Source organism: Corvus hawaiiensis, chromosome 17 (assembly GCF_020740725.1).
Source record: "Corvus hawaiiensis isolate bCorHaw1 chromosome 17, bCorHaw1.pri.cur, whole genome shotgun sequence".
NCBI classification, from domain to species: Eukaryota; Metazoa; Chordata; class Aves; order Passeriformes; family Corvidae; genus Corvus; species Corvus hawaiiensis.
In genome coordinates this window covers 10,093,089-10,214,984 of record NC_063229.1, presented here as the reverse complement: position 1 = coordinate 10,214,984, position 121,896 = coordinate 10,093,089, and the positions used below count along the sequence as shown (strand labels likewise).

Here is a 121,896-nt window from a genome sequence, read left to right as displayed (position 1 = left end):
CATCACAGCACTAGTGGGATTTTAAGCACGTGCTTGGCCGGATGGTGGCAGCTCCTTCTCCAAAGCCTTCAGAGATATCAAACCTAAATTCCCCTTAAATCCCCCAGCTTAGGAGGTGGGAAGAGCCAGGTGGGAAGTGCACAGTCCCTGCCTGGAGCTCCAGGTCAGCAGGGACATTCTGACCACCCCCAAGTCATGGTGCAGGACGAGGACAAAGCCCAGTGGGGACACATTGGCAGCAGCTCGAAGAAAGACCATAGGAACTAAAGTCACAAACAGAACTGGGTTTTATTATGAAATAACCCTGCCAGTACATAAGGAAGTTCTGTCTGCAAAATACATTTCCTGAGGAAAGTAGATCACAGTATTCGTTTTCACAGAATAACATGTAGCCTGCTATAACTTTCAATGTGACTCTTTATTATTTAAATATTAACAGTATTCCTTCACATAAACAAGTACTCAGTCATCACATAACCAACACACAAACGACAAAATAAATATACAACAAGAGCACAGTTCATTTTTTTTTCCCGACTTAAATATTAAATAAATAATAAATACAGAATTTTCATTTCCTGTTATCAGTGCCTGAAACAATATGAATGAAAAAGAAAAGAAAAACTGAAAAAGTCTCTCTTCCCCCCAGTGCCCCTGCCCCCGCAAAAAAACAAACCAAAAAATTATCAAAATGTCTCAGTTATAAAATATCTTTAAAAAAATTCCCATCATTAAAAGAATAAATAACAAAATATATAAAAAATAACTTGGTTGCATCAAAATTACAAGTAGGAGTTGTAGATAGGGTTTTTTTTCTTTTTTTTCTTTTTTTTTTGGAATATCATTTTTTATGGTCAAAGGTTTTAATTTTTAACTTTTTTTTTGCTTCTTTTTTCTTCATTTCTATGGTGCAGTGTCCAGTTTAAAATAAGTATAAAATTAATAAATAAAAAAGTTAAATAAATAGCAAAAAGTTAACATAAGGTGTTGTAAATATAAATTACATACATCTTGCCAAAATTAAATAATTTACAGGATAATTAAACTAACTACTTTTTTTTTCTTCTCTTTCTTCCAGTAAGTGCAATTTCTCTACTTTTAAATACTAACTGAATTGCAGTCACAATCAATTTGGACTCTATTTACATGTTAAGAATGTTGTGTTTTTAACACCTCAAATTTTATACCTTTTTTTTTTACCTTTTCTTTTCTATTTTTGCACTTGGAATGGGTTCTAAAGTAAGTGAACTCGTGGAGCCTGATCCTGCAAACACTTAATTATGGGAGCAAACCCACGCAGGCCAACTGCCCTATGGAACTCAACACGGGGGATGACTCCAATCAAGCCACTCATGGGCTTCCAGGCCGGATCCAGTGGCCATGGTAGTCACTAGGACTTTCCACTGACTTCTCCAAATTGTGAATTACACCCTAAATATCTACAGGATTTGGCTCGAAATGACACCACAGTCTTGCCTTTAGCTGGGGTCAACAAGATCCTCCCCAGTTCTGCCCACCCCATGGCCGGGAGGGATGCAGGATATGGGATGTGGGATGCCCCCACGCTGGGACCCCTCAGGGGGTTTTGCCTCACTGAAGTGTTTGGAGAAGGAAGCGAGCTCCGGATGGGAGCAAAGGTGAGGAGCAGCCCCGTGGGGTGACAGCTGGCCCTGGCCATGGAGCGGCTGCTGCAGAGCAGCGTTGCAAAGACATTCATAGAGTTGTTCTCTAAATGCACCGAGGGCTGCATGTACCCAGCTGCTTACAACTGCTTCTTTGGAAGAATTCCCAATACCTGAATCCTCTTTTTCTTTTCCATTTTTCCCTTTTTTTTTTGTTGCAGAATGGCGCTCGCACTGTGATTTCACGCAAATCCTAGAACACCAAACCAAACCGTCCTCATTGCCCTGTGGATACGTGTAAGAAATCAACTCCTGGTTCACGGTACATAAGCACTTTTCTGGCTATCAATTAACATCTCTCTTTTTGTTGGTTTTTGCTTCTTTTTGATTTGTTTTGTTTTGTTCATTGCAATCTCAACCGTTCTCTGGCATTGATGTATGATCTCTGGACTGGCAGTACTGCGCCACTGTAGGGATGATCACAATAATGAAAAGAACCAGAACTGTCATCAAACAGATTTCCAAAAAATCATATACACCGGACCATGACACATTAAAGAAATTCTTCTGTTTGAAATATCTGGAATTGGCCTATTCATAATAGCTACTCTCATATTTAAGACAGACAAAGGAATACTGTAGTTGCAAACTCCAAAAGCTTCCCTGAGAACCTTTTTTCCATTGCGCTTTCCACTGGAGATCCAGAACTGCTCTTCAGATTTCTTTCAGAAAATAAAAATAAGCTACTTTATAATACTTCAGAGTTCCCATGCCCAGTGGATATCTGAACACTTCACGGTTGGGAGGCCCAGCACAGGTTCAGATTTACAGGTAGCTTGCAGCTCCAGCACTTGTAGCAACATAGAACATAACTCATGTGTGAGTAGGTGATCTGGACATACGACCATAGACAACATGAGGGTTTAAGCCAGTCATACACTAGTCTTGGATCGGACAAGACCCTGTTCTTGTAACATTTTAACCCTTGGATCAACTCTGCAAGAGCACAGCAACTCATGAAAGATGCCTGCTCTTCACCTGCTACCAAGCCCCACAGCCTACTGGAGAATTTAACCTTCCATCCTGATCTACCTTGTGGTCCAGGTAGAAAAAAATCCCACTTTTCTCAAGAAGGTCCAAAGTTAAGTAAACGAGAACATTGAGTTCGATCAGTTCCATGTCTCAGAAATGGCCTCTTGGTTACATTTTGGTCCTTTTTTTTTTTTCTTTTTTTTCATTCATTAAACAAGTTTTGTAACTTGTAAACCTGAATACTTGGAGGGAAAGTTCCATCTTACAGTCTGTTTGCTTGCTGCTCTCCATCCCACGGCACTACACCTGGATGCCTTTGACGGCTTGCTTGATGCTCTCCAGCAGGTCCTTGTTCTCCGGGTTCTGGTAGCACTCCTGGTTAGTGTACATGTCTGTCAGCGTGTTCACATAGGCATCAAAGTTCTGCTCACTAATTGGTTCCTGCAGCCAAAAAAAAAAAGCCAAATAAAAGTGTTAGTAGAAGAGCAGGAAGCGAATGAGAGTCTTTGCAATAAACCTTCTGTGTATTTTAGTGCCCAGAGAAGTTGTGGCCTCTTGAAAGTGCTCAACGCCAGGCTTGGAGAAACCTGGTCTGGTGGAAGCTATCCCTACCCATGGCAGGGGGCTGGAACAAGGTGAGGTTTAAGGTCCCTTCTGACCCAAGCCATTCCATGATTCTCTGTATGTACAGACAGATAAAGGTCTCCCCATCGGAGCTTTTTTGTGTGCAGTGCTGCACCTACGGCAATCTCATCATCTCCCTGATCCCACCGGATCTTAACCAGGTCCTTAATTTTATGCACTGGCCTTGTGGAACTATTAACAGCATCAGGTTAAGTGTGTACAGGCAGCCTGACAGGCTGGAGGCTGAATTAAGGCATGGAAATGAAGGGCTGGAGGACGACAGGACTGCTGAAACATCACGGAGAGAACCAAAGTCAAAGTCAGGTCACCTTGGGCTCACAGCTGCCCAGCCCAGCTCTCTGCTGCAGTACAGCTTCTGCTTTTGAGGGGCATTGCAAATATCTAACTTGGGCTTAGCGGGGGAAAAGAGAGAGCAGGAAGAAAAAGAACGGGAATAAAATGAGCATACAAGTCTCATGGGCATCATTTAATTGGAGTTGCCTGAAACCTTGAAAAAATATTTGCTGAACAGTTTATTTGACCTTTATGTGTCAAATATTTTACAAAAAAGCTCTCAGCGAGTGGTTTTCTGCCAGTTAGGCAGCTGGGTGAATACTATCCAAAACTGCTCTGCTGGAGGATGGCTTCTCTCCAGCCAGCCTGAATTTAAATACAAACCCCAATGAAAAGGATTCCCAAAAAAAAAAGAAAAAGAAAAAAAAAAAAAAAGGATGGAAGAAAAAATAAATCAAAAGCTCGTTCCTCTGATCATTGCAATGGTCTTTATGAGTTGTAAGAGGACAGCTTTCTCAACAACACGAGCCCCACCTCCACACACCTGGTTTTGACAACAGTAATTACATTCCTGGGAATAGAGAGAAGGTAATTAATAGCCTTTTGTGGTTTTACTATTTTAATGCAGTCTTTTCATTTCTCAGTAACTCTATGGTAACATGCTGTGGGCTGTTAGACCTTGTTAAATTAAACAAAATACACTCTCTTTAAGAATGCTATTCTTTAGCTGCCAGCTATTCAAAACTGAATTGAAACTACCTGCATTATAATAGGAGCTCTAAGATCTTTCTGACGTTGAAATCCAATCCCTCCTGATCTCTGCTTGTGCTGTCTTAGCCTAAAAGGCACTGGGTGCCCTTGATAAAGTTTCCTATTTTGTGATAGTGCTTCCAGATGTAATGAGACAGAACAATAGATACAAAGGGAGATCAGCAGAAAATGACAACAAAAGGGAGATAAAATGCAAGCTTCAGAGATAAGGGAAAAGTACTGATCTTATAAAGGACACATAGGTGTACGGAAAGAAATTCTCCCACTCTTTAATTGTGAATAAGCCTTATCATGAATTGGGTTTGGCACAGCTCCCTCGGTGACGCCGGCTCGGGCCGAGCACTGTCGAAGTTTCTTACCATGTGCGGAAGGCGGATATTGGCAAGACTTTGGATGAGAGCCTGGCTCAACCCTGAGAGCTCCAGGAACAGGGCTTCATTTTGCTCCTCTATGATTTTGTTTTCCTCCTCAATGTTCTTCAGGTTCTTCTCCATGGTGGAGATCTGTGGAGCAAGGAGCATGGCAGGGTTACCAACCCTCACCAGTGGCACCCACCAACACCCTGCACCCCTGGGCTTGAATGCATGGACAAACCTGGGACTGGAGTTTCACCATGGCCGCTTCCATCTCTGAGTTGGACTCGTTCAGCTCACTGATCTCCTTGTTCAGCTGCTTGATCTCCTCATCGTTCTCCAGAACTGCGGGAGGGAAGGTCACGGGCAGTCAGCTAATGCTCTTGGGTAAAACAAAAGTGTTGGGCTTTCTGCTGAGCCCATCCTGCTGCACCATCCTCTCTAAACAGGACATACCTCTCACCTGCCTTTTTTCTTCTATTTTTTTTTTATAATTAATGTTTTTATCATCACAGTTCAATGATACTTGAACAGGTCAATATGCAAATGCAAAAGCAAAGGACAGCAGAGCAGTTGGAGTCCAACATATCCCCATACCCAGCAAGGTTGATTGTCCTTAACAACCAGGTCACTTTCTCCAATCCTGAGTTTGGAATGATGCCACTTAAAAAACTAATGCATGTCTTGATGAGAAATTACAAGGTCCATAAAATAAAGCAATAATTCTAGAGGAGGGCAGGTATTTATAGGTTCCAAACTATCTAAGTATTCAAGTTCAATGCCTGAAACTTGTCAAATACCACAGAAAGCTCAGTAATAGCACTGGAAATGCAAAGTGCCATTGCTAACAAAATTCCAGATCCAGAAATATCTCAGTATTAAAAGCCCTGAATAGGTGAAAATTGCTGAATGACTGCAAGGGATTTGTAAAAATGCCAGTGAATATATGAAGGGGAAAAAAATCTGAATTTCAGCATTACTTCTTTTGCCTTCTTTATTGTTGCTCCCTTAAAATATGTGACTCAAGGAGTGAGACTGGTACCATGCCACCACAAGCACCCAGAAAACCCAAGGAATGGGTGTCCTTGAAATCTGTGTCTAGATTTCAGCTGAAATCTCCCTAGTCTATTAAGAAAAAGATCCACAGGCTCAATACCCTGACACGCCTGCAAGGCAAAGGAGTGAAAAACCTTACCATCGCTGGTCTTGAACTTTGTGTTGAGAATTTCATCCCCTGAGAGTTTTCCTTTCTTCCCAGCAAAAGTAGCTCTTGGACACCCTGACAAACTGAAAAACAAGTAAAAATGGGTTTCATAAACTCTCAGTATTTATAGGTGCTTATGTTCCAGCATAAGAGCATGTGCCATTTGGTGGAATTCAAGCTGCGAGACAGTTCTTCTAAAAGCTTTTTATGGAACAGAGGAAATTGCTTTATGAATAATGCCACAAAACTCCCCATTTATAAAGTGAGAGCAATTTTCTTTAAGCAAAGATTAAAAACACATTGCTTCCTAAGAGAGTTGTGCCAGGTGAGGAGGGGGAGATGAGTCTGGTTCTCTTGGGCACCAGACTCCTATTTGTGGTGCTCAAGTTCTGTTCCAGCATGCAAATAGAGATTTAGATTAGAGGTTAGGAAGAAATTCTTCCCTGTGAGAGTGGTGAGGCCAGAGTTCCCCAGAGAAGCTGTGGCTGCCCCATCCCTGGAAGTGTCCAATGCCAGGCTGGACAGGGCTTAGAACAACCTGGGACAGAGCAAGGTGTCCCTGCCTGTGGCAGGAGGTTGGAGTGAGGTGATCTTTAAGGTCCCTTCCAACCCAAACCGTTCTGTGATTCTGTGAATATCAAAATAACCACACATTTTCTCTGTTCAGTAAACTTCAACCTGACTGAACTCAGCATCAAAAGCACCAGTTCTTGAGCCTTGCCTGAGGAGCTGAACACTGCTCAAGCAGCATCTTGGGGCAGGTAATCAGTCCACAGCAACATCATCACACACTGATTTGAACCCTGGGATTTACCTTCTGTGAGTGAGGAAGCTCCCGTTGGCATGGCCAGAACCATCACAGCCTGGGGTGGGGCAGGTTGGGCCTTCGTTCTTCAAGGACTTCCAGGAAAATGAGGAGCCGTTGAGGGATCCTTCCTTCTGCCTGCGGGCTGCCAGAGGGCACCCGGAGGCGCTCCGGTGAGACGCGTATTTGCCGCTGATGTGTCCCAGCCCAACACAGCCCGGAACCGGACACCTGGGCACAGGGAATCACCCCAAGTTACAGCACAGTAATCAAGAGGAAGGAACAAAAGGAAGGAATAAAAGCGTAAGGAAATTATTGAGGAGCAGGAATGAGGAAGCCTGGGAAGAGAGCATTTGCATTTGGGTCTCATCTGGAGTTTACAGGGGAGGTACTTGGTTGATGGAAATAGCAGATGGGAAATTAAGAGCTACGAACTGCTCCTTCAAAAGGGCCAAAGAGAATCAAGGAGAATTCTGCGGGAGGGAAGTCTGTGGAGGTCACATCACGTGAAGCAAAAGTAGGTCCCAATGGTGTCAGAAACCAGGTATTTGGTGCCTCACTGGGGACAAAAATGGCAGGTTGGGCTGCCTGACATGGGATCCTGATGTACCCCGAGGCTGACACTCACACTGAACCATCACACACGTACTGCTGGCTCTGCCCGGTGTCGCTGCTGATGAACCCAGACTCATCGCTTATCACCTTCCACTAGCACAGTCAACACAATGTAGGAGCACTGTCTGTGCCCTAGGGGACACAGCCCTCCCCAGGAGCCAGTTCCTGAGCCAGGAGCTGTTCAGGCTGTGCACAAAGAGCTGCAGCCCTGTTCCTGCCAGGAGGGCGTCCGAGGAGTTTCTGAGCCTGCACCCTGTCAGACAGGACAAGTCACTGGGCCATCACTCAGCCTGCAGCCACGGCATGGCCTCGCTTGCCTCCTCCTCCTCCTCCTGGCTCACATCCTGCCTCTGGGGAGATCAACCCACGCTCACAAGGGGATAAAGTGGGAATTATCATCGAGGCAGCACACGAGCCCTGCCACTGCCAGACTTCTGCCTCCTTATTGCCAGTTGAAACACACAGGAACTGTGAGGAGCCTCGTGGAAGCACCAACACAACTTGTGCTGCTGCCAAGCACACGAGTGGCTCTCTAAAAGGCACCTCTTTCCTCCCTCCTCACCTAATGGCATTCTCCCTAAATCCAGCCATCCCACAAGCCCCATGTATCTATCAGGGTTTCTGCTGGGGTTCGCATTTGTTTTAAAAATGCTTGTCAATTATAAATACAGTTAAAAGTTTATTACTCAAGGGAGGTTACTCAAAAATAGGGGAGGTGGAAGGAGGTAAGAAATGACAAAAACAATCTCCATATCCTCAGTTTGGGAGCAATTAGGGACTTTGAGGCTCCCCAGCAAAAACATTCGCGGAGCTGCTCCTGAAAATCGCAAGCTGTGTTTCACCGCAGAAATTATTGCCCTGATTGTTTACATTCCACACAAAAGGGAGATGACAGCAAAGGGGGGGGGCCTACACCCAGCCTTTTCCCAAGATAATTTGAAAAATGCTGATCTCGATTTTAATCAGCTGCAAATGCAGCACAATTCACTTATAATATCCCTGCCAGCAGGATCCTCAGTAAATTCATAACATCATTGCTTTTATATGATCACGAGCAAATTACTGAATCCTCAGGAGGAAAAGGAGAAGGGGGAGAGGGGGGAAGAGCAAGAGAGAAAGAGACAAACCCCAGCATTTCATATGCAGCCATTACGGCCCAGCCATTACATATTTTACACCGTTAATTTAACTTTTATTACACTTTCATTGTTAAAAAATAAACCAGAGCCTTATTCTGCAAAACATCTGTCTTGGACATCTTTTAAATTATTTTTTTTTACAATATTATTATTTAGTGGGAGCACCAGTAGCATTTGATCAATTGGACACCTGTGGGTGCTTCCGCTCTGTGGGCTCGCTGAAGGTTGAGGCGATCTGTTCAATCACGTCTGCAGCAAATTACTTGAAGGATGAACAGCAGAAACAACAGGCACTAAATGACTTTCTCCTCGGTGACGATGTGCAAAACTCGGCCGGGTTCCAAGCGGAGCTCGGTGCAGACGGAGGAAGGATTTAGAGCCAAAGCTCCTTAACGTAAACCCACACCGGGCGCACCTTGCCGTGGGTGGTGGAACAAACACTTCCACAGGCTGGGGGAAGGCACCAGCCAGGGATTGTTGTGCCACGTTGTCTTGCACATCTCAGAGGAGCTTCTGTTCCTCCTGGGTGTACTGGAAGAGGAGGGGTTGGTGCCTGGGCCATGGGATGTTAGGGAATGCCTTCACCTCCTGTTGCCACAGAGACCCTCACAGCCCATCCCACACTTCCTGCACCCATGTCCATGGTCCCACGAGGCCTCTCTGGGGGTGGATGACATTAGGTTTCTAGGAGTTAGAAAATCCTCCAACGCCATTTGGAGCCTGGAATCTAGAGAATCTATGGATGCCCCCCCGCCCGAAGTGTTTAAGGCCAGACTGGATGGGCCTTTGAGAAATCTGCTCTAGTGGAAGGTGTCCCACCCCATGGCAGGGGGTTGGAATGAGGTGAGATTTAAGATCCCTTCCAACCCAAACAATTATATGATTTCTTGCCATTTTATCTTCCCAGTGTTTGCATCTTTAGGGTGGGCTAGGAGAAACCCAACCCCTGGTGAGGATGCTGGTGGGGACCCTCACTCTGCTGTGGCTGTCCTGCCAGCCCATCCCATGCTCCTACACAAGGCCCAGCTGAACCATAACAAAACAGCCACACAAAAACCCCTTTTCTTCTTGCACTGGGAAGTGATTTCTGTGCAGAGAAACCACACTGGGGAAACTGCTTGGCACATTCCTGCCCTGTCCTGCCCTGAATGGGGAAGGCACAAATGAGCAAAACCACAGCTTCCCCAGCTCCACAGGGCACGTGTCCCTGGGGAAACCATGCAGAGGGGTGACCTCCCAGCTGGGGGCTCCAACCATGGTGAGAGCAAAGGTACAACAGCCAGCACTTGCACAACACCAGTCTGCTCCTTGTCCTTTCCTTCCCTGTGTCACTGGTTAATGGCACAGCATTGCAACACCACCAGCAATTCAGTGTATCTGAGCCAAAAGAGGCTTTTTTCCCACAAATTCACAAGTAGGTTGCTTAATTTTTAATAAAGTCTCCTAAATCCTGCTAATTATCACACGGCTCATTTAACTGGGAGGCTTTCCTTCCTGTAGACTGAGGAGGAAGAACAGAGCAGATGGCTCAAATATCATCTTTTTCTGAAAGGTTCTTCCCCCCCAGTGGGCACATCCCGGCTTCCCACAGACCCCACAGGGTTCTTCCATACCCACTGGGTCCTGCTTTGGCTCAGCCTCTGCTCCAGGCCAAAACCTGAGCACATGGAGATATCCACCTCTGATCCTCTGTGAGGGCAAGACCTGCCCTGGGGCTAAAATAAGTAAAAAAAGATCCATTTGGAGACAGTGTGCTGAGCCAACGGGGTTTGAACAGATATGCCAGCGCTCAGGGGCAACCAGAAACTCTTGGAGGGGGTTGATAATTTTTTCCATGTTTCTTTTTACCCCCTTCCACCTGCACTTGCTGGGTGAGTGGACAGGCTCCAGAAAGGCTGGAAATGCTCTGAGGTAACAATAAAAAATAGGGTCCTGGAGTCAGTGTTGCCTTTGATGCCCTATAGGTGTGTAAGGAGATATAGATCCAGACCCCACGTGCTGAGCCTGTGATGCTCAGACTTGCTAAAAGTCAGGACAAATGGATTTCACAGCTCATGAAAACTCCTGAGGTGGACTAAGCGATTTCAAATCTCTATTCCCCGCAGGAATAAACCCCCTGGGATGTTTTGAAAACTTCAGCCTGAGGCAGCAGAGAAAGGTTTTTTCAGTTCACTTCAAATATTCTGCCCTGGCAAAGACTCTACAAAACACAGTTTATTCAGGGTTACCAGGTCCTGACCCAGCTCAGAGCTGGGTAGTTTCTACTTCTGTGTTCCTGGCACTGGAGCCAGTCCATCAGCCCTTGCCTGCCCATTGCTTCCCCAAAACCTGCAATGTTTGGCTTGACGTGGGGTTTTACCTTCATTTACAACACTGGTGTGATTTTTCTGGAATTATATAAAGTACAGCTAGCAGAGAGGGCCCTACCAGCCTACCTTTCACATCTGCAGGAACAAATAAGAAAAAATAGAGCATTACCCCACCACCACCCAATTTTTCCATCAAATCTCAGAACTGCAACACCAAAACACAGCAAAGAGCTTCAGTAGAGGATGCTCAAAGCAGCGTGACTGAGGAGGGATGTGAGGTGGGTGCTGATCTCCCACGTAAATCTGTGTGAGGCAAAGGGCATGGAGTGACAAGCTTTGTTCAGGAGTTATTTTCCAGACTTACTTCATCAGCTCTGGGTCTTCTTTATCATCCTTTGTCGGGGTAATCTTGATCCCACTTTTCTTGGCACGAGGGCAGCCTGACAGACTGTGGTTAAAAAGAGAAGAAAGGCCTGTCTCACTGGCAGAATCCCTGCATTTGCTATTCCCTCGCTTCAGTCATCTTTCCCTTGAATTTGGCACAGTGTTTTTGATCTCTCTCGTTTTGCAGCTTCACATCACGAGGAGAAGTCAGAAGGAAAAAAAAATAGTAAAAAATTGAGGGAGATGGACAGTAATTAATGGTGTCTAGATAAGAAGATATCTGCTAACAGCCTGCAATGTTTAATGGAATTGTTGGAACAGAAGGCTCAGATCTCTGCTATTAATGTTCTAAAGCGATAATAGAAGTCGTAAATAGGTAGCAATATTAACAGGAACATTGCATCAGCTAAAATCTGACCCTTTGTCTTTTATTCTGTTGAAAGGAGCTTCTAATCAGATGCTGGAAACATCAGAAAAAAAAAGAGAAGTCAGATTAAAGAGATGAAAATAGGCTTCAGTTGTCAGTAACATTAATGTTTTATTCAGAACTTTACAACTCTGCCCACTGCAGGGGAAAAAAAAAAAAAAAAAAAGGAAAGAAAGCAACACAGAAAGAGGGAGAGAGAAAATAATTTAAGGGAGATCTTACCTTCTATGCGATGCATAATTTCCTGTTATGTGACCAGAGCCATCACAACCAGGAGTAGGGCACCTGCGGAGGCAAGGGAGGCTCGGATTAGCCTGGGGATGTGAGCAGGGGATTGACACTCTGTGACAGCTCTTTTCAAAGAGAAATCTGGGCACTGTCAACACAGGAGCAGGCTTTTCCTTCCTGCGCCTTCTGCCTCTGTAAGGACAAGATTTGGTCTGTAATACCCGTGGTACGGAAGTCAGTGCATCACTGCATGATGTGGTGTTGGAGAGGAACATCTGTGGAATGTTGGGAGCACAGTGAGTGGCTGCTCTCCCATGAGGGACTCAGGTCCCAGCCTCTGTCCCCAGTCTTGTGAAGGGGACAGCTCAGGAGCAGATAATGAGCTAAAAAATCCCTCCAGGACAATGTTTGTCATCTTGAGGAAGCCATAAGGAGACAGCAGGGGCCATCCAGGGCCAGCAGGATGGACCCAAGCAGAGACAAGAAACCAGAAAAACACCCTACAGATCTGGACAGCAGGGCCCCATGGCCACCACCAAGAAGAAGCCCAGCAGAAGGTCTTGGCTCAGTTCCAGGTGACTTTGGGGGCATAATCTCAGTGAGGGCAAATGGGCAGCCCATGGCAGAAGGGTCCTCAGAGTGCAAAACTGGCTGGTGCTTTTGAGGGAAAATGATGAAGGAAGAGGTGGGAAAAGGTTAGGTTATCCCTGGGTCCTGTCCTTCCACAACACCATGGGCAGGCGACAGAGGGTCAGCAGGGGGACAGCCCGTGAGGGGCTTCGGGCTGGGGATCACTGGGTCACCACACAGGTGTACCAGCAGCTTTTGGTGCAGAATCTGCCCCTCAGTCCTCAGCCACTGCGTTACAAAGTGACCTTTGAAGGTGTGGCCGTGGCCGTGGGGTTCCAGGTGAGCATCCAGCAAAGGCTCGAGAACGCTTCTGTGATCACCCAAACCTGCACAAAGGCTGGTGGGGGCTGCGAGCCCACCCAGCGGCACGAAGATAATGGCCCGAGTTAAGCACCACATCATTAAGGGCTCAGAGAGGGAACGGCGAGGGGATGTGAAGTACCACGAGCACAAAGATCTGTTCCCAATGCTGTAGGTGACGCGGCGGACATAAAAGTTGTCATGGGGACAAGGAAGAGAGGCGAGGAGTGTTTGCAGAGGATGTGCACGCCAGCCTGCCAATTAGCCAGGGCTTTTTGAGTCAAGTGATTAGGGCCGGGGGAGGGGGTGTGGGGAGGAAATCCACGATGCTCAGCTGCTCCTTCCGAGCAGAGCGAGCAAGGCTCAGGGCACATCCACGAGCTTGCAGAGCACCCGGTCTCCTCTTCCTCCATCCCTATTTTTAAAGCTACCGGTGCCTGGTGGGGATGACTGGTTGGTACCTGCAGCAGGGCAGGGGTCGGTGTCTCTCGGACATGCCAGTGAAATGATGGGCAACGTGGTGGTGCACGGGCAGCCCCTGGTGTCAGTGCCCTTGGGAAGGCAAGATGCTTTCCCAAAGGTTGGACAGGGCTCTGAGCAGCCTGAGGTAGCTGAAGGTGTCCCTGCTCACTTGCAGGGGATCGGACTCGATGGCCTTTAAGGTCCCTTCCAACCCAAACTATTCTGTGATTCTATGCTGGTGCTCTGGCCCCGAGAGTCAGTGGAGCAATGGTTTCCACAGGTGACTTTAGTTTGCCAGCTTGGAAAACAGCTTTTTTAAAGTCTTCTTTTTTTGTTCAGAAAATATCAAAACTCTCCTCTTTGCAGCATCTCTGAGGGAGACTTTGGCATTTGCAGGTCTCCGAATAATCTCCACTGGTAAAAAAAATTGGTACCTCACCTTGGGTAGGAGAGCAAGAACATATCCTGGACTCACAGGGGTAACAGGGAGGCTCAGAGCCAGGAAAACATAAGTGCACATAGGTCTGATGCAGTAAGAGCAGGGACACATCCAGCAGGACCTCAATGAGGGTGCAAATTCTTCAACTCATTCAGAAATTACAGGTTTGGGAGATGACTGTGGTATTTCCCAGCTCTACACTGTTACAGTAGAAAGCAAAACTATTTCTCTGTTGTTCTATCTTCAGGGTGGGAGGAAATTATGAAAACATTAACACCGAACACTTTCTTCCTTTCAGGACTTTTAAAGAGGAGAGAGAAGTAATTTGATTTTTATTTTTAATTATCTGGAGACAAATCATACCAACAGTGACCTTTTATTGCATGTTCCAGCCTGGAGCTATTTTTTTTATATCAGCGATATTAACCCCTGAAATAGAATTTATAATAGAAACACTGACATGGTCTTATCTGGAGTTGTGAAAAGCTATGACTGTGCAATCAATAGTATCTCAAAATCCCTTCCTTCTTCCTCTGCTCCCATCCTCACCAGGACATAGAAAAAAGTAGTATTTGAGGAAATAATATTAACAAGCCTTTTTTGGGCCAGAAGTCTCCCATTTTCCACAGTATTTTGATAAAAACCACTGACATTGTATGCCAGAGGGGAACAGGGGATGCTGCACAGCAAGGCTGGACACGATGCTTGGTCTCAGGGATGAGCCTGTTTGCTTCTTGTCTGGCCCTTGCTGGAAGTGGCCACTACTCCTGAGAGCTTTTGATATCTTTAACACTAATTGTTTGATCACTTGGCTATTCTTTCAAGCTGTTGGAGAAACACCAGTTCAGCAAAGCTCTCTTAAGAGGTCCTTTCAAAACGTGTATCGTCTATGGTGTGTGATTAAGTGTACTTAGCACTAATCACAGCAGCCCTTGCCATCCACCAGCATATTCTATTAATATCAACTAATCCTGCCACCTCTTCCACCTCTGTGATAAGGAGCAGGTTAACAAACACTTTTCCTGGCACCAGCTCCACGTTGGTGGTGGGGCACAGAGGAGTCCAGGCGCCACCATAGAGGGATTTGGGACTTTTCCAATGACCTTAGTGACCAGTCGGGATCCCACTGACTCACCTACGGCTCCAGAAATCCCTGGTTGCACACAGGACACAGCACATTTGGATTTTTTAAGCCTATGCAATGTGAAGCCCTTCATGAGGTTTAACTCTCAGTGGAGGCTCCTCAGCTGTAGTTATGGTATCTAATTCGTAACTAATGTGTCTAAATGATCCAAAACCTGGATTCAGCAAAGTGGGGAACTCAGAGGAGACTCAGCCTGCAAGGATAGTCTGGGCCCATGAAAGTGATGATGAAAAAAATTCACAATCAGCTTTACCCCGGAGATGCAGATTGGGTAGAGAGGGTTGGGGTCTCCCCAGTGTCCCAAGTAAATACAATTTCACCTTTCTTTAGGGAAGGCACCCTAAGAGAGCATTTGGAAGAGCCACCTGTGAAGAATAAGCTCCTACTGAAAAGGAGGAGTTTGGAGGAGACAGCAGCAAAGCTGAATACAGGATTTAGAGGAAGATTCCTGAATGAAAATGTCAAAACCAGGTTCCTCCCCTCAGGAGCAGCAATGGAAATGGGGAAGTTTGAATTTCCATGAGCCCTTGCCCACTGGCTCAGGATCTGGCCTCACCATGCTTTTGCTTTTCATTCCCCCACAAACCATGGAAATGAAGAGGAACCTCTCTCACTGCATCCCGAACAGCCCTTAAAATGTAGCATTAAAAATAGCACCCCAGGTTCTCCAAAAGAGTTGGCTTGGCTGTGTGCTGGTGGTGACTTCCCAGCTGTGTCTCTAGCCAAAAATAAATCCAGGCTTTGGATTATTTGAGATGGACAAAAATGTTAAATGAAAAGGGTTATGGCCCAAACTAGGCAACAAGAGCTTGGGAAAAGATGCCAAGTGGCAAAGAAAATAACATGTCTACAGTGCCCAGAGGAAAGCTGCCAGGTGTCCAGGTTATTTCCAATCATTGCCATCAGCCCCCTCCCCAAAATTATCCTTTCTCTATGCCATTGCCTCTTCAATGCAGCATCTGGAAGCTGGACTCCACCAGAGCTCCTCGGAGGCAGGTTTTGATCAGCTCTTTGAAAGGAGAAGGGAGGGGATGGAAAAGCAAAAGCAGAGCAAGAAGTGGGGGGGCAGGAAGGGAGAAGAGAGAAAAAAAGGGTGGAAATAAAGAAAAAAAAGGAGTTCCAAGTTGAGCGCAAACATACTTGAGGTCAGCAGAGTGGGCAGCCATGAGGTTTCTGAGGCTCTTGTCAGCAAGAGGACAACCAGAAAGGCTGAAAGAGAAGAGATGGAATATCTGGATAAGCAAAAAAAAAAAAAAAAAGAAAAAGGAAAAAGAAAAAGGGCTGGGGCATGGGGAGGGAGAGGGGCAACAGAAGGGGGGAGGAAACGGAACCAAACTATCCACATGGTCACAAACTATACCAAAAGAAAAAAAAAGTTGTCTTTAGAGTTCAAACCATGAAAAGAATGTCGACCCACCTGCGGTGAGAGGCATAGTTCCCCGTTATGTGTCCGCTGCCATCACAGCCTGGGGTTGGGCAACTGGGCAACAACAAAAACAAAGAGCATAAGTGTGGGAAAGGAATTGATTCCCCAAGACCCACGGGTGGGCAAAACCAGCAGAGCCCCCTCAGGGTCTGTCTGGGGGGGTCTTAGTCCAGCCCTGCTGCCTGACTCCTTACACCAGTCCCATCCATCAGACCTTGTGTGTTTCTGTTTGCATGAATATAAACCATCTGTTTCCCTTTCAGCTCCCCTTCCTCCCCTTTTACTTCTAAAAGACCATAAGGATCCTAAAAACACATTTTGAAAAAAAAAATTGAGAAAAATTGTGTCAAAGGCAAAGAAAGTGTTTAAAAGCCGTAGTTGCTGGGAGGGCTGGGTGGCAGTGGGGGACTGGCAGCAGCCTGCTGGGTGGCATGGCCTGACAGACGTGGCCACCCCTGGTGGCTGCTGCCAGGTTGGATGATTCCTGCAATACTGAAGCTCTGGCCGCAGGAATCATCTTGTTCAGATTTCACATCTGAATGAGGTCCTTCAGATTTCAGCTTCCTGAAATGATTTTTTTTTTTTTTGTTCCTCCCAACCCTTACAGCTGCAAAGAAAAGCTTGCAAACACTGTTTGCTGCAGAAAGGGAATGACAGTAACCTCTGGCTGTGCCTGGGGGTGATGGGAAGATACAGGTGAGGAGCACCTGCCTGGAAGTGGCCCAAGAACTGCACCCAGACACAGAGCATCAGACACAGCAGGCGAGTCTGCTCCTGAGTTAACTACAGGTAATTCATTACAGCCCTTGGGCCAGAGAGGAACAAGGATATTAAACGGGGAGGGAAGGCTCAGGGCTGCCCACTACACCATTTATTTATTCCAGGGCTGTTTCTATTTAGGAAATTTCTCTACCATCACAATAAAATTAAAGCACAGGAGGACTTCAGGGCTCTACCTCAGAAATTGCTGTTCACATCACTGGTGGGTTTTAAAAAACCCTTTACAGCTTTGTGTAGGGCAGCTGGTCTGAGCCTTGCTCATTTAGGGAAGATGCTGCTGCTGCTCTGCCCCCACAGATCTCCTCCCTGCCTGGCTGCTCCCTCAGCCTCCTGCCTGCAGATGAGGGGTGATTTGGATTAGATCGGCAAAACGGTGCCCACCGGCTCTCCCTGCGTAATGTGTGGGAGGGTCAGATGCACAGGAAAGGAGCCAGGAACAGCTGGGATGCCTGGAAACCTCCCCATCACTACCTCCAGGCTGATCCCAACATGCTGTTAGACCAGAGCCAGGCCCAAGCTGCCGTGTTTGGCTCAAACTCTTAAACATGAACCATTCCTGTGGGAATCAGTGTGGATGCAGAGCCACACTCCATCTGATAGGGCAGATGTGGGTCTGTACTTCCAGCCACACAACGGACAGACAGATGTGAGCTGGGTCAAGGTCTCTCTCCAGTGCAAAATGCAACACAACAGCAAACTTGCTGCAGCTTCAGGTCCCACTTTGTGACCCTGCAGTATCACAATGCTGGGACCCATTGCTCTAAGCCAACAAATCCTGTCTTCTTGTGTTCAACACCCCATTCAAGAAGGTGCTGAGGTCCCTTGGGTGATCTTGGCTGCGCAGCACCAGCCAGTGTCCCAAACAATCAGGACATTGGGTAGGCACCATCACTGTGCCAGAAACACTCTTGCTGGAAAACATCAGGAAAAACTGGCCCTGAAAGGAGTTTCCCACAACCCTGTCCATGAATCCCAAGAGCACCAAGCTCTCAGGTTGCCTTCATCACTGCAAACTAAGGCCACATAGGAACATACTTTGCCTCATTGATCAGCAGTTGTAGGAGGATGAGTAAGATCAATCACAGTAAGAAGGGGAATTACAGTTCTTATTTTTAAAATGCGTTTACTAATTTTGTTTCCTAGCATCCTGGCTAAGTACCTATTAATAGATTTTGGAGGAAGAAACTAGAAGGCAGGACTCACGTGAGCAGCTCTTTCTTGATGTCCTTTGAGAGGAATTTCAGCTTGAAGTTGGTTAAAGTAACTTCACCTGGGTATTTTCTCTCTTCAAAGTTCTCCTCTGACACTTCTTGCTCATCAGCTTCCGAGGAGGCAAAAGAGTGAGCAGCAGGCTCTGACTGCAAGGAAAGGGGCAGAGTTGTGGTGGGGTCACTGCTGCTGAGCTGTGGTGGGAAAGGATCCCAAGTTCATCCCAGCTGAGGGTTAGTGCACCATTGCCAACATTCCTGAGCCCCCTGCAAGCACCTCACAATCACCCAGAGATCCAACAGCCTGTAATTTCCTGGGGTTTTAGTAGAAATGGGTAAAACATGTCTGTACAGGGATTTACACGTGGCTTTCCCAAGGTCTTGAAGGGATGAAGCTCTGTGCAATCCCCTCACACTATTCCTCAACAGCCTCCCCATGGGCAGAGGCAGGTGATGCTCCCAGAGCCGGGCACCTCAGCCCAGCTGGGGGGTCATGGCTGGGTTCCCCACCTGCGGGATTAATGTCAGTGCCATGCAGGGCTGTAGCTGCTAATGGCAGATATAAATCATCCCAGGAAACATCACCAGGAGCAGCACTGCTGCAAGAGAGCTGACAGGATTTACAACAAAGAAAGCCTTGCAGACACAGGGCAAGGGAAGTGGTGGGTTCTTCCTTCGCAAGGGCATCCCAACAGATCCAAGAGCAATTGCTTCCTGCCTGGTTTGCCCTGGCTGATACCTGATAGGACTGACAAAGCTAGGAATATTTCTTTCCTTGGCTCAAAGGACAAACTGGGGGTTCTGTGGGAAATTGGACAACTCTGCAGGCAAACATGGCATTCAACATCCCATGAGTTGTTATTCAAGCATCAAGAGCCACTGCTCACCTCCTCTGGCTCCTCTTCCCGCTGACGGTTTGGTTTAGTGTAGTCAATGGGCCCATCCCATTCATCCTGGCGGGAGGTCTGGCTGGACTGGGGGGAGGTCATGGTGCTGCTCGTGGCACTGGTGCTGTTTTGGCGCTGGGACACATCTGGGGACTTCATGCTGGGACTACTGCTGCAGCTGCTGCTGCTGGGGAAGGTGCTCTCCCGTTTGCGGTGTTTGTTCATACTCAAGTCCAGAGTCCCGTTTTCATCCACCTCAATGTCCATGGACTGAAAAGTTGGAAACAAACCCAATGTTAGCAGCTGCCAGAAATTCCCCATGGAAGTCTTGCCTCTGTTTGTCTTCTGCAGTGCATCAGGCAGGTTTTCATGTTGCATCCTCTCCACAGTCAGGTAGGAGGAACTGAATAACAAGGGTTGCTCTTCCTAAATATTTCAGGAACATGTCATGCAAAGGCACGCCTCTACTACCAGCAGTGTGGCATTTTGACTCAGTTGATTGAACACAGGCATCTAGTGCCACTTAGGATGCCTCATGGCATCCAAAACATCTGCCCAAGGTTGGGAGTGCTCCATGGGACTTCTGGAGAACCTGTGTTCCTCTGAAAAATAGGTGGAGGTCAGACTGGACAAAACTGGGGAATCTTAAATGGCATCAGATACAGATCAGGGAACAACTGAAACCAGCTCTGAGAATCATAGAATTACAGAATTGTTTGGGTTGGAAAAGCCCTCTGAGATCATGAAGTCTAAACATTCACCCACAGCATTGCCAAGCCTGTCACTAAACCATGTCCCCAGGTGCCACATACACATGTCCTTCAAATCCTTCCAGGGATGGTGACTCCACCACTGCCCTGGACAGCCAGTTCCAGGGCTTGACCATCATCATAAATCATAAACTTTTCCTAATATCCAATCTCAGCCTGAGACTTGGCTTGGGATTGATGCTCATCTCACGTGGCTAATTTGAACCACGAGGCACCTCCACATCACCCTAAGAGCTGAGATTCTCTCCTCCAAACCCAAAGCGGGAAGCCAAAGGGGGATTTTGTACGAGTGCCTGCATTCCTTCTATATTTAAAAAAACAAAATGAAAGGAAGGGTAAACCAAGATATTTCTCCCATCCCAAACTTCAAGCCTGGCCCCTGGGCAGTAGTGCCTGGGCACATTCACCCACCTTGCTGGGGGCCTCTTGCTGCTTGGTGCTGAGATTCTCGGGCATCTCCCAGCAGCGGGTGGAGAGGTTGAGGATGGCGGTGGCCGCCATGTGCGCAGCCTCAGCGTCATGGGAGTAGTCAAAGCCTGTGGAGGAAGATGAAGTGCTCTTCACGTAACTGCTGGAGGGGCTGTGGCTGGGGGAAGAGGCCTTTGGAAAAGGTTTGGCTGGAATAAAAAGAGAAGGAACAACACAAGGCTAATGTATAAGCGGCATGAGCAGCAGGGAAAGGTTAAGTCAGTGTGACGCGGTTAATGTATGCACAGTTCCTGGGGTTATTCCCGATCCAAGGGCTGGTTTGTTGCCTGGGACGTGCAACAGGAGCAGTGCTGGCTGCAGCTTGTGCTTGGTGTGAAAGGTTAATTCATTAACTGACTCTGCCATCAATACCCAAAACACAAGTGCTTCTCTTCATTAGACCTGCTCCTTCAGTGGAAGCAGTTAAAGGAGAAAGCTTAGAGAAGCTTGCTGGCTCTTTTTTTATTCTTCTCTTTCTTTCCATAATTTATCTGCAGGGCTGCCTTACAGGGAGATTTCTAGTTGCATGTTTGGAAACTTAAAATTTATAAAATTACATTAATAGAAAAAACGTGGTCATAAAATATGAGCTTCCAAGGATGACACTGGTGAAATATGGATTTTCTGACAGCTGACATATCATTTAAATATGTCAGAGTAACAGGATTTATTACATAGCTGCGCACTGCTCCCGTATGTCACAGCAGCAGCAGTGCCAGCCTGGAAATGCAATTTTTCTTCATACCCTGTGAAATGAAAGGTTTTCTCAGGGTGGATGCACAATAAAACTTTCCCTAATAATAACTAATAATTCCCTGTTAATAAAACTTGAAGCTGGTCCCATTTAGAGGCCCTCAGTATTTTCAGTGGGTGCAAACGGACATCATTTGATTTAGAACAGCCCCAGGATTGTATTCTGAATGAATTATCGAAACCTTCGAATTCTTAATTCATTCCACCGTGCTCTTTCTGGGGGAAACCATCTCCCCTTTAGTGGGAGGCTCACCCAGGGAAACTCATAAGCTTCAGCCTGATCATGGCAAAGCAAAGCCAACCTCAGCTGATGCAGCCGCAAAGTGATTTCATTATTCCCATTACAAACTTGTAATATAAGACACTATAAAATACTAATCTTCCCCAGCACTGCTTTCTTCCTCGTTGCGTGTGTGTATAATGCATATTGACATTAATGGGAGTTATGCACACACATGCGGGGGAATATAAATCCCTCTGGATGAAGATCTCTTTAAAATAAGTTCTCAGCAAAAGGAGCAGATTTCCCTGCTATGATTGGTGATCATATTCATCTTGTCGCTTTGATTAACTCATTGGAGGTTTGGCCACATGGTTATTCTTGTGTCTGGCTGCTTGTTTTCCTGTCCAGTTTAATCCATGTCTTCGAGGCGGGGTGCAAGTATCCGCCAACCCAACCTGACAATATCCAGGATCGGGAGATGCCAATTTCAATTTCACACCGTAGGCTCAGCGATGCTTTTCCATCTCATAAGTATTTCTATCACTAATAGACTCGCAATCAGCAAATTAGTGAAATAAGTGATGAGAAAAAATAGAAAGGATTATCCTAGTGGGTCTGCTGGAATTATTTTTGTCAGTACAATTACCCTGAAAATTCTTTGCTAATATTGCAAATAACACAATCTATTCAGTGAGAGAATCACTTGTACTGGGAAACAAATTACTTTTCCATCAGCCCTAACCCAGGATGACAGTGGCAGTTGTGCTCTCTGGCCTCCATCCAATTTCATTGTCTGATCCTGTACAGATTTAGTACTGTAATAAAGGGCGCTCCCATTGTAGTGCAACAACCAGGATGCTTTCAAGTACGAGCACTTTTTTAGAGAGCAGCTGCATCAGGATTAAACAGGATTGTGGAAGTGGGATTAGCCAGACAGAAAGCCCTCTTGAGGCTGCTGACTTCTACAGACTGGGCTCCTAAATAATTTTTTTACCCCCTCAGAAAAATGTCTTGAGGTGCACAGTTGGCATCAAATAACACGTTTGCATGGGCTGTGTCCCCATGCAGTGTCCCTCTTGCCCCTGGTAGCCTGGCCCCTCAGAGTTTATTCATTTTCACCCAGAGTTATAACCAGTGCAAGGTCCTCAGAACAGAGCAGAGATGGGTGGCTACGACAGGAAAGAGCTGGAAGATAGAGGTGGGTGATCGATAGGTAGAGCTGGAGAGCAGAGCACAGCAGGGAAGACAAATGGGGGGAGTGGGTCATATATAAGATGGAAGAGAAGAAAACTGTAATCCATTTAGCCAGATGAGGAAAGCCAGATCAATAGATATGAGCTGCAAAGCAACAGGGACCAACTGAGGACAGCTGTGTAACTTATCCCACCTCGAGACATCACTCAGATTAGTGTTCCCACCACAGTTCTTCCCAAAGCTGAAGTCAAAGAGACTCTCCTCCAAACAAAGCTTTCCCAGCAGCCACTGACTCCCCTCACCATCAAAGGTGCCCACCTTGGGACCCATCTCCCCCTCCCCATCCCAGGAGGGTCCAGCAGCTCAGACCCAAGACTCTCCCATCACCCCAAAGCCACGATCCCAAGAGCCTCACAACACCGAGAAAGGCAGAAAATGCAAAAACCGAGTCCATCTCTGCTCCCAACTTACATTTAAAGGCTTTAGGTGAGGTTTCGCTAGTCTGAATCTTTGGGGCAAGCATGCGTTTGCCAAAAACCTGAGCATCAAAACTTGCATAATCGAAGGTGACCTTGGAGTACTTCTCCAGCTCCTTGGCCAGGTTGGCCCGGGGGGTTGCTGGGACCATGTTGGGCCGGTAGCTTCCATACTGAGGGATCTCCAGTTGCTTCACAAAGCACATAGGCCTGAGGATGAAACAATGAACAGCAATTATTTCTCTTTTCCTTGACAAGGTGACTGTTGAGAGGGGACCAGACACGATGGGGGTGCAGCTGCACCTTGTTCCTGAGGGCTTACTGGGGACAAGGAGGCAGTGACAGCCCTTTTGCTCTCCCTCAGTGAGTCTGCATCAGGTTTGGATCTCTCAGACTCCAGTTTTATTTTTTCTATCATTTTTTACCTTCTTTTCTTTTTTCCTCTTTTTAAGCAAAACACGGAGGTGTCAGCCTCATCCAACACAATGTTCTTGCAGGCTGTCGTGGTGTGGCAGCATTTTCCAGAAGAGAACAAGCTTGGGCATCACTCCCTCACGGGACCCATGACACAGGGTGGCACACAAAGGCCTGAGGACCCCAGTTCAGCTCGGCCCCTGCTGCAGGTTCATTGCAGGGGCGCCAGGGCCTCTCCCCTGCCTGCAGCCCCTCCTAGAGACTGGCTGCTGCAGGGCTGCCTATCATGAATCAATTTGTCTTGCATATAAATTATATATAAATGGCCTATTGTTATTCTCCTTCCCGTGACCTCTTTCCACCAGAGAGTCCTTGGAGCGGGAGCTCCTTGGAGCATGGACCGTCCTCGTGATGCGCTCAGAGCGCTCTGTGCCGGGCGCGAGCTCCGCTGCAAATAAATAAGTAATCGCCCTAAATGGCCTTTCCAAAGTAGCAAGAGCTGGAGCACCAGGGTGCTCAGCAGTCCTGGTGAGCAAATAAATAAATGAATCAGAGCTCGATGCCTTTGTGGGAGGGCTGCTCGGGGCTCGTACTGTGGTTTTTATCTTGCTCCCATTGCAAAATAACCAACCATATTCCAATCCATCTGTAGCCTCATGAATCACATCAGCTACGGAAGCCAGCATCTATCAGGGACATCCTTAATGGGAGACAGCCCTTTCTCCCAGGAAGAGAGAGACAGGCAAAGTATCAAAATTAATGTGACTGGTTTGGAAACAAGAGGCAGGTTCCTCTCCTCTGAAACATGCAGGCTAAGGAAGAAAAGCAGGTGGACTTCAATGCACAACTGCCATGGAGTGATCTGTGGGTAGCCTAAATCTCCTCCTCCTCCTCATCTCCCTCCCTGAGCCCACCCTATTTATAATGCTGGTATAATAACCAGCCCTTGCTGGCAGTTTGTGCTGTGGAGCAATCGGCACAAGTGCCTTCTGCTGCACTGCTAAAACCCTTTGGCCTGTAGCCTCAGCATTAATTGATGCTACAGAAGCAATTCATTGTCTTCAATGCTCTCCCTGGGATCATCAATTAAATACCTCCCCACCTTGGCAAGACCTATGATCATAACAACAGGGCTCAGCAGTACCAAGATACAGCTGGAGGGAGCCGTGGCAGCTGTTCCTGTGAGTGTGGCAGGGTGGGAAGGGCTGGGGCAGTGTGGGGACATAGAGTTGAGCCTTCCTGTCCCCCTTACCTGAGTATCCGGTCAGAATTGGAGCTGGTCTTCGCAGGATCACCAGATTGGGTCTGTTGCTTTTCATGTGATTTGGCTAATTTTTCAGCAGCAGCAATGGGGCACCCAGATAAACTGTGGGAGTTGGTTGGGGGTTTTTTTGAAGGAGAAAAAAAGAGAGAGGGAAACCAAGCATGAGGAATGAGCACAGAAGCCTTCATTTCAGGGACCCAAACTGCACTGAGCCCGTGAGAAAAGTGTTTGCTTCCTCCACACTGAACGAGTAATAAGACAAACTCACCTTGCACCTCATCAAGATAGAATCACAGAGCCATGGATTATGGAATGGTTTGGGTTGGAAAGGACCTTAAAGCTCATCTCATTCCAACCCCCCTGCCATGAACAGGGACACCTTCCCCTATCCCAGGTTGCTCCAAGCCCCATCCAACCTGGCCTTGAACTCTTCCAGGGATGGGGCAGCCACAGCTTCTCTGGGAACCCTGTGCCAGAGCCTCCCCACCCTCAGAGGGAAGAATTTCTTCCAATCTAGCCCTGTCCTCTGCCAATTTGAAGCCATTCCCCCTGTCCTCTCCCTGTGCTTGTGTAAGAAGAAGCCAAAGGTGGTACCTCCTGTGCGTGTTGCGGTTGCTGTTGACGTGACCCTGTCCTGTGCACCCGGGCGTGGGGCATTTCAAAACGTTCTCGTGCATTGCCAAGACTTCGGAGCAAGAAGGGGAAGAGGAGAAGGGAAGGGAAAGAAAAACAACTTAATAAAAATCAAAGAGAAAGAAAAAAGAGAAAATCATCAAGCCTTGTACGCTGGTTTCCTAGAAATCAGGAAACGTGAAATGCTGTAATTAGAATTTGCAGAGAAAAAATAAAAGATTTACAATGCAGCAGTGCCCAGGTCAGCACTAGATTAGCATCTCTGCACACAGCCTGGGCTTTCTCCTCATTTTCTGATTGCAATCCAGTTTCCCTCATCCAGCCCCTCCTCCCCACCCCTGTTTTGGAACAGGTCTCCCAGTTTCAGGTAGTTTTAAGTGATTGAAGTTGTAGCTCTGCTTTTATCCTTAGGACTGATCTTTGTTTGATTTTTTTTTAAATTTTTAATCTTCAGGATTATTGCTTCCTGCAGCGCTGACCTTAAAAGTAAAGCAAATAATTTGATCTGCAAGCTTTTGTTAAGCCCGCAGCTTGTGTTATTTATTTATTAATATTTTTGCTTGCATTCCAGCCTGTGAAGATAGCTGTATTTTCTCCTTGTTTCTTCCAGTTCTGTGTTTATGTCAGGTCTGCAACCTTTGAAATTACTGATAAGGAAGGGCTCCTCTTTATTTTTCGTCTATTATGCCATTATCATAAACATACAACATTGATATTTATGTATCTGTACAGGGAAAGCTATTTAGGGTGCTGGTAGAGAGGTAGAAATAAAATCTCTCTCTGTGCATATGTATATACAAAAATCTGTTATGAGGATGATAGATATTTTCTGTAGAATAGGTGAATCTTGGCATAGCACCTTGGGAATTTTGCAGTGATGAGAGCACAGGAGACTCAGCAATCCTGCACAATCCTAAATGACTCCTCTCCTTTCCTGCATGGCAACACATCTGGACAGCAAGGAAGAACAATATTCCCTTTTCCTCTACGTAATATCCCAAGTAGGGAAAAATATGCAACTTCTAGTGTAAAGATGGGCACTTCTTAACACACCTCTGGAGGTGGGCAGGCATGATTTTTAAAGCCCCTCTTTGATTTTCAGAGAAGGGATCTAATTCTCCACAGGATGGTGCTAAAAATCCTTTAAGAAGGACAGGACTTCCAAGTAAATCCCCATCACATTTCCTGTGAGTAGCAATAACACTTTGGTGGATAGCAGTACCCAGGATCAACTTGGAAAAGGACCATCCCATGCCAAAAACAACGTTATACTCCAAGGAATAACATCAGACTTTTTCTAGGCACTCAGTCATCAAATTCATATAATTTGAGAAATTCCCCCAAGAAAATTAGGCTCCAGCCTAATTGAAGCAGCCCTTGGTATCCACCATGTACTCACTCTCGGGGGGGATCCTGTCTTTGTGCGGACAACCGGAGAGGCTGCGATGGTGAGGGTAAAGTCCCGTGACGTGGCCGGTCCCATCGCAACCAGGAGTTGGACATTTGATTTCTCGCTTCTCGGGTCTTGAAGGATCTAAGGATTGTGGGGAAAGGCAGAGGGAAGCAGGTTAGTGGATTTGGAGGTGAAGAAGTAGAAAGAAGACAAGTGCTGAGGATGCTTCTCACCACTTTTCCAGTCAAGCAGCGAGAAATCTTTGGGTTTGGAGGTTTGGTTTTTTTTTTCTGGAGGTGGAAGTGTAATACTGAAAGTTTCAAAAATTGAAATCAGCAAAGTGATTTGAGGAACATGGCTCGGAGCATGGAGCCACTCACAGCAACTGAGCAGGCAGCCCAGCTCAGAGCCAGGGGATGCTGGAGCCCCTGCCCTCATGTTTCTGTGGCCAGACTCCTACCACTATTTTAAAAACCACTTGGATTTCAGACCACCCCTTTTGCTCAGGCTGAGATTTTCAAGGTTAACTGACAATTTAGCCAAGCAAATCCTCTTCTCAGAGGGAGAAACCCTTGTGACAGTGTAGAGGACACCATCATTTTGTGCATTCACTGTTGACCTCTAGGATGTCCCCATCCCTCTGGGCATTGAGGATTTGTGGTTAAATTCCACCTGTGGTCTGCGAGCTCCCCCCCATCATCCATTGCTGAGCAGACAAGTTCAGCTCTTCCACCAGGGATGTGAAGGAGGAAGATACACAAATGTTTGTCCCATACCTTTGCCGTAGTAGCTCTTCCGGATGCTGTCCAGTGGTTTGTTCTGTTTGTCCTCCACCTGGAAGTGCTTCACGTGCTCTCCCGGCAGCCGGCTCGGCTCCCGCACGATTTTCACCTGCTCAGCTTTCAGGGCAATGGCTTGTTCCAGCAGCCCCAGGTTCCCCCTGGTCATCATGTCGTACATCTCCGACTCATCGGTCACAGCTGATTTCTGGGAGCGGGCATCGTCGTCCTTGTCATCGTCCGACCGGACCTCCACAATGACCGAGTACTCAGGCTTGGGGCTGAACTGCCCTTCACAGTGGCTTTTCTGGGTGTCCTGAGAAGTGTGAGGAGCTTCCTCGCAGATCACTTCAGGAGCCATCTCCTCCTCCTCTTCATCCTCCTCTTCTTCCTCTTCCTCCTCCTCCTCCTCATCCTCTTCCTCTTCTTCCTCCTCATCATCATCCTCTTCCTCCTCCTCCTCCTCATCCTCTTCTTCCGCTTCAGCCTTTTCCAGTTTGCAGGACTCCTCTCCGTTCGCGTCATCTCGGGGCTCTGGACACAACTCGCTGCTGCGCTCGCTGGTGACCTCGATGACCTCCTCCGCGTCCTCCGTCTGGATGATGATCTCCTTGTCGCACTCCTCCTCCATGATGATCTCCTTGTCGCACTCCTCCTCCACCAACTCCTCTCCCGCATCCTCATGGACCAAATGCACAACGCTGGATGCCGGCTTGGAGCTCTGCAGCTCCGCTTCAGGCAGCTGCCCTTCGATGGCAAGGGTTTCCTCTGCTATTTGGCCTAAGTTTAGGAGAGAGTTGGCGATTATTTCTTGGTAGCTGCTGTAGTTGGCCTTGCTGGGCCCAGATGTAGTTGTTGCTGTGTTTTGTCCATAGTGGGTTGATTTCGCTGGGCTTCTCTCTGAAGCAGGGAAAGAATGAATAGAAAGAAAAAGGGAAAAAGAAAGAAAATGTGGAAAAGAACAAAAGAAAAGTGAGGAAATGAGAAAAGGAGGAAAAGAAGAAAGGAGTAAAAGAGAAAAAGAGAGGGAAGAGAAAAGGAAGGGGAAGGGAAAAGGAGGGCGAAGAGAAAAGGAGGGGGAAGAGAAAAGGAGGCAAAGAAAGTAATTACATAAACTCATAAAATACAACTTTGTTGCACTTAAATTTAATTGAAACTGGAGCCTGGCAGTTCCACCCCTGGAGCTGCCTAATTTATTGAATTTGGGGATGGCAGGTAGAAAGAGGATTTCCACACGGGACTGATCAGATGTACCGTCTTCCCACTGCCTGCCCCATCAGCAGATATCTTACACCCCTGCTCCCAGTGCTCCCCCGGCCAGGGCTCCAAACCAGTGAGCAAGGCAGTGTCAGGACCCCAGATGAACATCCACGTCCTTTGCCATGTCCTTTTCCTATCACTCCTCTGCTCTTGGATAGTGGCCAGATCTGTCCAGGGAGAAGGCTCCTGCTGAGCCCGTCACGGCACCGGTGAGGGACCCTGGCCTCCTTCCCTGCCACACAGCAGGCTCCTCTGTGCTTTCCATGGGTCTTTCCCTAGGGAGCATCCCTGATGGAAAAGCTGTCATTTTTGAGACACTGGAGGCACTGTGCCCTCTCAGCTTAACCAGAGCATTGCCATTGTGCTTCTACCCCACGTAATAATTGAGGGACCCATCCTGTACATAATTCAGAGGAGCTATAACTCCTGGCTGTCAACACTTCCTGCTCTTTCTTCATCTGCAGAACACAACTCTGCAGTCAATAATGATAAAGCACCTTCTGCTGCCTCGGGGCTGCGGGTCTCCTCCTGCTCCATGGCCTCCGCCTCGTCCTCCTCCAGCATCCCCTCTGACTCATCAGAGCCGGACTCCTCCTTGGCCTCGGCCTCCTCGCTGCCATCGCTGTCGACGTTGTAGCCTTCATCCAAGGCCAGTTTGAGCGGATGGGATTTCCTCTTTGACACCAGGTGTTCAGCCTCCGCATCCTGAAGTTTCCTCTTCTTGGCTAGAGGGCAGCTTTGTAAACTGCAGATGGGATCAAGGAGCAGAGAGGAGGCATTGCCCAGTGAGAAAGGCCTGGCTACCTCATCCCAACTGGTTAGGTAAAGGCAAGTGGGACAAATACACAAATACCACCAAAAAAATCATCCAGCACCCCAGATTTTTAGCTAGTTTAACCCCTTGTGACCAGATGTGCTCTTAGACCTTGACTTTGTGCAACTACATCAACTATTTCCTGGAAATCAGCACATGGATGTTGGGATGTGGCATCCCAGGACTAATGTTGGTGACAGGCACCAAGAAACCAGGCATGGGATGCAGAACCAGCCCCTGGGACACGTCCACCAACTGCTCCAATTTCACCATCATGGCGTGATGAAAACCCTCAGTTAAGGCTGGCATGGCCTCCAAGGCAGCCAATGTGTTCTCATTTGCCTTCCCCATCCATAGAGACACCAGGCAGACCAAAATCTCCACCCATCAGCAGCTCCCACCAACCCCAGACAGCCGAGTCAGGTACTTCTGGCCAAGTTTGGGGTCTGTAGGAAGGCTACTATGAGCCTGGAAAAGCAGATCCCCTCAGGATCCCTTAGGGATGGATGGAGAGCCAGAAACAGGAAGATTTGGGGCAGACAAGTTGGGTTGCTGCTCTGAACCAGACTTTCTCCAGTGAATGCCTGTCTTTGGGTCTGTTGCTCACATTTTTCCATCCCCACTACCTCCAACCCCGCCTCACCTTCTGTGTCTCGCATACTTCCCACGGATATGTCCTGAGCCGTTACAGCCTGGGGTTGGACAGCTTGGGAGGGAAACAAACAACCATCAGGAACTGCAAGAGGACTCAGAGAATTCATTTTTAATTAGAATTGTATTAACTACGGTCAGTTGGACAGGTCCTGTGCCCAAGGAACAAGCCAACTGCAGACAGGAAGGTAATTTCCTTCAAACGGTTCAGTTTGTCTCTTTGAATTCCAAGGGAGGAGGGCAGGAGAACAGCCTTGCAGTTTGATAAAAATTAATGAAATTACTCACCCCATTTAATTAGATGAACGGTTCACTATAGTTTTATGAGTATGTTTAATTAAAGATTTGCATGTGTAAGAGCAAGCTTTTAAAGGCAGACTGCTACTGCACTCTGCCTCCCCGCTGCTACTCTCCAGTTTTCTTTTTCTCAGGAGGAAAACATGGGTTTTTCCCTTATCTGGTGGCTTGTCAGGGACCTGGGGCTCCTCACAGTAAGAAATGTGTGGGTTTTTGGGAAGAGCAGACTGGGACTCTATCAAGGAGGTTTTAGCCAGACACATTAGATGGAGATCACCAGGACTAAAATCCTCAAAACCTCACTTTTGGGGGAATGGATGGGATTTAATTGACTAGATCTCCCAAATCCCTGCAATTTTTTCCTGCTGCTCTGCAGAAGAGGATGAGTTAAAGGCTTGCAGGGAGCTCTGAGCCCGCTCACAGCCACTGCCGCCTTCGCTTGAGCATCCCTCGCACGGGACCGTGCACCTCCCCTGCAGGGGTAATTAGTCCCAGCTTCAGGAGCTGTAAGGGCTCCAGATAAGAAGCATTAAAGCAAACATTTTCTGGCAAAACCAGATTATGGCATTGATTATAGGATGCCCAAGTGACTTGCCTGATGTCTGAGGAATTCTGGAGTCGTGTAGGATTAATAACCTCATTTAGCACTGTATCACCCTCAGCCTGGGAAGTTGGAAGTGCTAATGAAATCTCTTGATGACAGTGCAAAGGGAGAAGGCACCGCCAGCCCAGAGGGGATCTGGCCAGCCTGTTATTCTTGGAGTAAAAGACATGGGACAACATTAAACAGTACCAAGTGCCAAGTAAGGCTTTAGGGACTCAGAATTTCTGCTCTCAGCAGAGCTCAGCCCTTGCAGAAAGCTGAGGACACGGAGAGTCTGGCTTCACTAATGGGTGCCGGAGCTTGGGAGCACCAGCGGGTTATTAATGGTTCACCTCCCCAGAATACAAGTCAGATCTTTGTGTTCAAAGAATATAATTCAATCCAGAACCGGGGTAGGACAGGGCTGCTGAGCTGTCAGGAGAGCTGGAATCCTTCCTTCAGGGAGACCAGCTTGCTTTAGGTTAGCAAAGCAAATGCTGAGAGGGCAAATGGTGGCAGCGCATCCCCTAAGGGGACACAGTGCTCTGGGGAGGTGGAAGCTGCACCTCATGGCTCCTCCAGATAAGTCCCCCCTTCCTGCTGTCCCCTTTGCTCCTGACCTGGCTTGAACCCGTGATGCTGAACACCTTCCAACGCCATCTCTTGTGGGATGGCTCCCAGCTCTTCTGGCATTCACACACAGCCCCAGACCCACCACGCCTGGGGTCTGGCCTGGCAGCGCGATGTCCCTTTTCCAGCAGGACGCTCCAGATCACAGAGAACAAGATCTCATCCCACTAATGTGTAATGGGAAGAAGGAGCTTCCTTCTTCGCTGCTTATGATCTAAAAGTCTTTAATTTTAATTGCCCTCAGTCCTGACTGAGGCTGCTCTGTCCCGAGCAGCCCCAGCCACGCTTTCAGTGACTGCACACCAAAAGACAGAGTGGTGTTCATGTCACCAGTGACTTGCCTGAAAAAGGCCTTATTCAATGGCAAACAAGAGCAGCTCTGATGAAGACGTTACAGGCTTTTATAAGTTTTCCTGTATCGATTAAAGCTGATTACCCATCACCCCATTTTTGATGTGGTTAAATGAAGCCTGCAGTAAAAAGTATGTAGGAAAGAGCCAAGCGGTTCAGCATCGAGGTTTGCCGAAGCAGGTGTCGATTTGGAATGTTTCTGGCTTCAGTGTGTTGATTTAATGCCTTTAAAAAGCACCAGCACAAAGGTGATGCCCTACATGCTCTGGGCCAGGCTTTCCCTCCCCACTCTCCGTTGGGGAGGTTTCGTGTATTTTGGCAGGAGTCCCAAAATGGGGAACGGGCTTCGAGGTCTATTAAAGCTGCTCTCCATCCCTCAAGAGCCACCACACCGACCAGCTCTCCCCCTCTCCGCAGCCTTCATCTGCTTGACAAAAGGGCTTCTTATTGTTATGCAGACGATGCCCTGCTTCCAATTAGTCGATTAATCGTCCAGTTATTCAGGCAATTAGGTGACAGCTGCAGAGATGGCTTTGTGGAGCACTCTGTCCTGCCCCTTAGATATGTCACCTGCTCCAATTACCACCTCCACTCAAGTGTTCAGCAATAAAAGTTGGAGAAGGGGCATGCCCAGCGCTGGCTCCTCCCGGCTCTCCAGAGTAATAGGAGAGTGGAGGAGAAAAATGCTCTGAAATTGGGTTGGTTTAGGTCCAATTACTCTTTGACACACGTGGCTTTTTAAGGGAGGCTGCAAGGAGAAGCGGCCAGTGCTCTTACTGCCTGTCCAGGTTAAAGGCTCCTGCCTCTGGCATAAGCCCCTGTGCAAGGTTTAGTGGGAGCTTAGAGGTGGGGGAGGCTGTTACATCTAATGAGAAGCTCTGGAGGGCTGCAAAGGCTCAGCTCCTGCTCTTTTGGCTGCTGCTGTTGGCATCCCAGCACTGCTAAATGAGTGACAACAGGACCCCGGTGAGTGAACAGGGAACAGGGGGCCCAAGGAGCATCTGGCACCAGAAGTGATGTGACAAATATGTGGAAAAAACCTCTGTTTAGTAGGATGTTGACCCTAATGATCCTGAAACACAAACTGTGGGCATTAGGTTTGACTGGGGTTTAGATCTGGGGTGGGACAGTGGATGCCTGGAGGGTCTCCAGTCTTATGTGATTCATCCAGAGCTCCTGTTTTAATTTCTTTAACTCTTGTGATTCCTCTGATGTGTTGTCAAGTGGTACCCTGAGGGCTTGGACACAACCACCAATACAAGCCCCCCAGCAAGACCCCATTAGTCCCACGGGCTTGCTCCCCTCACCCAGGTTTCCAAGCTGAGGGGCTTTTCTCAAGCCATGTGTCCCACCCATCCCTCCCATAGCCAAGGAGGAGCAGGGTCCTTACCTCACCTCCTGGCCGATGAGCTCCGTGGGCACTGGGAGAAGGGCAGGATGCAGCAATGGAAACAAACACAAGATCAGAAACACACCGAGGGTGCCTGCCCCCCCCCCCCAAGACTGAAACTCTCCCGCCTTCGGCTGGGTTTCTATTGCTTCCCTGGGCATCCCATTTGGAAAAGAAAGGGCCAATCTACCCTGCTGCCATTTGCTGCATGCCAGCCTGTAGTAAATTATAATCCTGCCTTGTAAATCCTCACGCCTGTGCTTATTTTCAAGCAGGTGAGTGCATGTTGGCAGCATCAGGGACTACCTCTCTTCTTTGAATCTGTGATGACTTTGAAGTCAATGGAGCTGTTCTGACATGCATGCATGTAACTCAAACACTTCTAAATAAAGACCGAGTTTTCTCATGCCCTCGTCTCTCTTTTTGCCCTTTAAAGCTGCTCATCAATTTCTTCTTTCACAGTTCACGACTGTTTTCCTGCAATGGCCGCATTCACCTCTATAACACCAGCATTTTTCTCCTTTCCTTGTCACATCAGACTGATGCAGGAGCCACTGCCAATGCTCAGACATATGGTGGGGATTTGTTACTTGGGGTTTAGGGTAAACAGGAGTTTGTAGGATTTTCAGGGAGTATTCCCCACTTGTGAATAAGAGGGTTTCTCACTGCTCACAATAAGAACATACAACAACTTCACATCACAGCTGAAACCTTACATCCAGCCAGAAATCCAAATAATCAACAGGAAAAAAAAAAAAAATCCCTCAGCACAAGTCTAAATTTGCCCAGGCTAAAAACCATAACACGTTTGCTCAATTTGTTTGAGCTAATTGGGTTTCCTGGGATCCAGCTCCCGGTGGGATGACTCACAAGCTTCAACAAACTGGAGGCAGTGACGAGTCCCAGGGTGCAGGCAGTAAATTACCTTTTCACATCAAGAACCCGGATTCAAGCATGGGGAAGGCAGGGTGCGAGAAAATAAATAGAATCAGGGCGCTCTCATTTGCAACCTGAACGAGCACCTCTGTGTGTGTGCAACAAAGCAACGAAATCCAAATATTCAAGCTCAGTTCAACACAGCTGGCAACATCTGGGTTTGGTTTTTTTTTTAAAAGGTGCAGATGCTGTGAAGAGCAAGAAGGAAGGAAGGTGAGGACGAAAGGAAGGTGGTCCAGCCCAGATGTAGGACGAAGCTGCAGTCCCTGCAGCCATCACACCTTTCCAACCTTGTTGGTGTCTCACTTCCAGCCTTCTTTGTCACTCGTCACATCTACAGCCACAAAAATGAACCAAAAAATAGAGGGGCAGGTCTGTAACCATCACACATGGCTATGGGACCACCTGAGGTGACACCCTGGGCTCTATCAGAGCCTCTCACCTTCTCCAAGAGGGAAAGCATGAAAAGAATTTCAGTTCTCCTTTTTTTTTTTTAATCAGGAAATAAATTGCAATCAATCTTTGCATTAACCAGTTGTTTGTCCTCCCATCCCTGCCAGGGGATGGCCCATTTGCTTCTCCAGCGTGAGCTACTTCTGCCAGGCGCTCTCAGATGTGCGACTTCAAAGCCGCTGGCAGAGTGAGCGTGATGAAAGCCCCGGGAGCTGATCTGAAGCTCCAGTGATTGCCATCCCCTACAGCAAAGCAGGCACAGGGGCTTTTTTTCCTTACTTGCTTGTTATTTTCCTTCAGCTGGGTGTAGAGGATGAGGGTTAAGTATCATAAGGACCTGTAAAGTTTTGTCATTGGGACTTTTGGAGGTTTGTTTAGAGAAATTTCGCTGGGGTTGGGGCAGGGGAAATGAGCATAACTTGACGAGTCAAGCCTGGACTTGAAAAATCAAAGCCTATTTGGGACAAGGAAAGGGCAGGGAGCTGAGGTCTGTACAGCCCAGTGCTCCCGCTCACCTCGGATAGACTTGGATCGCGTGCGTGCTCTCTTATCGTCATTTTCTAAACTCATCTGCAACAGAAGGAAAGAAATCATTACTGAAAGATAACCAGAAAATGATCATTAAGGGACAAGCTCGTATGTGGTTGTGGCTTTGTGTAAATACTTGGGCGGCTGGGAAAGCTTTCCCGTGTTTTTGAGATGGAGGCTTCTTGCCTCGATGCTGTTGTTCAACCCACAGTGCACAGATTTAGCAATTTTAAATTAATTTTCACATCCTGGGACACAGGAAGGACTTTTTCTGTCAAGTAGCACAGAGGGACAAACACCCAGATGTGTTGGCTGTGCCTGAGATAGGGCAGAACTGATTTCTCTGGATTTACAGCACAGAACTGCTGTGAGCACCTGGGTGGAATGCCAACACAGAATCAGAAACCTCTGAATATGTGCCTGAGCTGATCTCCTGCCTGAAAAGGGCAATTTTGCACAAGTGCCCTAAAGAACAACCTCTCCTCTCTGCTTAAATTTGCCACAAAGAGGTCTGCATCTAAATAACCCACAACGTGGACATCAAACATGAGGTCTGCAGGGAACACGGGCATGAATAAGTAACATCGGGGACTTCAAAGTTCTGGATATTAATTAAACATCACCACATGCCACAAGGTAGCAGAAGGATGAAGTGCAGCCGCCTCTGGAGTGCAGCACCTTTGAAACCAGGCAGTGCCTGGAGGTGGGAGCAGGAAAGCACGGACCTCCATGGCACAGCACAGAAGTGTGGCTGGAATAATATAAATGGGATTTCATTAAAGTTGTCAAAGGAGCTGCTGAAGTGGTCAAAGAGCTGTTTTACGTCTCCCCCTCAACACAGATGCTCTCTCTGCAGGCAGGAGTGTTTGGCAGTAAATGCCAAGGGGGAATGGCAAGATCAGGGTGTGAGCAGGGAGGGGGACCAGAGCCTGGTAGGTTGGGAAGACAGTTTAGGTTTTACTGCAGTGTTACCGTGTGGGACAGTTCCTCCAGAGATTACAAGGAGAGAGAAAAGGAGACGAAAGAACCATTTACAAGTGGGATTTGACATAATAAAAACAAACTCTCTCTGGAATATCCTCTACAGGCCCAGTTAGAGAAGGAACAAACCAGCTCCTGTATCATTCCTAAAGGAGGAGATTCCATGGCTCCAGCACTCCTGGCAGAGCAGGGACACCATCAGCTGCTCTCCCCAGTCCAGAGGCAGGAAGGGACATGCAGCAGAGCACGTGCTGCTCCACTGGCAGTCGGGATGGTGCAGGTAGGGTATGTGCTACTGCATCCCCACATGCACCCTACAAACCTTTCTCAATGAATGCAAGTCCCAGTTCCCAGCAGAAGGGCCAGGGCTCCCCATCCTCAAAGGAGGCCCTGCTTGGCTCTTTCCCTGAGGTTTGCGAGCAGCAAGGAGGGAGGGAGGGAGGCTGCTGGGGCAGGCAGGGAGAGGGGACCAAGGTCCCCAGCCCTCGGGGCACCACAGCTAAAATCCCCTCGGAGAGGAGGGATGAAGTTTCCCCAAGCACCTCTCTCCTTCACTCTGCCACCTTCCAGAAATTCAGTGTTAACATGCCGTGATTTGTTAGACAGGAAAGCTGGAGAGGAAAGAAGAAGAAAAAAAAATAGTGGGGCTGGGGGGAATCAAAACCTGGAGCAATTTATGCACCCTGTCAGCATTCTGCTCATGGCACGGCGGTGTTGTGCTCCACGTTTATTACAATCTTCCCAATAACACAGCGGACAATTACTATAATTTGTATTTTTAAAGCCGCGGCTCCCTGCGGACCAATGGCTCCCGTTTAAAGTGTGGAGAGGAGCAGGTGTCACAGGGACTTCATTACGTTTATGAGCCTTTCAGCGCCGGCGTGCGCTGAGCTCGCTCCCTAATGCCGCCGCACGCCGCCAGTACAACGGCACCTCGGATTGCTGGGAGCCTCCAACCTACAGGAATTTCAGAGAGGGCTTTTTCTTTCTTTTTTCTCTCTCTTTTTTTTTCTTTTTTGACAATTCTCTCAGGGAATTGGCATGTGCTGGGGTGGTGAGCCGGCAATGTGGCTTTTCTGCAGATCAAAGTGGCAGAGGAGGTCAGGCTGTGGGAAGGGCAATGGGCATTGCCTGCAAGGGGCCAGCTCTGGCCAAAAAAGAGGGACTGGGACCCACATGGACAGCATGGAAAAGCAAAGCACAATTTCATTTTTCTTAGCCAGGGAGGTGGGATGGGCTCAAGCTGCTTGTCTATAAATGGGGGAGATCCCATTTCAGGTCACATTTGCCTTCAGGAGTTAAAGATCACATCTGAGCTGGCATCCAGGCCCCTCACTACTCCACAGCACCTCAGAGCAATTCCTCCCATTGCCTCCCCTTCCTCTTTCAAGCCAGGATCAAATGCCCTGGGAAGACAGGAACCGATTCAGTCACCACATGAGGAAAGGGGATAGGAGCTACCTAAGGCAGGGACAGACCCACAGAATCACAGAATTCTCAGGGTTGGAAGGGACATCTGGTGACCCAACCTTGCTGAGGACCAAAGAATGGAAAAGCCAAATAGGCTGCCTTGCCTGGCCTATTATACAAGAAAAAAAACCAACCCAACTCCAAACTTCTAAATTATTGGGAGTTTTCCCCACAGGCAAGACCCCGTTACTTGTTTAGAGAACTTGGCACAGCCTCACTGCAGTGTACTTAAAATGTTTCACTTACATCACCATGGGGATGGGGTGGGTTCTGCGCTCCCAGATTCTGTTTTCTACAATCAAGCTCCTTTTTTCAGCTTAAACCAACAGCAGGATCATCCTCAAAAATCCTCGTTTCCCTCCAAAGTGCAGAAACATCAGGAATAAGATCCATTTCATAGCTCAGCCCCTGCTCCTCCCAGGCAACTTAAATAACCGGCAGAGCCATGACTGCATTTCTGGAGCCTCCATGATATCAGGCTCAGATGCAGGAAGGTTACATGAAACCATTGTCCTTTATTGTTGCCATCTCAGCCAGAAGCCCTCTAGACAGATCGTTTTAATGTGAAATTTCAGGTCACACAGTGCATGTTTGCAGTCCTGGAGACCAACAGGGTATTTTCATTAGGTCTCTCTCTTGTTCACATAACAGCCAGGCTGAGGAGCTGTCTGGATTTCACTCTTATTGCTTTAACTCTGAATGAAAACAAAGCAATCCAAAAGGAAACCTGCAAATAAATTATTGCTGCCAGATGCCAGCCACAAGCACATTAGCCTGGCTAGAAAAGACAGAGGTTCATTCCGCACCTCCTCACCTTATCGATGGGTTATCTCTCAGATTAAATCAAAATAAGCATCCAGCAAATTTCCTAACCCAACACTACAGGAAAGGACCCTGTGCTGCTTCTCAGAGTACTCCGCCAGGATTCAGCCCAGTGCTCTGCCTGTGGTAGTCAGGGCAACCTTGGGAACATCACTTTTTCTCTACATGCCCCTTTTCCCTCTCTTCTCCAAAAGTAAGAAATTTTGCCTCATGTGTTTACCCTGCACTAAGAAGCTCCCCGACATGAGCAGAATACAAGTTAGAATGATAATTTGTCAATACTGCAGACCTAAATCAATGATGTTCAGACAGATGAACTTGAAAAATAGTTTAACCCGAGCACAATGTGAATTTTAACAGCCAGATTCTACAGTAAAGGTCTTGTTCTGCTGCCAAGGCAGCAATACAGCACGGATCTGAAGTTCCATTTTATGGAGTACCTACAGGCTTGACATTTTCTTCTTCCTTCTTGTCTTAATACAAATTTCCTTTCCAATGGAAGCCTGAGGAACATAACAGAACACAAAACCCACTGGGAGCCCAGCACATGCTGATGCCCAGGTGTGCCTGGGCTTCGACAGCTCTATGCAAATCTGCCATTAAAGGCCCTGCCGAAATTCCCCCTGGTCAGCAGTAATACTTTATATGTATTCAAGAGCACCACAGAGCTCAGAGAAAATAAACACCCTGAAAAAGCCTTCAGCTGGACAAAGGGAGGTAAGGATTCAGCAGGAATATTTATTTTACACTGAAAGCAACAGAACTTCCATCAGTGCTTATTTGTGGATGTAGCAAAATGCCAATTGCAAGTGCCTGAGCTTTAGAGGGACAGACAGACACACACTGCCTCTATTTTTAGTTTTTTAAACCCCCAAACTTATATTTGCCTAGCAGCAGAAGGAAAATGCCAGAAGAAATTATATTCTTTCCTACAGAACTGTTGAAAAGGGGTTTTCTGTTTGGTCCTCCCCCTCTTGCAGATCCAAAGAGTCCCTTCTTTAGTTCCTCAAGGGAAAAGGCAGCAAAACTGCCTCTCAGTGAGGATGGGTTGGAATGGCCTGTCCTGATTTCTCTTCCCTTGTTTTGTTTTCCTGTGAGGAATTCCTTCTTGGCTGTTTGAAGGCTGAACACATTTGGAAAGACCTGGATCTGGGTCTCCAAATTTCTCCCCTTTCCTTTTTGTAAAGTGTCACGGTTCCTTTCGTCACTGCAGAAAATGAGGAGGACTTTGTCCTGCTGGACCTTCTCTAACTGGGAATTTTTTAAATAAATAAATAAGGGGTGATGGAGGAAAAAATACCCTTGATCAACAGTGTGCCTCTACTCTTAAAAAAAGGCTCAAGAGTAGCCCCCAGCTGCTGTTTTATAACCACGCTCTGAGATTAGGAGGATTTTTTTCCCTCTGCTTCCTTTAGGATCTTCCTAGCTGCTTGATTTAAATCCTCCTGACGTTCCACCTATTGTGAGTCCTGTTCTCGGCTGAATAAGCTCCCGTCTGCCTTTTGCTCCGACTGCTTCCAGGAAAGGACACCCTGCACGGTGTTCCCGGGCTCGGAGTCGGCAGGGGGAGGATTTTGCCTTGACATGTTGAGATGCAAACCCACAGCTTGTACCCACCTCGAATCCGACACTCCAGCTGTGTCACAAACATCCTCCTGAAGCCGTGCTGTCACTTTGCATTTGCAGAAAGGTCCAGCCCCCCCCCTCAAAAGCACCCAGTGCTGCGAGTGAAGTGCTTCCTGAGCGCTGCTGCTCCGCAGCGATGGCAGCAGCATCCGCCACACTCGAGGGAAGCGGAGCAGAAGAGCTGCTCCTGAGCATCACGTCTGACACAGGCGCAGCTGCACCGTTGCCTCCGCAGCGCTGACAGCCCAGCATTAGGCTGGGTGACTTCAGAGGCCATGGTTGAAGTTGACACACACTTTCCTCTCGACTCTTGGGAAGTGCTACAGCGCTCATTCCCAATGCCAGTGAGACCTAAGTGGCTCTGTACGTGCCGACGGCTCCCACGCCAGAAGAGGAGGGGTAGGGAAGGGGGGGGGGAGAAAATTGTAGTTCTTCAATCTCATTGTTTTCCAGCTCGGTGATAAGACAGCTGCCGTTTCCATGAGATTATCTTTGAGTGGTACAGTGTGAGGGGATTGCCAAGGTGCATCTCTGCGAAGGGGACAGCAGGGATGGGCTCTGCTGGCCCCACCACCATCCGCCCTACCTGTCCTGACAGCAATCAGCCCTCACCAACAACCTGCCTGCTATTCAGCTGCCTCCCAGGAAAATAGAGAAGATTTGAGAGACAAAGGTTCATTTTGCCACCAGACACCGTGGTCCAGGATGAGCCCTGGCAGCAGTACCCAGGCTCAGCTGGCTCTTGTGCAGAGATCAGCTCTCCCCAGCACTGCAGAGATCTCATTTCAAACCTGTCATGGGAAATTTTATCCCATGCCTGGACTTCTTTAGAGACAAAAATAAATAAGTAAACGTGCCCCACATCCCATTGTCCTTCACCGCTGCACATCCTGTGGATTACGAGCTGTGACTGGCATGAAAAACCACATTTAAATACAATATATATTTATGAGCACACAGAGAAGTGCAAGCATGTGCACACAATGCAGGCCCAAAGGTTAGAGAGTGATCGAGACCTCTCCCCCCGTGAGGTAAGAGGGCTGCACACTCTCATAATATCCACACTCCCTTCAGACTCCCCCTCCCCATCCCCTCCTCTCACCCCGAGCCAGGCACTCAGATAAAACACAGATAAGCAGAGCTGAGAATTGCTGGAAATGGTTAATGTTCCTGATGTGCTTGTTAGAGGCAGAGCACCAGATGAGCACCAGGTACTGGGAATGTTACCTTTTGTAATCATTACTTTATTAACATACGACAATCTTATTAAATCTAACCTAAGTGCTTATTTGGCAGGTTCAATAGAAAAGCCTTAATTGAGCTCATTTTAAATATAGCAACAACTGCTTACTCTGCTTTCTAAGAAGGTGTGAGCTTTCCTGGCGACACCTGCGTGCAGCTGACAGCTTGTTAGTGAAGAAGGATGTTTTTAAGAGTGGATTTTTGCTGGTTTGGGGTTTTCCCAGGGTTTGGTTTATCTGGGGATACAGGAAGAGTTGATAACATCAGTCACCTAAGGAAGCTTCCTCATCACCCAGGTGGGTCCATCCAGTCATTGGAGACAGTGCCTCACTACTGAGAGGCCAAAATAGGACAGGAAGTGCCATTTGTGTAGTGAACAGCCCGGTTCTCTGCTTAATTAAAGCTTCCTAATCTGCTGGGAGTGAATCTGCCAGGAGGTTTGACAGCCTTGGCTGTACCTCTTTCATCAGCCACAGCTGCAGCAGTAAATGAGTGGCTCTGTTGAGCCCCAGGAGCTGTCCAGGGTCCCGGTGGGGATGAATGACTTGCTTGTCCCCTCCAAAGGCACCACAGCTTCACCTGGTGTTCAAGGGGCTCCTTCCGACCAGCCGGAGCCTTGGAGAAAGGGCCTATTTAAACAAGCCTGGGAGTGACCTAAATACCCAGATCTGAGCCACCCTTGAAGGATGGCACCGGAGAGGAAGGCAAGGATTTAAATATCTGGACTCCAAGCCAAATTTTGACAGCTGGAAGCCCTCCCTGCCCGGATTCGCTATACAGGAGGTTTGGCTGTAGCAAGGGGACAGAGATTTCCAAGTCCTGCCCATCACTTTGTGGGTACCAGAAAGGCCCCATTCCCCCAGGAGCAGCTGGTCCATAAGGAGCTGGAGCACATGTGGCCCTCATCCCATGGCCAACACATGGGGTGGGGGGGGTCACTGTCCTAAAAAGTCCCTGCTTGTGTGCTCACCTTGATGTGTGCGCCGTGCAGGCCGGCGGCTCCTTCGCAGCTGCTGATCTTCTCTCCACAGGTCCACCTCTGATTCAGCAGCTCACCCCGAAACTCATTTTCTGAGGAGGGAAAGAGGAGCATGGGGTCAGGACCCAGAGTCAGCCCAGCATCCCATCAGCAGCATCAACCAGAGGTGGCAATGCAGTATTTATTCCCTGCCTGCTTTCTTTAATGGCCGTACAAATCCTGAGGGCCTCCATGTCCCAAGCAGGACCCCAGGGTTCTGTGCCAAGGCCAAGAGCCCCAACCATAAAGAATTTCCACCCTTAGCCTACCCCAAGCGCTGCAACTCTGCTCAGCTTGGTCCTCAGCTGGAAAACATGCTGTTAACAGCTGAAAATTAACATTGGAAGACTGGGATAATTCAATTTTAGGGTGATGTACATCCAAGGTGGTTCCTAAGTTAGGTGACTGTCAAAGTCACCTTTATGTATTTGTCCTTAAACAGCTGTTCTCAAGCCAGGAGGGCAGCCAGGGGGACTTTTCAAAGTGTCACAGGAGAATCATTTGGGTTAGAGACTCCAAATCCTGTTTGAAGCACTGTGTTCCAGCCTGGACCTTCAGAAAAGGCTCAGGGTTTCGAGACAAAATCCAAGACTTGCTGAAACATTATTCTGCTTTGGAGAAACTCCGAGGAAAGGGAGTGGGGAGGCACAGATGGCCAAGCAGATGATGAAAACCAAGCAAAATGAGGGAAAGAAGCTAGAAATGGACAGAAGAAAGGAGAACAGAGGGAGAAAATATCAAAAAATAAGAAATAAAGATGTTTCAATAGCACATTCATAGGCCAGCACTGCCTGCCTGCTTATCTAAAGCATTTCCCTCAGCATCCTTCTCCCAACAGCATGTTCTAAAGCAGGAGCATCCTCTACGGGATGCGGTGGGGGCAGGAGCAGAGAGAGGGTTAAACTGTGGAAACAATGGATCCTGGATAGCCCCAAAGATAGCTCAGAAGATTTTTCAAAGGTTGAGAGGTCACAAGATTCAACCACGAGGAGGAAAAACTAGCAACACACACGCAGACTCGTCCTCTCTGGGCCTGTTTTCTCATGTGTGCCCAAGTCACAGGCAAAGGGTGAATCCTGGAAGCTGCTGTGCATAAATCTGGCTCAAGGTGCCAGCTTGTCCTTGCCAGAGGCCCTATCCCAAAGTCCCGTGCCTTCATCCCTTTAAGCAAGAGGAGAGGAAGGGACTGACTGTTGGGGCACGGAGCCTTGCCCAGGCTGAAGGTGTGTTGGCCACACCAGCTCAGAGCCTTCTAGCCTGCTCCAGTCACTCTGCCCAGCCCAGCTGAATGGCCAAGGCAGCTCTGTCAACACTGGAATCAGGTTTCCTCTATTCCATGCTGCTTAAATGCATCTGGTCTCCAGGGAGGATCAGCTTGCACTGCTGGCTCTGCCCTTTCCACCTCCCTCCAGATCCTGGCTTCAGCAGAAATGAAGCTCACTGGTTATGTGAAGGACACATCTGTTAACCCCTGCCTGGGCCACCCACGAGGAGGTGGGGGATATTGCCTTAAATACATTTTCTAGCCCATGGGAAGCAGATCCCAGAGGGAATGGCATATTCTGGGGTCCCCCTCCTGGCCCTGAGGTGGGACAGTGATAGCTCAGAGCCTGGAGCACTTGCATCCACACCCCTTGGAAAATTACCTAGATGCTCAGCTGGTCTGATGGATCACTGCCTGGCATTCACATCCCAAGGGAAACCACCAGCTTTCCCCCAACAACTCCCTCCTCAGTACCATCCACCCACTCAGGACTGGAGCACACACTGGAGTCTCAGACAGGCTGCTTTTCCCCATCAACATTTATGACAAGCCACCGCCATCCTCTGCCAAACTGTGTTCTTTCCCAGACCTTGAATCTATCTGTCCCCTTCTGGGATATCTACAGCTGTGAGCCAAAGCACTGCAAGTTGTGTGGAATCCTGGTACTAAAGAACCAGTTCCTTGAAATGTTTGGGTCGCCCTCATCCACCCCAAACAAGATGATGTGGAAACTTGGGAGGGAGACCATAGCAATTTGGAGCGTTAATCAGACTAACATGTGTTTTACTTTACATTTCCAATGAGAGAAGAAAGCATTAATTTGCCAGAAAAAAAAAAATTAACCCTCCAAAGAATCACAAAAAAGTCCCCCAAAAATAAACCTCATAGGAAGCTTTGGGGTGAGGATGACTAGAAAACGAGGAGGGGGCTTCCTGGTGACAATCAGCTCTCACACATGTCCTCACAGTGCCAGGGGAGCCCCCACTGCAGCCCCGCCCTGTCCCCAAATCTCTGCAGAGGTTACACCTGCTATAGCAAAGTGATGGGGTGAGGGGAAGGTTCTGTAGAGAAAACATGGGGGGGTGCAGGCTTCCTTTCCTCATAAGATGCATCACTGCATATTTAAACTGAAAGACTAGGAGGAAAACATATCAATCTTCATTTGTTCCTCCAAGTGTAAGAAAAGGAAAAGGAAGGGAGGAAAATTTTTCTTCATTTTTCTTCAGGCGCATTTTTCATGGGAAAGGTGAATCCTGAGTTAACGAGGCAGCAGCGTGCTGCGAACAGTCTGGGTCCTTCAGAATCCCACCAGACAATGTGGGCTCACTTCTCAGAGCAGACACTGCAGCCATGCAAGGGATCAGAGGGAGAATTTTGTGGCCCCAACTTTTATGTGAATTAAAAAAAAAAAAAATCTCAAAACCAAATTTTACACCTTCTCTAATCTGGAGAAGCCACTCCTGGGCTGCTGCACCCCTCTGCACTGCTGGCTGCCTGACACCCCTGCATTTTATAGAAAACAGGGAGAACAACTTTTTACATGGGCAAACAGTGATGGGATAAGGAGGAACAGCTTAAAACTAAACCAAGATTTAGATTTGCTGTTAGGAAGAAGTTCTTTATTCAGAGGGTGGGGAGGCCCTGGCACAGGCTGCCCAGAGAAGCTGTGGCTGCCCCATCCCTGGAAGTGTCTATGGCCAGGTTGGACAGGGCTTGGAGCAACCTGCAATCATGGAAGGTGTCCCTGACTGGAAAGAACTGGAACAAGATGATCTTTAAGGTCACTTCCAACCCAAACCATTCTGTGATTCGGTGATTTTGCAGTTCATTGCCCACACATGCAGCTCTGTGGCCACTGCCTGGAGAATACCAAGAAGTGAATTTACTTCCCTGCATGGCCCCAAGCCCTTGGTGCAATGAGAGCATTCCTGCTCGCAGGTAACATGAGCCTTTTCTTTGATTTAAGGCCTCAGTCTCAGCTCCAAACTGCAGCACTGAATGCCCTCACACAGCTCCCAGGACTCAGCACAATTCATTGCCCCGCGCTCCTGCCCAACCTTTGCCAAGAAAAGACCCCTGTGAGCCAGCACTCCACGCAGCTCAACGTTCCCGCTTGCAGGAACACAGTAGCTCTGCATCAGGGTGCTTTTTTCCAAAGGAAAGGAATTAAAACCTCTGTAGGAATCAAAATATACTGAAAAAGTAGAACCCAGCTTCTTCAGCAATTCTCCTGCATTCATCCCCGATTCCAGGAGTGTTGGTTTAGCCCCCTCTCAGGGCACAGGAATGCTGCTGGTTCCAGGCAATTATCTCTGTTTACTGCAGCAGGGCTGTGTTCAGTGCTGCAAATTTAGCTTCCCAAACACACATTTAATTTAAGATCTAATACCGGATGTTAATTGTATATTGCACAGTAAACGACTGATCATTAAAACATATTAATTGAGGTTTAACAGCTGTGTAATAGATATTACATCTCATACTTATCAGCAAATATGATTTAATAATTAGTTAAGATGGGATATATGGATGGGAGGTGTAGCATGGCTGGCTGGATTATGGTTCTACTTTGTTCATTTGCTGGCCTAAAGATACTTTTCCTTATCACATTTAGAGAGGAGCTGGGCAATCACCAGGGAGATCATTGAATGGTTTGGGTTGGAAAAGACAAAGATAATCTCATTCCAACCCCTTGCCATGGGCAGAGACACCTTCCACTAGACCAGGTTGCTCCAAGCCCCATTCAACCTGGCCTTGAACACTTCCAGGGATGGGGATGTTGAGCTTTGTTGTTCACCCCTGAGACAAGTCCCAAAGAGTTTGTAATCTCTATAAAAAGAAAAATTGAGGGGTCATGAGCAGTTTCCTCCTCAGCTGGGGCTGAGCTGTGGGGACCTGACCCCATGGCTGTGTTTGCACAGCTCACAACGTTTGCTCATGAGCTCTCTGCTCCTTATCCCCACGTCATTCCCAGCCGTGGCTCCTCTCACGGCAGCACAGAGCCAGAGGGTGCCTTGCAGCACTACATGGCTGTCCAGAGACCCAACAACTCATTGCACCAGTGAACTGCATTTGTGATTCCACTGCCCCAACAAACACAGTGCTGGCTTAACCCACCCTGCTCCCAAACCACACGCTGTGATGTCGGGAAATCTGTGATGCGCACTCTGACCTTTTATTTTCCCCTTACCCAAAGGAAAGGAAGGGTTTGATTTCAGCAGGAACAAGTCTTTCTAGTGCTTTCCCTGCCAAACGGCCCCCTGTAGTACAGCATGCCTTGCTGAGCCACTGGCTCAGCACCAGCACAGCTCTGAGGTGTTTGGTGCTGACAGCAAAGTACAGCCTGCTCAGCTCTGCGGGTCCTGGGGCACAGGGCACCGGAGGGGAGCACCACACAATGCCAAAGGAAAGAGGTCAGGGCACTGCCAGCACCGTGCTGCTGCTTCCCCATTTCCAGCCACAAGAACCTGCCCCTCTCCTTCCAGCCATTCCTGCAGCCCAGGGAGCATCCCCTGCCCCTCAGCTCCTTCCTCCAGCACTGCCTGAAGCACAGTGACTCACACTCCTCTTCCCAGCCCCTGCCACCTCATCTCTTGGCTCATCCTGCTTCTGGTGCTGTCGGCTGCCCAGGCAGCTGTGTCAGCCCCTGTGGTCACCTCAGCTGTGCCAGCTCATGCTTTGTCCTGTCATACCTGGCACTTTCGAATGCTCTTGAACTCTTTGTCAGGCCCTTGATGGGTACAGGGAATCATCCTTTCCCCACAGCCCTAGGACAGGACAGTGAGCAACTGGCTGAATCACAAAAAGATTCAAATTTCCCAAGCACAAAAACACGCTGCAATGGGAAGAAGCATGGAAAACTGGTCCTTGGAGAGGGAGCAAAACCCTCAGTGGTGGGGTTCATTAACAAGCTCAAAATCCACCAGGAGCAGGGTACAGACACCACCCTGCTGTGGGACCTGGCATCCCCAGACCCTGGTGATGGCTGTGCTGCCATCTGGGGTCCTCTTTGCACCCCTGCCCAGCACCTCTGCACACCAAATTGTGCTCTAGGGAAGGACCAACATTCCATCCTGACCCTCTGTATCACCCAGGGCTGCAGGAGCCAAAGCCCTGTGCGCCTACAATGCCAGGGAAGCAAATGAGGCTGCGGCGTCTCCTCATTAAGAGCAATATTCATGCTCCAGTGTTCATGGCCAGTTAATAAGAGTTTTTATTAGAGCCTTTTTTCTTTTCCTACCGAGTGGCAGCAGCACAGTGCACAGCAGCAGGACACAGCAGAAGGTATAAAACGAGGTGGTTTTCACCCTCCACCCTTGTACCACTTGTGTACTCTTCGAGAGAGGAACAAAAGCTGCATGCCCACAGCACCGCCGCTGTCTGCACGGTGTTCTTAAGTATTGATCAAAAAGATTAAAGAGTGAACATTGTTCAACATCCCATTTTCCCCCAGCTCCGTGGGGGAGCTGTCAAAGCACAAAGCTGCTCTGAGTGTGGTGAGCGAGGCCACCAACAAGAGGGGAAACAAAGACTGGGGTTCTCCACCAGAGAATCCTTTTGGTGTTTCCAAGGCCCAGGGCAGCAGCAGGGCCTGGAAAATCTCTTGGCCAATGTAGACCCCTCCAAGATAAGAGCAAGACCTGAGCTGTGGATTTCTCTGCCTCCTGCCTTGGCCCTGCCAGCCACTAAGTGTGAATGTTCCTACTGCAATTGGAGGAACCTCACTGAGATGGCTGATAATTCCTCTCCAAACATACCTGAGCCTGAATTAAAAGAAAAAATAACAATATTAAAAAATAAAAAAGTAAAAAATCAAGCAAGCCCCAGCATATCACTTCCAAATGATGAGCACCGTCATCCTCCTTTCTGCCAGGCTTATTCACAGCAGGGACCACTCCTGCCACTGGCACCCTCTCCAGCATCCATCCTTTTGTACATGCAAAGGGAGCCATTCCCAGCCACGCTCATCCACGCGTGCCCAGCGCCTGTACAAGCAGGCGTGGGAGGTGTCAGGCATGCAGGAGAGCATCTCCCAGAAACAGGATGTTGCTTCTTTCTTCTTGCACATTTCCCTCATTATTTTGTTCTAATTTGCCTTTCCTGGTACCTTCTCTATTCAACAAAAGCCAAATGCAAACGGCATCCCTTAATCTCCAGAACAGCAGCTCACTGCTGAGAAAATAATATAGATGTAACTTCCAGCATCACACACTTTCTTTTCCATTTATATGCAAATGCCGACCTTTCACCCAAGCTGTCTCAAAGAAGTATTTCCTTAAAAATGCAAATAGCATGTTGCAGGCGGTTACTCTGGCTGAGTCTTTCTTGTATTATTATTATTATTTCTTTTAACCTTACCAGCACTGTAAAACACAACAGCTAAACTGCACCCTGGCAATAATTACTTTTCATACCAAATTGAAAGCCTCTGTGGAGCTGACGTGTCGAAACACCAGCAGGAGAATTCAGTGCACATAAATTCTTGGAGATGCTTTTGGAGAAGCATGTCTTGGACCAGTGGGAAGGAAGCAGCCCAGAGACGCATTGCTGCTGAAGGAAACCACCTGATGGCTCAGGGTAAGGCTGCAAGAGTCTTGTAAAACCCTCCCCATGGTGCTGCTGATGCACAGGAGCCCTCGAGAGTGGGAAAACAACCTGTGTAAGCCAGGGTGAGAACAGGAACAAGGAGTGTGTCCACTGGCAGTGCCAGTGTTGGGCACGGATGTCCTTCCCCACCTGAGAAGGTCTGGGAAGACCTTTAGGGCTGTGTGTGCTCTTTGCTGTACCAAGGGGCTCCAGGGCAATATTAGGACTCCTGGGCCTGAAGAGGAACAAGGAGAAGGGTGGCTGAAGAAGGGGCTGGTGAGAAAGGAGCCACGATGATTCAGAGGAACAAACGAGAGTTGAGGATTTCAGCTCCAAGACTCCCCCGATTCACCTCTCTTTCTCCCAGCTGTTGGGACAACCTCTGGGGAGAGCAGCACAGTGCTGCTTCCACCTCCACCATGGCAGCAGCAGTCACAGCACCAGCTCTCTGTGCATCTCCTCAAACATGGGCATGGGGACAAGGCTGTCCCCCCAAACTGGTGACACAAGCCCACCCCAACAAGTTGAGGGGTGAAAGGAGGCGTCAGCAAGTGCTGAAACCAAAGTCCCCTTCCCCACAGCTGCTGTAAGCCTGCACAGGGCAGTACTCCCAGTATGGATGGATGTAAACAGACTGAGTTGGAGGCATTGATCCAGCTTGAGTATCTGACACACTGCATCCAAACCTCTCTATCATCAGCTTGGAAACTAAGGGATAAGGGAAGAGAGAGCCTGAGCACGGTGCTTGCACAGGGGGGTACAAGGCTGAGCACTGAGGGGAAGCCAAATGTAAAAAGGCCACTACAGACAACCTTCCTGGGATGGAGCAGCACAGTGTTCAGTATCTGCTTCTGAGAAGCAAATACAGATTTCCTCAGCGTGCAGGGAAAGAGTAGAAGAAATGGGAAATATGAACTGGTCTTTCCTCTACCACTTTAGCTATCCATAGATTTAGCTGTCAATGATTCTTGAGTTCCTTCTGAGCTCCAAACCTCCTGAGATGCCCCAGTGCTGACTGTCACAGCCCAAGTTACTTTGAATCTGCTGTGGCACCTCACCCTCAGCCCTGTAGGTTCTGGGTAAAAACAACTGCAAAACCCCAAAAGCTAAAACAAAACTCCACATTGTTTCTGCCCAAATTTGGCCCAAGCTGGGCATGCACATGTGTTTGTGGAACACAAACCTCCTTGCCCCCAGCACAGGACTGGGGTCCATCAACAGTATCTGCTCAAGGAGGTGTTTTCCTGACAGGGATTTCTACCACATGTGACACCAGGTCGGGCAGAGGAGGGAGAAGCTGCCTGGAAGAGCCAGGGAAGGGGCTGGCAGTGCCTCTGACGCAAAGTTAGATGACTAAATGGACTACTTCCCAGCTGCCAGCTTGTCTTTATGATATTAAGCCTTTTCTCTCTGCTGCCATATAAGAAGTGAAAAGTTGACACGTAAGCGTGTGTCATATGGAGTCAGGGAGACAGAAGCAATAAGGCATAAAAGGAGGTGAGATCATCGTGCAGCAACAACTCCCCAGGGGTATGAGGCAGCTCTGCTCAGTGCCCGCTGGCTCTCAGCCCCCACCAGCATCCCCCTCCCAGGCTTGGCACACTCAAACCAAGCCAGAACCCCCAGACCAGGGCCAGGCACAGGGTGCCACGCTGCCCACCACGAAATGAGGCAATTAATGCCTTCTGAAGGGTCAGCTCATTAAACAGGAGTCACCACTGCAGCACGAGTGTCACAGCCCCCCAGGATTATTGCTGTTGAATGGGCCGGCTGCTGTGCACCATTTGCCTGAAAAAAAGGAGAATCATCAAATATGTTGAGTTTATAGCCCTGCTGGCACCGCTCTGAGCACTCCTGCGGGCTCTGTGTAATTGAAATTAAATAGAGGCGAGTGATACCTTTCTGTCCTTCCTGCAGCCTTCACTTGCTTGGGAATGCAGTGCAGGGACAACAAGGAGGAGGGTGAGGCAGCAGCTGGATGCCCATGGGCACTGCTCTTGGAGCAGCTTTCATCCCCACTTCCAGCTCCTTTCATGGGCTGAGCCCTCTGTGCTGCATCGGTTTTGTCCCAAAACTGAGCCAGGAGCAGGGAAAGCCCACACAGTCCCACAGGTACCCTCAGACCCCACAGCCAAGGATCAGCTTCTACCCATCAAGCTGGAAGTTTCTCTCTCCTCCAAATCATTTTCTCCCAATCCTCCCGTTTCTGGCAGGGTGTCCTTGCTTGGTGGGTGAGTGCAGAGGGAGCAGCCAACCTGCCAGAGCCACCTGCCTCCCTGGGAGCCAGGAAAGCTGCTCCATGATGAGAGGGAGTTGGAAGTTTCTAGGGAATGTGGGACAGGAGCTGACAACTCTGTGCTCTGCTGAGACACCGAAGGCAGAGTTAACCGTTTCGAATGTCATTTTTTTTAAAGCAACAACATTGCTCACAGGCACGCTTTTTTTTTTTTCCCCTCCACTTTCTTTTTTTTTTCTTTTTTATTAAATAAAAAATGGAGCAGCTCTCTCCAGAAGGCTATTAATCCTCTCCTGTCACTTGTGTTCTTGGAGAGCGCGTTTCTCTGGGCAAAAGCAGCGAGTTGCTCACTGACTAATTACATCAAAATATTGAGGGCAACAAACAAACCTTTAACTCCACTTGCCAGAAGCTCACTAGATGCAAAGCTTCAGAATTATGGAAGAGAAACGGATGCACAAGCAGGAGAAGCTGGGACTCCAGACGTGCTCATGGCCACATCAGCATTTAGAGGGATGAACTCTTTCCTCTCTGCAAAGCCACTCAAGTTTGGCTAACTTTGCCCAACATAACTTTACCCAGAATCTCATCCACCCAAGGACTCTGATTTCCTACAAATAAAGATTTTTTTTTCCTTTGCCATGGAAGTGAATTCATTTATTTTCCTCTCATTCCCACACAGGCACTGGGGCTTTGTGTGCAGAGCAAGGACTGGACACATGTTCCCCAGAAAGGCTGAGTTTAGGCTTTAGGCCCCACTAGAAGGCAGTTTTAGGCTGAAATCAGACAACTTTTCTCAAAGCCCACCTGACATCTTCACTTATCCTAGCAGCTCACCAGAGCAGCCTTTCTTTGGGACACAGTATTGCAGATTTGACTCTTCCCTGCCCCAAAACTTTTGCCAGACATTCAGCCAGCAAGGTTTTGGCATTGACAATTCCCATCCCATCACCCTGTATCGCCCACACAGCCACAGTGGGAAGAGCCAGTGCTAAAAGGAAAGCCTAATTCTGCATTTAGGTGCTAAACCTGATGTGCTTCCAAGACAGTTTGGATAGCCAAGAGCTGAAACAGGTGACTTGAATGCAAGCTTTGGCCCCAGACCCACAGCTGCCACAGAGCCACTGCCTGCCACCCCCCAGAGCTGCATCACCCAGGCTGGAGAGCATGAGGAGCAGGGAAATGCTCCAGCTCTGAAATGTGGGTTAACCAAAGGCAGCTGCTGGGGAGGTTTCTCTGCATTCTGGAGGTGTTTCTGTGCTCAGAGAATGGGGTGCTCACCACACATCTTAACCAGCCACACTCAGTGACAAGCACGAGTTGTTCAACGTCTAATTGTTGGTTTCAAGGGATTGTTTGAAAAAAGAGAAAAGATTTTCAAAAGTGCTCAGACTGTCACCTATAGATTTTGCCAGCAATAACTTGGTTTTTAAATACTGCGTGCAAGAAAGCTCCCCCAGAGCCATCTCTTGTACTTTATAATAATATTCACCAGGGGATCCTCCTAATGCTGGGTTTGAATCCTTTGCTGCTGAATGCACCCGACCCTGGACTTGCAGAGAGGGCTCAGATAAACGTGCCTGGGAGCTGTTGCTCAGAGAGACGATTACAGCCCTCAGCATCGATCAGAAAGGTTCTGATTGCACCCACAAGGAGCGAGAGGCTTCCCCAAAACTGGCACCAACCTCGCTTGCAGATGCTGTCCTAGGGAGAGCCACATGCTTGCCAAACAATTTCAAGCAGAGGAACGAAGAAAGCTGAGTCTCTACTGCAGTTTATATTTAATTAGAGGGAAGGCAGCTTACGCAGCAGTTTCGGAAACATATTGTCTTACAGCATATTGGATATTTGTATCTTAACAGCTCGACATCGATTTCTTTTATGTAAAGGAAGAGGGGGGAAGAGCACGGCGTGCCCTAAGTTGTGTAAGCTCCAAAGAGACGCCCGCACTGCTTGGACTAATGTTTGGAGTAATCAAAGGCGTGAACTCATGTATTATGGATGGGAACGAGAGTTTTCAGGCTTCTGCAAAAAGGAATCTCCAGCGTTTGGTATTTTGTTAGCAGCCTGGCACCATATGGCTCTCCCCTGCTGATATTCTTTCACACCAGAACTTTATGTTCAGATGCTTTAGTTAATATTTTACCCAGCAAGCATAAACAAGATGCAAAGATTGCAGTCGACAGCAACCTTCTCTTAAACCATATATGCACGTTAATAGGGAAGGCTTCTTTCAGCAAGTACTTTACCCAGCACATGCCTGGCTTTATTTTTTCCTTAGGGGTCCAAGCTGGGCCATTTACTTTAACAGCCTTCCCATCAAGCAAAAAGCAAGCAGCAGATCCATGAAGGACATTTTCACTCCCTCCCTACTCTGTTTCCTGGCTGGTCCAAAGCAGCGCTGGATGAGGGCAGGCGACACACACATGGGAGTTGTGCTGTATCTCTGCTTCTGCACCATTTCAGCCTACATTTTATCTTGGAAAGGCAGAGTTTCCCCTTCTCCACTCCCTAAGCAGGGATGGAACCCTAGGCAAAGCTCCCAGCCCAAAGGGAAGCCTCACACAAGCACCACCAGCCTAAACTGACCACGAACAACAACATGGAGCATCCAACTTGAGGTCCAAGATTTATGTTTCCCCCTTCCACACACGAAGTTAGACCCAAAATCACTTTGGAAAACTGCAGCTCTGAGACACACACCCCACACACCCCCGCCCTCCAATATTCTTATTAGTCTTTAATATTCTTAAAACAAATAGGACCTAACAGATGTCTTTTCAGCCTGCGCTCTTATTAATGAGAATATTGTAAGAATGGAAATCAGGTCACAAATGTTTAATACTTTGTTTAAAAAGTCTTCAGCTTCTTTAAAGAGTTCCACTAATCCCAACATGACAGATGTACAAGGCAGTTTTGCTTGGGGCAGATTAAAATTCTCGCTCTGATTTGCTCTTTCATTTGGTCTGATTAAAATAACATTGCGATTTTTTTTTTTTTTAACATGCTGACTTCAAAATAAAAAAGGAAAGAATAAAAAGTGACCAGTAAAGGCCAGCATGATCACAATAAAAGCAAAGTTATTGTTGTTAAGGTAAAAAAAAAAGCGAGGGAAAAGGAATGGGGGAACAGCCGACTCATACCCAGGTTAGCATTAAAGCTCTGTGTTAAAGATGAAAGGGGAACCTTTCCAAACTATGTTTTTCAATTTGAAAGTGTTTATTAATCTATTCTCTCTGAAGCAAAGAGTTCAATGAAAGACAAAGATCAAAAGTATTTTAATTTAGGTGAAATTTTTTTTCCCTTTTTTTTCCTTTTCCCTAAACCGAACCAAACTGAAAATCAGAGCATTGCAGAGCGTGGCACTTCAGCATTCGGCTCTAAGACTGACATTGCTGGGAACAGCCCAGCTGGCAGAACAAGGTGATCCCAGCCACTTTTTCCTCAACTAAACTACGCCTGGGAATTCCCTATTTCCCTTTCCTGACATCCTTTCACACCAGACCACCCCACCCTGGGCAAGATTTCCCAGCTAATTCATTTCCTTGCCGCTGCAAAACACTCCTGGCATCTGAGTCAGACCTGAACGTGTGTGTGGCAGTGGCTACTCCAGGATGCTCTGATGGGAGCAGCAGAGGAGCAGGGCAGCGGGATGGAGCCCCAGCTCACCTCCTGTCCCTCCACTCATCCATAAACAAGCCACAGCCACATCTGCCTTTTCCCTCTTGGGTCTGCCCAAAACCAGCCACAATTCCCAGTGCTGAATCCATCCAGGGCACTGCTGGATCAGTTTCCTACAGGCATTGCCTCACCAAAGGCTCCTGTAGCATGGGGGGTCCATGGATTTAGAAAGGAGCTGGAGCTGTTCACTGTACAGCTGCTCAAAGGGCAAACTCCTGCTTCAAGAGAACATTTCACAGAAAGTGGTCAGTGTGTTTGTCTGGACTTCTCCCACCCAGAAAGCTTCTCTGCCTCCCCACCCACTCCTGCAAACCCTCAGCAAGGCCTCACAGGAGCAGTGTGGGGATGAGTAACCTCAACAGTAGAAAACCACTCGTTTTGGGGGTGTATATTTGCCATTTTTCCTAAAAACTCTGGCTTGTGCCTTCTATGAAAGAGTCCATAGAAAATCCACAGTGTTTCAAGTTTTTGAGGATCTGCTCCACTCTGGTGATTTTTAATATTTACAGTCTTTAAGCATAATTGTTCAATACATGTTCCTGCCCCTGAGATGTCCTCACCTCAATGCCCAACTTGAGCCATTTCCAGGGCAGAAACAACCTCCCTGCCAGGCAAGGTGCTGTGGGAAAGCAGCTCAGGGGAGCCAAGGGATACCCTCCCATGCTGCTGCTCCCAGGGAAGCTGCATGGGGAGGAGATGCTTGGAAAGCTCTCTTTACCTTCTGTGTGTCAGCCCTGTCCCAAAGGGCAAAGCCACCACGCAGCTGCTCCCAGCAAAGCAGCTCCTGAGCTCGGCAAGGGCAAATGCTGCACTTTCAGAAATCCCCTTTGACAGATTAACCTGACAAGAGGGGAAACTCCAAATATAAACCCATAAAGCCCTTCTCTCCTTGGTGAAAATATTTGTGGGGAGTGGGAGGGGACAGATTCCCCCCCTCCCATCTCTGAAGAGAGCTGAAGGGATGTCCTAACCCTGCTCTTTGCCATTGCTCATTACCTGGATCCCAGATCCCAGAGAAGAAACTCTCACATAAACTCATTTCATTCTAGGAACAAGGTATTTTGGGGCCTTTCTTCACTCCAGAAACTTTTCACAGCCTGTGCTTATCACCCCACTTCTCTATTCACACCGTGATTCTCCTTTCTAAGGCCTGTGCTATGGATCAAACTTCTACTTTGCAAAGGTAAACAGCCTCAGAACTGATACAAAATATTTGAAGATGGGAAGTATCTCACAATCCAGCTTTAAGGGTGTCAGAGACACCAGTGGGCTCTGCACCACACACCCAGGAAGACCAGCATGGGTACATGGGTAGAGTTATTCTTTGTAGAAACCAGTAAAACACAGGAGAACGAAGGAAAAGGAAGAGAAGGGGAAGAGAAGGGGAAGAGAAGGGGAAGAGAAGGGGAAGAGAAGGGGAAGAGAAGGGGAAGAGAAGGGGAAGAGAAGGGGAAGAGAAGGGGAAGAGAAGGGGAAGAGAAGGGGAAGAGAAGGGGAAGAGAAGGGGAAGAGAAGGGGAAGAGAAGGGGAAGAGAAGGGGAAGAGAAGGGGAAGAGAAGGGGAAGAGAAGGGGAAGAGAAGGGGAAGAGAAGGGGAAGAGAAGGGGAAGAGAAGGGGAAGAGAAGGGGAAGAGAAGGGGAAGAGAAGGGGAAGAGAAGGGGAAGAGAAGGGGAAGAGAAGGGGAAGAGAAGGGGAAGAGAAGGGGAAGAGAAAAGGAAGAGAAAAGGAAGAGAAAAGGAAGAGAAAAGGAAGAGAAAAGGAAGAGAAAAGGAAGAGAAAAGGAAGAGAAAGGGAAGAGAAAAGGAAGAGAAAAGGAAGAGAAAAGGAAGAGAAAAGGAAGAGAAAAGGAAGAGAAAAGGAAGAGAAAAGGAAGAGAAAAGGAAGAGAAAAGGAAGAGAAAAGGATGGAAAGGCCTTGTTGACAGCAACTTCTGCTCTGTCAAAGCTCCAGAAATACTTGGGAACTGAGAGGCTGTGTGGCACTTAAGCCCAGGCTGACAATCTTTTCACACAGCTCCCAAAACGCCAAATAAACCTGCAGTGTGGGGCCACCTCAGTCTCCCTCCTTGTCTGCACAGCCAGGGAGCAAACAGTATCTGCACAACAAATAACCCAAAGGGGGATTTGTTGGGGAAAGAAGAGTAACACACAGTGGTGTATTCCCAGCTCTGGAAGTTTGCAGCAAGGATCCTCCATGCTCAGCTCCCGTGCATGAGAAAGAGGAACAGCTATAAAGTGACGGCTGGAGATGCCCTTTGCCATTAAGGGAAGAGCTCTAAAAATGCAGCCATGGAGTTTACAGCTGGAAAAATAAGCCTTTCCATCTACAAACTCACACAAAGCAAAGGAAAGAGTGGGTCCTGTACCCCACTCGGCCATTAAAGTTCCTCATCTGACTTCCCCGTGGTAAAGCGATGCTTCCCCGCCTCTCCCTCCCCTTCACATGCCTCATTTCAAGTCTTCTGGGAAGCCCAGCCCAGCCCTGGCTCCAGCCTTTACTGTAAATCCTCCGCTTCCCCTTCCTCTCTCTCTGCTCTCAGGGGGCAGAGGGTCCCGGTCCCCCCAACCTTAGAGCTGGGCACAGCAGCATCCCTTGCTAAATAAATCGCCCCCAAGGCTGCAAAAGGAGGGCTCTGCCCCTCGCCGGATAGGGAGAGAGAGACCATTCAGCATTACACAGACTGATTTTGGGGGTTCAGGAGCATAACCTCACCTGCCCTCCTCAAGTCCTGATGCAAAACTACGGTGGGATTTCAGGGAGGGAAAAGAGTTTCTATTCCTGAGCTCTAAAGCTGTGTCATTCAGCCGCTTCCGAGAGAATTGCTGACTTAGGGTGCACTGCTCCCCCCAAAGCCCGAGAAGAGCAGCGTGTCCCATGCAGAACGCAAGTTTGGAGGCAGCACCCCAAAGCCGAGCCTTCCGGGGGGTGGAGGGGGTTTAGTACTGTCTGCTAAAATGGCAGCTGCTCTGACGCCGAGCTACGTCTTGCGAAGTCAGCCCTGCCCTCATCATCATCATCATCATCATCATCTGACTGCCGGGAACTGCTCCGGCTCCCGGGGCTCTGCGGGACGGGGCGGGGGTGGCGCAGAGCCGGAGCTTCGCCTGCCCCTGCCCACCCCCAGCCCCCAGTTTGTGACTCCGGGCTGTTGGGAACAGTCCCGGCCCCGCTGGGCAGCCACCGGCCGGGAGGCACCTGTGCCGCCCTTGTCTCCCAGCCCAGCCCGGGCCATTCACGGGTGTAGCCCGGATCTCCAAAACAAGAACCGGGAAGTGTAGGGGTAGCAGCCGTCCCGACCCCTGGTCTGCTGCCCTCCTGCTTCGTGTTCCCCCTGCCTTGGGGACAAGGATGATTCTGGGGGCAAAGGGACCGAATAGCTCAGACCGACGGGGAGTGGAGGTGGTGGAGGTGGGGCGAGAATGGGGGAGATTTGGGGTCTTCAGGGGAGGGGGTCCTCGCCCACTTCCAGCCCAGGATCTGCCAAACGGGGAGGGGTCACCCCCGTCCCAAAGTCACCAACGCCACCCTTGGCAGTGACCTTAAGCACCGTCCGGCAGCGGGACCGCCCTCCAGCCGGGCCAAGCGCCGGGACTCCCAGGAGGAGGAGAGGGGGCCGAATCCCTGTCCTTCCTACAGCACGAGGTGCCCCCGCTGCCCCCTCGCCCCACGAGAGCTGCCGCGGGACGGCGGCAACCCCGCAGGGGAAAGGCATGCGGATTCACCACCCCTCACTCGGGACTGAGCAGGGGACAAGCGGCGCTGCCCGCCCAGGCCCCTCCTCGACGAGACCCCCGGGAAATCGCCAACCCCGACCGCGGCCGCCCAGCCCGGGGGGACCGGGACTGCTCGGTAACAGCACCCGGGACAGAGCCGGAGCCGCCGCTCCGGACCCCAACTCCAGCGGGACACAGGGGACAGCTCCCGTCTGCTTTCCGGGAAGGGAAAAACCCAACTTCCCAGACTTTTCCTACTCCTTGTGCGGCGGGGATCCCACAGACCCACAGTATCACTTGGAGGGGAAAAAAAAAATTTTAAAAAGAAAAGAAAGCAAGAGGAAGGAAAAAAAAAAAACAAAAAGGAAAACCAAGTTCTCCTTGTTCTTCCCGAGGCAGGTGAAGGAGGAGAGAGAAGGGGGGAGGGCACGCAGGTTTGAAAGAGCCGAAGGGGACAAGTTGTGCCCGGGTTTCCCGGTGGTAGCAGCCGGCGCTGGTTTGTGCTTTGCAACACGCGCCTGCTCCAATCTGCGCCGCTCGGGAACAATAAACAGGATCATACAAAGAAGTGGAAAGGCGGCATCTTTGCTTCTGGTTTCTATGACAGCATCAGAGAGAGACAAACCAACTATAAACTCTAATTCCTAGATTCCTCCTCCCCCCCCCCCCCCCCAAACTCCCTTTTGTCTGCCATTAATTAAAGTGGCCATATGGAAAAGGCTGATAATAACAGCAGATGAGCCAACGAGAAAGAGGGAAAGGGAAAAAAAGAAAAAAAAATAACTAAAAGTAGCGGCAGGGCGATGACGAAGGTTTAGCCGGGGCTTTTCGCACTTGTTTTCAGCGGCTGCTCGAAGCGAGGGGGCTCAACAATAGCGGGAGGAGAGCGGCTGCCCCCGCACTGCTGCCCGGCTGGGTCGAGGGGGGCAGTGGGCAACCTGCCCCCTTCCCCTGCCCGGCTCCGGGGAGCCGGGCATGCCCCAAGCCTCCTGCTCCGAGAGCGCTGATCCCCACGAGCTGCCCCTTTGTGTGGGAGAGCCTCCGAGGGTGCCGACCCCCCTTCGGGGCCGCCTCCCCGGGGAGGGTCGGTCCTACCCGCCGGCAAACTGCACCCCAAACTCAGCCCAACTCGGCGGGGCCGATGGCAGCGCCAGCACATCCCCAGGCACCAGCCCCCTGCCCCTCGCTCCTTCTCCGAATAACCCACGGAACAACAACAACAACAACAAACTTTGCTAAAATTGATAAAGAGATTAGCCAAGCAAAGCCTCTTCCGAGCAAGCTAAAAATAAGAACACGCCGATTTCTGTCGTGGTCAACGTAAAGAGAGAAATCCACAAACATGGCACACTTCCCTTGTGCCTCGCTGCTATAAATAGAGAACTCTAAAGTAGGCAATAATCGGAAAGCAGAGTGGGGGGAAAGGGAAAAAAAGGACAAAAAAGAAAAGTCTGGCAGTGGCAGGAGGGAGCAGCCGCCAGCCCTCCGCACCCACGTCCCCGGGCGAGGGGGCCGCGGAGCTCCCCAACGCCCCAGGAGTGCGGAGCTGCGGACTTGGGCTGGAGTTTTGGCAGGAAGGGGCCTGGGGGTGAGGGGAGAGCGGCGAGGGACGCGTGGAGCCCCGGTCCCGCCCGGCCGTCAGCACCTCCGAGAGCTCCGCGGCCGCGGGGCCGCCGGCGCAAACTCCTCCCGGCGCCCGGGAGCGTCTTCTGCTAACACCTCCCTCCGGATAAACATCCACCGATCTCGCGGTTCACAAACCCGGCAAGCATCCTCTTCCAGAAATATTCAGAAAGTTTCCCGGCTGAATGCGACGTTGTGCTTTTTTTTTTTTTTTTTTTTAATAAATCTCCTCCTTTCTCATCTTATTCAACCTCTTTTCAGTCAGAAGCATAACATGTCCACTAGCGTCTCGCAGCCGGCGAGAGAGCGAGCGAGCAAAGATGGACCTAGGAGCATGATGATCATCATAAAAATCCCCTCGGTTCTCCAGTGCAATTTTCAAAACAACAACCCAGCCTTCGTGCTGTAAAGGCGAAACGCCTGCGTCTGTTTACATCAACTGTGTGCTCCGAAAGCCTTTCCCCTCTGTCTCAATCCAAGGGAGGGGAGGGGAAAAAAAAAAAAAAAAAAAAAAAGAAGAGCGAAAAAAAAAGAAAAAAAAAAAAAGAAAGGAAAAAAAGCCAGCATTATCTGCCTTTGTCAGCGAAAGAACATAATATTGACTTACCTTTCCCCACAGCTATTGTCTGCCCCTTTACAAAATGACATCACGGAAACCAATCATGAAATTTGCATGGGGGAGGTTGTGGGGGGAGAGTTCTTGGAGGGCAGCCCACTTCCCTACACCAGTAACACGCGTGTAAGACGGGTTGTTGGTTTCAATTAAATATCTGATACTCCTTAGTGTGTGAACTCTTAAGCCTGCTAAAGGCAATGTCTCATTTACTTAATGACCGCTCTCATTAATGGAAATGGCACAGAGGGGGCTTGCTGCGCCTTCCCTTTGTAAATACACTACCCATGAACCCTTGGGGTTGCAATATATCTGTTTACTCTCTGAGGTGAAATAAATTTACAGTATAGCATCAAAGAGAGCGAGCGAGAGAGATGGAGCGGCTGCCTTGAGTGCACCGAGAGTTGGGGCTCTCCCAGCCCCGCCGGCCCCTCTCTCCTCGCTCTCCCCCCTCCCCAAGACCCGGCAGAAGGTGAATGATTTTGCCCGAGCTGATTCATAATTAATATGCACGAGGCTCGGGGCTCCTCTGACAGCAGCAACACAAAAGGACGGCGAGCGCGACGAGCGCCGTTCCGTGTCCCCCCCGCGCATCCCGGCGCGTGGTACGGCCCAATAATTCCTAATAGCAGCAAGCAGCGAGTGACAGATGCCCTGGGTTAGCACAGCTCCAGCGAAAGTACTTTACAATATTTATTGGTGGTTAGGAAGATGACCTATCACCATAAAGAACAGACTGGGAAATTTATCGCCTCTATGAACCTGGAAGTATTGCATATTAGCTGATATACATATTCAAAAGCCGGTGGTTAAAAGGTGTATAAATATTTTAATTTTTTTTTCCTCCCCTTAAAAGCAAAAAAAAAAAAAAAAAAAAAAAAAAAAAAAAAAAAAAAATTAAAAATGACGCAATGTATTCCCAGCAGACAAAACCTCACCCCGGAGAAGGTGCTTTACATTATGGGTGTTGGGATGGGAAGAACAACATAAGGAAAAGTCCTAAAAGAAAACGGTGGCTAAAACAGTTTAGGGATTGTTTCTAAGTGAGAAAAGTGAACGTTCTTGCATTTTGCATCTTTTCCCCCAAAAAAGAGTCACACTTTCCAGGAGTTAGCATCGCCTTTCCATGAAAATGCTCATTTCGTGGAGGTCCGGCCACCCCGGGAGGAGAAAGTACTCGCCGAGCTGGAGGGAGGGAGGCTCCGGGGAGAGAGCCCGGCACGGTGAGGCAGGAAGGGCATTAGCACATCGCATCCCTGCCCCCTGCCAGACGGGAGCATTAGCACTTGGACTGCAACTTTTCTGAAATAGCGGGGGAAAACACAGGCAGGCTGCAGCCCCACGGGTTGGGGAGAGGAGGGGAGGGAACGACACTTTTCTACCCAGTGCTTTTCCCCGCACCCTCGTGCCATCCCCAGCATCACCGAGACAATTAAGACTTCCCTGTCGTCTTAATGAAGATTTCCAAAAAGGTGCGGGAGCTCACAAATGGACAGAAACCCCAGGAGCCCTGAGAGAGCTGAGGCAGAGCCTGGCAGGGAAAGCTGAATCCTGCTGAGGATGCACTCTCCTGTGGGAAACTCCAGCTCCAGAGCTGCAGGGCCTCAGACTCCTCTCCAGCTCACCCCCACCCTGGGCACGTTAGGTGCAGGCAGCAGTGGGAAAAGCCTCTCGAACTGCCCAAAACCTGGCAGATTGGGCTGGAGTAGGTGCTGCCAGCAACTCCATCTCACCCACAGACCATTGCAGGGCACATGGCAGGAAGGAGTGATTCAATTTCCCATCTCAGGGCTTTTATTGAGGAGAGGGTGGCAGAGATACTAATTTTAAACTGTTGAGGCCGCTTTGGGGGTTGTTAGGATGCCCATTTCCATGGCTTACCAGCCTGGTGTGCTCCTAAACCATTAACATAAAGGAGATATTCAGCAGAGAGTACTCCTGAAAAGCTGTTTTCTATCTCCTTTGGACACACCACGAAGACAGGGATATTTTACATCCTAAACCTTTGGCATTCAGAAATTCTATTAAACTCTTATCTGCAGGCAGCAGGCCTGGTGCTACACTGCATCTCCATTGTTCTGCACCCGCGATAGAATCAAAGGGAGGGCTGGGTGGACTCGGCTCCCCTCCGCTCACAATGCTGCCTGCTCCTCTCCACCGCTGTTTCATTTAGAGCCGTAATGCTAAAACTTGAGAAACAAAAGCACAATAGATTCGGCAGGGAGGCAGCACGGAAGTGTGTTTACTTGTGTGTGCTCCCCCATAAATTGGAGCACACGCAGCCTGCATGGATATGAGCACACACATGTGCCTCTCCGTGCGTTAAGAGAGGAATTTTATTACTGCTGCTGTTGCATTTATTAACACGCGACGCACCTACGAGCCCTAAGGCAGCTGACAGCTCTGATACCATCCGGCTGAGCTCTGGGCTGCGAGAGGGTGTTCGGCTTTTCTTTGTTCCCAAACTCGCCAGACTTCCCTCTGCTCTCCTCCCAAAACGCTGCAAAGAAGCGGCGCCTTCCCCGGAGTTTCTCACCGCCACCAACTTCAGCAGCGGCAGGAATTCCCATCTCGCAGCCCCCAAATCCCTTCTCACCCCCAGAAAATCTCCGTCTCAGGCAACAGCCCCACACCCCACGCTGGAGGAGCCGGCGGCGCAACGCGAGGCCACGCGTGGGCTCCAGGCGGCGGCGGGTCAGCACCACGGACAGCTCCGCCCGCTCCCTCCTGCGCACACTTCCGACCTTTTAAACTATTTTTTCAGCCATTTTTTAATCGTGTTTCTCCCCCACATACTCTCCCTAAACCTCTCCAGAGCCACTCCACAGCTGTTTTCAGGGAGGAGATAATTATCGTGCGTTTCCAGGTCTCAAAGAGCCGTCGCTTCCCTAAAGGGAGCCGTGCAATTGAGAGGTCTAAAATAAATGTTCACGTATTTTCATCTTCAGTGGTTTTAAGACGGGGGCTCCGAGAGTCCCTGCCTGCAGGGCGCCTTCAGAGCTGAACCCAGAGAGGATTTTTAAAAGCAGATTCCCTTCACGCCCCTCCCCTGCTCTCCATGCCATTTCCCCTCCTTCGTGTTTTCAGATCAGGCTCTTCAAGTTTGAAATTATTTAAAATAAAACTCCATTTGCTTGTGTAAACACAGCCATAAACCCACCACACTGTGTTCCATTGGCTTCTTTGAGTCTGTTTCAAAGAAAATTAGATCTCAAACTTTATGCATTTGTAATTGGCACCAACTTCTCCGGTTACCAGCTGGGGGTGAAAGATTTTTTTTTTTCCTTGTTTCTTTCTGAAAGCTTCTATGCAGATGGGCTGGCTGCCTTAATGCCTCAGACTACAATTAGTGCTGTTGTATGCCGAATAGAAATGGCCAGCATTAATATTGTATATGGAACAGCTGAAGGGTTGCGAAGAAACCTGCCCACTACAGGCCCCTGGCAGATGGAACAACATGCACAGGCACAAAAAACTTTTAATAACCCTTCGCTCGCTCTCCAGCGCGCCCCTTCGCTCCCGTTTGGGCGGGTTCTTCCCGAAGAGGCAATGCCTTTGTCTAAGCCAAATCTAGAGCCCTTTTCTCCCTGAAGAACAACAGTTGGAGCAATCACCATCTTTTGCAAAAGGCACCTCGCATTATCCCAAAACTTCCTCCTTTGTGCCTCGGGTAATGCGGGCGCTGAAACACACACCCAGATGAACAGGCACGAACTAACTTTTTATTTAATAACATCCCCCTCACCCCTTTATTATCCAGCAATGTGCAAGAGGGGGAAACAAAAACCCCACAAAACCAAACCAACCACCACCACCCCCTTCCCCAGCAGAACTGTGACCAGAAGCTGCAGAAAACAGGATTTTCTCCTCGCCCCCCTCCCCTTCGCTCCTCGTCCTTTGTAATTAGGTGAAACCCGCGGCAGCGGGGACAAAGCCCCGCCGGTGCCTCGGAGCAGCAGCACCGGGGGTCGCGCACCCCCGCACCTGTAGCCCCTTCGCAGCTGAGCCCGGAGCGCAGCGAGGAGAGGCGGGGGTGACACCGGCACCTCGCTCGCAAAACGCGAACACGGAAGACCTGCGCTCCGAAATATACTCGGGAACCTCTTTCTACCGCCTAACTGGGGGCAAAATACTATAAAACAAGGAGGAATAGTTTGCGGGCTCGCATTCCCCCGCCCTCGGCGACCGAGCCCCTTTGCCAAGGCGTGACTCAGGCAGAATTGAGCAACTCAAGTGTTTTAGAGGAGAAACGGGGGAGACACACTAAGGAATACCCTCCCTACACTCCCACCGCACCCCCCGCATCCGCCGGCGAACGGCTACGAACCGAGGAAAGTCCCGCAGAGCTTCATCCTTGCCGGGTGGCGGTGGCTGCCTGGCCCGGGGTGGCGGGGGGAGCGGGCGCGGAGCCGCCCGGGGTTACTCCATCTTCCCTGGGAAAAGTTCCCGTCCGGAGCAAAAACTTATGGGCGGCGGCGGCCAATGGGGCCGCGCCGCAAAATCCTCGCAGCGCACTCGGCGGCCAATCCGGTCCCCCCCGCCCCCGCCCCGGGGATGCGCACCCCCCTCCCGGCCCCCCCTCCGGGCTGGCAGCGAGGGGAGCAGGGGAAGGGGACCCCTCCTCCCGAGCGGGCGGGGGATCCGCGCATCCCTCCCGCCGGTAATGAGGGGAGAGAAGAAGCGACAACGGGCACATCCCAGTGCAGGGGGGAAGGGAACACACACCCCAGTTACTCCCCCAGGCGAAGCATCCCCAGGGAGCCCAGTCATGGAATGGTTTGGGTTGGAAGGGACCTTTAAGCTCATCTCATTCCAATCCCCTGTCACGGGCAGGGACACCTTCCACTATTCCAGGTTCCAACCTGGCCTTGGGCACTTCCCAGGATGGGGCAGCCACAACTTCTCTGGGCACCCTGTGCACACCTGAGCCCCCAGCTGACCCTGTGGATGGGGACAGAGTCCACTGCCCTGAGGGCAATCCACAGGCTGGCTGTGGACAGCCAACAGTCCACTCACTGGACTCTCACATGCCCAAGTCAATTTAGAAATGCACGAGTCTAATGATGGTCACATGCAGTTTGTTGGATGCTTTGGTCGAGTCCAGGGTGCACTGGGGAAGGGAAAGGGGGAATTGGTTCTGGGCGAGGCCCAAAATGGAAGAGGATGTCCCCCTGCCTCAAAGGACAGATGGCAACATTGGACTGAACTGATCCCAGCTGGAGAAAACTGGATGCAGGCCAGAAAGCAATATTCTCACTGGCCTCCCAGATGGAAAAGCAGGGAAATAGTTACCAGGAAATAATAATAATAATAATAACAATAATAATAATAATACAACTAACCAGGGATAGCACTGAACTTTGATACCCCATTGGCTTAGAGGACAAAGTGCTGTCTCCAGGTTGTAGACTCCTTGTTCCCAGTTTATCACCTGAGGTTAAAACAAGCCCAGTTCTTTTCATGGATCAGCCCTGGTCTGAAGAGAAGGAAAAGTGTCATTTCTGAAAGTGGGATAGGGAAGGGATTACCTTGCAAAAATTGATTGTCAGCGTAAAAACTCAGCACCCTCACCTGGGTGGGCAAAAAGGCACATTTGCAAAAAGAGAGCAAACCTGGCCCAGTCTCAGCTCCAGTAATTTGGGAAAGGGAGAGGGGAAAAACCTGTGCTTGGAGAGACAGTTGGCACCAGTAATAAGGAGGATGGGACAAGCTGATATTAGCGGAAGGAGAATTGAAAGCATTTTATCTCAGCAGGACATGTCTGCATATTTAGGTATTTGTTATTTCATAAACATAGTCGGGGATGCAGTTGGAATAAATGTTGGCAAAGTCTGCAGAAAAAGAGGACAATTCACTCATTGGGGCAAGACCCTGGGCCAAACTCTTGTTGAATACACCTAACTCCGTAACCCAGATTTCTTTGCAGGCAGAGGGCTGGAAGAGAGGGCAGGGAGGGACACCTTTGCTGGGTTGGGGCAGAGGGGTGTGAATATCTAAGTGCACCTTTTCTTCCACACCTCTATCTGCTGGTCTCAGGGAGATCTGAGAAAATAATGATCTCAATAATCATTATCATTGCCATTGGATTGAAAGTCAGGAGTTTGAGTCAAATTAAAAATCCAACTGTTGAATAGGGGGGCTTCTTTTGAGATCCTTAGTCTTAGAAGGGCCTGGACAAGCCAGCTGGATCCTGCATCCAGGCTGGATACGGTTCAGGAAAGGAGCTGGAGCTGGGCCCTTGTACAGCTACATCTGACTGCACAGCTCTCCAGCAGAAAGGGGTGCGACACAGACCGTTTGGGGACTGGCACCTCTTCCCTCTTTGAATTAGCAGCTCTGCCTTTGCAGAATATTCTGTGCTTTATTGTCCCTTCAATCCCCACCTTGGAAGATGAGAGGTGACATTGCAGAGAGCTCTGCGCTTGGAAAATGACTTTCAGAATTACGTTCTGGCAATTTGAAACTTCCGCTCTCTCATCTTCAGCCTCTTGGGGCTTTAATGGGAGACAGCAAAGTGCCTCTTCCTCCTCCCCTCCTTTCTTTTCCTCCCCTGTTCTCTGGCAGCTGCAGCGGCCAGGATTCAACAAGGTCACTCAACTCCATTGCTGCCTGCATGCAGGAGTTCTCAAATTAGGGGGTGTTGGGAGCAGCCTGTTGAGATGAAACAGCCTTCACTCAGCTCCAGCAAGCAAGGAAACAAAACCCCTTCACAGTGGTTCCAGACTGGCTCACCTTCCCTGAGCATTAGCTGGGGGAAAAGGTAAAGGCATGGAGGAGCAAAAAGCAGGATAAAAGAAGAGTCCCTCCTTGAGCTGCAAAGCTGCTGTCTTTTGTCTAGCAGAGCAAGCCCCAACATTTTATTAGAGACCTTGTGGCTGCAGCCGCCTTGTCCACTCCTTGATGTTTTCATCAGCATCTCACCCCAGTTCTTCTTTTCCCAAAATTCCTGCTGCTGTCTCCCTTTCCCCCCCACCCTGTTCAGCAGCAAGGCAGAGTTGGCCTCGTCCATCCTCCGGTCTTGGGGCGCAGTGCAGAGATGGGAGCTCATCCCTGTGCAGGCATTAAGGGGAGCAGAAGAGAACACAAATGGGAATGGAGAAGAATCACAGAAACTCCACTAATATCTGGGTGGTTCCCTGCTGAGGGGCCTGGGAAGCCATGTGGCTCACATGAAAAAGACCAAAGGAAATACCATGCCTTTGTAGTCTGATTTCTGTTGATGCACTGCCAGACTGGGGGGGGGGGGGGGGGGGGGAGGGGAGGGGAGGGGGTATTGTTCCATGTGTGCAGTTTTGCATCTGAAATAAATAAAATCACCAAGATATTTCTCTGTGTGCCCCAACACCATCTCACCAACAACCTAAACATCTCTCCTGGCCCATGGCAGCCCTGGCTTTTCCACAAAGGAGGGGATAGCTCCAATTATCTGTTGACTGTTTTATTCTGTCTTAAATCCCTCTCATGGCTGCGTGAGGGAAAGCTGGAGAAGCCGTATGCAGATATTGTCAAGCTCAACTTGATAGGTACTGTCAAAACTGCCAGAGTGTGGTGACAATAAACATTTTAGCTGGCTAACAATTTGCTGCAAAAAGGGTTGACCCTGAAATCAAGTTCTGCTGTAATGAACACTTTGTCTCTAAATATTTGCATTTTTGCTGACAAGGTTCACTCTCCAGGAGATTTCCTCCGCCCGTGAACAATCTGCCTTCACATGAGATGCAGGATGGATGCGGTTTCCTGAGCCAGTTCCTTATCTGGCGTGAAGGAAGGATGAGCACATGCCCAAAATCAGCAGAGGCACCATGGATGGGGGACATCCAACCAGGGGAGTTGCTCAGCTCCAGGGTGCTGATCCCACTCACTGAGAAAGCCCTTTTCTTTCAGGTCCTGTGTGGCAGTGCAACACTGACAGCCCAACGCTGGAATCAAGGCTTATCCTCATTTGACAGATCGGGAAATTGAGGCACATGGTGATTCTGGATCATATTTGGACTGTGTTTGCTGAGCTGGAGATAGAGCAACCAAAAAAGAGGCAGCCAGTGCAGACTGCCTGTTATCCACAGCTGCCCCAAACCAGCTGTGAAGGAGGAGGAAGAGGAGGAGGATGAAGCCGTACTGGAACTCTCAGCAGCTCCAGTTTGGTGATGCACCTGCTCCACTCCTTCAAGCACATGGAAAGCTGGGACTGTCCACCCTCAGGAGCTGCCGCACTGTCCATCCTCTTCCAGGTGATTTGGGCAAAGTTACAGAGAGAATCTCAGGCAGAGCTAAGAGCCAAGAATCATCTTCCTTAGCCCCAAAGCCAAAAGCCAGGCTGGCTCCTCTGTGTAAGCAATGAGGCTCAGAGTGCCCTCGCTGCAAAGGTTCGTGTGTTTGAGAATTAAACCTCCCAGGATAATTCTGTCCTGGCCACCAAGGGCTGACCACCACCTTGGTGGCCATGTTTTTGTCTGCTCCCATTAATGATGGGCAAACAACTCTGCCTAATTCCCCAGGGACAAGGTGTCCAGCCAGGATGGGGTGGGGATTTACCTGCTCAGGGCATCTCTGTGGGATAAATGTCCTCCAAGCCTCGCCTGGCCAAGTCAAGGACCTCCTGTGCTCTCGACCATTACAGGGAAAAGCTGCAGAGTTTGATCCCACAACCTCCAAGATGCTGTGTGTGGGGATGTCTGCTGGCTGCAAACAAGTGGGTCAGTGCATGGCCTCAAGTCTCCCATGTGACATCTGTCCCCAAGTTGGCCATGGGACAGAGAAACAGTCAGGGCAGGTTGCTGCTTTCTAGCTTAGGACTTCAGCATCCCAGCTCCATTGCTACAATTAATCCTTAACACCAGGGAAAAGTCCCCCACTGGGCAGGTTTTCACACAGAGGGAGAAGATGTGAATTTCATTTCTACTCCTGGCACTGATTGTTTGGGGGTGGCTGTGGGAAAGGGTCTTCATCCATTTTCCCTCAGACATCTGTCTTCTCTTTCGAATAAAAGGTGCTCAGAGCACACCCTGCCTTTTACTACAACTATTAGCTGTACTCACCAGGCTGAGGCTGTGATTTGCTTGAGACCCCTAAATTCCTAGAAAAGTGCGCAATAAATTGTAATAAAACCTCTCACTGCTGCAGGAAACTGTGGTGGGGGGAAAAGACAGAAAGAATCCTTGCAGGTTTGCAAAAAAGACATAAAGGGAAGGAAAGCACAGCTTATTTCATTTTTATCTCCCTTTCCCCTCCCTGCTGCAAGGAAAGGCAATTTTCACTAGCACAGTGTTGTCATTTTGCCGAAGAAAAATTCACACTTTTGGCCAGGGAGGAGTATTTTCTTTTATTTTTTCTCACTCTATTGATGTCAGAGAGCTGTTGCATTTCTGGCAGTGGCAGTAGCACTGTGCCTTGGAAGGCATCCGGACTCCCACCTCGATGCTCTCTGGCTCTGCCATCCCACATGGTGCCTCCTCGCTGGGGTCAGCATGGCCCTCACCTCCCAGGGCAGGTTCCTTCAGCCCGGCCAGCATTGGAATGATGAACATTTCAGAGCATCAGCCCTGGCTGGGTAATTTTGGCACTGAAATACGGTAAAGTATCACAGAATTACTGTGCTGGTGTGAGGGGGCGGAGTTAAACGCAGAGTTTTTAACTTAAAATGTTCAGTGAAATGCAAGGTCCTAAATGAGTAAACCAGGCATGAGCATGGTAATTATTACCAGTGAGAGAACCAATGCTTGCTCTACCCACATGAGCCCCGTGAGGAAACAAGTGATCCCCTGAAAAACAAAACTTGCTGCAGTTGCCCCATATGAACACCCACAGAGGAAGAGATGTAGCCACATCCCACAAATCTTCTCCCTATGACCCCTCTTTACATCTTTATTCTGATTTCTTCCTCATGCATGTTGTTACAAGGGAGTAGTTCAGCACTGGCAGACATCATCATCATCATCCTCACAGCCCTCCTGGCTTCTCCTTCTCCTGGTGGACAGCCTAAAGTAACTCCTAGTTTTCCTCTCCATTATAAACTCTGGGAGCCACTGGGAAGAAAGCATCCTGGTTAAAGGCTACAGGCTGAGTTCTTCCATTCTCCATTGACTCCAAAGACAAAATTTTCTCCCTTTCCTCTTCTTCATCATCTCATTTCCTGCTCTCAGGGCCAGGAAAATTACCACAGCTCTGAGACACACTCCATGAGCCCCTTGCCAGCTGAGCTGTTTCACCCTGTCCTCGTCACAAGCCGTGCTGGGAAGCCCAGAAAGCACAAGGGAGGGATAATTACCAGTCCCAGCACTGCGATGATAATTAATACCCTGCTAAAAGGAGCGCTTGTCAGGTCAGGGAGCAGGAGGGGTGGGAAAACAAATAGGCAAAAATCAAACCTGAGCAAAGGTTTGCTGTGAGGAAGGAGGTGGGACAAGGGGCAGGAGGAGTTGTGGGGTGCAGAGGTTCAGGGTGATGGGGATGGTGCCTGTGGCTGTTGGACAGGAAAGTGTTTCACCCCATCAGTGGCTGTCACAGAGCCTTCCTGTGCCACAGGACCCCCTCCCATCCTCCCTTCAGCACTAATGGGCTGAGAGCCAGGGAAACCCTGCAGCCAGCAGTACTCTAAGCCATCCTGGAGCAGAGAATATTCACCCCTCTGGGGCGGTGAGGAGGCTTGGGGGAAGATTCCCCCAGATTTTGCTGGTTCAGTCACACAGGGAGGCTGAGCCTCCAGTCTTGGGGCTCCCTGCCACCTCATGGTGCAGTTCTCTAAATTTAAGATGGACTTCACCATTTGGGGACATCAGAGGCCACCTTTTAATTGAGGCTGTCGAAGGAAATATCAAAGAAATATAAATAATTCCGTGGGAGCAATGGGAAATCTTGGAACCTAAACTTCATAAATCTAAACTCAATAAATCTGAGCAAAGGGAAGCATAAGAGAAAGGAAGGTGACGGCCAGGGAAATGTGGGCTTGGGAATCTCCTGCAGGAGAGGCTTCTGGACAGCTTTGGGCAAACAGGTCTGCTCTTTTTCCCCTTGGTGCCACCACCTGAATGATCAGCAAAGTTCCTCTGCACATGCTCTGTTTTGGCTCTCTTGCAACAACTGAGTTAAACCAAAAGAAATCCCAGAACCATGGCAAGGGGTGAGAGAAACAGAGAAATGCTGGCAAGGGAGAACAATATGTTTCCAGACAAGATTTAAAAAGAAATGTTTTGTTAATACCAGTTTGGCGTCACACTGTCATAACACCATCAAAATGACATGCTGCCACCACTAATACGGCTGTTTAGGGAATATGCAACACGAACAAAAAGGCAATTCACTCAGAAACAAACTGGGATGAGTCTATACTGTAAGAAAACAGAGAAATGCTGCAATCCAAGGCAGGACCAGGCAAATGCTCCGGGATTTCTGGTAACTGTGGCACAGGCAGGGACCAGAATCTCTCAACAGAACTTGCTCCTTGTTTTCCATGGCCTCTCAGCCTTTGCTGGGACAATCTGCTCATAAGAGAGAAACAGTTTAAGGACAGCTGTTCTGGCATTAATTAAAGTGCCCTACAGTTCTTTCCTAATAAAATCACTTTTCTTCTAAGGTCTTCTTCCCCAATTTGTTTTAATACCTGTCCCTAATTAAGTCCAGTGAGAGGAATTCACCACTTCAAATGAGCTAAAAACGGATGTTCTCAAGGCACCTGCATCTGAAGAAACTTATTTTTGAAGTCCATGAATTAAATTAAGAGGGGACATTTTCAAGCTGATCACTCCCTTTTGATTAGCACAAACGAGCTGCTCCACCAGCGCTGTGTTAAAAATTGTCACACTTGCTTTTCCGGCTAATTTGGAAAGAGTTCAGCTGTTAGGGTGCTAAATAGTCACATTGAACACTACAGACCTGCAGTGCATTGAGGCTGAGTCCTTTAAAAAGGAGATAGAGCATCCCATCACCTGAGGATGCCCCTCTCCACAGATAGCTATGGAAACACGCTGCCCAACGGCGCTGACAGTGACTTGTTGACCAACAAAATTCTGGCACAAGCCCCGTGTATCAGCCATGGCAACCGAGCTGGGAGCGTGGCAATGGCAGCTGCTACGCACAGAACAGCGCTCTTAAAAATATCACGGCTGAAACCCATTAAAGAAAACAAAAATAGAAAATATGCAAGAAACCGAGGCTGTGTGTGAAATAGATACCGGGAAGGATGCTTGGTACATTTATAGCTATAGCCTGCCCTAAATTCTCCTGGACTTTTAACCCAATGCTTCTTCACTACAAGCAACCCAAATGGGGTTTTTTTTAACCAGAAAATGTCAAACTTTCTGCCTTTTTTTTTTTTTTTTAACTCTTGCTAATGTGATCAAAATGGAGAGCTGACCTGTATCAGACTAAAAGCAGAACAGTGGGATCTGCTGATCTCCCAGGCTTCTCCAGACCTGGTTCACAACACAGTTTTCCCTCTGTGCCATCCCTTTAACCCCAGCCAGCTCCATGGGCTGCAGAATTAGAGGACAGGGGGTGAAGGGAGAAGCTTGTTGCCACACTCCTCCCAACACAGGGTAAATCTGATGGAAAATGGCTCAGAGCCTTTCTGAGGGGAATCTTTAATTATAATTTCCTGCCTCTTGTCAGAGTCTGCTGTAAAAGTGATCAATCAGTGAGGGGTGATATGCTGGGACAGAGCCTAAGCTCTTTGAAAGCCACCCCACCTCCAGCTGAGCCTCGGGAGAGCCAGATCCATTCCTGGTGTCAGCCTGGCCAAGCTCACAATTCTGCAGAGCAGGTTTGGGCTCTGCTGTCTCCTTACGTCAGGGCCCGCTCCAGGAGCTGGAGAGATTGCAACCAAGGATTTACTCACAGAAGAATGAAAAACTGCCCTGTTCCAGCTCTTCCTTCCCACCTGCTGGGCTTTATCTCTTAAAAGCTGAAAAATAAGGCAGAAAGATTGGCTCTGAGAGCTTTGACCCATGAGTTGGTTTTCTCATATTGCTAAAAGCTGAGCATTCAAAAAAAAAACCAAAAAAAAAAATCCAGCCCAGCCTTTGCAATCCGGGATGAATTCCCCATGTTCCAGCAGATCTGCACGGTGGTAGGCAGGTTCCTGCTGGAGCTGGGTGTTTGCCATGCTTTCCTAGAAAAGCTCTCTGCCATGCTCCCTGCAACATTAATTCTGAACAGCAGAGATGGAATGAAATGTAGGTTTGAAAGCAAGCCACGAGGCAGGAAGCACTATTTAGCTTTCCTCTCCCAGAGGTCTCACCTGTGTTGGCACTGGTTTAAAGACATTAGAGTGGGATTAAGGGGCTAAATCAGAGATTTTATTAGTTACAGGAGCCCGTTCTCCTTGTTAAATAATTGAATGCATGTGCTTAAGGCAAAGGCCTAGGCTGGCTGGCGACTCCAGGCCGAGCTCTCACAGAGGATCAGCTGGAGTTGGCAGCACCAGTCTCTCTGTGAAGATATCTGGATTTCCTTTTATCTGGAGTAGACACTGCATGTTACTGTGAACATCAGTTCCTGGAACATTTCTGAGAAGGACTTACATGAGAAGATATAAAGGTTCAAAATTCCTTTAAAGGAAATAATGTTTTTTCTAAATAAGAGCTAAACAGGAGCTGAAATTGTGTCTTCAAAAGGGCTTTTTGTTTGCCAGATCTCTGTCCAGGATGAGAACTCAAAGGCTTGATTAGGTTCAGGTCTTCATGAGACATTGGCCAGTCCAGGAAAATAAAAAGATGAGAAATTTGCAACAAAACCATTTTTAATTATTTTTCAACGATTCTGCAGATTTAATAAATTAAAATACCTCTGCAAATACTCTGAAGCTTTTTAATCTCTGATAACATTTGGTACCTTATCACTTCTAACTGCGCTACAGAGAAAAACACATTATTATGGATTTTGTGATAGATCCTACAATTTATCAACGTAAAAAGATTTCCAAGCAGTAGAGGCTTTCTATGTAAGTTAATATGTCACAGGCCATCTATCACCTGGACTTTGCTGCGTCTGCATTCCTAATCAGTGACTTGACACCTTGAGTTAGTGAACACATAAAGGTTATATCCGTGCTAAGTGATGTGACCACAGCATTTCAGCCTCCAGCAGGGGACACTGGGCACCTGCATCATTCTGGGTGTCCTGCACAAGTGTCCACCACAATTTCCTCACCCTAGCAAGCACCACTCTCCACACAAGGAGACACTGAAACACCCCAGGACTCAGTTGATGGGGAAAGCCTCCACTTTCCAGGATACATAATTCCATTCTGCCTCCTTCCCCTCTCCCTGGGGCCGGGGAGGAGATGCCTGTCCTTGCAGGCATCCATCACGTCCCGCCCTGGCGGGGCTATGCTGCCCTCCTGGCCATCTGCCACGCTCTGTCCCAGCGGCGCTGCTGCGGCTCTGGGTGAATGATGACGGCAGATACGGGGTGTTACGGGCTCTGGGAGGCTTCACATCACTAAATAAATGTAATGAATATATATGATTTCATTTCCCCTCCTCCGCCACGTGCATTTCTACGCTTTGCTCTCATTGATATACGGCGCCTTCACTCTGTGTAGTCCACACGAGCTCCACGTGCCACAGATTGGAGCTGGGAGATCTGTGAAGTCAGACCTTCAGGTGAGAGAGACCCTGGCACCACATGGGCATGGATGTGAGCTGGAAATGTCATATATCCCACTGCATGCCTGTCCTGAAAGCTCCAGGGAATGCAGCTTCCATCCCCTTCCATCCCATTCGCCATCTGAGCACCTCAGAGCACGTGAGCTCGTGCTGTGTGGTGTTTGTGTCCTGCAGACCTGGAAACATGAGAGCAGGGCAAGTGTTTCCAGACCCATGGCAGACTCCCAGACTCTGGGCACGGCCTCCACCTCAGCAGAGGAGATGCATCTTTCAGCCCATGACAGATTTACTCCTGTGACCCAGCGAGCAGAGGTCAGAAAACCCTGACAGGAAACAAATGAGAAATGGCATCTTTCAGAAATTCCTGCAGTAGTTTCTTTCCCCTCTGGCTGCTGCATTTCTCCCACCATGCAGATCCGTGGTGAATGGGCCAGGCAGAGAGACCCTTTCGAGCCTGGGTGCCAACTGGGATGTCTCCCTGGGGCTTCCCAGTGCCTCCTCTTGGCCATCTCGTCCCTGATACAGCCTGAAATGCTCCACAAACTTTACACACTGTTGGGATAATGATTTGTAGAACCACCTGCCAGCATCCCCCATTGCTCCTGTTTTGGCTCCTTACAGCTCCTGCAGCCTCCATGCATGTGTCTGAAATAAACCAGATCCATTAAAAAAAAATTTGTCCAGAAGCAGAGACATGGTGCAATTTTGCACGCTCTTTTTCATCTCTGTCAAAGCCCCCATCCCCTTGAGGCCACTCATCTCAGTGAGTTGTTACAGGTCCCTGTCCCAAAGTTTGGCTTGGGAGCCCTTAGCGTGAGGCAGCACATGTATGGGTTCAAATCCTTGCCACAGGAAAAGGACTGAATCCTTTTCCCCCTAACTCCTCCCATTTGCTTTCTAAAATGTCACCAGTTACGAGGGGTGAATACGTTTTAGTAATTTATTTTATCCACTTATGACAAAGACGGTGAACCATGAGTCAGAAAACACAGAAAGAGATGAATTAACTGAGTGAGTTTTCTTCACTGCTTAATTGTTCCAGAGAGGCAGAGTTCTGGGGAGTATAATGAATCATTGTTTAGGAAATATTTCTTGCAAGAAGATGATTTGAAAAAATACATTTATAATTTATTGCAACCTCTTGCTTTGTCAGGGAACAGCAGCCAAAGGCAGAAAGTTCCTCCCTCCCCCGTTCCCCTTCCCTCAGTTCATTATCGCTATAATCTTATCTCCCGTACCCTCTCCTCACCCTTTGAATATTACATCTCCTCCCGCTTGTGTGAGGAGGTGTAGCCGCGTGCGGGAGGGGGGGAAGCCGTCAGGGAGGGAGGGGGAGACTGGGAAAAATCGTCACATATTTCAGGCTGGCTCTATTTAAATGAGTTTGGGATTGTGCTTCTCTGGAGCAGATGGCCCTGGAGATAATGATGCCTGAGCAGCGGAGGCTGGAGCCCCTCTCTCCTGTTGCCATGGTAGGCCACGGGGCTGAAATGGATTCTGCTTATTAAATTTGCAAGCTCTTGTGTACTCAGGATGAATGGCGTTCAGTCATAAAGAGGCCCAACCTCCTAATGTGGCTGGATAGTTTTATCTTGGAAAGCCAGGCACTCTAACTCCACCAGACGAGGGGCTCATTAACCTATTAACAGCAGCCGTGGAGGAGTTCAGCCCACAGGGGCTTGGAGAGGGGTTTCCCAGGAACGTGCCCATCGCCGGCGTCCTCGTGGTGTCAAACCCGGCTGAGGGCAGTCAACCATCCACTCAAAAATGGGAGAGTTCCGCTCAGCACATTTCCCAGAGGGGTTTGTGTGGAATCTAACACCACAGAGCCCATCAGAGCTCCAATGCTGCTGTTAGCTCCTGTAGGAATAGCAACAACAGTTTGGGATTGTCCAGGCCAGCGAGGCTTGCACGGGGCTGCTGCTTGGCCTCTGATTTACAACACAACTTCTGCTTTTCAAATCAAGATTACACAGAAATATGTACAATGCACCTTGAAGCCACAGCAAGAACTTGGTAGGACAGAGATCACACTTTGTGATAGAAATTGAAGGAGAAAATGGAAACATATGAGATTTAGAGGACAAGTTTCTTCTTCAAAAAAAAAAGAGAAACAAAAAATCAAAGAAAGGATTGGTGCTTTCTTCTCTGACTTTCCTGTAGGACCAGCCTTGGCTAACGCTCAAAGTGATAACGCTCCTCTGAGAGAGTCAAAAGATTGCAGATTAAATAGAGGAAGCTGAAAGGCTTTACCTGAAAAAATTCTTTCTTTCTACAGAAAATTGTGGGTTTGTTTCAAGTAAATATTTATATGTCTGTTCCAGCCATGACAGACAAACCTGGCTATTTCCAGAGCATTGGAAACAGGTGTTTCCCTCCAGTAGCCCTTCCACACAATCCTTTCACCCAGGTTCACTTCAGATCACATGCTGAGACTTAAAATAAAGAATTAAAACTTCTTTTTTAATCAGTGTAAAAGCAAGTTTACTGATGATTTGAAGTGCAGTATGGTTGGGATTTCATTTTCCACTGCGCTCTTTATGTAGGGCCATGCCAATGGTTTGCAAGAATGGAAATTTGATATGCAGTGAGACAACGTCTGTTACATAATAATGCTGTTATCTTTGATTAAGCAGAGGTTGATAAAGTAGCACTGCTCTATATTTAGTTCCACAGCACTTTTTTTGCATGTTAGTATGCAAATTTTCACATGGACTTTATTCCAAATGCAACCCAACTCTGTTTTCTTCCCCTGCAATCCTGCATGGCCAACAAAACCCACCAGCCTGAGCTGCACTGGGTGGTTTCCCTGCTCTGGCAGCATCCACCAACCTTCTGATATGAAATAATCACATCAAAGGTTGTCAGCACTGGACTTTTTTCCCCAGGACTAACACAGAGGTGGGGACTGTCTGCTTTTGGGCAAGTCTTCCCACTCCAAGAGAAGTCAGAGACCAAACACCTGCAAATACTTCCCTGACCTAGTGATGGGCTTGGTGTGGTCTGGAGCTGTGAAGCTGCTGGGAGATTTTCTGAGGGGAATGTTTTCCCTCCCAGCATTGGATAATGTAGGTTTGTTGAAAAGGGAAGAATTCAAGGAATGGAAATTGGGATTCTAGATCTTCCTTCTTCCACAGAAGGTGAGCAGGGAGCTTGCCCTCTTTGAATCTAAGGGCATCTTGGCAGGTAACTCCAGAGTCACACAGAAGGGGCTGGAAATAGTTCAAAAATCCTCCTCAACTTCCAAATCCCTCATCACAGCTGTGAAAAAGTGTCATTGCACATGGCTGGGGCAAATAATCACCCACAGTGTGGGAAGGTCATTCTGGCCTCTGTAAATGAAGCACAAAAGTCAAGTCCAGTCAAATTTCTTGGCATTCAATCCTCCTATTTTCAGGACAGATCTGGAGCTTAATTCCTTTAACAAAATAGCAGCAAAAGGGATGTTCACGAGAATTGTGTTCGCTTGGCAAAGCCAGCTGAACATTTAGCTTTAACACTCCGTTTCAGGGAGAGCTGAGGATCTGCATCCTGCAGCTGACTTTGAACATCGTGTCTCATCCAGGGACTCTGGACATTTCCCCCATCAGCTGCTGGCTGGAGCAGCTTCTGCAGCATGTGCATCTTTAAGCTGAGACAATATGAAATGCAACCCTCGCTCGATATCAGCCCTTTAGAAGGCTCTGCAGATCAGAGGAGCAGAAACCTGCCCAGATTTCCACGGAGCTCTCAAAACACAACCCCAGCAGCACCGAGCAGATGCAATTCAAGTTGTAACAGACAGGTTGGAAGTGCTGGTAAGGTGTTTATGTATTTATTCCTGTCCAGCAGTGTCCCCCAGCAGGTCTCCTGGCCTGGGCTGGCCACCAGAGCCGGGGCTGGGCTGGGGGCCAGGCTCATGGATGGATTGGGTGTCCGCATGCGTAAGCCTGCCCTGGCGCCCGGTAGGTGCAGCCTGCAGGACTTATCCAGGGTCACCTTGAGTGGCCGTGTGTGAGCAGAGACTGCAGCCAGCTCTCCTGCACGCCAGGTCTGTGCTCCCAGCCCTGACCCACGGCTCTCTTTGTTCTGAAATCCCCTCCAACAGTGAGGGTGGAGGAGAGGACAGGCAAAACGCTTCTGGGGCAGCTGCCTACGAGGGCAGACCATAGAAAAGGGATTAGCTCCGTCTTCAAAATGCAAATCCCCTCGACACACGCCAAGCTCACGGCACTCCTGGAGCCGGTTGTCCAGTCCTGACTTACAGCTTTTACACACACATGGCGCTTGCCAACTTAATGTCAGAGGTACGAACACCGGTGAATTAAAACGGAACCTACAAATGAAAAGCTGATTAGCAGATATTAGAAGGATATTGAGATGGAGAGGCCACAGCGGTGGAGAAAGGCTCCTGGCCCTCACTTTGTAGCACAACCTCCTTCCTGACTTCTGCAGCTCTTTTGCCATGTCTTAATCCCCTTGCACAGGGATTAAATGACACCAGAGGGAAGAGAGGCTTCTGCAGACTCTCCATGTCAAAATCCAGCCCCCAGATTATGCAGAACAAGAAGAAATGAGCCACAGCAGGCTCCTTGCTCCCCAGTCACCACCTTAAGCAAGGTGACAAGAACCAGGTGATCTTTCAGGTCCCTTGCAACCCAAACCATTCTATGATTCTATAACGAGGCGACTCTGTGCAGCAAAAAGTTTCTTTATTGGCATCAGGGAAAATTTCCAGGCATTTATGGAGAACTGTGACTGAGAGGATTTCTCGTGTGCTGGACATGCAGGAGTTGTCAAGCAGAGCACCTGGAAAGTTTGCTCAAGCAGTCAGAAAAGCTCCGTTTTAGCCCTGCCCTTCATATTCCTATCCTGCAATCTGCATTTACACACATTTCCCTAAACTGGTCACCCATTAAAATGGGACACTTGGATTGCCAAACCATTGTTTCTCAGGACCTCACTACCCCAAACAGATGAAGCTGCTGCAAAGACGTGGTCTTGACCCAAGGTGGCAGGAGGTGGGGTGGTCACTAAGGAGCCCCCCAAAATCCGTGGCAGTCCCAGCAGTTGACACAACGACAAACAAAAGAAGAAAATCCCTTTTTCTGCTCCAACAGGACTTCAAATGGACCAAAAAGAAAATTGTGGGTTTTGGGAAGGGAAAGACTTGGTGATTTCTCACCAACATTGTTTATTCCAGTTCTCTCTCCATCATCTATTGAGGAAACAGTGCTCAGGAGAGGCTGCCATAAGCTGGGCACAGGAATCCTCATCCTCATGGGCTGGTGTCAGCACAGGGAACAGCAGGAACAAGCAGGAGATGCCGAAAGGGGTGATCAAAGATCCCTGTGAATTTCCTTACACTCAGTTTTACGCCTTAGGATTTTTGCAGTAAACAGGGAAAAGCCACTTTAGAAACACTGGCAAAGTCAAGTTTAAAACACAGGATGAAGATTGGTTTTTTCCCTTCATTACCAAAGAACCAATTTGGAACCTGAGATTTTCTTGCTTGTGAACGTTTCTTGTGTCTTCCCAAAGTGGGACATACCCACGAGCAGTTTTATAAACTGAAGACAAACACTTCAGTCACAAAGCCAGCTTAACTTTACAGGCAAAACAAGAACAGCATTAACCCAGCATTCTTGAAGTAACATTTTAGTTTTTCTGTTAAAAAATAAATTACTGACTGCGGGAGGAAGAAAGGAATCATTTTGCTGTGATAATTGCAAAGCACACAAAAAAGGTAATTTTTTGCCTGACTTACATTTAGAAATGTCTCAGCTTTTACCAAACAGCCTTGGTTACCAACAGAAAGAAAGCACAGAAATATGCAAATATTTAAAAACTAGCAAACAAATCCCTGGAGAAGAAGGAACAAAAAAGAAGTGGGGGAAGGGGTGCCAGCGAATACAGAGATGTCACAGGCTGGGAGCTGCTTTTCTGAAGCCTCTTGGAAGTTCTCACCAGGGTCAGCCCAGGAAAGCAATGGCATGAGGACATCCTCGAGGTCCAGCTCTCAAACACACTTGAAGCTCAAAAGCAAATCGTGGCTATGCAGGCTGTGATGTTGGCAGCAGCCTCAGCCTGCCCTCACACACACTCAGAGCAGGATATTTAAATGTTCTTTAGGCTCTCTCAGTGACACTACAAAGCAGAGACAGCTCTTTCCCAGCCTGGATGAAGACCAGATATTCCAGCTCTTTTCTACACCTGGCAGATATTGAAGATTATGTTGCAAATCATGAGGACCTTCTTAATCAAATCAAGACCTATATTCCAGACCTTTCACCCCCATAACTTTGCTTGCCCTTGGTGGCAGGGTCTGTGTCAAGTGCCTGGTCACCCTCTGCCCAAGGAAGGACCATCTGTAACGTGGCCTTGCTCAGGGCAAGCAGTTGGTTGGGGTTTTTTCCCACTTTCCTTGCAATTGCCAACAGTCTCAACAAACACGTGCTGCCAGTTACACCAAAGTGTTCCCCTTTCCAACATACTTTATAGGCACTTAAGGTTTTATTCTGTTGGGTAGTGACTTGCACTGGAAATGGGCATAAAATTGGACTTGCTTGGGCTTGAAAAGTAGCAAACCTGGGCAGGTTGCAAATTCAAAAGAGGCAGAAGGAAAGATCTCTTTGTGAATTATTTGTAGGGCCAGGACAGAAGCCCCTTGCTTGTGAATTCCTGAAAGAACTACAGAAATTCACGGAAACTCAGAAAATACCCCTCCGAACCAACTTTGAGCCTAATGCAGGATTTTCTGGAGACCCAAATCACTCTGTTTCGGTGAAGGATTTCCCACTGCTGTTCTGACCTGTGCAGCCGGTCCCTACAGGGAGCACTTCCTATGGATCTGCAAGTCCCGGGCGCATCTCTCCCTCCCTGCCCATCCCGCAGACGTGCTGGGGTGTCCCCTTCGTGCCGGTGACACCGGGGAGCCCCGGCCGCGGTAGGTGGGTGGCAGAGGCGGGCGCGTGTGAACCGCAGTCGCTGGGTACATTTTCTTCCCTGCGCGCTGACACGGCTCCCTTTTGTTTCCTGAGTAAATAGAAAAGCCACGGTGGCAGGAAGGAGAAAGGCAAGGCAGGGCTCGGCAAGCAGCGCCTGTTTACAATGACAAAGGGCTCTGCCACACTTCGGGGAGGAAATTTTCCTTCCAGACTTCAGGGCTCATTAAGTGAGTGGGCACAGCTAATAGGCTTTGTGTGCGAACGGCCCCAGCCTTGCAAGGTCCAGCTGTCACTGGGGCGAATGTCAAAAATAACAGCGGGCTCAGCCATTCTCCACCCCGCTCGGGCTTTAAAATTTATCTTTAAAAGGGGGAGGAGCAGGCAATGAAAAGTAGCAAGCAATTAATGGGAGACAAAAGCAAATGGACCCGCCGGGGCTGATTGCGGGAGGGGGGAATGTCCCCCGGAGCTGGGCTGGAGGGTTGGTGGGGAAGAAATAGAAAAGCTGAAGAACCCTCCTGTCAAGCAGAAACTCGTTGCGGTGATAAACGCGAGGGGCAGGGCCGGGAGGATGCTCAGGAATTGAGGGTCCCGGCGGTTCCTCTCCCGGCGGGGCAGATGCAGCCGTCTCCCTGCCACGCGTCTCCGCTCCCCGAAATCTCCCTCACAGATGGTGACTCCGAAACAGCGAGCACATGTCTTCCCTCGGATAATCCCGGGGTCAGGCTCCTCCGAAGTTTAGTCTCTCACTGCCAGCAGAAAGCTGACAAAATTATGCAGAAATAAATATGCTTCCATGTTTAACTTTTCTCTTTCACCCCATCCAATCTCAGCCTGCCCTGGAATAATATTTGCATGCGTTTGGTTTATCCCCCTGTCAGCTCCGTCTGGAGGGAGATACACAAATGGCTCGTTTGAGGGTATTTGTGATTCATGGGATGCATCAATGGGAAAAAAAGGATTCAAAATCTCCAGAACTTTTAATAGCTTACAGAGTCTTGGCACCCACAGTCCCACGGAACGTGCCTACTGTATTTTTAGCTAACCTCAAGCTGACTTTGATTTCAGGCAGCAACATCCCACACTCCAGAGCTTTTCTTTGTTTTGAAGAATGCACCCTTACTGCAAACCGAGGTACCCACGTTTTTAAAACACAAGGGTACACCCCTTCGCTTTTCCTGCTGAAAACTGTTTTTCCGTGAATCTTGCGGCTGTTGGGTCCCTGCACCAAGGTGAGATTGTGCTTGATGAGCCTGAACTCATGACATTTACACAGCGCTTTGCTACTTCTGGGTAGAAGACACAAGCAGCGAGCAGTGGGCTCTGTATATCAGATAATTTAGGGGTGAAACTAACTAGGGGTTTTCAGACCAAGAAGTTCTGTCTTTGTGAAACTCCTCCAGATCCCATGTCAAAAAACAGGGTTCCTGAAACAAAGGCACTTGAAAGAGTTGGCCTTACTAGAAGGGTTTAACCAAATGGTTTAACATCATTTCTCTTTTTGGCAATGAAAAGTTCAACCCACAGAGGCAGTTTGGCCTCCCAGCACTGCAGAAGTACAGGTTGCGCCTTTCCAAGTCCAGGCAGAGCTCCAGGCTGCCAGGAAGGGCTGGGATGCACAGTGCTGTGAGGTCAAGGCAAAGGATGCCTGTGAGGATACATTCCCAGAGGAATTCAGGGCACCTACTCCAGAGCCAGCCAGCCTTGGAGAAGGTGCTGACAAATCTGATTAAATTCTGACCTCAAAAACCAGATGCACACCTTTCCCATTCCCCATTGCATTCTGTTTTCTCATGTGCAGATACACTGTGATAAAAGACAAAGAAAACTCTCCGGAGGAAGTTTTGGGTTAGTTCCAGCCTCAAAATACGGCCACATAAGAGGTGAATCATGCCTGGAAATCCTTGAGGGTGCCTGAGAACAGCACAGAAATTTTGCCTGAATGAGTCACGCTGGGGAGAGCTCGAGCTCTCAAAAGACGCAACAATACACCTTGATGGGAAGGAAGCGAAGAGAGGGAGCCTACTCCAAACACATCTGCTCAGATCCAGGCTTCAGCTTGTTGCACTTGTATGGGGAAATCTGTGCAAACAAACAGTTATTGAATGGGTCAACTGAGCAGAGTGGCTGAAGGAGCCGAACAATGGGGCGGTTTATTCACTTAATGTATGCCAAGGCCATTCACCAGGCAAGCACCTCTCAAGGAGCCAAGTGACAAACAGACTCAATTTGCTGTTTGCCGAGGTCATGCATTTGGGGTGCCATGGACGATATTTGTTAATGGGAGTGACAAGGACAGCGAGGGAGCGGCCTCATTTCCAGCACCTCCACGGTGTTGGGGTTTTGTTCTCTTTAATTGCATGTGGGGAGGAGAGCGGTTTTCTGAGCTCCTCAGCGAGATGTGATGCTTGTATCTCTGTGTTTTACCTCTCCGAGCCCTTTGGAAAGCTTGGGAAGCCAATGTGTTGCACAATGCCATGTGTCCCTCTGTCACCAGTCCCTCCATCACCAGTGTCACGTCAGGTGAGATTTGGAGTCTAGCAGCAAAGGCAATACAGAGCCATTGGCATCTGGGCAAGAGAACACAAAGAGCAGGGGATGAATTCAGGGTTTCATTTATAGTCAGCCTGGGCCTTCTGAATGCTGCAAAACACTCAGAGATTCAGCTGTACAAACAGTGGGTTTGACAAATTCATCCTCCCCTTCTGCCCAAGGACCCTCCATGGCCACTCGCAGCTTCCCTGCATTTATTTGCTATTCAAACAGATTTGATGGATAACTTTTATTTAAAGTGAGCTGACGGACCATGGCAGTCTCCAGTTGGAGTCTCTCTGCTGAGTGGAGGTGAAGGGATCACAGGCTGCAGTTGATCCCCACTTGTTGACGGAGGGTTCGTCCAGCCCCCCTTAACCTGCAAAATCCACTGCTGGTGGTGAATGCCCACCTTTGACACAGGGACTCGAGGAGCGAGGGCGATGGGGTGGGGTTTGACACCATATGCACATTCAGGTGGGGATTTGCTCTGCGTGAGACAGCACAGGTCACCCAGTCTGGTGAGCAGGATCTAAACACCTCTTTGAGGTATTACCCCAGATTTTCAGCAAAAGACAACAGCAGGGGCAAACAGAAGAATAGGCTGATGAAGGGGGGAAGAGGAGGAACAAGAGAAGCGTCAGGAAAGAGAGAAAGGATAGACAGACCGGGCAGGATGGTGCTGCACTGGGGGGAGAACCCCGCACCCCCAGGCTTGCTGGGACAGCCTGGCTGGTGCCCCCCCCAGTCTGCCCAAAGAAGATGGAAATTTGGGGACACACATTGTGTAGCCTCGCCTCTCTTCCCGCACCCATGGTCCCCTTCCCCCTCACTCCGGGCCTGACAGGATTTCCTACGCATCTGTATGCAAATCACAGGCTGACGCACCAGGAGAGGCACTTTGTTCCGAGCATCCCCGGCACAGCTGCTCCGCTTCCCGGGGCCAGCCGGGCCGGCCCGAGCCCCTCCGGCCAGACACACCGCGGGGCTGTGGACACGGCCACACCAACTACAGCATGGCACACATTTAGGCAGAGACCCCGCCTGCTGCCCGTTCCACAGCCAGGGTCTGCCGTGAAGTGTTGAAGGGTCTTGGATAGGGGCAGGGAAAAATCAAGCTGCCTTTATAAAGTATCAGGGTAGGTCTTTGGGAAAGCAGCAGGTAAAGAAGGACAATGCCCTAGAAGACCAACCCAGAGTGTTTTTTGTATTGGTGTGGCTCCTCGTGTCCAGCCCAGTGCCCGGCTGGGAAACAATCTGCTCCCAGGCTGGAAAACAGTTTCTTGCAGCTGAGACTTGATGGCAAAGATTCAGTTCCCTCCAGGCCCAGAGACACAAAGCACAGCCCCCACTGCCCCCAAATATGATACCTTTGGATTTCTTCAGTGTCTCAGCCAAACCACTCCTCCTTCTGCCTTCTCTTTGGATTTTTTTTTTTTTTTCAGATAGAAACCCATCATATTCTGGGAAAAAAACCAAAAAGCAACAAACCTACAGTATCTATTGTCTCAAAAACCTGTTTATTTTCAGCAAGAAGTGTTTACAGGGCCTCAGTGAGTTCCCAGCCATCTCTGCAAACAGAGAAACCAGAAACACTCTGGGAGGTGATTTTTCAACCGACCAAGACAGGAGCACTAGAAATCTCTGCCAATGATTAAATGAGCCATTGCTCCCCAAAACAGAGGCCAAGGTTTGAGATGCTGGCCCTGAGGAGCTGTGTGGGGTGACTGATGGGATGGGCAAACCTGGACAGCCACCACCTCCCTTCCTCACTACTGGAAATTACAGCAAATATTGGGGGAGCAATGGGAAACACCCCGTTAAGGTGCATGGTGCTTACAGGATATGCAAAAAATCCTCAAAAGGTGGCTTTTTACCAGCATCAGGTTTATGGTCTGGCTCCACGTGTGGCCAGAGTGACCAATCTGTGTGCAAACTCCTCGTGCCTCTCTGGTGCATCTTCCACCCCAGTTGTCATTTGCAACTCAAACAGCCGGTGCCTCAGGGGATCTGTTTATTTTCTTCTTTCTGCCGGACGAGATTCTCTGGCTCAACATTTTATAAAAGCAGATTTTATTTTTCCCTTCATCCCATGCGACACAGATGCAAATGGGGAACAGTAGGATGCCAGCTTATCTTTTATTTGTGCTTTTAGGTTATAATTGCAGTCTGAATCACTGACTTTTAAGTTACGCTACATTCTGCCTCAGCAGAGAAAGGGAGAGGAACGGAAACAGGGAATGATCCCTTGAAGTTCAGTAACACCAAGCAGCTTTGCTTTCAGACAAAAAGGCGTTTGCGAGTGTTCCTCCCGTTCGTTAAAGGCACAAACTATTGCCATGATGAAATAATAAAGAGAGTTAATTGAGACTGGGGGGGAGGGTATCGAATAAGAAAGGCTGCTTTGGCTCCTGTGTGACCATTTTGCTCACGACCGTGGTATCCATTTCCTAGCTGTGATTTTGGGGAGCTCAGAGTGTTTTACCTCACCCCAAAAATCAGCATTTCGGTGGGCTGCAAAGCCGAGCTCCCCAGCCACATGATCCCCATCTCCTGGCGCAGCCCTGCGCGGAGCTGGTGAGGGAATGTCCCTGCTGCCTGTCTGCTGTCACCGCATCCGTCCCACTCCCGCGGGGGCTGGCGAGCCCAGCCAAGCCCTGACCTGCATTAACACTTCCCGCAGGAGCCAGGGCTGCCGGCCCCGCACGGCCGCAGACGGGGGAGGCAATAAAGCAATCCCAGCCCTGCCGGCTGCTCCGGCAGCGTGCGAGACACCTGGAGAGCCCGGCCATCCGCTCCCTCCTCCTCGCCCGCCGCGGGGATGGGGAGTGTGAGGTTATAAATCCCCAAACAACACGGGCTTAGCCACGGCAAGGGTATTTGCACTCAATGCTGAGTCCTAATTTTCTTTTGAAGGCTCTACATGTTTGATTAGCCAACTTCAGCAGCCCCATAGCATCAGGTCAGGGTAATTAGAGACCTTGTGTTAATGAGTAAACAATGACTCAAAAGCCTAATTGACACTTCCAAGCCCATGCACGTTGCTAATTGCCAAAGCCAGACCCACGGCCCCCGTGCTCACCCATGTTAAACCCTCCCTATGAATAAGAGTTATCCCCTCTGTTGGCAACACCCGGAGATCTCCAGCGGCGGGACAGGGGAGGGAATGCGAGGGGCTGGGATGGGCACTGCGAAGGGAAAGTGTTGGAATGGGCGCTCTGTGCCTTTCTCCCTGCTAAAGGTCCGTCCCGAGGCTCCCGAGCAGACAATGGCACCGCGCCCTGCCCTGCGTGCCCCCGGCAATGACCCCGCAGGACCACCCTCCTCGGAGGGGAAGGGCAGGCGGCCGCCCCGCTCCAGCAGCCCTCTCAATCTTCCCCAGACAAAGCCTGTCTCGGGGGAGCGGGTCCTGGGGAGGGGGCCAGGGCAGGGCTGTCTGGTGGGAAGTGTCAAGACTGGGTCGCACGGCAGAGAGTCCTGGAGGAGCAGGGAGAGAGCAGGGGTGAAAGGGCAGCCCTCCCTTCCCACCGCCTCGGCTCGCTCCTCCTGCCTTTTGCTCCTCTGTCTTGCTGCTCCCCCAGCCTGGCCTCGGAACGAGGGAAATCCCAGCACAATTCACAGAGTATTTCACTCCCAGATAATTTACGGACACAGCATCTGCTGGACATGGGCTGGACACTGGACTTAAACTCAGCTTTCACACTCTCTAGGCTTGTTCACTGTAAATTTGGGGGTTACTCAGGCAGTTGGACTAGGTGATCATTGCAGGTCCAATTCAACTGAAATATTCCATTCTATTCTATTATTTTTTTGCCTACAAATAACCCCCAAAAGGAACTAAAAGTGCCTCTTTGTCTGATCCCAGTTGTAGACCTAGTGCAGTTAATCCAGGCAAACCTCACGGAGAAACTCAGCCCAAGGATCACGCCTCATCCCATGGGAGCTCAGCCTTGGCTAGGGTGTGATGGAAACACCAAATCAACCTTCATTTCTTTCCTCTGCACACAGCAGGGGCCGAAACCTGTCTCATCAAGTAAAGCCTTCCTTAAATTAGGTTGATATTATGGACTTAAGAAGATCCTGGTGACAGGATCGACACAGACAGGCTAAAACAAACACCTGAGCTGAAAGCAGAGGTGCAGGCGAAACACAGCAAGTCATAAGAGCTTTGAAATGCCCCCCAGCTCACAGCTTGGGTGTCCTGGTGAGAGACATCCCCATGGCTCTGCCTTTGCACAAAGGAGAATCAGAGACTGGAAGTGGGAAATGGGTGTCTCCTTCATGTCAAAAAGAAACAATACCCCCCCCCCCCCCGCCCCCACCAGAAACCACCACTCCCCACAATAAATCTGCCAGCCAAAATCTGCTCCACCCCAGCTGATTTCCCATCCACACGTCCATCTCTAGTCATGAAAATTAATTGTGAAAATTAATTTTGAGGCGTGTTGGTATGGACATCTCCTGATGCTTGGGTGAGGGCAGCACCACTTTGGGTTGCACGCCTGGGTTGCAGCCCTTGTCCCTGCAAGCAGAGCTGTCCCCAGCCCCACATGTCCCCATCCCAGGCTCCAGAGTCCCCAGGCAGTGTCCGGGTGTGAGGGAGCATCAGGCACAGACCAGATGCATACTTCTATATGAGACTCACTAATGGCCTTTCAGGTACAACATTATTATTTTCCTCTAATGGCTGCTTTTCTATTTCTTCCTCGCTGGCTCATAAAAGACACATCATAACTACAGAGGGAGGGGGAAAAAAAGGCGAAAGCTTTGCAAATTACAGTAATCAGAGAGCCTGGACCATTAGCAGCATCTGGGACTGCATTTTACATAACAGTGGACACTTTCTTTGAAACAATTACAGCTAATAATGAATTAGGATTGACTGGGCTGTAAACGTTTCAAATTGCAATTCAGAGACTGTCACTCCTCATCATCCCCTTCTCGATGGAAAAAGCCCTCTTAATACTCGTCACTCCGTGAGGATCCTGGGAGGAGATGAGGTTCTCCATGGCCAGGAGTACAAGGTCCTGTGCCATGGTCTCATCCTGAGCTCTGATGGATTTGGGATCTTGCCTCCAAATGCAGATGCTTCAGGGAAGAGTTTACAGTGTAAATTGATGTATCAGGGTGGATTGTCCTGGTCTTTTTTAACTAATCCCAATTTAAGGATGGATCAGCAGGCTGTCCTTTTCTGCGAAGGAATTGCTTTCCAAATGGATGAAGGGATAGCTCCTCCCTAAGCCACACTGAGGAGTTGCTGTGGCCCATGGGGTGTCCTGTTTGCAGCTTCCCCAGCCCCTGTGAGCCCAGTGCTTCCCTGACTCTGCAGCTCAGTCTAGTCCCATTTTTCTGTCCCATACTGTGGGGTCTGGGGCTCAATTCTCATATCTACCACAGCTGAGACTGTACCCTGGTGGTGGCTCAACATCCATCATAGGCTGGGGCTTCTTCTGCCTCATCTGGGGCAATGACCCCCTCCAGCTGTTGGGCATTTTAAAAGTGTGTGGGTTTAATATAAACCAAAAGAGTTGTTTGAGAATATGAGCTCTTCTCACCTTGTTTCTGGGGGTTGCACTGGCTCTGCAATGCTTGAGAACACAACAGAGCACAAGGAGAGGAGCCATTCCTGGGCCAAGAAGTCCCTGTGTCCCCCATGAATCTCCAGACACCCCAGACAGAGCAAAGACACAGCTGGGGGGTCACTGGGGCTCAATCCCCCACCATGGCCAGCACAAGTCCCTTCAGCTGGGCTGTGGATCCACATGCCCGACCTCCACAGCTGCCTCAACAACACAGGTACCTGAAGAGAAAGTTAAGAAAAAGGCATCAATCCCTTCTCTTTTGCTGGAATAAAACCCCTCCTTTAAAAGGCAGCAAATATAGAGGGGGAGATTGAGAGGAGGGAACACTCAGGGCCCTCTGTGGGAGCACAGATGTGCTGTAAATGGGGTGCTCTCTATGTGCTCAAAGCCCCCTTCTCTCCCGAGCTGGCAGGTCCTAAAAGGCCACTTGTTCTGCAAGTTGGCTGCTGTCTCACCCATCGTGCCACCTCAGGTCTCGAAGATCTTTCACACAGGCTGATGCTCATCCCCGTTCCCAGGAAGATCACCAGTCACACACTGAAGCAGGGGGGACACAAAGAGACAACGAGGACCCCAAATCTTCCCCAACCCCAGCCCTTCCCAGAGGAAAAGCAGCATATTCAAAAATGAAAGGAGGCAAAATCAACCTTAAGCAAAAGAAACCCCACACGCCTGTGTCTGATACACCCTGAGGAACAGTTTTGTGCCTATTCCTTGATGACACTTGAGTTTTGAAACTCTCAGCAAGGTGCTCCACTGTCAGCAAGCCACAGCCCGTGGCTGCCCCCTCTTGCACCCCAGCACACCTCTCCTTCCACCTAAACCTGCAAGGTTTTCATTAAACAGGATCTCTTTCCCATCTTTGGAGAACCTGAAGCCTGGCACTAAGCATGCCTGGCAAATGGCTGCCTGTTTTACAGAGATGCCTCACACCAGCCTTAAAACTCTAATTATAGAAGAATAACAAGGCTCTAAAGCTCAGAAGCACTTAGATATTATTTCAAGCCAGCCAACGAGGAAGTTACAGCTGCTGTAATTAAACATGACACAGAGAAGTCAAGCATTAAACGCAGGTTCATTAAGAAAGCGCAGGGACTCGGTGATCCATAAAGGCAGGACCTTGTAGTTGTGGGCCAGCTGGGGAGAAATTCAGAGAGGGGAAGTCTCACCCATTTACTTCGAAAAGGCAGCAGCAAAGCTGCTAATTGTGTTTGCATGATGATAACGAGCCACTGGCAGGACTTTCTGGAGGACAGCTCAGTTGCTGGCTGTGGTTGGGTTCCCAGGCCACCACCCCGTGCTGGGACACCAGCCAGGCACTGTGTAGGGTCAGCCCCCAGCGCCACAGCACCCAGAGCTTCCCTTGCACCTCTGTGAACAAGCTCTTACACCAACATGTGAAAAGAGAGTGGAGAAGGTGGGATCCTGCCTTCTCCTTCCTGGTTCCCTCCCAGCTTCCATCCCCTCAGGGTGCCATGCTCCAGCCCAGAGCCCTCAGCCTCTCTCAGGAGCCACAAACCAACACTCACTAATTAAGCAGCTCTCTGGGCTGGTTCCTCAAGTCCTGCAGAAACTGGACTGAAGCATCCCAGGCAGGGACCATCTCGGGGAGCTTCAGAGGAGCAGAGATGGGAAATTCTATGATTCCAACTGCAGGATGCCACATTTGGTAGTTTTCAACTTGCAGATCCAGCAGCCATCTGTGTTTATTAGAAGAAAAACTCCCAAACTCGAGAAAATGCTCTTGTTATTTAGGTGCTGCTCCACCAGCGGATACCTCATGCTCCTCAAGCTGCTCTCGCTGGGTGCAGGGCAGGATGGGGCTGAGCCAGGTGGTCTGTAGGTGCTGACATGGGGCAGGGCTGTTTAGTTAAACCCAGGGCTTTTTCCACACGGGAATGGCAGTGGGAAAGGGAGGCAGACAGGCATGCTGGGACCCCACAACTTCCCATGCAGCATCTTGAGGACAGGAGCCATGACCACGGAAGCAGGACCATAACCTACCACTCCACTGAGACCCCCGAGGGGAGAAAAACCCACTGGAGGAGGTGGAAACATGCCACAAAAATAGACACTAATCCCCAACCACCCCCAGAGTCGAAAAAAAAAATAAACCCCATCAAGATGCAGAAGAGGGGACGAAGAATAGAAGAAAGGAGGATGAACAGCACGACCCCCCCTGACCCGGAGCGTGCAGCCCCGGCTTTGTGCGAGCCCCTTCCCCCCTGCGCCTGCCCTACAATCAGGGCAGCTGCCTGGAACGGGGCCGGCTGCCGTGGAGGAGAGGGCAAGGGGGCAGAGAGTAATTTATTTACTCCTCACAATGTGCTGTTTGAACAGACTCCCAAAGAAAACGGAGGAGGAAGCAACACTCTGCCAGGCGGGAGGAGGAGGGGGATGCGGGGCTGGGGGAGATGGTCCTAAATGGATTAAAAATTTACCCTGCAACTGTGGGGCTTTAATTGATACACGGGGAGGGGGGAAGCGGTAAAATTTCCCTCTAATTGTATTAAAGATACACTAATTAGGTTGATTAAAAACAGAGAGGCTGTTTCTTTCTTTCCCCAGAAGGCCTAAGGGATGGTGATGGGGAGGGGGGAGAAGTGCAAACAGATTGGAGTTTAAAAAAAAGAATACAAGAGAGAGAAAAGTGCTCAGGCCCTGTGAGAGGTGCAGACCCATCAGCTGCCTGGGGCACCATGAGAGCAGGAGAAGTCTCCCAGGAATGGTAGGATGGCCAAAGCTCCACCTTCTCCCCAGAAATGAGGTGCCAAGGTGGCAGAGTCACTCTCAGCAGCTTCAGTACCCCAAAACCCAAGGCTTTGTTCAGCTGCAATGCCCTAAAATTTGGGTTTGCATTAATTTTGGCCCCGTTTTGTGAACTTTGGATCTTCCTTATCTACATCTTTATCCACACAAATATCTATAAATCCTTGTGGGTAAACAGATGTGCACATATATAAACTTTAAAATACAGGCTGTACTTTTGCCCCCAAAAAAACAAACCTAACACAGTGGTTTAACTGCTTAATCCCTGCCCAGGTGATCCCAACCATTAGAGAACAAACACACTGAAAGGGAGAGGATGGGCAGGTTCATCTTCATCACCAAAACCTCCTATTGCAGTGCTTTCCTCCTCTTTTCACTTTCTGATCTCATTTCTCCCTCACTGATACCAACCCTCGGCCCAGAGCCCACTGAGAGGGGTCTCTCTGAAACCCTCAGTGAACTTCTTACCTGGGAATTCCTGCTTTGAGGAGCCACCTGGCCTTTCCTCCTTCTTAAGAAGGACAGAAAAGTACTTTTCAGCCTGGGGGAAAGTTTCCCTTCGAGAGGTTTTATTGCTCGTGTATGAGACAGTTGCTAATTGATCTGTCAAATGGCCAAGCTGTAAAATGGGAATGGCAAATAAAGAGCTGTGACTTTAAGGGAGATAAACAATACTGTGTTGGTTTTTTTTTTTTTCCTTCCTTCCTCTTCCAAATGACCATTTTATCCTTAGTCTGAAACCACGGGATGAAGGGCAAACTCAAATTGAGGAAGGAAGCTTGATGATTTCTGATGCTTCCATTACTGCATAATCAAGGACTAAAACTGCAATCAACAGAACCGCCTTTGCAACCCAGCAGCTTTCAAAAAACTCAAGTGAAAGGGAGATAATTTTCTTTGTGGGACTTTATGTTCCTGAACCACCACCTCCCTTCCGCCTTATTTTCTTAATGTTTGTTTAGGAAAGAAAAGTGGAGGGCTCCAAGGAGACAGGCAGGCTTGGATGAGCACAGTAAAGTGTGGTTTAGGTGGGAAGGGACCTTTGAAGGTCATTTATGCAGAGGTCGAGTGCAGAGTGATGCAGGACAAAGGCACTGCAGTCCTGAGCTAGTCACCAAAGAAAATCCTGGAATGGTTTGGCTTGGAAGGGACCTTAAAGATGCTCTCAATCCAAGCCCCCACCAGGAGCAGGGACACTTCCCACTAGACAAGGCTGCTTTGTGTTTTAGCAGCGAGAGTGCCGTATTTCAGCAGCCTCATTTGAGGCTGAGCCTTGATGCGAGCCTCTCCTGTGGCAGGAGCTGGTGCTGGGACTCTGGTTTGGCTGCCAGCAGGTCACTGCCATGTGCTGTGACAAGAGGACGAGGGGTGAATCAACTCGATTTCCCTCATCCAGTGGCACCAGCCAAGCCAGCAGGGCTACCCTGAGCCTGTATTGGCTGTGCCCATCCACACTCCAGCTCCTGGGGATAGGGCTTTGAAACCGAATAGAAAACCTCTGCACTTTCTTCCATTTTTCCCTTTAATTTAGGCAGTGTTGAGGCTTTGGCAGGGAAAGGGTGTGCAATTGCTGGGGCTGCAGCAACAAGCAATGCAGCAGAGCCGGGATCCTTTCATCTGCGAGTGACGGGGTGCGAACGGCACGCTCTCCTCTTGAAAGCATCTCTTGGCTTCAGAGGCTTCCCCGGCCCCTTTGACAAACACCTCAAGCCTTTGTAGGTGACTATCACACTCTGCCACAAGTGACACGTCCCGCCAGCTCTTCCCTCCCCTGCACAAAAAGCATCACTTGAAAGGCAGCTTTTGATGGCGTTTGACTCGGCCCATTTTGAACAGCCTCGGAGCAGCAGCAGTTGGCTCTGGCTGGAGGGGGCCCCATGCATGCCCAGGGTGTGCCAGGGGGTTGGAAGGATGGTGGTGGCTCCTGGGAGGTGGGAAACACTCAGAACTATGTGAGCAACCCATCCTGTTGCACTGCAGGGCTGTCTGCCCCCCTCCACCTCCACACGCTCCCCTGGATGAAGCACCAAGACAACTCCCCGCAGTCATTTCCGTGTTCCAAGGTTCACTGCTTGAACCAGTGGTGCCACAGGGCAGTAGGAGGAAGGGAAAGGGGCATCAGCACCATCACCCAGCTCCCCACCTGCTCCAGCTTCACTCCCCACCACCAGGTCTCCTTTTACATGTCAGGTACTCTTACCACTGTGAATCTAAAGGAATGAAAAGTGAATAAAGCTCTCACTACAGAATCCCACAATTACACAATCCTTTTGCACCATGGAAATGACAGCTGAGGTTGTAAGGCAGTGGAAACCTCAGCTCAGCTGCCCAGGTTGCCCATTGCTCACAGCTTTCGGTATACACAAAGCAGCAATTTATTTTTTCAGTACTACTGTGTTTGCTGGGAAATTAAGTTTTAGAAGGACTAAAAATATTAACAAATTTAGGTTGAGAAAATGGGAGGAGGAGGAGGAGAGCAGATTTTAAAAATGTCAAAACACTCAGATGCAGCATTTTTAATGAAATGTTTCACTTCAGAAATGCCAAAACATTTTGTTTTGACATTTTCAAAGTGAAACTTAATGATTTTTTTTTCTTAGAAACAGCATGGATCGCTTTGTAATAACCTGTTAAAGAAAAAGGAACGAGGAGAAAACTTTTTGCCATCCTTCCAGCAACACATCGACATAGAAAGAGCATTTTCTTCCCTCCTCCTGCCATTTTGCCAACAAATTTAGGCATTTTCTGTTTCACTTGACATTGCACTAATGAGTTTCCCTCCTTTTCTGCACTGAAAACAGTCTCTCACCTTAGCCTGGCTTCCAAGATCCTCCCTTCTGGAGGATCTCCTGCCCACTGCTGCTCTCCTGGCCCAAAGAGGTTTCAACACAAGCAGCTTCCTTGGAAGAAGAGCTTCCTCCTCTGCGGTTTGGGTGCTGAGCACCCTGGAGAATGAAACCTCTCTCTGTGCTATAACCCAAGCCCAAAATCACACTTTTCCTTTGGCACGTGATCCAAATGAGTCCATGACTTTACCTGGAGTGCTGCGTCCGGCTCTGGAACCCTCAGCATAAGAAGGATGTGGAGCTGCTTGAGAGAGTCCAGGGGAGGGCATGAAGGTGCTACGAGAGCTGGAGCAGCTCTGCTCTGGAGCCAGGCTGGGAGAACTGGGGGTGTTCAGCCTGGAAAAGAGAAGAATCTGGGGAGACCTTAGAGCCCCTTCCAGTGCCTAAGGGGGCTCCAAGAGAGCTGGAGAGGGGCTTTGGACAAGGGCATGGCCAGGACAAGGAGGAATGGCTCCACACTGACAGAGAGCAGGGCTAGATTGGATATTAGGGAGAAATTCTTCCCTCTGAGGGTGGGGAGGCCCTGGCACAGGGTGCCCAGAGAAGCTGTGGCTGCCCCATCCCTGGAAGTGTTCAAGGCCAGGTTGCATGGGTCTTGGGGTAACCTGGGATAGTGGAAAGTATCCCTGCCCATGGCAGGGGGTGGAATGAGATGGGTTTTAAGGTCCCTTCCAACCCAAACCATTCTGGGATTCATGATTTGGTATCCCACCCAAACCTCTTGCAGGACAGAGGCAGAGGGTTGGTCCACGGCCAGCAGCATCCTGAATCCTGAGCCCTCCTCCTCTGCATACACAGTGATAAAATGGACCATGAAAGTTTATCAGCCGTGAACCAAATGGCTGTTTACATGTGTTTATTATGCTCTTATTTGTGGTCTGCAACCCTTCCCCTAATGCCTTGCTCATAACAACAGCTGTCCTGTGCCGAGAGCCTGCAGGCTAACACTGACCAGGGCAGGCCTATGGGCTGGGAAGGTGTTTCTGGAACCAGCCTGCATGGAAAGGACACAAAAAAGAAGCTAAGTAACACTAGACCCCAGGCTGGGACCAAGGGGGTACCAGGCATTCTCCACTTGCTTTCAGGCATTGGGTGGGGACTCTTCAGCTTGGAAAGGGGAGCCCATCACCTGGCACAAATCCAGGCCAAAGGGCCCCTCTGGATAAAAATAACCCTTGCAAAGGGAGAAACACAAACAGAAGGAGTTGCAAGCTGTGAAAAGAGTAAACAGAAGCTCAAATCCCCAAAATGAAGTGAATTGGGTGCCTTTTGCAGCCCCCTCGGGTCACCTCCCAGCCCATGGATGAACAGCTGAGGAGCTGCAGAGCTGGGGCAGCTTTTGGCTCCTAGGAAAGGAGGGTGGATGTTTCCTCCACCTCAGGTAAAGAGCTGATTCCTTGAAGGGAATGCCAAGAGCTGATGCAGTTGTGGGCAAATATGTAAATCCAAAACACGTCAAAAAAGAGTGAAGCTACGTGAGGAAACAAATGCAGACTTTTGTCACTTGTTCCTGGAAAATGCACACCCAAAGAGGCAGCAGGGGCAGCTGGTGGCATCACTCCATGGGAAGCCAAACCCAGCAAACCCTGGCAAATTTTCCCTGGGGGAAGGAGGTAGAGACCCAGATAAGCCTGGCCTGCCCCTGACCTGTGCTGGGCCAGGCTCGAGCAGGGTCAAAGCTCAGGAGAAGGTGATCAAAGCCCTGAGCAGCCTTTTCCTTCCCAGGCTCAGACACACATTCCACTGTGGGACATTTCTCTTTGCTCAGTGCAGAAGAGATCAAAAATAATGAACTGCTTGCACACCCCCTGCACACGCAGACCTGTATTTACATACAGAAATTAAATCCTTGGGTAGGCAAAGCCAAGCAAATCCAATGGATTTACATCAGGCTCCTCACCGAGGCTTGCTTGAAGTGTCTCCATAGTGCCAAGACTCATGGGCTAAGCCACAGTGTGTCCCTGAGTGGCTGATGGCAGGGGGCAGAGAAGTGTTTGATGACGCTCTTGACCACAGTGGCACTGTGGTTATCCCTGCAGCAAGGCCAGCTCTGTGCTCCTCAGAGTGGGGATTGGACCCAAAACCCCTCCATTTGCTAACGAGAGTTCTGCGTCCTATTTGAAGGACAGTGCTGCCTGTTAAGCAATTTACTCATTTCTAATTAGGATTACTCAGTATAACAGGTTTTGTGCTTGCAGCTGGGTGCTCCCAACTGGCCACCGGCTCAGCAGGAGGAAAAGAGCTTCAAACACCCATCTCCTGTAAGGAGAGGCGTTTTGTGGCAGTAAAAAACTACAGGGAGAAAGCAACAGCCCCCAAAATATGAACTGTCCCTTTAATTTCTGTCGAGGCTAAAGCCCACAGACTACAAAAACAACATTTTAATTTAAATTCCGATTCCACATTCATTCATGGGAGCTGGCTCCAAGCGGGGATTTCATTAAAGGCTTTAATAGATTTTATAGGACTTGTCAGATCCGGAAAGGTTATGGAGCAAATGCATTTTCTCTGCTTCCAGAATTTCAACAACGGCTCAGTAAACAAATTTACCATGAAAATGCAAAGAGTCCAACCTTGTACAGACAAGGAGAAATGAACTTCATCTGAGTGACTTAAAGGCATCAAGATTCACTCTCCGTCCCTTCCCAACTCGCTTCCCTCCTCTCTTTTCCCTTGGCATGCTGTGCAGCTTAGAACATGTTTCTTTCTATTTTGGTGGAAAACCAGAAAAGGAGAAACATCTTTTTCCACGGATCACACTTGGATTCAGAGCTATTAATAAATAAATAATGGCAGCTTTAGCAGCAGTGCGGGGATGGGGGGCTTAGAAGAGCTGCTAAGAGAGCTCTCATCCAAGATCAGCTCAGACCTTGAACAACTGATTGACTCAGGACAGGGTTTTGCAATGAGATATTGTTTTTCCAGAAATCCCTGGGTGTTTGAGGATAGATGTGCTTCAGCTGGTGAAGGTGGTGTGGCTGGGAGACTGAGCAGACAGGAGAGTTTACCACAGCCACGCCTTTGCTGACCCATCAAGGGCTTCATGAGCCTTGTCTTAGGGTCTTCTTGACCAGCCCTTCCATTCAGCCAGAGAACGAAGGTGATTTTGGCTGAACAGCCATAAATGCACAGGTTCTGACCAAATATTTTGCTGGAGTCTTTTCCACCACATTTTAGCCCTTGACAAATCAGGTTTGAAGGCAGGTGCCGATGTCAGGCCCAGGAAGGGGCCCACCATGGCTGGCTGGTGCAGGCAGATGTCCCACCTAGGGGACACGGTGCCATCGGCTGCAGGATCCGTGCTGGGGTGGCTGCACTCACCAGTGATCGGGAGGTGTTGGGCATCACTGGTGAGAGCCAAACTGCAGGAATCAAAGGCTGATGCCTTGGCAACCGAGTCGTGGCGATGCTGAACAAAGTGAAGAAAAGGCCTCTTGTTTTTGGATGAGCTCTGCAAACAGAGATGAATGTCAGAGGAGATTTTGCCTGAGCATCGTTTAGAGGCTGTATAGTGGCATCACAGGGAGAAATCAGCTTGGAGAAAATTATAGCTAATGCAAACCTCCAACCAAAACCTTTTTTCTGTTAGAGGGTAAGACAAGTTGATGACTTTATTATTATTATTATTACGATGATTATTTTCCCTCCTTATGACTTTGCAATTTGAGATTGACAGGTCCTAACACAGCTGCTCTGGATGCTTTCCCAGCTCCACAAAGAGAGAGGCAGAGTGAAAAGCAGCCGGGCGGTTCAAGAGCCGCTGGCAGGGCGGGAGTGGGACTCGTCAGCTCCACCACAGAGACCCCATAGATGTGGGACCCTGTGCCGAGAGGTGTCGAACATCTGGGAGCCCCTTTCACTGGGAACAGGCACTGCAGGTGGCTGGGATGTGGCTGGTAGCTATGCTGTAATTATAGGAAGCTGGGGAGAGAAGCAGATTTAAATCAAGTGACTACTGAGTTAAAGCATGAGAATTCCTATGTAATTTATGGTGCATTAAATAGCCTAAATATTCTCTCCTCATGAGTTACTCTAATAGCTAATAGCTCTCATTTCAAGGCAGCATTTTCTGTGATGCACCTTAATCTAGATTTTTTTTTCCTTGCTGGCAAGTACCACGGTAAAATTTCCTCCTCTGCTGAGTGGTATTTTCTTCAAATGCTCCAAGTTCCTTAGGACATCAGCTTGCTAAACTCCTGTTACATCGACCAAGAGTGAAACTTCAAACAAATTCACCAAATAGAGTCTCAAAAGCAGCTCAGGAAGGTTTATGGCTGTACCTGGGAGACATGGACGGACAGACGGACGGACGGATGGACGGATGGATGGATGGATGGATGGATGGATGTGGCCTCAGGGTCCTACAGACAGACCTAGGACACACTGACTGTTATTTGTGAGGTGTTATGCAGCCTGGATGGAGTTTCTGAAGACTCATCTATCCCGGCTCAAGAAGGGGTCACAGACTATGCAATCTCTTACAAGGCAGAGAAAACCATGTTACATTAGCCCAGCTGAGTGTGATCAGCAGAGCAGAGCAGAAAGTCAGAGAGGAGACTGACAAGCACAGAAAAGCTCTAGATATCCCTGATCCAACCTCCTGCTCTGACCATGGCTAAGTTTGAATTTAACTGAGGATGTCAGAGCCTTGTCTGGTCAGGCTTTGAAAACCTCCAGGGATGGAGCTGGCACAATCTCTCTGTCCACACAACTCTTATTTAAACGCCATCTCCTTTATCAGGAGCCACTTTTCCCCCTTGGCTGTGAGGCACCAGTTTGTGCCACAGCTTTTGGACTGCTGTGATGTGTGGTTTGCTGGCAGCATCCCCCCTCCACGTCCCCATGGACACTTCCAGGTGTTTCCCGTGCATATTGCTGGAAGCAGGAGCATGCACAGAAAATTCTCTCAACCCTTTCATCCAAGCCTGGACAGTGACCTAAGTCCAGCCAGGGCTGTGAGCTGACCCAAAAACCCAGAGCCAGCAGGCTCCAAGAGCCAACAGCAGGAAAATACTATCCAGAGCAGAAGTCACAAAGAAATAGGAAAATCTTTTTTCCTGCTGCCATCTACAGTTTGGAGTGTGGCAGGAGGCTGGGCTGAGAGCCAGGGGAAGGCAGGGAAGGGAAAGGCTGAACTCCAGTATCTATCACAGCTCTTCCCAGCCACGGCTCCTCCGCCAGCTCCCGGGAAGCTGCTGCCATCTGCTGATGTGAGGGTGGCCGGCACAGGGATCAACAGGCAGGATGGAAATAACTTCACTGAGCATGAGCTACACACAGCCCAGAGTCTGGAACGGGAGGTCGAGTCCCCACTCTAACAATGTGCTCCCTCAGAAGAGACCCAAAGCCAGCCTCAAGCCTGATGTCCTGCTCAGCAGTTTCTCCCCAGCTGAAGTGAGAGGATGGTGGTTGGAACACCCTCAGGCACCTCCTTGGTGCTTCTCTGAGCTGGGTGTTCCAGCTCATTAATTTGTCACTGCAAAAAATCCTTCCCTGCTGTGAGGACGACCCTGAACCCCGGTGACCCCGGCGCCATCACCACACCCTGGCACTCTAACGCGTTCTTTAGTGCCCCAGGGGTTTTCCCCAAAGTCCTGGTGGAACAGAGCTCTGCCATGCCAAAACACCAGCAACAAGACCCCCACAAATGGCCAGGGCTGGGTATCCAGGAAGACACATGCCTTTCCCCTTTCCTCCCTGAAATTCACCCAGAACTGGAAGCCTTTACACGGTGTTTTTGAGGCAGCTTGGTCTCCCCCTCCCCTGCCCTGCTCTCCTGGTCAGATGTGATGACATGAGGGGACAGTGTCCTCTCAGTGCCATCCCCCCCAACTCTGAAAACTGCTCTGCAAACTCCAGATGGGATTTTAGTCCTGTTCCTCCTCCAGAAGCACTGACATTTTTAGTCTCCTGCATATCTTTTTCCAGAAGTAGCTGATGGCAAATGGAAGAATCCCTACATCTGCGCCTCCCCGGGCACCATGCAGAGCTTTCGCAGCAAGAAAGGAGACAGGAGGAGAATGGCTGAGTAACTTCATGGCTTAGAGTCAAAAAATCCTGTTCTGTACATCTTTGGCTTCCTCTGCATGATTAAGTTGCACATTCATCCTCACCAGGCGGCTTTTGGATCAGCTGTTCCTCCTTCCCTGTGCAACTTGAGTGGTGGGTTGGACGGAGAGCATGCCCTCTGGGTTCAAGAGAGGGGATAGAGGACATCAAACCACACCAAAAGGCCAGGGCAGAGCTGTTCCAGCCAAGCAGCGATGACAAAGGGACACACACACCTCAGGTGATCAGGGATTTGCAGCAGGAGGCAGAGAAAGGAGCTGCCACCCAGGTGAGAACTGTCATAAAACTGGCAACAGGGTTCATGCTGCAGAGCTCAAAGGGATCCAATCTCATGCAAGGGGGGGTTGGGAAAAAAAGTACTAAATGACTCTGAAGTTAATTTTGAGATGGTTCATTTTGGGGATGCACAAGGAAAGAGAGCAGGACAGGCCCCACCCAGGAAAGATATGTGGGGATCTTGTTCAAACAAACGAGAGAGTGACACAGCTTTTGGATTGATAGGGCAGAGGGAATACACAGTGGTCTGTGCTCCGGGGGAAATGAGGTCAGGCTCTGTCAATGCATCCCTCAGCAAGCAAAGACAACTCCAAAGCGCTTCAGACTCACTCAGAAAGGTTTCCAAGGACTGAAAGGAGCCTCTCAGTCCATCCCCCTCCTTCAATGCAGGCTTTGTAGTGCTCCCACTTCCAGGACAGGCAATATTCCTTCCTGCTCCGTCTTCCTCCAGCCTCAGGGCTGCAACAGAGCCAGGTTTGTTGGATGGCACAAAGGGACCACAGAGCATCTCCCCCAGATGCGCAGCTGAGCTCGTCCCTCCTGCAGCTGCCCCCCTGCCACAGCCCCATTCTGCCTCTCCACACTCAGCATAAAACACCAATTTCCCAGTCACAGCCTAAATACCAGCTCAGTTTGGCCTGGCAGCCAGCATCACCCAGATCTGTGCTCTGCCCACACCCCTCTGAGCCCACCCTGGAGTGTCCTTTGTGCTTCCCGGGGACTCTGCCACCCCGATGTCACACTGCTGCTCCCACCACGGGACAGGGCAGGGAATGAGGGAGCAGAGGGGTGTGAACACTGCCATTTCCAGCAGTGCCAGAAGGATTTTGCAGAGTGAAATCACTTCCCTCCATGAAACAGCTCAGAAGGCACCAGGACAGCATGGCTTCTCCAAGGAGTAAAAATAAAAAAGGCCATATTTTGAGAGGAAACATAGTGGTGCAGAGCCTCAGCGAGGCTTTCCCAGCATCCTCCCAGCAGCACACTAAATTATCATGTCTGACATTTCCCCTGCCCCCCCACAAAGGCCAAAATAATTCCCTGGCTCTGGATACAGATCAGTTGGCAAACGGGATTTCAGACACAATTATTTTGCCCTGAGAGGATTCTGAAACTGCTCCTCTTTTTCTTGAGATCAATAATAATCCTGCAGATTATCCTACAGTTTGGTGCTGTTAGCTCAAGCTCCCTTGTTTGCTTTATTTCCTTTAAGAATTACAACTCTTTCTGGCTGGGGGAGGGAAGTGTTTTTATATTCTTTATTGCCACAAATGAGACCTGACATCATAAATTGTCTATAGTTGCTTGGAAATGAATTTTGTTGGCTTTTTAGTTAAATTGAAACCCTTCCTGAGCACATACCGATTTCAGGTGGTGAGTCATTCCTTCCCAAAAGAGCAGAGCAAACAATAGCAACCACTTAAACAAAAACAGAGCAGATTTTCTTCCAAATCTAGCACCTCTATTCTTTTAAAGCAAATCAAGTCTGGGGGAGTTTATTCTCCTGCGAAGTCCCACAGGTGGAAGGCAGAAGAGATCAGAAACCTCTTCTGTGCTTTGGACAGTTATTTTTATTTGTTTTTAACCCATCACACTGTTCTGAGCATCCAGAATAGCAACTCTTGACTATTTGTGGCTAAAAAGTTTCTCAGATGGTAAATTTGAAGAGATGGGGAGAATATCTCTGCTACTCCTGGGACAGACAGGATGTTCCTAAAATAAAGTTTTACCTCAGAATAACTGCCTCAGAGTATTTGTTTTCTGTCCAATAGATCTGATTCATAAAACTGCATCAAAAGCATCCTACCTGTGGGATGAAGGAATCTTCAGAACATGAGGGACTTCTGAGGGATTGCTGGAACTCTAGTGACAGAAAGGAAGGGAATGGCTTCAAACTGAAAGAGAGTAGATTTAAATTAGATGGTAGAATAAATTCTTCCCTCTGAGGGTGGTGAGGCCCTGGCACAGGGTGCCCAGTGAAGCTGTGGCTGCCCCATCCCTGGAAGTGTTCAGGGTCACACTAGACAGGGCTTGGAGCAACCTGGGACAGTGGAAGGTGTCCCTGCCCATAGCAGGGGATTGGAATGAGATGAACTTTAAGGTCTATTCCAACCCAGACTGTTTCATGATTCAGTTAATTTGAGACCTTCAAAAATCCCTCTGTGACTGAGGCGGACACAGGGAGCTCCAGGTCCCTCTCTTGATCGGCCTCCCAAAGCAGAGGGAGGTGACATTTTGTATGTGAGCTCCAGGTCAGCACATGGTACCCCCACAATGCCACAGCACCTCATCAGTGTGGGGTTCAGCTGGCAGCAGCCACCTCCTAAAACCAGCAAACACCCCAAGGTACTACATAGTCTGGTCCTGAGCTGCAGACCTCACCCTGCTCCTCTCACATCCATCGAGATCCTGCACAGGAACACTGAGAGCACCAAAAAGCCATCAGGGCAGAGCACTGGGGTCAATGCAAACGTCACATTCCTTCCAAGATGTTGCACTGAAACTGTAACTTTAGCATCAGGTTTGACCTTTGAGACACAACCAAAGGATTTCCAGCCATGTTTTCCAAGGCCTGGCAAATTTGGTTTTGGAGCTCCCTGTAAGGTACAAAGTAAGAAAAGGGATCTTTGGGTATGAAACCAGCCAGGTAGATGAGGCGACACGGCGACAACCCCACAAGGTGGCAGAGCTCCATCGCTCATCGCCCGAGCACGGGGATGCACCAAAAGCAGCCGGCGACGGATGCTCCACACCGGGGGGACCCCCGTGACACTGCTGATGGCGAGGGGCTCCCTGCTTGGCTGCCTGAGCCTTCCCCAGTTTCCCTAAAATGGGAGTAAATCAGGTGTAAAACTGCTCGGAAAATAGGAGCAGCAGTTCTCGGGGGCTTGGGCACAGATGAACAGAACAGACAAAAACTCCAATTTTGTTTGTCTGCACTAAGGTTTCTAAGAGAATTTTGCTGGGAGCTATTAGGAAGTTCTTAACCCACTCGAGGGAATTGTAAACTGGGAAAGAAAATCCAAACTCTCAAGCAGACAAATGCTGCTTTTATAAATTATAACAGTGGTCCAGAACTGAATGGGGGGGAATACCTGGGATTTCAGCTTGTCAGATTTCTTTCCAAGCTGTTCAGAAACATGCAATTTCTTCCTGTCCTCTCTGGACCCACCACATTCCAGCTCAGTTAAACAAGTGGCAATAAACTGGTCATAAATACACTTCAACACTAAGTTTCTAAGCTTCAGAACGATTATATTAAAAAAAAAAAAAAAGGAGAAAGAACTAGCAAGAAAAAAAATAATTAGCATTATCTTGTCATAGTTCATGATCAGTTGAGGAAGAACAGTAAAATAATTGCAGCTCCCAGCCCTGCTGCCACCTTCTCTCCCTGCTGGGCAGAGGCAAATTCGGTTTAGTTTGGGTCAGTGATGTCCTTGGACTTCAGGGCAGACCCGTGATTTTCATCCCTGCAATCCACTTACTTTCTATAGGTCTTGAGTCTCCCTTGTCAGTAAGGACTCAGTTTGGAGCTGTCTCTGGTTTTAAATAACCAACAGGGCACAAACTTGGAGATTGGTCTGCAGAGGAAAGAAGTGAATCACAGCCAGTCCAGCAAATGGATAAATGGAAGGTTTCATGCTCTGAGAGGAAAGCAGAGAGCTGTGGTCTTTAAAAAGGATGTTCTCTGAAGTCATGGGAAGCTTCAGGAGGAATTTTGCGACAGAGGAAATCACACTCAAAGAAAGGGGATAATTTGCTAAAGCAAAATTAAACCTTCTATCACTCAAATACCCAAATCAGCAGCCGGACAGAACAGTTACTGTAGCAACAGGTGGGAAAAAATGCCACAGAAAACATAGATATTCCCCTACCCCCCAATAAACTGAGAAAAAACGGCTTCTAATTGCACCGAGCATCACACAGATGTGCAGTGGCTCAGCCACTGTGGGTTGGGGTTTGTGCTGGGATGCAGGGCCAGGGCAGAGCTCACAGTTTGTTACTGCAAACCCTTCCTCTTCATCAGCCTGAGAAATGCTGGGAAACCCTGACTGATCTGTGAAGGGCTTTCTTCACCTGATTTCCAGGAGAAGGAGGAAGCCTTCAAGGGAGCTGCAGTGTGAGTTCTCCAGGAAAGGGAAAGAAAAAAGGTTCCACAAAATTGAATTTATAATAGATAGTTTTGGCCCATGGGGCCAAAGAGGTCCAAGTGCATTTGGCCCCACCCCTGTGCAGTGCATTTCCAAGGAGTTTTCCAAAAAAATGGTATTTCCAGTGGGATTGATCAGACCTTGAGCTGTGTGGTCGGGTGCAAAGCAGCCAAAATCAAATGTACCCCAAGGGCTGTGATCTGCAGCTTCCCTAGGCTGCCAGTGTCCCAGGGCTCCTCTCAGTCCTGTCCAGCAGCTGCATGTGAGAGAACAGACACAAAAATCCCAATTTTTCTAGCCATGGCACACACTGGCCTCTGCAATTCCATTGACTCCTGTCTCTTCTCTAATTACTTCTTCAATTATGTCAAATAACTGTATTTATGCTGGAGAGGAACCATTGCTCTGGGGCTGTCTCATGGCTGAGGCTGTTGCTGTCAGGACAAGCACAAAAGGCTTGGTGGACCACAAACTCTGCAGGTCCCACCAGCACCTCAAGGACTTTGCTCCTGCACCTCTGCTCATTGTCCATCCTGAGCATCGCCCCTCACCTTGAGGCTCCAAATCCCAAACGATGGGCTGCAATAAGGGCATGTTTGCTGCTGGTCAGTAGAAACTAAAACAGAACAACCTCTGCAAACATCACACCGCTCCACAGAGGCCTCAGACAAACCAAACAGCGCTCTGCCTTTTCATAAAGGCAGCATTTGCCCGGTCCAGGAGGTAATTACTGGCTCCACAGATGCCTCTTCCTCCCATTTGTGGGTATTTTTATCTTGCCAAGGAGCCAGAACTTTCCTGTGAGCTCCATCCTGTGCTGTCTGCTCTGAAGGGCTCATCCATCCCTCGCTTGCCTTGTTCCATATATTTCTTTAATGCCTTTTTCTTAACAAAGCAGCTTTTAATTCTGGTGTGGTGCTTCCAGTTCTCAGAAACAGTACAAAAAGGACATTACAGTCTCCTCAGGTTTATATAAACATGTTCTTTTTATTAACCCTCATCATGGCTGTCTGAGCTGAAATGCTAACATTTGGCAAAAAACCAGTAGAAATGTTTTGGGCAGCTCTCTTAGGTAGGTCAGTAAGGTGCTCAATTAAGGGAAGAGTTGTTTCACGGCTGAAAATATTCTCTTTGATGACTTGTTTTCATCTTCCAGGTCTTTCTGCTTGCTCTAACAATCCCCCTATAATCCTATAGACTGGCAAAGCCCCATCAGCACCCAGAGAATAGTGTTTCACTTCTCCCCTTCTCTGCACTCCTCTATGGAGCCATCCAAAAAAAAAAAAAACATCTCCCTCCAAAAAAAGTCTTTGTTTTTCCTTTTTTCCCAAAACTATCACTTCCAGCCTGTGATTCCAGCTAACTTATAACATACCACTGCAAAGCAACACTGAATTATAGAGAAAGACCATGGGAAGCTTTGACACCATTAGTGTTTGGAAGAATTAATGGGAGTAGATTGCTAAATATGATTATTTTCCTCTGTCTTTCCTTAGGGTGCCGATCACTAGAGCACAAGTGCCACGTGCATTAATTAATTGAAACAACACATTTACATGATTAGGGATTAACTCCTGTGCTTCTCCATTGACTAATTAGTGTATCTATAGATCTATTTAGAAAGAAAATACCTTGGGGAAGGCAGGAGCCTTCCGAGTTTATTTCATATAAACTGGCTGTCAAATTCAGGGATTAGAAAAACGTTCACTTCTCCTTCCCTCCCCTGGCACCTCATATTTGCTTCTTTTATTTCTCTTGACTCCCATGTGGCATCTGCCACAAGTTTTACCAAAAAAACACTGCTGAGTTTTTCTTCCCTCATTTTGGTCCCAAGTTTCCTGTTGGTTGTCATCCTCGGGCTGCTCATGGGCTCCAACTGTCAACACACTCTGGTGGAAAAGAATATTTGACACTGGAGATTTCAGCCTGATGGATTAATTAACTTTGCCTTCTCCTTCAGCTCTCTGTGCTCAGGGACTCTCACATTTCACCCCCAGGATGACCAGTCCCCATTTAATTTTCTTTTTCCTGTTGTAGGACACAGGACAAGAAAAGAAGGGGTAAAGCTGCCTAGCTCAGGAAGCAACACAGGGCTTTGTGATAGTCTGTAGCTACAGCCCCTAAAATGCTCCTTCCCCAGCAGAAAATTACACAGAATGTTGACTTTTAACACCAAATAACCCTTTAAAACTTTACCTGATTGCACAATAACTTCCCACCGCTTCTCAGAGAAAAGGCTTTGCTTTCCCTATTATCCCTCAGAGGCTTTTAGAGACCTTCCTGGCGGCTTAAAGGCAGCACTTCAAGGTATAAGAAGCACAAAAAAAGAAAACCAAAACACTCTTCTGTCCCTCTAGAGCCTCACTTGTATTCATTTAAAGGAGTCTTGGCCAAAATCTTGACAGAATAACCAGTTTCACCATCACCTCAACCCAGAAGCAGCTCTGCTCCTTTCCAGGGCTGGCTGGGTAGGAGGATGAGGAGGAGCAAGGAGAGGAGAGTGAATTCATTAATTACTTGTACCTGATCAGAGCTTCTTTCTTTCCCCAGCTCCAATAGTGGAGCGTCCTCTGCTCATGGCAGGCTGAGGAAGAGGAGGCTGAGTCCCCTCCTCCTGCTGAGCTTGTCCTGTGGCTGAACACAGCAAAGTTTGGCAATAGATCTCCTCTCCTTTACCCCTTTATGAGGCTTTTGGATTGAAATGGAGGGAAATCCTTGCTGGGGTTTTCTCTGTAGAATAAACACACTATATATTCACGTTATCCCTGAAGATTTGCAGTCTGCATATCCCCATTAACACACTCACATAAACACCTCTGGATCCACATACTTTATTTACACTGTATTGCCATACCTCCTGTCTTTTGACATCTGGACACATGCAGATGTTACACCTTTGCTGCACAAGTGCAGAGAGGACCAGGACTGGTTTTCTGTATCTAATCCCAGGATCCTACCCAAGGCAGTCTGGGGAGCAAAACCACCTCCCATTGCTGAAACGTGTCCTCAGTGGGAAATTTCAACAGAGATATGAGCACTAGCCCTCTTTTTGGCCAAGATGAGATTGTTGGAAAACCTCCTGGAGTGGCTTCCACTGGAAACCTTGCGATGCTGCAGAGCTGACACTGCAGCCACTCTCACTCCAGGTCCCCCTCAGTACCAGGGAAGTGTCATTTCACACACACCAGCATCACCCAGCATGTGACAGAACCCCCAAACCTGGTGGCTGTGAATCGGATTTAAGATGCTCTCTCCCAGGACCTCGCTGCACCTCTCCAAGCAGCAGGCAGGGCAAGCAGCAAGGCTGAGCCTCATTATCTCTCTGCTTGGCACCAGCCATGGGGGGGAATGTGGTTCTGGAATGTCTGTGCACCTCGCAGCCTGGGAGCGAGCTCTGCCACGGAGGCTCAGCAGCAGACATTATGTTTTAGTGATCCACACTGTTTCCCTTACTGGAGGCTCATGAACTCATTTTGGAAACGTGGGAAAAGCGCGAGACTCACTGCTGTGAGAAATGCTTGGGAAAAGCGCGAGACTCACTGCTGTGAGAAATGCTTTATTCTAACCGAAGAGAAATTTGACAATTATTGCAAAATGAAATCCCAAAACAGCTTTTTTATTCGCTCCTGCTCAGTGACCCCTGCTTATCACCTTTGGATGTCTGAATGTACAGCAGGTACCGGCAATACCAGGTTTACAACCTAACACACAGACCAAAGTTCCCACACTGCAAATTGCCTTCAAGAAAAGCAATATCTGCCTCCACAGGTCTAGAGCTGCTATAAAGCAAGATATTTCTCTTTTTTGTCATTTCTGTAATGTCTTGGATTCCTTATAGATCTGAAATAAAGAATTCCTGAAAAAAAATTACCGTGCCTACATAAGTACACGTTGATTTTTAGGCTCAGATTAGAGTTTTCTGCTCCCCAGAACCACTCATACCTAAATGTAATTTTCTATTTTATTCACACTAACTCCCACAAAGACAACAGGAATTAAAACAAGCCAAATGGTTCTTTATCTTTTCTTAAACTCATTTTGAATTTTAATCTCTGCTGAACAAGCTTTGATGGCTGAAATAATTTAAAACAATGCTTTGACTCAAAGGGACAAAGAAATCATGCAATTGAACATCAAAATTATAATTCCTTCCTCTTGGTTTTGACAGGGTTTTGATAGAGTAACGCATTGGCTTACAATGAGGAGATTCAAGAAGCTCACTCTATTTTTTTTTCCTCTGTATAGAGAAAGGAAAAGGAGGAGAAAAAAAGCCACTTGGCACTCCATTAGCAGCCGGTCCTTCACTTTGTTTTAATGAGCAGAGCTGTTGGCTGCGGTGACGCACGCTGCTAGAAGTCCGTCCCTGCAAGCCCGAAGCTGCTCGTCTGTTTACACTGACACCACTAATGGAGCTGGAGCGCTTGGGGTGTGTGGAGAGAGCTCCCAGACCGGCTAGCTGGCAATAAATATTTCCCTGTCAAAAATCGGCGCTGACTCATGGGACTAAAATTAGGCGGGTGCTGCATCTGACTGGAGGGCAGAGGCAGTTTAAAAAAGCAGCGTTAACAGGTGTGAATCACGGGAAGAAACGCGGCACCTGGGATTTCTGCCGGTGAAGGTGGACACGGCTGGAAGGTGGGCAAGCCGCAGACGAAGTTGGAACTAAATGATCTTTATGTCCCTTCCAACGCAAACACTTCTAGGATTGTGTAAGGAAGGGAGATGCTCTGCTGAAATGCAGCAGCCAAGAAGGTCCAGTCTCCTCTCTCAGGTCTGTGTTGCTGGGAAAACACTGAGCTGGAAAGATGAAGATGGATAAGCAAGAGAAGCAAAACAGGAGGTGATGGGAGGAGGAGCAGTGAGCAGGCTGTGGTCCCCCTGCAGCTGTCTCCTGACGCCGTTTCCTTCCCTGTGCCAGGAGTGGTGCAGGTTCCAAGCTGGGAACCCATTTGGCCTATTTGCCCATTTTTCTTAGCAAAAGGCTCTGTATAATTCACTAACTGCAGTCATCTGGGAATTGTCTTCAAACTGAGTGTATGGAGAAACACTTTTGTCAGGTTTCTTTGAGGCTTTTTTCCTTTTTTGAGAACTAAAAGAAAAGTGCAGCCATTTAAAGATTAAAAGAGAATCCATAATCCACAGTAAATGCTGGAGAGTCTCAAAAAATTAGCCCACATATTTCTTACCTAATCTAAAAGCACAGCTCCCACTTGACAGACTTTGAAATATTTCATAACATTTGCAATATTCTCAGCTTTGGCTTTGAAGCTCTCCCCAAAGACTGGGTTTTCCCATGTCTGCATGGATTTATCATCACCTGCCAACATCTGTGCAGATCCTGAACTATTTGGGGAGTTTGGTGCTTTGAAGTGACAATATATCAAAGCCACAACACAATCGCTGCCACCCCCACATCACCCCCAGTCAAATATTGACGTGCCAGGAGGTCCCATTTCCAGCTTGCTCTAAAAACATCTCCTTGCTGAACACAGAGAAAGTTTTGTTGCTCCTTTTCCTTCCTAGGGCTTGGTGGGATTGAGGACACTGCAAGAGTTATAAAATGCCATCTGCCCTTCTCGCTGGGTGTGATGCCTCCATGGGATCTCCTGCCTGGATTTGTCTGATACAGAAAATGTTTCCTCGTGTAAACCAAAGCTGGCACCGCTGGTAATTAAGTTTCCTGAACCAGGACAATGAGACTCCCTTGGGAATCACCATCTGCCCACTGGCTTCCCACACCTCAGCAGGTTTGTCAGCACTGCCAGATTCTGGAAGACAAAGCCTGAGCTGTGGTTTGCTCACAACTTTCCTCCCATAGGGAAAGCCCAGCCCAGGCTTTGCCTGTTTCACCACACCCAACCCCAGCTCTCACCTCATCCCACTGGGGCACCAAGCCCGCCTTCCTCAGCACAGCCCCGAGAGAGAGCTTTTCCCAAAGAACACCCAAACTGCCAGGAGAGAGGGAGGCAATAACCCAAAGGGAAGCAGCTGCATTTTTGCAGCACAGGTTTCCCAGTTGTTTGCACCTGGATGCAGCCATGCACATGCAACAGCCAAGCAGTTGGAGAAAAGCACATCAGGGCCAGGCTGGCACATGGAAACAGCAATTTTCCCAAGTGGAGCAGCTCTGAGTAGCCAGCAAATAATGAAGAGCAAAATTGGAGGCTGGAGCTAAATTGCCTGGGCTTCGTTAGTGGGAAGAGGGAGCAGGTGGCTCTGAGCAGTGGCAGGGCTGCAATTCAGGGGATTTCAAAACCCAAGATTAAAGTCCTTCACTTCTTTGGTCAGTTCATGTTATCCTTGGGATTTTCAGCAAGGACTTTGTGTCCATGAGGAGAGCATTGCATTTTATAGGAGCTTAGTTTGATTTACTGGGCACACAGGCGGAGCAGTGTTTGCTTTTGCAGCTGTAATTTATGATGACTTACAAAGAAGAATGATGTTTCTGTACTTCAAGATGAAGGGCTTAGTGTTGTTTTCACTCTTATTTGCACAAAAAGTTTAAAGTGGTGCTGGGTTTGAACAGTTGAAAGTAGAAGCTGGTGTGAAGATCTAAGCACGGAGCCACACGCTCCCCTTGGCTCTCCCTGGGCAGTGAAATGGGCTTGTATTAATTCTCAAATAAAGCACCATCATTACATTTTTTTCCTACCTAGCAAGTACCATTTTACAAATGTACATAACATTTCCTGCTGGATTTTTATGTCCCAATCCCCGCATTAATTGAACTGTCAGGACCATCCTCCTCCCTCATATTTTAACCAGACTTTTTGGCTTCCCTTGTGCTGCAAGGTGAGTTGAGGACATGATGCCAAACACTTTCCAGCCCCAACAGCTGAGCTGCAGAACAAATCTGGTAGGGGTGAAAGCTCTCAGGACTCTGGGATGGTTTTGGGGGCAGCTTAGGATGAGCTGAGCCCACATCACAGCCTGGAAGTGTCTGTTCCCGTTACACATCCATGGGGAAGTATTCTACAGTCTTGGCCTGGAAATGAGCTTGGGATGCACCATCCAGAAGCAAAGGTGAGGTGGTGATGTCCTGCTTCATCACTATGCCCCCTCCATGCCAGGCAGGTTTCACAAGGAGAGACGTGCAGTAAAATTGATCCCAGTTATCCCCACTCTGATCCCAGTTATCAACATGTAAAACCAGCCAGCGTTAGTGCATCACCAGTGCCTGTTGCAGGGGATGCCAGCTCGTTTGCTGTGTGCTAATTAGCAATGCAGGGCCTGTGCCAGCATTTATCTCCTTGGAAAGCTCGGACAAGAAGAGCTCAGCCTCTCAGGAACTCAGGCAAAGGCAAAGCTCACCAGAGACCTGCTTTGAGAGCAGCAGCTGGAGGGGGGCAGGATGCCCGAGGAGAAGGAGGAGCTCTGCCAGCAATCCAGGGGGAACAGAGCTCATCCTTACTGCAGGAGGGATGGACCATGGCAGGGCTTCCCAGTGCCACCAGGAGCACTCCTGTGATGGACACCTTAGCTGGAAACCCCAGCCCTGAGCTCAAGCACTCAAACCCAGGGAAGTCGCTGGCACTGGATGCTCCTAATTCACCCTCACCTCGAAAGTCTCCTCCTCTAACCAAAAAAGTTTGAAATGAAATAATGGTCTCCCAGATGATGTTTTTGTCACCTTTTTGTTGTAGCCTGACACTGGTGCAGTGGCACTGCTGGTCTGCAGAAAGCTCCACGCTGGGCACAGCCCAAGAGCAGCTGTTTGCCCTGGCAGAAAAAGGGAGAGAAAAAATTAATGAGCTTCTCTTCAATTCAAACAATTACTCTGACCAATTTTTACAAAGTATGGCTATAAATAACCAGTTCCCTTCCAAAAAGTCCATTCAAAATGACATTTTGCTCCCTAATACCACAATTAGATGTGATAGTAGAGAAATCTTTTCTTTTTTACAAAAACAATTTTGTTTGAAACAATCCTGCCTTGCAAAATAGTTGAATGGTGATAGAAAAGGCATTTCCATTAACAAGTTCAGCTGTTCCACCCCACTATGCTGACAAGCTCTTATCAAATGGCATTCACAAGCATTCCCTGGTAGGAATTGTTTGTAGAACCCTCTCCCTGCATTTACAAAGTCCTTGCAGCTGGATTTTTATCCTGGTTTCTAAAGGAGAAGAGGATTCTGCAACTGTGCTGGCTGAGCTGGCTGCTTCTCATCTTCAGTTCATTACCAATGTTTAAAAGCACTTATGAGAGGAAGGGTGGGTGGGAGAAAGGCAGGAAGGGTCTGAAATTGAACTTCTGTGAAAAGTATGCCCTGAGTAAAGTAAATGAAACAGCCAAAAATTGCATTTTCTGCTGGCAATGTGTTTCTGGCCAGTCAGCCCATGCTGGTGGACCCATCTGCATCCATGCAGCTGGAAAACATCCCTCCCTCTGCCCTGTCTCATCTGGACAGGATGGCCAAGGGACAGGATACAGGATCAGGGTTACTGAAATAAAAGAGAACGGATATGAGATAAAGGATACAAACCCATGGGAGATAAAAACTCATTAGCCCTGCTGCTGTGTGAGATGCTACAGAACAAACCCCCAGAAAGCAGAGCTGGGTAATGGGAGCAGGATGCTGTAAAACATGAATCACAGCCTCCAAATGAGAGAGGGGAAGGCAGGACCACACTCTTCTAATATTCTTTCCTGACAGCAGCAGGAATACTTAGGGGAAAGGTTCAAGGAGCTCTTGTATTTGGAGCTCTGCAAAACACTACAGAGATCTTCAGGGGCAATGTTAAACAAAATTGCAGTTGTAAAATACCCAGGATATAAGTACAGGAGTTCTGATTGGAACTGGGTCTGAATGCAGAGCACGTGAGTTTGGGAACAAGGGGGAGGGGACAGGGGGTCCAGAGGTGCATTTCCCAAGGGACCTTCCCCTGACCAGTTCTGGGCTTTGCCATGAGCAGCTCTGTTTAAGCTGTGCTGTGCCACAGGTGAAAACAGGTGGGTTTAAAAATTTGGGGCTGATGCATAAAAAGCCATCAGCTTGCCCCAAGCTGTGTCTTATAAAACAAAAATATTCCACTTGATCACTCCTCAAAAGACAGGCAAGGTCACCTGTACCCTGAACTCACGTCTGGAACTTCCCTAACCCACAGCAGGGGGGAGTCAGATATTGGGAAGGCTTCCCCAGGGATAAGGACACTGGAGCCAATTGTGTGGGGAGCAGTTGAGCCTCCAATTCTGTGAGATTTGTGGGAACAGGAAGGGAAATGATAGATCAGACACAGGTGCATGGAGGAGCAGATTCCTGTGACATCCTGATGCCCTCTCACCCACCCATTTTCCATGATTGGGACTGTCTTAATACGTAAGAGCAATTGGGGGATTTCACTCTGAAATCCCAGCCCTGTTAAGTTCAGGGAGATTTGTGATTATTCCAAATGGCTTCATTTCAGTGACATTTTGCCAAGCTGTACTTAGATTTGTCAAGTGGAGTTTCCACTTCAGGAGACCCTGTGATACCCAGCAGTCCCCAGGGAGCACTGGGCTGTGTTAGGAACCAACGGGAAGCGGGCTCTGACCCCATAGATTGGTGTCTTCACCCAAGCAGTGCTCAGAGAGCCTGGAATCTGGTTATTCTTTCTTCTGCTGGCAGCTTAGGTTTGCTCTTGTAGTCCTATAGAGTCCCTTTTGTCTCAAATTCCCTGCACTGCAGGAAACAAAGGGTACAGCTGCTGCTCTCACCATTTAGGGTCTTCCCTCCACTGCAGTCTCCGTGTCAGGATCAGATAAAAGAAAAAGGCAGAAGAACTTATGGGAGCATTATCAGCTACCTTTGAAAATAAATCCAAGGATGGGACTGTGGAAATGACGTTTGATGACACGGAATTTTGGGAAGGGAGTTTTTTCAAGCCCAGTTGTTTGAATCCTCCATGAAATCCTCTAATGTATTTTTGTGCCTCAGAAATTGGTGGTAATTTAATTCCACTTACTCTTTCTCTCTCCTGGACTGTCATCTTCTCAGGTCCCTTTCTTCCCTTTCAGTCCACTGCTCTGTTGCCAGGGCTCATTTGGACATAACCAAGGCTCTAAGGTTGAACAAACAAAGCCTAAAATAGGACAGTGACTTAACAAAACCAAAAACTCAAAGGCCACATCAAGGCCTTGCTGGCTCCAACACACTGCAAACAGCTGGCTAATGAGAGAAATAGCACCCAGGAACTCACATTTTAAGTAGAAAGGCCCTGGTTTCCTTAAGAACTTGCTCAGCTCTAGGTATTGCTGGTGGCAGTAAGTTCCCTAAGTTATTCGTATCCAAGAGCAGCATCCAGAGCTTCACCTTCAATCTCCTGTTCCTAACAAAGACAAATGGGAGCCAGTGGGGCTCAGAGAGTGAACAGCTGCAGTTGGCAATCAATTCACATTGAGACAGGATGAACCATGGGCTCCCTTGGCTGCTAAGCAAAAGGCACTTCCCTTAACAGAGAATTGCCATCTTCACCAGGCCAGCACCGAAATTCAGGATTAGTTTTACCACCTGCAGCTCTGAAGGGTCCCTTTAGGCTCACACTCAAGCAGCCCTGCACTGACAGCAGCCAGCATTCGTTGGCTTTACAGGACATGAAGCATTCTCAGCCTGAGGCATCAGCCTCTGGACCTGTCTCTCCAAATGCATCCCTGTTTCTTGGTGAGAGGAGACCCCTAAGCCATGCTGTGGGTTGTATTATGAAAGGAATCTCTGCAAGAGGCTGGGAGGCCTGGCTGCACATTAGCTGCACCTCAGCAGTGTTTGTTCAGGGATATTTCCAGGGAGGATGCTCTGGAGATGTTCCTCCAAGGAGCACGGCACCCTCTCCCCTTCCATAATTTCCTCAGCAGGAATGCACAACAACAACACTTACTCTTTGCTTGCTTACCCACCAGAGAAAATTTCATTTACTGATCTCACCCTCCCCGTTTTGTTCATTAAATTGTCTTTTCTTATTTCCAGTGATGAGGCTGTTAGGATGGCACTCATGAATGTGTGCAGAGATTTGAAATGTACCCACTTCAAATCCTGCTCATGAGAGGAGTGGGTAGTTAGGCTCAGACATGGTATAAAAAATAATATGCCAGGCCCAAATGTCAAATATAATCACGGGTGATATTAACCTCCCCAGTGAAAGGAATACATCCCTTTATGAAATAACCTGGGTTTAATGTTCAAGATTGCTACAACAGATTAAAAGGCAGCCCCTGATAAGTTGCCTACACTAAAAGCATCATGGAAATTGAAAACATAATGTACCTCACTTAAGTGATTCACACTATTAATATGTAGAGTTTTCTGAGCTATAGTTTTATCAAAGCTGAGCAGGGAGAATAAGTGAGGGGTTTGTTTCCTCATTTCTTTTCTGAATAACAAAAGAGAACAGATGCATTTATGTCCAGCGAGGAAAGAAGTAAAATAGTTTCTGAGAAATAGAAGCTGACACCTTGAGCAAAATCCATTCTGTGCTGGGTAGATGGAAAGGGAGAGCACTGCTGTTGTGCTGCCCTTTTCCTGAAGAAACACCTAAACCTGGCTATAATATTTTAATATTCAGAAGCTGAACTGAACCTGAGGTGGTGCTTACCCAGGCCAGGCTTCAAATCTGGTAGGTGATGATGGGGGAGAGACACTTCAGAGCCCCACTTCTCCAAGTGTGGGCTGAAAAATCTGGTCACCTGCAGGCTGTAAGGATGCTTTGCATGAGATAGTAAAAAAATTGTGATCAAAACCCCAAACCAAACACACACTCATCCTTCTCCACACAGACAAAAGGGCAAAGGAAAGGAAAGTAGATGTAATAAGTAATTAATAATCTTACTCTAGGTTTTGATGGCAGCAAGTGCTAATTCCTAAGGTAAGGCTGACCAAGATGATCTGTGGATGCTTACAAGAGAGGTGAAGTGGTTGATTGTGGGGTGGAGATGCACCCACCACCCACACCTGCACACCATCACCCACTGCTTCCAGACCTTCTGAGATGTAGAAATGTCAGACTTCCTTTCGATTACAGCCTCTCATCACCAATTTCAGTGGCAAGCCTGAGGCTGGCTCTAAGAGCTAAACCATCTTATTTAATCTGCTTGTTGATGTTCCAGATTTAGTGCTGCCAGAGCTGCACCTTCGGTCTACAAAAACATGGCGCAGCTGCTCCCGTTCCCTTAGAGGCTCTTTAATATCCAGGGCTGTTACCTCTTCAGAAATGGTACAGTGTGAGTCCAGAAATCCCTTGCCAGTGCCTCTGCGAGCTGGGGATACAGCTGCCTTAAAGCACCTTTCCAAAGGGACATGGACAGTGAAGTTATTACACCTCGCCCACGGATTCGATGGCTCTTGTGTCATGTTCACAGCGCTGTTGAACACCTGCATCCAGCCCCTCGTGGGAGAGAAGAGGCCAAAAGCATTTTCTCAGTGCCAAAATGAGAAGGAAAAAATGCAGCACTCTGTGCCACTGTCAGGTTTCTCTCTGCTTTGACAGGACACCACCTGCCCCGATGGGTTTGAATCTGGCTGTGGAGCAGCACTTTTGCAGCCACTCCTATTTCAAGCCCCTCATGGGACTAGAAGAACTGGGGGCTTGAAGTGAAAGAAGACAAAGGTTCTGGGAAGGAAATCCCAGTATCCATAGTTATATATGGACAAACTGGTGCTGCAGCTCCAATCATGGAATGTTGGAAGGGACCTTAAAAATCAATGAGGGGGTGCATGGAGGACTTGCTGGTTTTGTACTGAGAGGCAAGAGGGTTTCAGAAATTATGTCCCTTCCCTTCCTTTCAGAAATTATCTCCTCCTGCCCAGGCTCCATCCAGCAGCTCCCTGCCACATGTGATGGGGTTCATACTGCTGCTTGCAAGACTTTACTAGAGCCTTGGGGAGAGAGGCTTGCTCTGCCACAGACTCAGATAAATACTTGGTACATAGGAGAGTCCTTCCCATTTGTCCTGACTGCCTTAATGTCTCAGATACCACCAATCCCAAAGAAATATTGTTTACTCAAATCCCAGTGATCCCTCCCCTACTCAGAGCCCAACACACTCACAGTGGCAATGAGGAGGTTACAGGGATGGAGCCACAGAGCTGTCCCAGCCTCACTTCACAACTAATTTCACCCCAGGTAATAAGCTCATCATTCTTACCTTTTATAGATTTAACCAGGAAAAGAAAAAGCTTTGTCCAGTTCCCAACAACTCCTCAGTTTGGATGGAGAGTGTTGCCTTTTGGAAGTGTGAGTTATGGACGAGAGGCACAAAGTAGTGCTGTGCATCCCCAATGTGCCTGGTGAGGGACTACTCTTCAAAAGTTGATCCTGAGACAATTAAAGGTCAGATCATTATGGGATTTGTAGTCACAACACTTCATTTGTCTTCATTCCTCTGCTTTGCAGAAAGCTCTTGATATACCCACAAAATAAGAACCCCAATGCACCAAAGAGATTTTGAGCAGCAATAGCCTGTGAAAAAACCTCATGAAGCATTAACATCACAGGACAGGAAGGCTGGATGGGGGGAAAGAGCTGGAACCTGTTTGGTTCTCCTTTCCCTGAACTGGATGGCTGAACCAGAAGCACTCAGGGTGAATCCACAGATAAGCCACAAAGAAAAATCTTGTCTTTGTATTTGAGTGAACAAACATAAAGGTCTGGGGGAGGCTGCTCCAAGCTGAAGAAGATTTACTCATCTCATCTCTCTACCTGTAAAAGCACCCAGCCCATTTCAAGCAGAATTTCACCATTTCAGCTTCTGCAGGAAAGGCTTTAAAGCGATCAAACAATGCTCTCAGCACCCTCTCTCCTTCCTGTCTGCAGCAAAAACCAAATTTGCATTTTTTCTGTGGATTGTTGTTGTTGTCAAATTGAAATCCAGGGATGGAAGATTGGATCCTGCTGAGGTCTGATGACTTTTATTTTTTTCTTGTACCTGAATTTCTGATGGCCAAAGGTATTGAGAAAAACTCACACTGACTTCAGCAATGAAAATTGGACCCTGCCTTGGCATCCTGGGAAAGGGATGGGAATAGCTGCCAGTTCAGCAGATTACCAAAAATGTTATCCCAGTTTTCAGCCTGGAAAGTGAAAAAAAAACAATTCCCGTGTTCACGTACGTTTCTGCCTGTCATTTTGGGATCCATCCACTTTTCCATGCTTTTATTTATAAAGACAGAACCTGCTGAAGCTTAACATGTACTATATGGGAGCCACGTGTGGCTTTTTGACTGTTCAACACCATTAATAACCAGACATTACACATTCAAAATGAGCCGTTATGGAGGCCTCCCCTTCTCTGTTTTTATTCTCTTTAAATATCTCTGGCATGTCTGCCCTGGGGACCACAAAACACAATAAAACATATTCTGTAGCTAATTCATACTAACTGTCATCATTAGGCATTTAACAGGCAATGTCAAGACAATGTCCATGCAGCTGGAAGTGTCTTCACTTGCTGTCTCTCCTAATCATGAGAATTAACTCATCTTTCCTCCCACAAGAGAACGTGAGCTTTCTCCTTTCCCACTTTCCAGGCCATTTGTCATCAAAGATTACTCCAGATTTATGACACAGTTTTGCCAGGGCAGGCAGGGTTAGTGGGTTATTTTTCCTGAAGAACAGTGCTGATAGGTCCCTACCCTCTCTCAGTTCTTAGGAAATGCCCACATTTCCCTGGTTTGCTTTGGTGGCTCTCGAGTGACCTGGTAAATGCAGCCCTCCAAGCTGTGCAAGCACAAGAAAGTGGGTCAGAGTCTGCAGCAATTATAGGAAAAAATACGGGGATGACAGTTCCAACTTTCAAATTATTAACCAGAAAGTAGGTCTGCTCCTGGCTTTCTCAGGAATTACTTTCCCTCCCACAAATAAACATTCCTAGCCCACTCCTCAGAGCATTGGCTAAACCAGCTCTGGGTATTATATAAAAAGGAATTAACTGAATTAATGACAGGACTACAGTAGGGTGT

At 48.6% G+C, this 121,896-nt stretch overlaps 1 protein-coding gene across 6 annotated transcripts; it reads right to left on the bottom strand.

The window, feature by feature from the left end:
* Positions 1–264: 264 nt before the first annotated feature.
* On the bottom strand, positions 265–65,645 carry MYT1 (myelin transcription factor 1). Of its 6 annotated transcripts, none has more exons than XM_048321915.1 (23): positions 65,546–65,645; positions 42,455–42,555; positions 35,331–35,385; positions 33,427–33,457; positions 30,168–30,230; positions 29,208–29,455; positions 27,448–28,350; positions 26,678–26,812; positions 25,240–25,330; positions 24,634–24,747; positions 22,963–23,177; positions 20,265–20,470; positions 19,084–19,353; positions 18,192–18,346; positions 16,200–16,262; positions 15,923–15,991; positions 11,802–11,864; positions 11,133–11,216; positions 6,715–6,936; positions 5,892–5,983; positions 4,938–5,041; positions 4,703–4,846; positions 265–3,095 (listed from the first exon to the last, which is right to left on the bottom strand). In XM_048321915.1, the coding sequence occupies exons 1-23, from the start codon at positions 65,568–65,570 to the stop codon at positions 2,955–2,957; spliced, it is 3,594 nt and encodes a 1,197-aa protein (XP_048177872.1). In that variant the 5' UTR covers positions 65,571–65,645; the 3' UTR covers positions 265–2,954. The 6 variants fall into 6 exon arrangements, with proteins under 6 accessions (XP_048177872.1, XP_048177874.1, XP_048177876.1 ...); XM_048321917.1 differs by having other exon boundaries at positions 20,265–20,389; XM_048321919.1 differs by lacking the exon at positions 65,546–65,645 and adding an exon at positions 61,213–61,442 and having other exon boundaries at positions 33,432–33,457.
* Between the last annotated feature and the right edge of the window lie 56,251 nt (positions 65,646–121,896).

What these genes read in the sequence shown, in the direction of transcription:
- MYT1 (XM_048321915.1), bottom strand. Translation starts at nt 65,570, where the DNA reads ATGAAGCTCTGCGGGACTTTCCTCG. An exon ending in CAGCCCCGAGGCAGCAGAAG is followed by an intron (nt 28,351 to 29,207) that starts GTGCTTTATCAT and finishes TCCCTGCTTCAG; the next exon opens with AGAGAAGCCCAGCGAAATCA. An exon ending in AGCAAGAGGCCCCCAGCAAG is followed by an intron (nt 19,354 to 20,264) that starts GTGGGTGAATGT and finishes CCAACTTTTCAG; the next exon opens with TCCATGGACATTGAGGTGGA.